This window comes from Dryobates pubescens (genome assembly GCF_014839835.1).
Source record: "Dryobates pubescens isolate bDryPub1 chromosome 38 unlocalized genomic scaffold, bDryPub1.pri SUPER_38_unloc_1, whole genome shotgun sequence".
Classification (NCBI taxonomy): domain Eukaryota; kingdom Metazoa; phylum Chordata; class Aves; order Piciformes; family Picidae; genus Dryobates; species Dryobates pubescens.
This window is the reverse complement of record NW_026530684.1, coordinates 1,386-136,954: the sequence shown is the minus strand read 5'-3', so window position 1 is coordinate 136,954 and position 135,569 is coordinate 1,386. Positions and strand designations below refer to the sequence as shown.

General features: G+C 60.9%; 8 protein-coding genes and 1 long non-coding RNA gene across 9 annotated transcripts; 3 read left to right on the top strand and 6 right to left on the bottom strand.

Moving 5' to 3' along the window:
* Positions 1–51,575: 51,575 nt before the first annotated feature.
* Positions 51,576–53,581, bottom strand: LOC104297605 (uncharacterized serine/threonine-protein kinase SBK3). Its single transcript, XM_009897549.2, has 3 exons — positions 53,388–53,581; positions 52,721–52,923; positions 51,576–52,257 (listed from the first exon to the last, which is right to left on the bottom strand). Exons 1-3 carry the CDS (start codon positions 53,557–53,559, stop codon positions 51,580–51,582), a joined length of 1,053 nt encoding a protein of 350 aa, XP_009895851.2. The 5' UTR covers positions 53,560–53,581; the 3' UTR covers positions 51,576–51,579.
* Positions 53,582–68,193: 14,612 nt separating this feature from the next.
* On the bottom strand, positions 68,194–73,292 carry LOC128899577 (scavenger receptor cysteine-rich domain-containing group B protein-like; the record flags this gene model as incomplete). Its single annotated transcript, XM_054179092.1, has 6 exons — positions 73,284–73,292; positions 71,700–71,907; positions 70,918–71,232; positions 70,490–70,597; positions 69,097–69,423; positions 68,194–68,465 (listed from the first exon to the last, which is right to left on the bottom strand). Coding segments are annotated over exons 1-6 (1,239 nt in total), but the record flags the coding sequence as incomplete, so codon positions are not given.
* Positions 73,293–75,164: 1,872 nt separating this feature from the next.
* LOC128899583 (zinc finger protein 628-like) lies at positions 75,165–78,434 on the bottom strand. Its single transcript, XM_054179099.1, has one exon. The coding sequence runs from the start codon at positions 78,425–78,427 to the stop codon at positions 75,368–75,370; it is 3,060 nt and encodes a 1,019-aa protein (XP_054035074.1). The 5' UTR covers positions 78,428–78,434; the 3' UTR covers positions 75,165–75,367.
* Positions 78,435–81,678: 3,244 nt separating this feature from the next.
* On the bottom strand, positions 81,679–92,083 carry SNRNP70 (small nuclear ribonucleoprotein U1 subunit 70). Its single transcript, XM_054179098.1, has 10 exons — positions 92,028–92,083; positions 91,314–91,471; positions 91,166–91,228; positions 90,472–90,526; positions 90,286–90,350; positions 89,928–89,990; positions 89,744–89,825; positions 83,320–83,421; positions 82,859–82,946; positions 81,679–82,358 (listed from the first exon to the last, which is right to left on the bottom strand). Exons 2-10 carry the CDS (start codon positions 91,458–91,460, stop codon positions 81,692–81,694), a joined length of 1,332 nt encoding a protein of 443 aa, XP_054035073.1. The 5' UTR covers positions 91,461–91,471; positions 92,028–92,083; the 3' UTR covers positions 81,679–81,691.
* Positions 92,084–92,321: 238 nt separating this feature from the next.
* Positions 92,322–97,307, top strand: LOC128899576 (potassium voltage-gated channel subfamily A member 7-like). The gene is made up of 4 exons (XM_054179090.1): positions 92,322–92,401; positions 95,213–95,850; positions 95,908–95,924; positions 96,429–97,307. The coding sequence occupies exons 1-4, from the start codon at positions 92,322–92,324 to the stop codon at positions 97,287–97,289; spliced, it is 1,596 nt and encodes a 531-aa protein (XP_054035065.1). The 3' UTR covers positions 97,290–97,307.
* A 2,303-nt stretch (positions 97,308–99,610) lies between these two features.
* PNKP (polynucleotide kinase 3'-phosphatase) lies at positions 99,611–107,669 on the top strand. Its single transcript, XM_054179101.1, has 15 exons — positions 99,611–99,722; positions 99,989–100,035; positions 101,378–101,457; positions 101,894–101,951; positions 103,325–103,432; positions 103,967–104,038; positions 104,156–104,204; positions 104,414–104,481; positions 105,215–105,307; positions 105,384–105,480; positions 105,740–105,801; positions 106,208–106,317; positions 106,413–106,494; positions 107,097–107,158; positions 107,543–107,669. The coding sequence occupies exons 1-15, from the start codon at positions 99,611–99,613 to the stop codon at positions 107,667–107,669; spliced, it is 1,227 nt and encodes a 408-aa protein (XP_054035076.1).
* Positions 107,670–107,790: 121 nt separating this feature from the next.
* Positions 107,791–119,586, bottom strand: RUVBL2 (RuvB like AAA ATPase 2). Its single transcript, XM_054179097.1, has 12 exons — positions 119,448–119,586; positions 118,798–118,927; positions 117,215–117,281; positions 116,644–116,750; positions 116,222–116,315; positions 113,926–114,049; positions 112,282–112,376; positions 112,084–112,202; positions 110,925–111,044; positions 110,719–110,848; positions 108,535–108,649; positions 107,791–107,816 (listed from the first exon to the last, which is right to left on the bottom strand). Exons 1-12 carry the CDS (start codon positions 119,575–119,577, stop codon positions 107,791–107,793), a joined length of 1,257 nt encoding a protein of 418 aa, XP_054035072.1. The 5' UTR covers positions 119,578–119,586.
* A 667-nt stretch (positions 119,587–120,253) lies between these two features.
* Positions 120,254–121,196, bottom strand: LOC128899582 (uncharacterized). Its single transcript, XR_008463148.1, has 3 exons — positions 121,106–121,196; positions 120,472–120,520; positions 120,254–120,315 (listed from the first exon to the last, which is right to left on the bottom strand). It is a non-coding gene; the product is annotated as an uncharacterized LOC128899582 (long non-coding RNA).
* Positions 121,197–122,422: 1,226 nt separating this feature from the next.
* Positions 122,423–134,766, top strand: LOC128899580 (glycogen [starch] synthase, muscle-like). Its single transcript, XM_054179096.1, has 10 exons — positions 122,423–122,470; positions 123,533–123,653; positions 126,120–126,301; positions 127,160–127,351; positions 127,643–127,828; positions 128,377–128,521; positions 129,349–129,466; positions 129,837–129,957; positions 130,822–130,928; positions 134,692–134,766. The coding sequence occupies exons 2-10, from the start codon at positions 123,536–123,538 to the stop codon at positions 134,753–134,755; spliced, it is 1,233 nt and encodes a 410-aa protein (XP_054035071.1). The 5' UTR covers positions 122,423–122,470; positions 123,533–123,535; the 3' UTR covers positions 134,756–134,766.
* The last annotated feature ends 803 nt before the right edge of the window (positions 134,767–135,569 follow it).

Sequence of the window (135,569 nt, the reverse complement as noted above, 5' to 3'; positions counted from 1 at the left end):
AAGCTGCCTGTCTTGATTCCACTTGCAGTGGTAAAGCAGCCTTCCCTATGTGCCAGGTGAAAATATGCTTTCTAAAATGGGGATCCATATAAACATTATTTTGAGACTGAGCTGGTCATTATAGAGGGATTTCCATTTCCTTGAACACACTGTGCTTGCACTGCGTTAAAAAGGAGACAGTGTGCCATGGGCCCACAACAGTTATTTGATACCCATACATGTATGTGGAGTTGAGCTGCTGCAAAGATGGTAAGACACAGAGGGATTACAACACCTGCTGCTTGGAATTGTGTTGTCAGTCCAGGCCCTGTTCAATTGTAGTATGTGGAGCTTTGCATTCAAAAGCTGCCTCCAAAAACCCTCAGTAAAAACTTTGGTGCCCAGATCCACTGGCCTGTGTAGCCTCTGCTTATTCAAGTAGAAAGCGAGCACAGATGGACAGACAGAGATGCCATAGACACTGGTACTCATATTGCAGCAGATCATTGACACCAGGGTTTATATTCCCAAGGGTACTCAGGCATTTTATACATGCTGCAGTCACAGGGGTCAGCTTCTTAACTGCTGCACACCCCTATTCCTTCAATGGCTTTCTCCTTTCAGAGCTCAGCAAATGTGGAGTTAGTATCAATGTCTATCTGAATTTTATGTCTCTGAGTATCATTTAGAGTAAGTAGATCCCCAAGGTATGCAAAAGGTAAGTGATAGCTGGAAGGAATGCTTGACAAAAATAGTTGAGCCTGAGATTATAAACCTATAGCTGCAGAACAAAACACAATTATTCGTTCAGAGATGGGAAAATAAACAGAAAAATTGATACACTGTCCCTCTACACTACACATAACCAGAAGAAAATAATTAAAATGCATCTTGCCACCTGTTGGACTGGTCTAACAAAGCATAAAGGCATTGCTTTACTGTTCTAGAGGTGTGGAAGAGGGATGAAATAATGTAAGACATTGAAATGGGTGAAGTCACCTCTTTGACTTTGCAAACTAGAATTAAGCAGTGTAAGACAGTGGGCCATGCATTAAGGAAGATGCAAGGGCCATTGATGAACTAGCACTCAGCAGTGCAAAAAGGCACACCAACTGAAGTGCATCTCTGCCAATGCATATAGCATGGGTAATAAGCAACAAGAGCTCAAAGCTGTAGTCCAGAAGGAAAACTATGATATGACTGCCCTGATGGAAACATGGTGGGATGGGTCCCATACCTGGAGTACTGTATTAGACAGCTATGGGTCCTTCAGAAGGAATAGGCCCAGAAGGAGAGGTGGTGGGGTGGCCTTGTATGTTAGGGAAAGTCTTGACTCTTTCAAGCCTGATGATGACTGTGATGATAGGGTTGAATGCTTGTGGGTAAGAATCAGGGGAAAGGCCAAGAAGGCAGATGTCATGATGGGAGTCTGCTATAGACCAGCCCATCAGGATGAGGAGGTTGATGAAGTAGTTTACAGGTAAGGTATCTGGGGAAGGTTTCAGAATTGCTTGCCCTTGTTCTTGTGGGGGACTTACTGGATATCTGCTGGAAATAAAATACAGCAGACAGGAAGCAGTCCATCTTGGACAAAGTGACCATGAGAAGGTGGAGTTTTCAGTTCTCAGGGAGGTTAGGAGGGGAGTCAATAGAACTACATCCTTGGATTTCCAGAGGGCAGACTTCAACTTGTTTAGGGGACTTGTTGATGGCATCCCCTAAGAGGTAGTCCTGAAGCACAGCAGAGTCCAGGAAAGCTGGACATTCCTCAAGAAGAAAATCTCCAAGGCACAGGAACAAGGTGTCTCAATGCACTGGAAAATGAGCCAGCTGGGCAGAAGACAGGCCTGATGAAACAGAGGGGTTTGGATAGAACTTGGGAAGAAAAGGAACATCTACTGGCTATGCATGAAGGGGCAGGCAACTCTGGAAGAGTATGAGGCTCTTACAAGGATATGTAGGGAGAAAACTAGAAAGAGCAAAGCTCAGCTAGAACTCACTCTGGCCAGTGTCATTAAAGATAATAAAAGTGCTTTTGTAAGTATATTAACAGAAACAGAAGAACTAAGGAGAATGTCCACCCACTATGGGGTGTACCTAATTACACCTGGCTGAGGTGCTGAATGGCTACTTTGCCTCAGTATTTGTGAAAGACACTAGTTGCTCCATGGTGATTCAGCCCCTGGAACTGAACAATAGGGATGGGGAGCAGACAGCCATCACAATCCAGAAGGAAATGATCAGTGACCTATTGTACCCCAGTGAGATCCTGAGCAGTTTGGCTGGCTCAGACAGCATGACTGGAGGGCAGGTGTGCACATGGCACTCTGCACAGCTCTGTGGGTGCACTGCCCTCCCCCTTGCCTGTTATGTGGAGGGTGAGGGGAAAACACTGTTTTTTCCAGCACAATCCAATAGAGTTCAGAATCAAAGCACAGGATTTCCAGACTCAATCTGACGATTTCCAGCTGAAACTTGTTGATTTTCATGGGAAGACACCTATTTCAACATAAAACAAGCAGATTTCTGGCCTAAATTGTCAAAAAACGAGCAGAAAACAAGTTTTCCCCCACAAGCCAGTAGAGTTCAGAATCAAAGCACAGGATTTCCAGACTCAATCTGTCAATTTCCAGAGGAGACCTGTTGATTTTCATGAGGAATCAGCAGTTTCAACATCGAACAAGGAGATTTCTTTCCTAAATCCTCACATTACTAGCAGAATCAGTTTCCACCACAAGCCAGTAGAGTTCACAATCAAAGCACAAGATTTCCAGACTCAATCTGAAGATTTCCATCTGAAACTTGTTGATTTTCATGGGAAGACACCTATTTCAACATAAAACAAGCAGATTTCTGGCCTAAATTTTCAGAAAATGAGCAGAAACCAAGTTTTCCACGACAATCCAGTAGGGTTCAGAATCAAAGCACAAGATTTCCAGACCCAATCTCTTGATTTCCTCAAGCAACACCTTGATTTTTATGCGGAACCTGCAGTGTCAACATTAGACAAGCTGATTTCTGATATAAATCATCACATAACTAGCAGACACTGTTTTTTCCACCACAATCCAGTAAAGTTCAGAATCAAAGCCCTTAAAAATAAAGGGGTTCAGGAGGGCTGGACCTACTTCAAGAAAGAACTGATGAAGGCTCAGGAACAGGCTGTGCCAATGTGCTGGAAGAGGAGCCGCCGGGGCAGACGGCCAGCCTGGTTGGGTAATGAACTTTTAACAGAACTAAGGGAAAAAAAGAGGGTGTATCATCTTTGGAAGAAAGGTGAGGCAACCCATGGGATTTTTAAAGAGGTTGCTAGGGCATGTAGAAGGAAAATTAGAGAGGCAAAAGCACATTTGGAACTCAAACAGGCCTCTGATGTGAAGGACAACAAAAAGTCCTTCTATAAATATATTAATAGCAAGATGAAGGGCAGGGACAACCTCCACTCCTTGGTTGACATGGAGGGAAATGTTGTAACACAGGATGAGGAAATGGCAGAGGTACTTAACACCTTCTTTACCTCAATTTTTACTAGCGGGAAAGAACGTCTACCAGACAGCTGGCCTGCAGAGCTGGCAGAAGGAGCTAGGGAGTTGCATAGGTTCCCTGTGTTCCAAGAGCAAGTGATAGGAGCTCTCCTCAGCAGCTTAGACCCCCACAAGTCCATGGGACCAGATGGGATCCATCCTAGGGTGCTGAGAGAGCTGGCAGATGAGCTGGCCAAGCCACTCTCCATCATTTTTCATCAGTCCTGGCTCACTGGAGAGGTCCCAGAGGACTGGAAGCTGGCCAACGTGGTACCCATCCACAAGAAGGGCCGGTTGGATGAGCCAGGGAATTACAGGCCTGTCAGCTTGACCTCAGTGCCAGGCAAGATTATGGAACAGGTCATCCTGAGTGCAATCACACATGGATTTAGGAAGGGCAGGTCCTGCCTGACCAACCTGATCTCCTTCTATGATCAGGTGACTGCCTGGTGGATGTGGGGAGGCCTGTGGATGTAGTCTACCTGGACCTCAGCAAGGCCTTTGACAACGTCCCCCACAGCAAACTCCTGGCCAAGCTGTCAGCCAATGGCTTGGATGGGAGCACACTGCGATGGGTTAGGAACTGGCTGGAGGCTGAGCCCAGAGAGCGGTGGTGAATGGTGCCACATCCAGCTGGCAGCCAGTCACTAGTGGCGTGCCCCAGGGATCAGTACTGGGCCCCATGCTCTTTAACATCTTTATTGATGATCTGGACGAGGGCATCGAGTCCATCATCAGTAAATTTGCTGACGACACCAAGCTGGGGGCAGGAGTTGATCTGCTGGAGGGTAGAGAGGCTCTGCAGAGGGACCTCGACAGGCTGGGCAGATGGGCAGAGTCCAACGGCATGAGATTTAACACATCCAAGTGCCGGGTTCTGCACATTGGCCACAACAACCCCATGCAGAGTTACAGGCTGGGGTCAGAGTGGCTGGAGAGCAGTCAGGCTGAGAGGGACCTGGGGGTGCTGGTTGATGGTAGACTGAACATGAGCCTGCAGTGTGCCCAGGCAGCTAATAGGGCCAATGGCATCCTGGCCTGCATCAGGAACAGTGTGGCCAGCAGGAGCAGGGAGGTCATTCTGGCCCTGTACACTGCACTGGTTAGGCCACACCTCGAGTACTGTGTCCAGTTCTGGGCCCCTCAGTTTAGGAAGGAGGTTGACTTGCTGGAACGAGTCCAGAGAAGAGCAACAAAGTTGGTGAGGGGTTTGGAACATAAGCCCTATGAGGAGAGGCTGAGGGAGCTGGGGTTGCTTAGCCTGGAGAAGAGGAGACTCAGGGGTGACCTTATTACTCTCTACAACTACCTGAAGGGAGGTTGTAGACAGATGGATGTTGGTCTCTTCTCCCAGGCAGCCAGTACCAGAACAAGAGGACACAGTCTCAGGCTGCGCCAGGGGAGGTTCAGGCTAGATGTTAGGAAAAAGTTCTATACGGAAAGAGTGATTGTACATTGGAATGGGCTGCCTGGGGAGGTGGTGGAGTTGCCATCACTGGAGGTGTTCAGGAGGAGACTTGATGGGGTGCTTGGTGCCGTGGGTTAGTTGTTTGGGTGGTGTTGGATTGGTTGATGGGTTGGACGCGATGATCTTGAAGGTCTCTTCCAACCTGGTTTATTCTATGTATTCTATGTACAAGATTTCCAGACTTAATCTCTCAATTTGCATCTGAAACATGTTGATTTTTATGAGGAACTAGCAGTTTCAGCATTGAACAAGGAGATTTCTTACCAAAATCCACACATAACTAGCAGAAAACGAGTTTTCCCCCACAAGCCAGTAGAGTTCAGAATCAAAGCACAGGATTTCCAGACTCAATCTGTTGATTTCCCGCTGAAACTTGTTGGTTATCATAGGAAGACACCTATTTCAACATAAAACAAGCAGATTTCTGGCCTAACTTGTCAAAAAACGAGCCGAAAACAAGTTTTCCCCCTCAATCCAGGAGAGTTCAGAATCAAAGCACAGGATTTCCAGACTCAATCTGTTGATTTCGTCAAGCAACACCTTGATTTTTATGAGGAACCTGCAGTGTCAACAATCAACCAAGCTGATTTCTCATCTAAACCATCACATAACTTGCAGACACTATTTTTTCCACCACAATCCAGTAGAGTTCAGAATCAAAGCACAGGATTTCCAGACTCAATCTGACGATTTCCAGATGAAACCTGTTGATTTTCATGAGGAATCAGCAGTTTCAACATCGAACAAGTTGATTTCTTTCCTAAATACTCACATAACTAGCAGAATCCGTTTTCACCACAATCCAGTAGAGTTCACAATTCAAGCACAAAATTTCCAGACTCCATCTGCCGATTTCCAGCTGAAACGTGTTGATTTTCAGGGGAAACCAGCATTTTCAACAAGAAACAAGCAGATTTCTTGCCTAAAAAGTCACATAACCAGCAGAAACCAAATATTCCACCAAAACCCATAAGAGTTCAGAATCAAGGCAGAAGATTTCCTGACCAAATCTGTCGATTTCCAGCTGAAACTTGATGATTTTCAGGGGAAACCATCAGTAACAATAATAAAAAAGCAGATTTCTGACCTCAATGGTCACATAGTAGGCAGAACGCAAGTTTTCCCCCAAAATCCAGTAAAGTTCAGAATCAAAGCACAGGATTTCCAGACTCAATCTGTCCATTTCCAGCTGAAACTTGTTGATTATCATAGGAAGACACCGATTTCAACATAAGACAAACAGATTTCTGGCCTAAATTGTCAAAAACCGAGCAGAAACCAAGTTTTCCCCCACAATCCAGTAGAGTTCAGAATAAAAGCACAAGATTTCCAGACCCAATCTGTCGATTTCCTCAAGCAACACCTTGGTTTGTATGAGGAACCTGCAGTGTCAACATCAAACCAGCAGATTTCTTATCTAAATCCTCACATAACCTGCTTATACCAAGTTTTCCACCACAATCCAGTAGGGTTCAGAATCAAAGCACAGGATTTCCAGACTCAATCTGTCAATTTCCAGCTGAAACTTGTTGATTATCAAGGGAAGACACCTATTTCAACCTAAACCAAGCAGATTTCTGGACTAAATTGTCAGAAAACGAGCAGAAACCAAGTTTTCCACCACAATCCAGTAGGGTTCTGTGGCCGTTTGACGCTGTGCCTTTAAGGAAGGGGCACACTGGCTAAATGTTTGTAAAATATTTTGGTATTCTAAACGAATTTCACTGGTAGAATTGTGGGAGGTGAGGTTAGTCCCAGCGCAGCTGGAACTTTCTCTCAGTCTTCCTTTCTTCGCTGTCCCTCTCGGCTGGATCTGCTTCTGGGATTCTGGCCAACTAAGATAAGATACTAACTGCTGTGCCAGGCCTTTCTTCCTTCCCTGCCCTGTTAACCGTCCACATCTCTTGTCTACCTCTTTGGGGGAGAAGGGAGGTAGGGGGGTGAAGGGGGCACAGGGGGAAGCCCCCTCTGTGGGGGGTCCAGTCTCTGAGTTCATTTGCTGTATATTCCTGTATATATTGTAAAATACCTGTATTGGTTGTGTTACGTAGAATCTGTTTCCTTGTAAAATATAATCTCATTTCTCCGACTGGGTTTAGCCGTGGTCTCTTTCTCAGTGGGGGAGGGAAAGCAGAGCCTTTCCTTTCACACCACCACACTCCCTTTTTTTGGCGCCCAACGTGGGGCCTGGCAATTAAGTAATTAAGTTGATTTATTGCTTGTCTCAGCCGGAGAAACGAAATTAAGAAGTTGTGGGTTTTTAAGCAGTTGCTGTTTTCCGTGTGTTCTATATTGGTCTACCTGTACTGCATCGGGTTGATGTTAGACCAGATAGGTAAATATTTAATGCGTAAAATCTATTTGTGGTTTATGCATAGGATCCAGCTGTTGTATCAATGCTGTTTGGGGTTTTTTTTGCTCACTAATTACAGCAATAAAACGTCTTCCACTTTGCCGATCGAGATAAGGGAGTTTAAGGCTTCAGGAGGTCAAAGAGTAACTTTAAGTGCTGGCTGGGATCCTAAGGTGATTTATTTGATAGGTGTAATCCTGCTGTTGCTGATAATTAATGTCTATCTGCTGTGGGCTCTACATAGAGAGAAAAAGGTTTCTCGACCATGTTTTGTGATAAAACAAAAACCCAGGAAGCGTAGGTGTTCCTCTAAATCTCGAGTGACGAGGAAGGGGGAGAATCTGCGTCAGCTAGAAAAATAGCAAAACCTATTGGGAAAGCTGCGTTAAATGCGCCGCTCCCTGACTTTGGCAAGCAGCCAGGGGCGGCTCCCATTCCCAAGATGGCGACCGGTAATGAGGCAAGGTAATTTCCGTCAGCCATGACAGGACCGGAAGGGGCCCCCACGGCGGCTGGTTTAGATCAGGACCTGTCAGCTTCTATCAAGATGGCTGTAAATTCAAACACAGCTCCAGTTAAACAAGTAGCAGTCTTAAAGACCAGAGGTGGAAAGGCCAAAGCTGATCCAGGAGCTAGTGGAGCTAATGGAGGAGAAGAGCAGGAGACTGATCCCAGTGAGGGAACCTCTGCTAGACAGGCTGATCCTGGTGAGGGAACCTCTGCTAAACAGGCTGATCCTGGTGAGGGAACCTCTGCTAAGAAAGGGCCTGCTGGAGATGAAGAGAAGGTTCGCCTTAGAGATATAGCTGAGTTATTGAGATCATCACAGGATGGAGATGCAGCTAAGACAGCAGCTGGCAGTGGCGCTTCTCAGCTTAAAGAGATCCTTAGGAGAGTGACAGCAGGATTATGGGGACAAAACGTTCAGGAAGATGTGATAGATGAAGAAGAGGATGACCTGCAGAGCTGCTCGTCACCGAGGGAGGAGATTCGCAATGTCCACAATGATTACCTCAGAGCAGATAAGGAACCCATCCTATCTTGGCTTGCTAGGTGTTATGATACAGGTGCTCCAGCTCTAATAGTTGGAGACAAGTCAGCAGCTCAGCTAGGAACTCTCTCAAAGGGTAATGGAATAGATAGACATCTAGCCAAGATTCTCGGTAAGGTTAATCTGTGGATAAGCCTTTTAATAGCAGTTTCCCTGAGATACCCTTCCTGAGATGATCTTCCATGGAATCCTAAGCCCTGGACTACCATAGATGAGGGAATTAAGCATCTGAGAGAGTCTGCCATTAGAGAGATACTGTATGGTGACCATGATACTCTGAATCCTGACGATATTCCTGTGGCAGCTGGTCTTGCTAAAAAGCTCATCAAGCTTGCTCCTTCCAATTATGCAAACATTTTGGCAAGCAGAATTGTGACAAGAAATTATGGTGGAGATCCTCCTACGGTTGGCCAATTCACTGATCAACTAAGACAATTGGATGATAGCATGACACGTGTTTCTTTGGTTTCAGCCATTAAAGCTCTGTCTAGTGAGATAAAGGATTGCATGAGAGAGCTGAAGGATGAAATCAAAGATTCCATATACCAATTGGCACAAAGAGATAATTCCAATTCTTCCTCCAGGTGGGTGCAGGTTTCGGCTGTGAGGAATAGATGTCCACCAAGGAGGTCATTCCAAAACAGGCCAAACCAAAACAGACCACCAAGGCAATCATGTAGGACTATTTGGATAACTGTGCGTGATCAGTTTGGTGAGAACATGAAGAGGTGGGATGGTCAACCAACTTCTAATCTTTTCAGGAGACTGAGGGAATTGCAAAGTGGCAGAACCCAGGGTAGCAATACCAGAAGGGTAGCTGTTACTTCCACAGTTCCCCAGGACAACAATGACAGCTCCAACAGTGACTCCAGTTCTAACACTGCCCAGTGTGCTCGTTGCACCTGTGGAAATGTTCCCCACAATTAGGGGTGCCCTGCCTCCTGCCAGGGGGAGGAGAGGGATAATGGAGATAACAGAATCTATTGGGATGTGTACATCCAGTGGCCTGGCACTTCACACTTTCAGAAGTACAGGGCCTTGGTTGACACAGGAGCTCAGTGCACCATATTGCCATCAAATTGTCAGGGATCAGAGTCTATAACTATTCTGGGAGTCACTGGTGGATCTCAAGAGTTAAGTAAAGTAGAGGTTAATATAAGTCTAACTGGTAAGCAGTGGAAGAAGCATACAGTTGTGACCGGACCTGATGCACCTTGTATTTTGGGAATTGATTTTCTGAGAGAAGGGCGTTTCAAGGACCCTAAAGGTTACAAGTGGGCTTTTGGAGTAGCTTCTGTAGAAATTGATGGACAAAAGCTGAAGCTGTCTGCTAGACCTGAGCTTTCTGATGAATCTGCAGTTGTGGGACAACACAAGATTCAGGACATTAAATTGCCGGTTGCTTCTCGGACTGTGCATCACAGACAATACAGAACCAACCCTGACTCTTTGTTGCCCATTCAGAATCTGATTCGTCAGTTGGAGAGTCAGAAAGTCATCAGCAAAACTCATTCACCTTTCAACAGTCCAGTGTGGCCTGTGCTAAAGCCGAATGGAGACTGGCGTCTGACAGTGGACTACCGAGCCCTGAATGAAGTAACTCCACCTATGAGTGCAGCAGTACCAGACATGATAGAATACATAGAATAAACCAGGTTGGAAGAGACCTTCAAGATCATGACGTCCAACCCATCAACCAATCCAACACCGCCCAAACAACTAACCCACGGCACCAAGCACCCCATCAAGTCTTCTCCTAAAAACCTCCAGTGATGGCGACTCCACCACCTCCCCAGGCAGCCCATTCCAATGTGCAATCACTCTTTCTGTATAGAACTTTTTTCTAACATCCAGCCTGAACCTCCCCTGGCGCAGCCTGAGACTGTGTCCTCTTGTTCTGGTACTGCTTGCCTGGGAGAAGAGACCAACATCTGTCTGTCTGCAACCTCCCTTCAGGTAGTTGTAGAGAGTAATAAGGTCACCCCTCAGTCTCCTCTTCTCCAGGCTAAGCAACCCCAGCTCCCTCAGCCTCTCCTCATAGGGCTTATGTTCCAAACCCCTCACCAACTTTGTTGCTCTTCTCTGGACTCGTTCCAGCAAGTCAACCTCCTTCCTAAACTGAGGGGCCCAGAACTGGACACAGTACTCGAGGTGCGGCCTAACCAGTGCAGTGTACAGGGCCAGAATGACCTCCCTGCTCCTGCTGGCCACACTGTTCCTGATGCAGGCCAGAATGCCATTGGCCCTCTTAGCTGCCTGGGCACACTGCAGGCTCATGTTCAGTCTACCGTCGACCAGCACCCCCAGGTCCCTCTCAGCCTGACTGCTCTCCAGCCACTCTGACCCCAGCCTGTAGCTCTGCATGGGGTTGCTGTGGCCAATGTGCAGAACCCGGCACTTGGATGTGTTAAATCTCATGCCGTTGGACTCTGCCCATCTGCCCAGCCTGTTGAGGTCCCTCTGCAGAGCCTCTCTACCCTCCAGCAGATCAACTCCTGCCCCCAGCTTGGTGTCGTCAGCAAATTTACTGATGATGGACTCGATGCCCTCGTCCAGATCATCAATAAAGATGTTAAAGAGCATGAGGCCCAGTACTGATCCCTGGGGCACACCACTGGTGACTGGCTGCCAGCTGGATGTGGCACCATTCACTACCACTCTCTGGGCTCGGCCCTCCAGCCAGTTCCTAACCCATCGCAGTGTGCTCCCATCCAAGCCATGGGCTGACAGCTTGGCCAGGAGTTTGCTATGGGGAACGGTGTCAAAGGCCTTGCTGAGGTCCAGGTAGACTACATCCACAGGCCTGCCCACATCCACCAGGCAGTCACCTGATCATAGAAGGAGATCAGGTTGGTCAGGCAGGACCTGCCCTTCCTAAACCCATGCTGGCTGGGCCTGATCCCTTGGCCATCCTCTAAGTGCTGTGTGATTGCACTCAGGATGATCTGCTCCATAATCTTTCCTGGCACTGAGGTCAGGCTGACAGGCCTGTAATTCCCTGGCTCATCCAACCGGCCCTTCTTGTGGATGGGTACCACGTTGGCCAGCTTCCAGTCATCTGGGATCTGTCCAGTGAGCCAGGACTGATGAAAAATAATGGAGAGTGGCTTGGCCAACTCATCTGCCAGCTCTCTCAGCACTCTAGGATGGATCCCATCTGGTCCCATGGACTTGTGGGGGTCTAAGCTGCTGAGGAGAGCTCCTATCACTTGCTCATGGAACACAAGGAAGTTATGCAGCTCCCTGGCTCCTTCTGCCAGCTCTGCAGGCCAGCTGTCTGGTAGACGTTCTTTCCAGCTAGTAAAAATTGAGGTAAAGAAGGTGTTAAGTACCTCTGCCTTTTCCTCATCCTGTGATACAACATTTCCTTCCATGTCAACCAAGGAGTGGAGGTTGTCCCTGCCCTTCCTCTTGCTATTAATATATTTATAGAAGGACTTTTTGTTGTCCTTCACATCAGAGGCCAGTTTAAGTTCCAAATGTGCTTTTGCCTCCCTAATTTTCCTCCTACATGCCCTAGCAACCTCTTTAAACATTCCATGGGTTGCCTCACCTTTCTTCCAAAGATGATACACCCTCTTTTTTTCCCTTAGTTCTATTAAAAGTTCATTACACAACCAGGCTGGCCGTCTGCCCCGGCGGCTCCTCTTCCGGCACATTGGCACAGCCTGCTCCTGAGCCTTCATCAGCTCTTTCTTGAAGCAGGTCCAGCCCTCCTGGACCCCTTTATTTTTAAGGGCTTTCTCCCAAGGAACCCTCTGAATTATTTCCTTGAGCAACCTGAAGTCTGCCCTCCGGCAGTCCAGAGTGGAGGTCTTCTTGCTGCCCCTCTTAGTTTGACCAAATACCGAAAATTCAATCATCTCGTGGTCGCTGGCCCCTAAACAGCCTCCCACCACCACATCACCCACCAGCCCTTCCCTGTTGGTGAAGAGGAGGTCAAGCATAGCCTTGGCCCTGGTAGGCTCACGCAGCACCTGGGATAAGAAGCTGTCCTCCATGCGGTCTAAGAACCTCCTAGACTGTCTCCTCTCTGCTGTGTTGAGATCCCAGCAGATGTCAGGCAGGTTGAAGTCGCCCATAAGGACAAGGTCAGGAGATCTTGAGACAGCCTTAAGCTGTCTATAGAATGCTTCGTCGACATCATCCTCCTGGTTGGGTGGTCTATAACAGACTCCAACCAGGATGTCTGCCCTACCGGTCTTCCCTCTAATTCTTGCCCACAAGCATTCAACCTGATCGTCCCTAATCTCTAGCTCAATGGCATCTAGTGCCTCCCTGATGTACACGGCCACCGCTCCACCCCTTCTTCCTTGTCTATCTCTCCTGAAGAGCCTGTAGCCATCAATTGCAGCACTCCAGTCATGTGAGCTATCCCACCACGTCTCTGTGATGGCAACTACGTCATAACTTTCCTGCTGCAACAAGGCTTCCAGATCCTCTTGTTTGTTTCCCATGTGTTGGGGTTTGGTTTGAGCAAGAGGAGACATGAGTCCCAGGAACACCTGTGCAAGCCAGGCTTTGAAGGATTTTCTGTTATTATTATAGCAATGGAGTAGGAGTTATGGAAAAGTTCTGATGCTTGGTATGTTTGAGTCAAGCTGACCCTGAGAAGGAAATCAAACAAGATAAGGAGTAGGTGAAGATCTGGGAAAAGGAGCAATTAGGAAATTCCACAGAGTAGTGAAAACAATGATGTAACCTTTTAGATAGTAACCAATAGCATGTGTTAAATTAGAATAGAATTAACTATGTATAAGATAAGACTATAAGTAATGATGTATAGGATAAGACTATAAGTAATGAAGTGTGGAACAATAAAGTTGGATGATTATTATCACTCATATTGAGTGCTGTCGTCCCTGTCTCCGTTCTCGTCAAATGGCGCCTTGAACAGGGACCCGATTCTGCGGGTACTCTGAGCCGTGTCGACGGGGACGACACTGGAGACCGCACCCGAGACTTACGGGCGAGCTGACCGTGGAGGAAGGATCGGGCGGGCCAGTCTTGGTGGGCCGATATTAGCAGGCCTGCAGAAAGCGTCGGCGGGCAGAATCGGCGGGCCGACGGCAGCTTGGGCGGGCCAGTATCGGCGGGCCCGAGGAAGAGGATCGGCGGGCTAGACTTGGCGGGCAGGCGGTAAACTCGGGCGGGCCGACATCGGCGGGCCTGAGGAAAGGAGCAGCGGACACTGACGGGTAACAGCTCGCGGCAGTGCAGGTCGCGGACGTCGGTGAATATGGAACAAGAGGCAGCGCTCTCCTGATTGCAATGCTTTTTAGAAAAGCGTAAGGCGCAGATATCGCCCAAAGTAATTCCTGGGCTTTTGGCCCATGGATCCACTTTAGGGGATTTCCCGAGCGGAGATAGTTATTTTGATGAAACTTGTTGGAGAGAAGATGGAAACAACCTGTGGGACTTGGTGATAGATGGTGATGAAACTGCTACAAAGTTACAAAAGCCGTGGAGAGAATGCATAAACTGTATTAAAAAATACAAACTAGAACAGCGAATGGCTGCTGCAGTGACAGCGAATTTGTCAGATCGAGATGCAGCCCCAGTTTTATCTGAATTACAGCCGGACGACATCTTCCGGCGGCCACATCGTGTTTTGCTAGCCACCAGCATTGCCATCTGCACCCAGCGGGAAAAAAGCTGAGAAAAGGCAGCTCTCGGAGGACCACAACACCGGCAGCGAGGAATTCAAACAGGACTGACTTTGTTTTACGGCCCCTCTGAGTAACAGCGGAGCGCTTGGGGGCTCGCGGTGATGGCGTTCTTACCACCGCACCCCGCCCGCCAGCCCTGCCGGCCCCCGCGGATACCGACGGCTCCGACCAAGGCAGTACCGACTGACGCACCACTGATCCTGGCAGCACTGGCAGCAGCAGCAGCCCAGCGGCGGCCGCTTGCCCGGCAGAGGCTCGCACCAGCGACCCCCCTTCTCAGTGGCTTCAGCCGCAACTCTGCTCTGATTTAAAGCAACAGTGCTAGTTTTCTCATTTCTGGTTGTAATATCTTTCAGAGATTTGTTATTTAGAGTTTTGCTGGGTTTTCCTGGTGAGCATAGTGAATGGTACACATTTAGTACTTGTGGGAAATTAATGCACGGTGATTGTACTGAGGTGTGAGTACTTGGTGATGAGTTCACCTTGTGAGATTTTCTTTTGGTTCGAACCTTCTCAGTTGTGTGCCTAAGCATTTCAAAGGAGCTCCATGTAATATTGTAATAATGTTAAGGTTTGTAGTAAATAGGTATTAATCTTCAATGGTATTCTTTAGCTAATGTAACGTCTTCAGATTTCCTTCTTAGACATAGATTACAAAAATTGAAGAATATAAGATCAAACAAAATAAAAGATTAAATACTAGATTTAAAAAAAAAAAAAAGGGGGTTAAAATTAAAAAGGTAATTAGAATAACAAAATACAGATTAAAAATTACAACAACAAAATGCAAATAATAATTAGGAAAGTAAGAGAAAAAAAAATTGACAAGTAGGTCGCCTCAAGCCTTCTTTCCTGCTACCTGCGATCATCGCAATAAACAACGGCAGAAGAATCAAGACCATGAGGAAACAGCATTGCCCATGAAGCTGAACATCGATCAGCTGGGATCACAAACGCCATTCAGAAGAATGTACCATGGCATCATGCGAATTAGGACTGAATATTATGGTTGTTTGATAACTTTGTCTTCTCTCTTGTTAACTGTGTGCCTCTGAATGCAGACATCCTAGGGGATAAAGTTTCATCTTTACATTTTGCCAAACAAAAACTGAACCAAAACAAAATCAAAACAAAAAAAAAGGGGGGGAAAGAGAGAATACCCCCATAGTAAAAAAAAAAAAAAAAAAAAATAGCTCATGGTTACCTTAGAAGTGCTGTAACCCTCTCACCACAAGACACACAGCACAACTGTCATGAAATGACAACCAGCAAACCTGCTTAGCACTGACCTCAGCGACTGTCACGATGACCCAAGATGTCAACAGAAAGCATCTAACTTCTAACTGAGTGTCATGACTGCTTAACTGTTGTGTGAATGTGAAGAGATCAGAATTACTAGGATGAGCAAAAACACGTTATTATGTGTAATTTTATATTGGGCAAGCAATGAAGCTCTTTTTGCTCTTGCTGTTTTCCTGCAGATTTCTGTCTGTGAAGCTAGAGCCTGGCCAGATCTACCTTTACAGATTAAAGAAATCTTGCTGCCATTAAACAATTGATGATTTTTGACCATCCTAGCGAAAATAAAAATGCAACATACCCCTAAAGCAGATTGTAAAAGATGGTGCTAAGGATTGCATTTGTGTCTTAATCTCTGTGTGCAATGTGTTCAGGCATAATCAAGACTTCTCTGTCAATAAGTGAAATGTAAAGACTGGAACTATTAAGATCTAAGTTCTTCTTTACAATGTCTGTTATCTTTGACCATGTGTTATGCCAACGCTGTTAGAACATTCTAACCAGTTCAACTTAAGCACCGTGCCCTGTATGGGTGACATGGGCCAACATGACAGGCAGTAACAAATTTTGTTTGAGCTTGCAGACAGTGGGCTATACAATTGATAAAAGAAGTTTTAAGGTTTTTAGGTATTATTGTACTAACTTTGATTATTGTTAAGCTTGTTTATATTTGTATTATGCAAAGTGTTCAAAGAATAACCTCCAAGGCCTTACTTGCACAAAAGAAAACCGGGGGAATTGTTGGGGTTTGGTTTGAGCAAGAGGGGACATGAGTCCCAGGAACACCTGTGCAAGCCAGGCCTTGAAGGACTTTCTGTTATTATTATAGCAATGGAGTAGGAGTTATGGAAAAGTTCTGATGCTTGGTATGTTTGAGTCAAGCTGCCCCTGAGGAGGAAGGCAAACAAGATAAGGAGTAGGTGAAGATCTGGGAAAAAGAGCAATTAGGAAATTCCACAGAGTAGTGAAAACAATGATGTAACCTTTTAGATAGTAACCAATAGCATGTGTTAAATTAGAATAGAATTAACTATGTATAAGATAAGACTATAAGTAATGAAGAGTGGAACAATAAAGTTGGATGATTATTATCACTCATATTGAGTGCTGTCGTCCCTGTCTCCGTTCTCGTCAATCCAGGGAATCAGACCAAAATCCGTGGGAATCAGACCCAATTACTAGGGAATCAGACCCAAATCCAGGGAATCAGATCCTAATCCGTAGGAATCACACCCAAATCCAGGGGAATCAGACCCAAATCCAGGGGATCAGACCCAAATCCAGGGGATCCGACCCATATCCGTGGGGACCAGTGCCAAATACAGGGAATCAGACCCAATTCCATGCGCATCAGACCCATATCCAGGGGATCACTCAGAAATCCAGGGAATCAGGCACAAATCCAGGGAATCAGACCCAAATCCAGGGGATCAGACCCAAATCCGTAGGGATCAGACCCAAATACAGGGAATCACCCAAATTCATGGGGATCAGAACCAATTGCAGGGGAATCAGACCCAAATCTAGGAGATCATTCCCAAATCCTGGGAATGAGACCCAAATCCACGGGAATGAGACCCAATTCCATGAGCAGCCAACCCGTATTGAGGGGATCACAGAGAAATCCAGGGAATCAGACCCAAATCCTTAGGGCTCAGTCCCAAATCCAGGGAATGAGACCCAATTCCATGAGCAGCCGACCCGTATTGAGGGGTTCACAGAGAAATCCAGGGAATCAGACCCAAATCCGTAGGGATCAGTCCCAAATCCAGGGGAATCAGAACTAATGTATCGGAAGGAGTCCCAAATCCAGGGAATCGTACCCGAATTCATGGGGTTTAGGCCAAAATACAATGAAATCAGACGCAAATCCAGGGAATCAGACCCAAATCCAGGGAATCAGACCCAAATCCGCAGGGATCAGACCCAAATCCAGGAAATCACCCAAATCCATGGGGATCAGACCCAATTGCAGGGGAATCTGACCCAAATCCAGGAGATCAGTAACAAATCCAGGGAATCAGACCCAAATCCAGGAAGTCAGTCCCAAATCCTGGGGCTCAGACCCAAATTCCTGGGGATCAGTCCCAAAACCAGGGAGTCAGAACCAAATCCACGGGAATGAGACCCAAATTCTGGGGATCCGACCCAAATCCGTGGGGAACAGTCCCAAATCCATGGAATCAGACTCAATTCCATGATCATCAGAACCATATTGAGGGGATCACTGAGAAATCCAGGGAATCAGACCCAAACCCGTAGGGATCAGACCCAAATCCAAGGGAATCAGACCCAATTACAGGGAATCAGACCCAAATCCGTACAGATAAGATGCAAATCCAGGGGAATGAGACCGAAATGTGTAGGAATAAGTCCCACATCCAGGGAACCAGACCCAAATCCTGGGAATCAGACCCAAATCCGTTTGGTTCAGACCGAAATCCATAGGGATCAGTCGCAAATCCAGGGAATCAGACCCGATTCCACGAGCATCACTCCCATATCCAGAGGATCACTCAGAAATCCAGGGAATCAGACCCAAATCCAGGGAATCAGACCCAAATCCACAGGAATGAGCCCCAAATCCTGGGAATCAGACCCAAATCCAGGGAATCACCCAAATCCGTTGGGACCAGACCCAATTGCAGGGGAATCAGACCCAAATCCAGGAGATCAGTCCCAAATCCAGGGAATCAGACCCAAATCCAGGGAATCAGACCCAAATCCGTGGGGTTCAGACCCAATTGCAGGAGAATCATACCCAAATCCAGGAGATCAGTCCCAAATCCAGGGAATCATACCCAAATCCAGGGAATCATACCCAAATCCGTGGGGATCAGACCCAATTGCAGGGGAATCAGACCCAAATCCAGGAGATCAGTCCCAAATCCAGGGAATCAGACCCAAATCTGTGGCGATCAGACCCAATTGCAGGAGAATCATACCCAAATCCAGGAGATCAGTCCCAAATCCAGGGAATCATACCCAAATCCGTGGGGATCAGACCCAATTGCAGGGGAATCAGACCCAAATCCAGGAGATCAGTCCCAAATCCAGGGAATCAGACCCAAATGTGTAGGGATCAGACCAAAATCCTGGGAATCAGACCCAAATCCTGGGAATCACCCAAATACGTTGGGACCAGACCCAATTGCAGGGGAATCATACCCAAATCCAGGAGATCAGTCCCAAATCCAGGGAATCAGACCCAAATCCAGGGAATCAGACCCAAATCCGTGGGGATCAGACCCAATTGCAGGGGAATCAGACCCAAATCCAGGAGATCAGTCCCAAATCCAGGGAATCAGACCCAAATCCGTGGGGATCAGACCCAATTGCAGGAGAATCATACCCAAATCCAGGAGATCAGTCCCAAACCCAGGGAATCAGACCCAAATCCTGGGAATCACCCAAATCCGTTGGGACCAGACCCAATTGCAGGGGAATCAGACCCAAATCCAGGAGATCAGTCCCAAATCCAGGGAATCAGACCCAACTCCAGGGAATCAGACCCAAATCCGTGGGGATCAGACCCAAATCCAGGGAATCTCCCAAATCCATGGGGATCAGAACCAATTGCAGGGAAATCAGACCCAAATCAAGGAGATCAGTCCCAAATCCAGGGAATCAGACCCAAATCCACGAGAATGAGACCCAAATCCTGGGGATCAGACCGAAATCCATGGGGATCAGCACCAAATCCAGGGGAATCAGTCCAAAATGTGCAGGAATATGTCCCAAATCCAAAGAGGGTGCAGTTTGCCTGGGCAGATTACAGCATGTATCTCAGCACAGGAAAGAGGTAGCCGGGAATTTAAAACCTAATTTTGACTACTCCCAGAAGGCAAATCATCTGGAACATGCAATTTGGTACTAGCCTTTTCTCTTTATGTTTTACCACAACACTGCTTTCAGAAGTTTCGATTAATCTCAAAATCAAAAGTTTTGCCTCTACAGAGAACTGCAGGTATCTCAGCAGATGAAAGAGGTAGGCCAGAATTCAAAACTCCATTTTCACTGACCCCAGAAGGCAATTCATCTGGAATATGCAATTTGGTACTAGCCTTTTCCCTTTAGGTTGTAGAACAACACTGCTTTCAGTAGTTTCGATTAATCTCGAAATCAAGCCTTTGGCATATGCAGAGAACACCATGTACCTCAGAATAGGAAAGACGTAGGCGAGAATTCAAAACCTCATTTTGACTGCTCCCTGAAGGCAAATAATATGGAACATGCAATTTGGTACTAGCCTTTTCCCTTTAGGTTGTACCACAACACTGCTTTCAGTAGTTTCGATTAATCTCGAAATCAAGCCTTTTGCATCTGCAGAGAACAGCAGGTATCTCAGCAGAGGAAAGAGGTAGGCCAGAATTCAAAACTCCATTTTGACTTCTCCCAGAAGGCAAATCATCTGAAACATGCAATTTGGTATTAGTCTTTTCCCTTTAGGTTGTACCACAACACTACTTTCAATACTTTCGATTAATCTCGAAAACAAGCCTTTGGTATCTGCCGAGAACAGCATGTATCTCAGCATAGGAAAGAAGTAGGCCAAAATTCAAAACCTCATTTTGACTGTCCCCAGAAGGCAAGTCATCTGGAACATGCAATTTGGTACTAGCCTTTTCCCTTTAGGTTGTACCACAGCATTGTTTTGGTTCTATTCATATTGTCTCAGAAAGGTGCAGTTTGCCTGGGAAGATTACAGCATGTATGTCAGCACAACAAAGAGGTAGGCCAAAATTCAAAACCTCATTTTGACTGCTCCCAGAAGGCAAATCATCTGTAACATGCAATTTGGTTCTAGCCTGTTGGGAAACGGCTTGAACATCTGTGCAAGTTCGGCCTTGAAGGACTTTCTGTTGTTAATATAGCAATGGAGTAGGAGTTGTGGAAAAGTCTGATGCTTGGTATGCTGAAGTCAAGCTGCCCCTTAGATGGGAGGCAAACAAGATAAGGAGCTGAGAAAAGGAGCAATTAGACTGAGCAAGAAATTCCACAGAGTAGTGCAAACAATGATGTAACCCTTTTAGAAAGTAACCAATAGTGTGTATTAAATTAGAATAGAATTAACTATGTATAAGATAAGGCTATAAATAAGGAAGCGTGGATCAATAAAGTTGGATTTTCGTGGATCATATTGATCGTTGTCGACCCCTCCTTGCGACAAGTGGCGCCTGAACACGGGACCCCACAGAGAGGGTTCGACCCCACAGAGAGGGTCATAGGCTCACAGAGAAGTCTGAAGGTTCCTCGAGGACTAAGTGTACGTTCAAGAGCGCGGAGGCAAGGAGCCGGCCCGGGATAGCAGTACCGGAGGCTGATCGCTCGGACAAAGAGAAGGAGGGCAGCCTGGGAGCCGAAGACGCTGTAGACCTGGAACTGCTGATATAGAGACTGTGCGCACAGGTACTAACGCTAGTGACGCTAGTATGGACAGGCAGGCAGCGTATGATTTGTTTAAGTGCTTTTTAGAAAAGCGAAATATTAAAGGCATTGATTTAAAGAAAGAATTAGAGCCTTTGTTAGAATATGCTGAGAAGTTGGGGTATTTTAAAGATCCCAACGATGGTTTTGATAGACTACGGTGGAAGGAATTAAGACAAGATTTATGGATGAAAAGTGTAGATGATGATAAGGCTGCTAAGAAGAACAGTAAGCCATGGAGAGCGGTTATGGTAACATTCGATCAGCATGCTGCAGAACAAAAAGCTGCTATCCAGGCACGGCAAAAATTATCGGCGGGCCGACGGCAAACTCGGGCGGGCCGGCATCGGCGGGCCTGAGGAAAGGAGCAGCGGACACTGACGGGTAACAGCTCGCGGCAGTGAAGTTCGCGGCCGTCGGTGAATATGGAAGGAGGAGCAGCGCTCTCCTTATTGCAATGCTTTTTAGAAAAGCGTAAGGCGCAGATATCGCCAGAAGTAATTCCTGGGCTTGTGGCCCATGGATCCGCTTTTAGGGTATTTCCCGAGCGGAGATAGTTATTTTGATGAAACTTGTTTGGACTATGGAAACAGACTGTGGGACTGGGTCACTATCAAGCTGCAAAAGCCGTGGCGAGAATGCATAAACTGTATTAAAAAACGAGATGCAGCCCTAGGTCTATCTGAGTTGCAGCCGGACGATGTGTTTCAAGTATCGGCCGATCGACCGGGGCCGCCCCCGATACATCTTCGGCGGCCACATCGCGTTTTGCCAGCTGCCACCACATCGCGTTTGCACCCAGCGGGGAGGGAGCCGAGAGGGGGCAGCTCAGTGCGTTCGATCTCGTTCATCAACACCTTCCTCTGATATCGCCAGCGAGGGCTCGGATTCGGAGACAACAACACCGCCAGCGAGGAGTTCAAGCAGCGTCGACTTTGTTTTACGGCCCCTCTGAGAAACAGCGGAGCGCTTGGGGGCTCGCGGTGACGGCGTTCTTACCACCGCACCCCGCCCGCGATGGCTCCGACCAAGGCAGTACCGACTGACGCACCACTGACAGCAGCGGCAGCCCAGCGGCGGCCGCTTGCCCGGCCCCCACCCCTTTCCCCTCGCACCAGCGACCCCCCTTCCCAGTGGCTTCAGCCGCGACTCTGCTCTGATTTAAAGCGACAGTGCTTAATTTTCTCATTCCTGGTTGTAATGTCTTTCAGAGATTTGCTATTTAGAGTTTTGCTAAGTTTTTGTAATACGAATGGTGAATGGTACGCATTTGGTACTTGTGGGTGGTTAATACATAGCGATTGTGCTAAGGTATGAAGATTTGTTATTTAGAGTTTTGCTGGGTTTTCCTGGTGAGCGTGATGAATGGTATGCATTTAGTACTTGTGGGTAATTAATGCATAGTGGTTGTATTGAGGTGTGCGTACTTAGTGATGAGTTCACCTTGTGAGATTTTCTTTTCGGTTCGAACCTTCTTAGTTGTGTGCCTTGGCATTTCAAAGGAGCTCCATGTAATATTGTAATAATGTTAAGGTTTGTAGTGAATAGGTATTCATTTTCTAAGGTATTCTTTAGCTAATGTAACGTCTTTAGATTTCTTTCTTAGACATAGCCTACTAAAAAAAAAAAAAAAAAAAAAAAAAAAAAAAGGTGTGAACAAAAGGGTAACAAATGCAAAGAACAAAAATTTTAAAATGGTAAACAAAAAGGTATCAAGTGTAAAGAAAAAGTTTAAACACACGAAAAATAACAGGTACAAAAACTCTGGATACAAAAAATAGAGTACTAAATAACAGAATAAAGTACTGAATACCAGAATAATAAACAAGAAGAGCAACAATAAAAATAAAAATATTAAAACCAAAATATGACAAGCTAAAAAATCATAAGGATTGCTGACAACATAGCTGTTAACAAAAGCATAAGAATTGCTAGTAATTAATAAAAAATAAGGATTATCAAGACTACTAGATTAAAACAGAAATTCTATAAAAAAAAGGAAGACATCAAGAAAGTTAAAATGCACAATAATAATAAAAGGAATTAATAGAAAAGCAGGTTACAAAATATAATAAAAAAGCAAAGATACAAAATAAAAATAGAAAATAGATTAAATGAACTACACATGCAAAAAAAAAAAAATTGAAGTATATAAGATCAAATAAAATAAAGGATTAAATACTGGATTAGAAAAAAAAAAAGGGGTTAAAATAAAAGGTGATTAGAATAACAAATTAAAATACAGATTGAAAGTTACAATGACAAAATGCAAATGGTAATTAGGAAAGTAAACAAGAGATAAATTTTAAAAACAAATGACAAGCAGGTCGCCTCAAGCCTTCTTTCCTGCTACCTGTGATCATCGCAATAAACAACGGCAGAGGAATCAAGACCATGAGGACACAGCATTGCCCATGAAGCTGAACATCGATCAGCTGGGATCACAAACGCCATTCAGAAGAATGTACCATGGCACCATGTGAATTAGGACTGAATATTATGGTTGTTGGATAACTTTGTCTTCTCTTTTGTTAACTAAGTGTGCCTCTGAATGCAGACATCCTAGGGGATAAAGTTTCATCTTTACATTTCACCAAACAAAAACTGAACCAAAACAAAATCAAAACAAACAAACAAAAAAAAGGGGGGGGAAAGAGAGAATACCCCCATAGCAGAAAAAATCAGCTCATGGTAACCCTAGAAGTGCTGTAACCCTCTCACCACAAGACACACAGCACAACTGTCATGAAAATGACAGCAAACCTGCTTAGCGCTGACTTCAATGACTGTCACGATGATCCAAGATGTCAACAGAAAGCATCTAACTTCTAACTGAGTGTCGTGACTGCTGAACTGTTGTGTGAACATTAAGAGATTGGAATTACTACGATGAGTAAAAACACGTTATTTTGTGTAAGTTTATATTGGGCAAGCAATGAAGCTCTTTTTGCTCTTGCTGTTTGCAAGTTTTCTGCCTGTGAAGCTAGAGCCTGGCCAGATCTACCTTTACAGATTAAAGAAATCTTGCTGCCATTAAACAATTGATGATTTGTGACCATCCTAGAGAAAATAAGAATGCAACATACCCCTAAAGCAGATTGTAAAGGATAGTGCTAAGGATTGCATTTGTGTTTTAATCTCTGTGTGCAATGTGTTCAGGCATAATCAAGTCTTCTCTGTCAATAAGTGAAATGTAAAGATTGGAACTATTAAGATCTAAGTTCTTCTTTACAATGTCTGTTATCTTTGACCATGTATTATGCCAGTGCTGTTAGAACATTCTAACCAGTTCAACTTAAGCACCGTGTCTTGTATGGGTGACATGGGCCAACATGACAGGCAGTAACGAATTTTGTTTGAACTTGCAGACAGTGGGTTATCCAATTGATAAAAGAAGTTTAAAGGCTTTTAGGTATCATTGTACTAATTTTGATTATTGTTAAGCTTGTTTATAATTGTATTATGCAAAGTGTTCAAAGAATAACCTCCAAGGCCTTACTTGCACAAAAGAAAAATGGGGGAATTGTTGGGAAACGGCTTGAACATCTGTGCAAGTTCGGCCTTGAAGGACTTTCTGTTGTTAATATAGCAATGGAGTAGGAGTTGTGGAAAAGTCTGATGCTTGGTATGCTGAAGTCAAGCTGCCCCTTAGATGGGAGGCAAACAAGATAAGGAGCTGAGAAAAGGAGCAATTAGACTGAGCAAGAAATTCCACAGAGTAGTGCAAACAATGATGTAACCCTTTTAGAAAGTAACCAATAGTGTGTATTAAATTAGAATAGAATTAACTATGTATAAGATAAGGCTATAAATAAGGAAGCGTGGATCAATAAAGTTGGATTTTCGTGGATCATATTGATCGTTGTCGACCCCTCCTTGCGACACTAGCCTTTTCCCTTTAGGTTGTACCACAACACTGCTTTCAGTAGTTTCGATTAATCTCGAAATCAAGCCTTTGGCATCTGCAGAGAACAGCATGTATCTCAGCACAGGAAAGAGGTAGGCCAGAATTCAAAACCTCATTTTGACTGCCCCCAGAAGGCAAGTCATCTGGAACATGCAATTTGGTACTAGCCTTTTCCCTTTAGGTTGTACCACAGCACTGCATCCACTAGTTTCTATTAACCCCGAAATGAAGCCTTTGTCATCTGCAGAGAACAGCATGTATCTCAGCACAGGAAAGAGGTAGGCCAAAATTCAAAACCTCATTTTGACTGCTCCCAGAAGCAAGTCATCTAGAACATGGAATTTGGTACTAGCCTTTTCCCTTTAAGTTGTACCACAGCATTGTTTCGGTTCTATTCATATTGTCTCAGAAGTGCGGAGTTTGCCTGGGAAGATTACAGCATGTATCTCAGCTCAGGAAAGAGGTAGGCCAGAATTCAAAACCTCATTTTGACTGCCCCCAGAAGGCAAGTCGTCTAGAACATTCAATTTGGTACAAGCCTTTTCCCTTTAGGTTGTACCACAACACTGCTCTCATTAGTTTTGATTAACCTCGATATCAGGCCTTTGGCATCCGCAGAGAACAGCATGTATCTCAGCACAGGAAAGAGGTAGGCCAGAATTCTAACCCTCATTTTGACTGCCCCCAGAAGGCAAGTCATCTGGAACATTAATTTGGTACTAGCCTTTTCCCTTTAGATTGTACCACAGCCTTGTTTTGCTTCTATTACATATTGTCTCAGAAAGGTGCAGTTTGCATGGGAAGATTACAGGATGTATCTCAGCACAGGAAAGAGGTAGGCTAGAATTCAAAACGTCATTTTGACTGCCCCCAGAAGGCAAGTCATCTGGAACATGAGTTTGGTACTAGCCTTTTCCCTTTATGTTGTACCACAACACTGCTTTCAGTAGTTTCGATTAACATCGAAATCAAGCCTTTGACATCTGCAGAGAACAGCATGTATCTCAGCACAGGAAAGAGGTAGGCCAGAATTCAAAACCTCATTTTGACTGCCCCCAGAAGGCAAGTCATCTGGAACATGCAATTTGGTACTAGCCCTTTCCCTTTATGTTGTACCACAACACTGCTTTCAGTAGTTTCGATTAATCTCGAAATCAAGCCTTTTGCATCTGAGAGAACAGCATGTATCGCAGCACAGGAAAGAGGTAGGCCAGAATTCAAAACCTCATTTTGACTGCCCCCAGAAGGCAAGTCATCTGGAACATGCAATTTGGTACTAGCCTTTTCCCTTTAGGTTGTACCACAACACTGCTTTCAGTAGTTTCGATTAATCTCGAAATCAAGACTCTTCCCTGGGAAGATTACAGCATGTATCTCAGCACAGGAAAGAGGTAGGCCAGAATTCAAAACCTCATTTTGACTGCTCCCAGAAGGCAAGTCATCTGGAACATGCAATTTGGTACTAGCCTTTTCCCTTTATGTTGTACCACAACACTGCTTTCAGTAGTTTCGATTAATCTCGCAATCAAGCCTTTTGCATCTGCAGATTACAGTATGTATCTCAGCACAGGAAAGAGTTAGGCCAGAATTCAGTTCTCTTTTTCACTTTCTCCTGAATGGAGATCATTGGCACAGTGAAAATATTTTCCCTTCTGTTGCTTTGGAGCTTCCTCCTTTTATTCGAGGGACAGAGCGTGGCCGCTCGTTTATGTTGCTGCTGGAAGGTTACCCAGCTGTAGTTGAGGGCTTGGGTCTCTGCCTTCATGGCAGCCTGTTCTCTTGGCACCCTTTCAGCTTAACAGCCCTGTACTCGGGTCCTGTGTGAAGAGTTGTGGAGCCCTCCATCCCCCTTCTGTCCCCTTCTGTCCCCAGCCACAGCCCAAGGTCCGTGTAAGCGGAGCTGTGGTTGCTGCTTTATGCAGCTAACAGGAACCAACCTTTCCTGGCCCTTAGAGGGCTGAGGTCAGTCCCTGGGCTCCTGAAGAGGTGGTGTTGTGCTGCAGCCAGGAGGGCCGGCCCGTAAGTGGGGCACAGGCCAGAGCCTGTGGCTCTCTGTGAGGCTTTTTGGGAGTGCTGCTGAGGCCTCACTCTGTCCTGTTGGCATCCTTTGTCAGGGTAGCCAGATCCTAGGCCTGATGTGTATCATTAGCTCAGTCACAGCATTTCCTTGTCTGCTGTTACTGTCCATAAAATTTTGCCAGTGCTTCTGTAATACAAAGGCTTTTATTTCTCCTCTAGCTTACAAGCTGGTTACCACCTTAGGAGCACCACTGTGTTGGTCAGAGAGTTCTTTGCTGTTGCAAAGTTGGGAGAAAGGTGTTGAGGTGATGAAGTTACTCTCTTTAGAAGTGTCTGCTCAGCCATCCTCTTCCTGGATCTCAGAGGTTTGTCTCTCCCTGTTTGCGGTGCCCCGGCAAGGACTTGTACTGACACATCCTCAGAAAGCTGAAACCACCAAAGGGCTTAATGGAAGAGAGCAAAGCTCAGCTGTGTGCTGAAGCTGCAAACCTTACCCAGAAGGCTGTCCCCAGCTCGGGGTGATAAAAAGAACAGGAGTGTAGTCCCTCAGCTGTCTCTGTCTTTCCTTCCATGATGCCATGGGGGGGGTGGGTGAGGATGCAGCAGAGAAGCGGTGAGGGAGGGGTGGGGGCAGCCTCCCACAAAGGCTGCTTGCAGGCCTGAATGTTTGAAATGCCTGAACATTCTTGGAGGGGAGGGAAAGCCCTGGGAAAGTGTAAGCATGAGTGTGAGGTGTTCCAGCAGAGGAAAAGCTGTGCTGTTTATTGAAAGATTGCAGAAGGGCAGTGATTTGTGTGCAGAAAGGCTTTGACCCCCCTCTGTTATGCAGAAAGGCTTCTAGAGGAGAACAGCACACCCTGAGCAGAGCCAGAGGGTGGGGATTGAAAGAGAACTAGCATCTGTCCCTCAATTAAAAGAGTGGATTGTCTTTCATGTGTGTTTGTGGTGTGTTGTTTTTTCATGGAATGGAAAAAGCTCTGCAAGGAGACCAGCTTATCTGCTCCCCAGGCACCAGCAGTACCGGATCTGCTGAGTGTTGGGGGCCTGTTAAGGGGGGCCTGCTGTCATCTGAAGTGGGCTTGAGGGTACGAAAGGGGAATTTGGAGGCATCTGAAGGGTTCTGGGAGCATGTAGAGGTGTCTGGGGGCCTCTGGAGGTACTCCTGGGTCATGTCTGGAGGGTGGTGGAGGAGTGGGGGGGGTCTGTGCCTCAGTGTGGTTTTGGGGTCTGTGTGTCAGGTCCCCACAGTGTGGGTTGCTGTGTGGCATTGCTGGAGTCTCGGTGTCCCTAGTGCCGCTGAGTCTTCTGGTCACTGCTGCCACCTTGTGGGAACGGCCAGGTAGTGCTTGCTGTCACCTGCTGCTAAGGGTGAGTGGCCTCTGAAGGGAGGCAGAGAGAGGTATTGTGGGGCATCTAGAGGGGTTTTGTGGGCATTGAGAGGTGTCTGGGGCCCTCTGGAGGGTGTCCTGGGGGCTCCCGGGGGGTCTCTGGAGGGTCCTGAACCAGCTGAGGGGGCGGGAGGTGGTGGTGCTGTGTTAGGGGTCTCTGTATGGTTCCAGGTTTTGGGGTCCCGCAGGATTGGGGTGGTCTCACTCTGGTATTCGGTGTCCTGCAGTCCCAGGACCCCCCAGCCACATCTCCCTCGGCATCTCAAGGTGAGCTGCGAGCACCTCAAGGGCCTTAAAGGGTGACAAAGGAGGTCTGGGGGCACGTAAACGGATCTGGGGGCATGAAGACAGCACCACCCGCCCCGTTGCAACGCCTGCCCTTACCAAGATGGCGCCGCCCGCCCCGTGACAGCGCCTGCCCTCACCAAGATGGCGTCGCCCTCCCCGTGACAGCGCCCGCCCTCACCAAGATGGCGTCGCCCTCCCCGTGACAGCGCCCGCCCTCACCAAGATGGCGTCGCCCTCCCCGTGACAGCGCCCGCCCTCACCAAGATGGCACCGCCCTCCCCGTGACAGCGCCCGCCCTTCCCTAGGTGGAGCCGCCCTCGCTCCGTCGGCTCCGACCCGGCCAGCGTGACCCTGGTCCCCTCTGCTTTCTCTGCTCCCCATCAGCTCAGTGTCAGCCTCCGCTGCTCTCTGGAGTTGGTCTGTGGCAGCTGCAGGACTCTGCCGTGGCTCTGGGGGTGGGCGGCAGCAGGGGGGGCGCAGGGAGAAGCACCAGCAGCGAGGGGTGGGGAGGGTGTCGATTTGCAGCGGCCGGGAGCGGTCTGCTCCCGGTTCACGAGCTGTTCTCCTGCCTCTCCCAGCTCTCGCAGGGTGACCCCAATGCCCCCAGACTCACCCAGCGACCCCAGCGTGACCCCAGAGCCACCCAGTCTCTGCCAGCGACCCCAGGGTGACCCCAATGCCACCCAGTCTCTGCCAGCGATCCCAGGGTGACCCCAGCGCCACCCAGTCTCTGCCAGTTATCCCAGGGTGACCCCAGAGCCACCCAGTCTCTGCCAGCAATCCCAGGGTGACCCCAGCGCCACCCAGTCTCTGCCAGCGACCCCAGGGTGACCCCAATGCCACCCAGTCTCTGCCAGTGCTCCCAGGGTGACCCCAGTGCCACCCAGTCTCGCCCAGTGCTCCCAGGGTGACCCCAGCGCCACCCAGTCTCTGCCAGCGATCCCAGGGTGACCCCAGCGCCACCCAGTCTCTGCCAGTGATCCCAGGGTGACCCCAGAGCCACCCAGTCTCTGCCAGCAATCCCAGGGTGACCCCAGCGCCACCCAGTCTCTGCCAGCGATCCCAGGGTGACCCCAGCGCCACCCAGTCTCTGCCAGCGATCCCAGGGTGACCCCAGCACCACCCAGTCGCTCCCAGGGTGACCCCAGCACCACCCAGTCTCTGCCAGTGCTCCTGGGAGCTGCAGAATCCCTCTCCAGGCCTCCCAGGCACACAGTGAGTGACCTCCTGTCCCAGGCGGTGCTGCCAGTACAACCTCCCCGGTCCCATTCTCGGTGACCTCCCAGCACCAACAGTGCTCCCAGGAACTCCAAGGTCTCCCTCAAGGGCTCCCAGTACGGCAATGTGTTCTCCCAGTCCCACCCAGTATTTCCCAGTCCCTCCCAGTTTGTCCCAGGCCATTCCCAGTCCCTCCCATTTTGTCCCAGGCCATTCCCAGGCCATAACAATCACCTACCCAGTCCCTTCCCACATTGTCCCAGTCCCTTCCCAGTTTCCTCCCAGTCCTTCCCACTCCATCCCAGTCCCTTCCCAGTACCCTTCCAGTCCCATCCAAGTCCTTTCCCAGTTCCCTTCCAATCCCTCCCACTACCTCCCAGTTCTTCTCAGCCCCTTCCCATTCCCTCCCATTCTATCCCAGTGCTCTCCCAGTCCCTTCCCAGTCGCACCTAGTTCCTCCCAGTGCCCTCCCAGTCCCTTCCTGTTCCCCTCCCAGTGCCCTCCTACTCCATCCCAGCCCCTCCTAGTCCATCCCAGTTCCTCCTAATCTTTCCCAGTCCCCTCCTGATCCATTCCAAGTACCCTCCCAGTCCCTTCCAGTCCATCCCAGTCCCTCCCAGTCCCTTTCAATTCCCCGGCCAGGCCATTCCACTCCCTCCCTTTCCCCTCCCAGTCCCTTCCCATTCCCCTCCCATTCTCTCCCAGTCCTTCCCAGTCCCTTCAAGCCCCTCCCTGTCCATCCCAGTCCCTTCCATTCCCTCCCAGTCCCCTCCCATTTCACTCAGGCCCTCCCAGTCCATTCCCATTCCCTTCCCAGTCCCCTCCCAGTCCCTTTGCATTCCCTCCTCTTCCCTCCCAGTCCCCCCAGTCCTTCCCAATGCCCTCCCAGTCCACCCAATTCCCTCCCAGTCCCTTCCCCTTCCTTTCCCAGTCACTCCTAGTCCCTTCTAACTCTTTTCCCTGTCCCTTTTACAGTCCCCTCCCAGTGCCCTCCCTGTCCCTTCCCAGTTCGTTCCAGGCCCTTTCCAATCCCTTCCCAGTCCCCTTCCAGTTCATCCCAGGCCCTACCAGTTCCCTCCCACTCCATCCCAGTTCCTCCCATTCCCTCTCAGTCCCCTCCTGGTCCACTCCCAGTTCCCTCCCAGTTTCTCCCAGGCCCTTTCCAGACCCTTCCCAGTACCCTCCCAGTCCTTCCCAATCCTTCCCATTCCCTCCTGGTCCACCCAGTCCCTCCCACTCCCCTCCCAATTTGTCCCAGTCCCTTCCAGTCCCTACTCAGTCCCCTTCCAGTCCCTTGTCATTCCCCTCCCAGTGCTCTCCCAGTCCATCCCAGTCCCCTCCCAGTCCCTCCAAGTCCTTCCCAGTCCCCTCCTATCCCTCCCATTCCCTCCTATTACACCCCAGTCCCCTCCCATTCCTCCCAGTCCCCACCCACTCCTTCCCAATGCCCTCCCAGTCCATCCAATTCCCTCCCAGTCCCTTCCCCTTCCTTTCCCAGTCACTCCTCGTCCCTTCCAACTCTTTTCCCTGTCCCTTTTACAGTCCCCTCCCAGTTTCTTCCAGGCCCTTTCCAGTCCTTCCCAGTCCCTCCAAGCCCCTTCCTGTCCATCCCAGTCCCTTCCATTCCCTCCCAGTCCCCTCCCATTTCACTCAGGTCCTCCCTGTCCCCTCCCAGTTTGTCCCAGGCCCTTTCCTGTCCCTTCCCAGTCCCCTCCCAGTGCCTCCCCAGTTCTCTCCCAGTCACTTGCCACTCCCCTCCCAGTCCCTTCACATTCCCCACCCAGTGCTCTCCCAGTCCCCTCCCATCCTTCCCATTCCCTCCTATTCCCTCCCAGTCCTTCCCAATTCCCTCCCAGTCCCTTCCCCTTCCCTTCTAACTCTTTTCCCTGTCCCATTACATTCCCATCCCAGTGCCTCCCCAGTCCCCTGTCCCTTCCTAGTCCCTTCACAGTTCCCAGAGACCCCAAAATCTCCAGGGACCTCCAGGACCCCTCCAAAGCCCCCTCAGATGCCACCATGAACCACCCAGGACCCCTCCCCAAGATGCCATCCCCCTGACCCACCATGGCTGAGACCACCCTGGCTACCATTACGGGGTCTCCTCGGGCACTGTGGGGCATCCCCCTCTGGTCCAAGACGTAGAGGGAGGCATCCAGGACCCCAGGCTCAAACTGGAGGACAAGGAAGGGAGGGGGTTTTGGGGTCCCAGCAGCAGCAGAAGGCCCCGGGGAGGCCACCCAGGGGTGGGTTTTGGGTGGATTTGAGGCGGTTTCGGGTGCCACCTGTCCGTAGTTCCAGCAGCGCTCCGCGATCTGCTCTTCGGTGCCGTAGAAGATCGTGCTGCGGTCGTTCAGGACGTACTTGGCCAGGCCAGAGGTGTCCTCCATGCAGACCTGGTCCTCTAGGGTGGGGCACAGGCAGGGGAGGGGCAGGTTTGGGGGCAAAAAGAGGGAGGACAGGAGAAATGGGAGCCAAGTTGGGCCAAAATGGGAGGAATTTGGCCCAAATTGAGCCAAAATGAGAGGCATTTGGCCCAAAATGGGAGGAATTTGAGCCCAAATTGGGCCCCAAATGGGAGGCATTTGGCCCAAAATTGGGGGAATTTGAGCCAAAATTGGGCCCAAAATTGGCCCAGAATTGGAGGAATTTGACCCAAAATTGGGCCCAACATTGGAGGAATTTGACCCAAATTTGACCCAAAATTGACCCAGAATTGGTGGAATTTGCCCCCAAATTGGCAGAATTTGCCCCCAATTGACCCAAAATTGGTGGAATTTGGCCCAAAATGACCCAAAATTGGAATTTAAGCCAAATTGTAAAAGCCTTCAAGCAGAGCCAAACTTGGACAAATTCGACCCAAACTAAGCCAAAATTGGAGGAATTTGACCCAGATTGCAAAGCCAAGGAAAAACATCAATCAAAACTGAGCCAAAATTGGGCAAATTTGACCCAAATGGTAAAAACTTTGACCAGGTTGAGCTTGAACCTGTCAAATTTGAGCCCAAATTGGAGAAGTTTGTCCCCAGTGGAGTCAAATTCGGAGAGATTTGCCCTGAACTGAGCCAAAATGGGACAGATTTGACCCAAATCTCCCTCTTCCCCCCGATGGCCTCAAGTCTTTTTCCCCCCAAACCTCTCCTTTTCTCCCCAAATCTCCCTTTTTCCCCCCAAATCCCTCTCTCCCCTGTTGCCGCCCACCCCCTGCGCAGCGCTGCCCCCACCTGGACACCAGAGGTTGAACAGCAGGATGAAGTTGTTGCCCTCCAGGAAGGGAGCTGCGAAGTCTCCCTCGGGGGTCCTGGTCTTGACGTTCAGCCGGTAGCGGCAAATGGGGGCCTGGGGCGGGGCCGTCAGCTCCACCTCCAGGGTGGGGCCTGGCTGGGGCTCCTTCCCTTCCCCCACCTTCCCCTCCGCTGCTCACCAGATCGCTGCAGGAACAGACAAGACTGCCAGCTAAGAGAAGGTTTGCTTCTATAAAAGGGGTAACTCCGTAAGGCGCGAGGGGACGCCCTGCGCGGGAGAGAGGCATTTATTGCACCCCTAGGTAAAAGAGCTCTTGGGTTGGGACCAGGGGGGTCCCAAAGGGAACTATAAGCATTGTTTATATATTATGAACATTGTTTGTAGTGTGGGACCAGGGGGGTCCCAAAGGGAACTATAAGTATCGTTTAAGTGTGCGAGGGGCCAAGAGGGTCCCTAAAGAACAAAGTATTAGAAATACTGTTTAGGTTTTGAATGTGTGGCTGAGTGTGTGTGGCCAATACCTGTGTAAGGACCGGTCATTATTGTTGTAATTGTATTTGTATTTGTTTTGTGTTCTGTGTGCTGTAAAAAGACAGTACTGTGTTGTATTGTGTAAAACGGGAGGGAGGCAAAGTAGTGAGATCCCAGGACATAGCCCACTTGGTTGTATAATTGCCCACTGGGGGAAAATTGGAGGCCCCCCAGGAGGGTCAACAAATCAAGAGACTCTAATTAAGTATTGTACCCGGTGGTGGCCATTATATAAATTAGACGGTGGAGAGAAATGGCCTGGAAATGGGAGTCTGGAGTATGATACCTTACTGCAATTGATGTTGTTTTTAAGAAGAGAAAAGAAATGGGATGAGGCAATATATGCTGACATGTTTTTCTATCTCCGAGAGCATCCGGAGTTTCAAAGGGACTGTGGTATCAGAGCTCCCTCTGATCCAATGGTTTTGGCCCTGGAAAAAGCATACAAGGCCAAGAATAAGAGGCAGACAAGATTGAAAAGGTGTTGCTCTGCGTGTAGCCTAGGGCAGAGGTGTCTTAAACTTGAGGAATTAAAGGACCTGCCTGAATTTTATCAATCTCCAGGAAAATTGCAAGGGGTAGTGACAGAGAGTTCAGAAAATAATGCAGGAAGTTCTGGGAGTGGCAGCAATTCGGAGAGTGACACCGGAGTCAGTTCCCAGAGCTATGCTCAGGGAAGCCCAGTGGCAAGAAGGACCCGAGGACAGCAAGCAAATGCCCCGGCTTCCCAGGCACTCATTCAAGCCCCCCTGCGACAAGCAGTAGGGCCTGAGGGGGACCCAGTCTGGACTAAGGTGCCTTTTACAAGTCATGATTTGGATAGTTGGAGAGAAAAGGCTAAAAATTATCGTCACGATCCCACAGGCACGGCTACACATTTTCGATTCATGATCAGGCAGCACAATCCAGACTGGGACGATATCCAGTTACTATTAGAACAAATGACTGAAACAGAGAAACAATTAGTTGAAAAACATGGATTGGAGCTAGCAACAGAAAGAATTCAAACCCGGGGGGAGGGGCAAACATTGGAGACGTATTTCCACTCCAAAATCCGGAATGGAATACGAACAATGCCCTGCAAAGGGCTAGATTGGAGGAATACCGGGAGTTCGTAGCCAGGGGAATAGAAAAAGCCATGCCGAAAACAATTAACTGGTCTGTGTTATACTCGGTCAGACAAGGGCCTGGTGAATCACCCTCGGAATTCTTAGATAAGCTGAGGGAAGTCATGAGGAAAAACACCTCTCTTGACCCCGGATCAGAAGTAGGTATACAACAACTGGTATCACTATTTATTGGGCAATCTGCTAGTGATATCAGAAAGAAGTTGCAAAAGTTGTCACCCCCGCAGGGAAGGGATTTAGAGGCACTTTCGGATGTAGCATGGAGAGTATTCTCCAACAGGGAAGAAGAAAATAGGAGAAAAGAGAAGAGAATGTTGGTAGCAGCGTTACAGGAAAGTAAGGAGACTAAAGGGACTAACAGAGTACGGTTGGAAAAAGATCAGTGTGCGATCTGCAAAAAGAAGGGACACTGGAAAAGAGAATGTCCAGAGAGGAAAAGGAAAAATAGAATTCAGGCACAACTAGAAGAGGATGACTAGGGAGGACCAGAGGAGACTATAAATACCCTAGCAGATCCTCTGGTTATAATGAAGCTAGGGGAACAAGAAAATAAACTGGAATTCTTAGTGGACACCGGAGCAACCTTTTCAGTCTTAAATCAAGCACTGCTGCCTTTGGATGAGAGCTATGTTTCTGTGATAGGGGCTACAGGTCAAACTGAGAAGGCATATTTTTTTAAACCTCTTAAATATAAATATGGTAAAACATGGGGCTTACATAAATTTTTATATATGCCAAATGCCCCAAAGTCATTGCTGGGGAGGGATTTGTTGGAAGCATTGGGAGCTGAAATTGAATTTAACAAGGGGAAGGTAGAATTCAGAGTAAGGGAGGAACAGTTGATTGAGGTTTTAAGTCTTGCATTAATGAGCCCTCGACAAGAGAAAAACAGAATAAGAGAAAGCATGAAAGATCAAGTATATCCTGGAGTCTGGGACACTGAGCAGCCTGGAAGGGCTAAAAATGCCCTACCTGTGATAATAGATCTTAAGCCTGGAGCTCAACCAGTTAGATTAAAACAATATCCTTTAAGGAAAGAAGATAGGGAAGGAGTTTTGCCTATTGTAGAAAAATTCTTAAAGTATGGGCTGCTAACAGAGTGTGAATCAGCTTACAATGCTCCAGTTTTACCTGTAAGGAAACCAGCTGGAGGGTATCGGTTAGTGCAGGACCAAAGGGCTATAAATAAAATAACAAAGGATATCCATCCTGTGGTGGCAAACCCATACACCCTCTTGACTCAATTAAGAACAGAATTAGAATGGTTTACCGTCTCGGATCTAAAAGATGCCTTTTTCTGTTTACCCCTGGCCCCCGAGAGCCAGCCACTGTTTGCCTTTGAATGGGAGAACCCAGAAACTAACCGAAAGTGTCAATTAACTTGGACAGTCTTGCCCCAAGGATTTAAGAACAGTCCTACTATCTTTGGAAATCAGCTTGCAAAAGAATTAGAAAAGTGGAACAAGCCAGAAGGCAATGGAGTTCTGCTACAGTATGTAGATGACATCCTGCTGGCCACCAAGACCAGGACGGATTGTGAAAGATGGACTGTGAGTATGCTGAATTTCCTGGGACTGAATGGGTATCGAGTTTCCCCACAGAAGGCCCAAATAGTACAGCAGCAAGTAACCTACTTGGGATATGAATTAACAGCAGGACAACGAGTGCTGGGCCCCGAAAGAAAGGAGGCCATCTGTTCTATCCCCCTGCCAAACACAGTAAAGGCACTCCGAACCTTTTTGGGAATGACAGGGTGGTGCCGGTGGTGGATTTATAATTCTGGCCTGCTTGTGAAACCCCTCTATGAATTATTGAAAGAGACTGATAAGGACTTGCAATGGAATGGGGAAGCTGAACAAGCTTTCCATACCTTAAAGGAGGAATTGATGAGGGCACCAGCACTAGGCCTACCTGATGTCACTAAGCCTTTTTTGTTGTATTCCCATGAAAGCCAAGGGATAGCACTCGGAGTCCTAGCACAAACCTTAGGACCCTACCGAAGGGCAGTGGCATACCTCTCTAAACAACTGGATGAGGTAAGCAAGGGATGGCCAGGATGCCTGAGGGCCGTGGCAGCAGTTGCAATTAACATTCAAGAGTCTCGCAAATTCACGATGGGGCAGAAGATCACGGTCCTGGTATCACACACCATCTCTGCTGTTCTAGAAGCCAAGGGCGGACACTGGCTGTCTCCACAACGATTTCTTAAATACCAAGCCATCCTAGTGGAGCAGGATGATGTAGAAATTAAAGTTGCTAACTTTGTGGATCCAGCCTCTTTCCTCCAGGGTGGTGATGGAGAACCAGTTATTCACGATTGTTTGGAAACAATTGAGGCCACTTATTCCAGCAGACCTGACCCGAAGGAAGAACCCCTGGAAAAGGCAGACCATAACTGGTACACTGATGGAAGCAGTTTTGTGACTCAGGGAGAAAGAAAAGCTGGGTACGCTGTAACTACAGCAGAAGAGGTAATCGAGGCAGAAGCCCTACCAAGTAACACCTCCGCTCAAAAGGCAGAGATAATAGCACTCAGCAGAGCCCTTGAGCTTTCCCCAGCGAAAAGTGCAAACCTACGGATTGACTCCAAGTATGCCTTTGGGGTGGTACATGCCCATGGAGCCATTTGGAAGGAAAGAGGACTGTTGACATCTCAAGGAAAAGGTATTAAGCATGCAGAAGAAATACTGAGGCTGCTAGAAGCAGTGCAGAAGCCAAGCAAAGTAGCCATAATGCACTGCAAAGCACACCAAAAAGGGAATACTGGTCAGGAAAGAGGCAACAGACTGGCAGATGAAACAGCAAAAAGGGTGGCCAGGGAGGGGAGGAAGGTGTCAGAGTTTGTTTTGATCCCAGATGGTAAACTGTCAATTGAGCAAAAAGAGCCAGAACCTGTGTACAGCACAGAGGATCAGAAATTAATCAAAGACCTTTCGGGGAATAGGATAGGAAAGGGCTGGGCCAGGACACCGGATGGGAAATTAATCATTCCCACTAACCTTCTCTGGGCTTTTGTTCAGATGGAACATGCAAAGACTCACTGGGGAGCAGAAGCCCTGTATGGAAAATTGGTTCAGGAGTGTATAGCACGGAAGTTATACACCACAGTAGAACAGGTAACCCGGCACTGTGAGGTGTGTCTTAAGGCTAACCCCAAAGTAAGAAGAGGAGTTAGACTGGGACAAATTAGCAAAGGAAATTATCCAGGACAACAATGGCAAATTGATTTTACTGAACTCCCAAGAAAGGGGGGATACAGGTACCTGTTGGTACTCACTGACACCTTCTCTGGTTGGCCAGAAGCATTTCCCTGCCACACAAACAAAGCATGAGAGGTTACTAAGGCAGTGTTACAAGAGATAATACCTCGTTTTGGGGTACCTGCTGCTATTTCCTCAGACAGGGGACCTCATTTTGTGGCCAAGGTGGTACAGCAGGTGAGCAAAATTTTAGGGATTGATTGGAAACTCCACACCCCCTACAATCCACATTCGAGTGGGCAAGTGGAGAAAATGAACCACTTAATCAAAAATCAGATAGTAAAAATTGGACAGGAAGCAAACCTGCCTTGGCCACAAGCATTACCAATTGCCCTGTTGCGAATTCGAACTAAGCAAAGAATAAAGGAAGGGTTGAGCCCATTTGAAATCCTGTTTGGAAGACCTTACGTAGTAGGCACTATGGACCCTTCTGAAGCAGGGCAATTTAGAGAGGAAATGTTGAACAAGTATGTTCAGCAAATTTATAAGAACCTGAGCATTGTCAACAAACAGGTGATTGGAACCCATGTGAGAGGGTTAGACAGACCAGTCCATGATGTGGAACCTGGAGATTATGTCTATATCAGATCTCTTTCAGAGAACCCTCTGGAGCCCAAGTGGACTGGACCATACCAGGTGTTACTGACATCCTTCACAGCCATCAAAATCAAGGAACAAGCTGCTTGGATTCACCACACCAGAGTCAAGAAGACCTCAGCGAGAGAATGGAAACTCGAATCCCAGGGGCCCCTGAAGCTCAAGTTGTATCGATAATTGTGATTTGTTTGTTGATTGATACTATTAAGGGATGGGAAGGAAATATGTACTTAAATGTTAGTCAAGAATTGGCTTTGCAAACTAATCTCTCTAACTGTTGGATATGCACTGAACTTCCTCGAGGCCAAATGAGGACCCCTTTATTTGGGGTAGCCTCAATGAATTGGACTTGGGGGCCATCAGACTGGGTGACTACATCTGATAGTAACTTCCACAATTGTCAGCATGGGAAAGATAGCTCAGAAAGCCTGGGTCCAAAGTTTGACTTATTAATTGTAGATCCTTCACAAACCCTTTTTGTAGAAAGCAATGAAAATAGTGAAAATAAGGTAGGATGGCGAAACTTAACAGGGTTGGGCTGCAGCTGGAATTACTCTTCCCCTGGAGAAGTCTCAGGTGTCAATCCATGGGTTCAGGGAAATGGCTGTACCTCTTCTAAAGAAAACAGGCTGGATGTTGTAGGGGCTGGTGTAGCCCTATTAAGGCAAACTAGTTGCTTACTCCCTTATGGATAGGGGTGGTTATGTGGAGGTGGGTATGCCAGAAAAAGCTTACCCCCAAAATGGACAGGAGTTTGCACTGCAGGCTACTTAACCCCACAAATCACTGTCCATCATGAGATCCTGCCTAGAGGATATCGGAGAACTCTTTGGAGAAGACACAGAAGGACAGCAAATCCCCTTGCCAGATACGACACTGGCTATCACAGTTTTGTTCGAGCATTGATCCCTGCACTAGGCGTTGCACAACTTGAAAAAGCAATAGTAAATATATCAGCTCCAATGGCAATCATTGCTAATTCAGCAGCTGATGCGGTGCAGAATCTGCAGGTGGAAGTTAAGTCTGTGAGCAGTGTGTCACTGCAAAACAGGCTGGCTTTGGATATGATTACAGCTGAAATGGGAGGGGTGTGCACCTTGATAAACACCACTTGTTGCACCTAGGTAGATAAGTCAGGACAAATTAAAACTGATGTACAAAATATATGGGAACAGGGGAAAGTATTACATGAGGTGAGCAAGGATGATACGTCATATGGATTATCAGATCTCTGGGAAGAGTTAACCTCATGGATGCCCAATATGCTCTGGCTTAAACAGCTGTTGCTGGGAATTGTAATGATTATTTTATTAATAATATTATTGTTAGTTTTGGTTAAGATAATTATGTGTATTGGAAAGAGTAGTGTAGAATCCTACCAGAAGTATAAAAATGATAAACTCAGGCATGAGCTGGAAACAGGACATTATTTTAAGAAAATACAGTATAGGAATATACTCTTGGCTGTAAGAAAGGGGGGAACTGATGAACAGAAAATTCTCATTAACAGAATAACCGAGTAGATAAGAATTTTCCTTGTTAGCTGAATGCTGGAATGCAGGGAGGGGGAGAGGAGTTGGCAGACAGCCTCTGCATAGATAAGGAATAGCAGGATTTTTCAGTGACTTACTTCTGTTAGTCTTGGACAAGAGGGTCTTTTGCATTAGATAAAGGACACCTGGGTGATATGTATACTTCTGCTATTTTTAGATAGATAACCTTTGTATAGATAGGAGGCATCTGGACTTTTCTGTGACCTATTGACATACCACAGATAACTTTCTGTATAAAAGTTTGCCCCAAACTCTCTGAAGACACACAGGCCTTTTGAAATGATTCTACCTGTGTCCGGCGCTGAAATAGAAGCATAATACAAGAAAGAAACTTACTGAGTCTCTTGTGTACCTTTCTCTAAGTCAGCGGGGGTCAGCATCGGGCATGGCCCTGGGGGACCAGTAAGGGCCAGTACTGGACCAGTACGGATCAGTATGGATCGGTACTGGACCAGTAAGAACCAGAATGGACCAGTAGGGCTCCAGCCTGGACCATTCCCCTCCCAGTATGGCCCCAGTCCGGACCAGTCCCCTCCCCTGCCTGACACTTAGGGCCTGCCCCAGCAGCTCTCAGTCCAACCAGTCCCAGTCCCAGTGCTCCTAGTAATCCCCCCCCGGGGCCTCCAAGTCCCCCCCCGTCCCTCCTGGTAACCCCAAGTGCTTCCCAGCAGACCCTCCCAGTGCTCCCAGGCCCCCCCAGTTCCCCCTCCCAGCCCCCCCCAGTCCCTCCTGGTAACCCCAAGTGCTTCCCAGCAGACCCTCCCAGTGCTCCCAGTCCCCCCCAGTTCCCCCTCCCAGCCCATCCCAGTACCTCGAACTGGAGCCGGTGAATGAGGGGGCCGGGCGGGCAGCGGCCGGGCGGGCGGGCAGGCCGGGCGGGCGGGCAGGGGCCGGGCGGGCAGGGGCCGGCCGGGCAAGCAGGGGCCGGCCGGGCGAGCAGGAAGGGGCCGGGCGGGAAGGGGCCGGCCGGCCGGGCGGGAAGGGGCCGGGCGAGCAGGGGCCGGGCGAGCAGGGGCCGGCCGGGCGGGCAGGGGCCGGGCGAGCAGGGGCCGGCCGGGCGAGCGGGAAGGGGCCGGCCGGGCGAGCGGGAAGGGGCCGGCCGGGCAGGGGTGCCACCCCTGGGGCTCTCCCATTGGCTCGTTGGCTGCAGCGGACCCCCGCGGACCCGTACTGAGCCATGAGGACTCCTGGGGACCCCTTAGGACCCCAGCGAGGGGGGGGGGGGGGAGTGGGAATGGTTTGGGGGGATCAAAAGGGTTTGAGGGGGTCCGGGAGGGGTCCCAGGAGGGTCTGAAGGGGATCCTAGAGGGGCAGAAAAGGATGGGACGGGAACTGGGGGGAGGGTCTGGGTCTGGGTGGCTCCCAGGGGTCGGGGGGGGGTGTCCGTAAGGGTCTGCAGGGGTTCGCCTGACTCCGCTGAGCTCTTCAGGACTCTGTGGGGGCCCTTAGGGGTCCCCAGGGGTCGCCAAGGGTCTGTAGGGGTCTGCAGGGGTCAATAAGGTCTGTGGGGCTCTGCTGGGGTCCTCAGGGGTCTGTACTGGTCCCTAAGAGTCCGTAGGGGTCCCCAGGGGGTCTCTTACGGACCTCTACAGACCCTTGGGAACCCCAGGGGACCCCGCAGAACCCTGCGGACGCCCACGGACCCTTACAGACCCTTGGGGACCCCTGAAAGGGAGAGGGCAGAGGGGGGAAGGTGGGATGGGTGCTGGCACCGGGGGTGATGGCACCGGGGGTGTGAAAGGGGAATATGGGGGTCTCGGGAGGGTCTCCCGGGGGGGTCTCGGGAGGGTCTCCCGGGGGGGTCTCCTGGGGTTCCAGGTTTTGGGGTCCTGCAGGATTCTGGGAGGTCTCACTCTGGTTTTTAGTGTCCCTGCAGCCCCGGGACCTCCCAGAGCCCCCCAAACCCCGGCATGTCAAGAGTGGTTGGCAGTGCAGCTGTGCCGCCCCCGGTGGCTCAGTGCTGCCCCCGCCGGTGGCATGGGCGGCACTGCACTCGCTGCCCCGCAGGTGTTCAGCGCTGCCCCGCAGGTGTTCCGCGCTGCCCCGCAGGTGTTCCGCGCTGCCCCGCAGGGGTTCCGCGCTGCCCCGCAGGTGTGTGAGGGCGGAACTTGTAAGGGGGCGGGGCCGGGCGGCTCGGGGCGGGGCCGGGCAGCTCCAGCTTTGCCCAGAGGAGCTCTGAGGCCAGCTCCAAGGCTAGGTTTGGGATCTCCCGGGGGTCTCGCATTCTAGTGCTCTGGTTTCACAGCTGTGTTTTCTTCCCTGCCCAGGGGACAGGAGGCCCTCACTCGTGGAGAGGGAGACACAGGAGGCACAGCCTGACAGGCCTGGAACTGCGTGGGCTGTAAATGCTCTTCACCAGCTGGGAGCCACCCACAGGAGCCTTACACCAGAGAGCCTTCTGCGGGGTGCCAGGGTAAGCAGCATGCAAGTGGAGGGGTCCAGGGCTGGGCAGGGGGCTGGAGCACAGCCCTGTGTGGAGAGGCTGAGGGAGCTGGGGTTGCTTAGCCTGGAGAAGAGGAGGCTCAGGGGAGACCTTCTTGCTCTCTACAGCTACCTGGAGGGAGCTTGCAGCCAGGTGGGGGTTGGTCCCTTCTGCCAGGCACCCAGCACCAGAACAAGAGGACACAGTCTCAGGCTGTGCCAGGGGAGGTTCAGGCTGGATGTTAGGAGGAAGTTCTCCCCTACAGGAGAGGTTGGCCATGGGGATGTGCTGCCCAGGGAGGTGGTGGAGTCCCCATCCCTGGAGGCGTTCAGGAGGAGCCTGGATGGGGCCCTGGGTGCCACGGTGCAGTTGATCAGATGGTGCTGGGTGAGAGGTTGGACTCAAGGATCTCTGAGGTCTGTTCCAACCTGGTTAATTTGAGTGCTATCCTCTCCTGTCCTATTTCCTCTTCTCTTGGGGGGGAGGTTGGACCTGATGCTCACAGAGGTCTGTCCCAGCCTGGTTGTGCTGTATCTGTGTGCTCAGGGTGGGGATTCCCTGCTCACAGTGTCTCCGTCTCAGGGATTCTTCCTGTCCAGAGGTGTGAGTGAGGTTTCCAAGCCAGCCTGAGCTATTTCCCCCTCTGCATTTGCCCCCCGAACAGAAGCACAGGGCGGGGAGGTGCAGTCCTGTCCTGGCTGTTCTCACTGTGGTTCACTAGCAGTGAGTCTCCCTTCCCACCCTGCCCCTTCCTAAGGGCTGCCTGCTCAGAGTTGATGGACAAGTGGAGGCAGTTCCAGACCTGCCTCGTTGCTTTTCCCTCCTTCCCTTGTTTCTGGAGGGAGGCAGTGAGGGGGAGGAGAGGCTCTGCAGATGAGGCACAGCAGCAGAGGTCTACCGGGGGAGGAGGGCAGACTCCAGGGGCCTCCAGGTCAAAGCAGTGCAGGTAGCATCACAGCTCCTGCTCTACCACCACCACTCCTGCACCCAGCCCAGAGCCAGGGGCAAGGCCCTCACCAGCCAGGACACCGCCCAGAGGAGCTCAGCCCCAGCAGGGAGCCCCAGGCAGCACCCATGGATGGGACTGGGGTGGTCCTCAGTCCTGGCCCTAACAACCAGGGGGCCACCAGGCCCTCTGGCCTTTTGTCACCACCACCAGCATCCAGTGTGCACCAGGGGCACTCACCAGGGATGAGAGGAGCATCCTCAGCCCAGATAGGCTCAGCTTAGGAGGGCTGCTCTTCCTGGGGGGGGGGGGATTAAATAGGGGAGTGGGTAGGGAGGGCCAGGTGGCCACACCTGGGGTGGGAGGAGACTCCAGCTGAGCCCAGGTGCTGTGGGTTTGAGGGGAAGAAGAGGGGAAATGGGGCAGGTGAGGGACTTCAAGGGTGTCAGGGAGTGACAGGACTGGGGGGGGATGGAACAAAAACCAGAAGGGGGGAGGTTCAGATTGGATGTCAGGAGGAAGCTCTTCCCCGTGAGGGTGGTGAGACTCTGGCACAGGTTGCCCAGGGAGGGTGGCAGCCTCATCCCTGGGAGATTATAAGGCCAGGCTGGATGTGGCTCTGGGCAAGCTGATCCAGGGTGAGGTGTCCCTGCCCATGGCAGAGGAAAGAGGTAGGCCAGAATTCAAAACCTCATTTTGACTGCCCCCAGAAGGCAAGTCATCTGGAACATTGCAATTTGGTACTAGCCTTTTCCCTTTAGGTTGTTCCACAACATTGTTTTGGTTCTATTCATATTGTCTCAGAAAGGTGCAGTTTTCCTGGGAAGATTACAGCATGTATCTCAGCACAGGAAAGAGGTAGGCCAGAATTCAAAACTCCATTTTGACTGCTCCCAGAAGGAAAATTATCTGGAACATGCAATTTGGTACTAGCCTTTTCCCTTTAGGTTGAACCACAGCATTGTTTTGGTTCAATTCGTATTGTCTCAGAAAGGTGCAGTTTGCCTGGGAAGATTGCAGCATGTATGTCAGCACAGGAAAGAGGTAGACCAGAATTCAAAACCTCATTTTGACTGCTCCCAGAAGGCAAGTCATCTGGAACTTGCAATTTGGTACTAGCCTTTCCCCTTTAGGTCATACCACAGCATTGTTTTGGTTCTATTCATGTTGTCTCCGAAAGGTGCAGTTTCCCTGGGAAGATTACAGCATGTATCTCAGCACAGGAAAGAGGTAGGCCAGAATTCAAAACCTCATTTTGACTGCCCCCAGAAGGCAAGTCATCTGGACTTGCAATTTGGTACTAGCCTTTTCCCTTTAGGTTGTACCACAGCATTGTTTTGGTTCTATTCATATTGTCTCAGAAACGTTCAGTTTGCCTGGGAAGATTACAGCGTGTATCTCAGCATAGGAAAGAGGTAGGCCAGAATTCAAAACTCCATTTTGACTGCTCCCAGAAGGCAAATTATCTGGAACATGCAATTTGGTACTAGCCTTTTCCCTTTAGGTTGTACCACAGCACTGCTTTCAGTAGTTTCTATTAACCACGAAATCAAGCCCACGGCATCTGCAGAGAACAGCATGTATCTCAGCACAGGAAACTGGTAGGCCAGAATTCAAAACCTCATTTTGACTGCCCCCAGAAGGCAAGTCATCTGGAACATGCAATTTGGTACTAGCCTTTTCCCTTTAGGTTGTACCAGAGCATTGTTTTGGTTCTATTCATATTGTCTCAGAAAGGTGGAGTTTTCCTGGGAAGATTACAGCATGTATCTCAGCACAGGAAAGAGGTAGGCCAGAATTCAAAACTCCATTTTGACTGCTCCCAGAAGGCAAATTATCTGGAACATGCAATCTGGTACTAGCCTTTTCCCTTTAGGTTGTACCACAGCATTGTTTTGGCTCGATTAGGCCTGAAATCTGCTTTTTTTTTGTTTGAAATAGTTGTCTTCCTATGATAATCAACAACTTTCCTCGGTAAATTGACAGATTGAATCTGGAAATCCTGTGCTTTGATTCTGAACTCTACTGGATTGTGGGGGAAAACTTGGTTTCTGCTAGTTTTTTGAGAATTTATGCTTGAAATCTGCTTTTTTTTTTTGTTTGAAATAGGTGTCTTCCTATGATAATCAACAACTTTCCTCGGTAAATCGACCGGTTGAATCTGGAAATCCTGTGCTTTGATTCTGAACTCTACTGGATTGTGGGGGAAAACATGGTTTCTGCTAGTTTTTTGAGAATTTATGCCTGAAATGTGCATTTTTTTGGTTGAAATAGGTGTCTTCCTATGATAATGAGCAACTTTCCTCACTAAATCGACAGATTGAATCTGGAAATCCTGTGCTTTGATTCTGAACTCTACTGGATTGTGGGGGAAAACTTGGTTTCTGCTAGTTTTTTGAGAATTTAGCCCTGAAATCTGCCTTTTTTTAGGTTGAAACAGGTGTCTTCCTATGATAATCAACAAGTTTCCTGGGTAAATCGAAAGATTAAATCCGGAAATCCTGTGCTTTGATTCGGGCCTCTACTGGATTTTGGAGGAAAACTTGGTTTCTGCTAGTTTTTTGAGAATTTGGTCTGAAATCTGTTTTTTTTTGGTTGAAATAGGTGTCTTCCTATGATAATGAAGAACTTTCCTCAGTGAATCGACCTGTTGAATCAGGAAATCCTGTGCTTTGATTCTGAACTCTACTGGATTATGGGGGAAAACATGGTTTCTGCAGGTTATGTGAGGATTTAGGTCAAAATTCTGCTGGTTTGATGTTGACACTGCAGGTTCCTCATAAAAATCAAGGTTTTGCTCCAGAAAATCGCCTCACTGAGTCTGGAAATCCTGTGCTTTGATTCTGAACTCTACTGGATTGTGGGGGAAAACTTGGTTTCTGCTAGTTTTTTGAGAATTTAGGCCTGACATTTGCTTTTTTTTGGTTGAAATAGGTGTCTTCCTCTGATAATCAACAACTTTCTTAGGTAAATCGACCTGTTGAATCTGGAAATCCTGTGCTTTGATTCTGAACTCTACTGGATTGTGGGGGAAAACTTGGTTTCTGCTAGTTTTTTGAGAATTTAGCCCTGAAATCTGCTTTTTTTGGTTGAAATAGGTGTCTTCATAGAATACATAGGATACATAGAATAAACCAGGTTGGAAGAGACCTTCAAGATCATCGCGTCCAACCCATCAACCAATCCAACTCCGCCCAAGCAACTAACCCACAGCACCAAGTACCCCGTCAAGTCTTCTCCTAAAAACCTCCAGTGATGGCGACTCCACCACCTCCCCAGGCAGCCCATTCCAATGGGCAATCACTCTTTCTGTATAGAACTTTTTTCTAACATCCAGCCTGAATCTCCCCTGGCGCAGCCTGAGACTGTGTCCTCTTGTTCTGGTACTGCTTGCCTGGGAGAAGAGACCAACATCCGTCGATCACTTTCTTCTTCCTGCTTAATTATCTTGTATGTGAGGCACCAATCTAATCTGTGGGAATCAATTGTACCTTAGGGATACGTGATTTCCACCCAAACTGAATCTATTATTCATTCTCAAATGCAGCAAGAAAGATTATCTAGGATGCAATTCATTATTTGTCTAAATGCTCCATGATTGCACTGGGAGCTGAGATTGAAATAGCTTGCAGGAAGCCCACCTTCATTAGGTTGCTTTTCAAATCCAATAGAAGATAATTTTGACATACAAATGTCACTCCAGGGAAGTATTCCTTCCCTTGGGAGCACCAGGTCCAGGCCAGTACTGCCAGGTCTCCACTAAACCCTTATCCCTCAGCACCACATCTCCAGGTCTTTTCAGTCCCTCCAGGGAGGGGGGAACCCACCACTGCCTTGGGCTACCCTATCCCAGGGTGCAGGAAAACAAGGAGGAGCAACAACAAAACCTGCTGTCCCCCCACCCCCTGCTTTATCTTCCCAAAGCAGCTTCTGCTGCCCCTACACCATCCTCCCCCCTGCCTAAACAGCTTCTGCTGCCCCTACACCATCCTCCCCCCTGCCTAAACAGCTTCTGCTGCCCCTACACCATCCTCCCCCCTGCCTAAACAGCTTCTGCTGCCCCTACACCATCCTCCCCCCTGCCTAAACAGCTTCTGCTGCCCCTACACCATCCTCCCCCCTGCCTCAACAGCTTCTGCTGCCCCTACACCATCCTCCCCCCTGCCTAAACAGCTTCTGCTGCCCCTACACCATCCTCCCCCCTGCCTAAACAGCTTCTGCTGCCCCTACACCATCCTCCCCCCTGCCTAAACAGCTTCTGCTCCACCACCACCACCTTTCCTGCACCCATCCCAAGGCCAGGGGCAAGACCCTCACCAGCCAAGATAGCACCCAGGGAAGCTCAGCCCTCTGTGTGGTAAGGAGGCCCAGCCAGCAACAGTGGATGGGATAGGAATAGTCATCAATCACGTTCCTAACAGCCAGGGTGCCACCAGGCCCCCTGGCCTTTGTTGTCACCACTGCTATCACCCAGTGCACACCATGGGGACTCCATGGGCACTCACCAGAGAGGAGAGAAGGATCCCCCAGCCCAGGTGGGCTCAGCTTGGGACAGCTACCTTTCCTGGGAGGCATTAAATAGGGGAGTGGGTGGGGAGGGCCAAGTGGACACACCTGGGCTGGGAGGAGACTCCAATAGAGCCCAGGTGCTCTGGTTTAGAGGGGAAAAAGGGCAAAATGGGGCTGGGGGGGGGAATGCAGATGTGGTGGGAAATGAGAGGTGGTGGTGAAAGGAGGGGATTTTAAAATAACTTCCTTTTCCATAAATCTTTCCTAATGCACAACTGCAGTTCATGGTTGGCTTTGCCTCTGTGCCAAAATTACAAACCCACCAACACTTCATAAACCAAAGCACAGTGGTGGCTAGTGCAATGACATCTCTCCATCAGCATCATTCTGCTTGCTGGGAAAATCTGTGCCTTTCAGATCAAGATAACAAGTGTTACCTGAAGAAAAAATGTTCTGCAAGAGCGAATTTTTTTCCCTGGATACCAGCAGACAACAGCAGGATGGTGAAGGGACTGGAGCCTCGCTGGGGCGCCTGCCCTGTATCCATGGCGGCGCCCGAGTCAATGTCTCTCTCCCCCTCTTCCCCTCAGAATTTTGGAGCGTTTCAAGCATTCAACACAGTTGGGCTGCAGCACTGAGCGCCCGCGGCGCGGCACGCGCCGCTGCACAGCTGCAGTGCCGACCATTACCACGCGGGGGCAGCACTGAGCACTTCCCTGGGCGTGGGCAGCAGCTGGGCTTGGCCCGGTTCAGAATTTTTTCTATCTAAATCACAAAGCACAACGCACACAAGCCCTGTTTTTCATTTGCACAGACACGACTCTGCTTAGAGCTCGGGCCCCTGTGTGATTTGACTTTTCCAATTCTCAAAGCCTTTTTGAAACAGAGAGGGCAATCGGGGGGTGGTTTCCAAAGCTGCCTTACGCAGCACTCGCTCCCGTTCCTCCCTCTGCAGCTCCGCCTCACCTCACCCCAGTACTTACAGTTTTAAAGATTCTCCGAGAATTTTCAGCACTTTAGGGGGGTGCCCCCAGCCCTCTCTCACCTGCTCCTCTGCTGAAGCAGCCCCCTGCCCCACGTGGCAGAACCAGTCCACCCACAATCCCCCCACTCCTTTTGATTCACCCCAAAACGACAGAAAATAAAGCCAACTGCCCAGCCAGCATCTTGGTGAGGCAGAACCAGCTGGGTACCCCCAGACCTGTTTACATGTCCGCAGACCCCCTTTGTAACCCTCTAAAGCTCTTGAGGTGCTCCCAGCTCACCTTTGGATGCAGGGGGAGATGTGGCTGGGGGGTCCCGGGGCTGCAGCTACACCAAAAACCAGAATGAGACCTCCTCAAATCCTGCAGGACCCCAAAACCTGGAACCCCACAGAGACCCCTGACCCTCACAGCACACACAAACACACACACCCCCAAACGCCTTCAGGACCCTCCAGAGAACCTGCAGGAGCCCCCAGGAAACCCTCCAGAGGCCCTCAGAACCCTTCAGATGCCCCCAAATTCCCCTTTCATACCCCAGGCCCACTTTAGATGACAGCGGACCCCCAACACTCAGCAGGTCCGGGGCAGCTCCTGCCCCTGTGCCTGGGGAGCAGCCTCACTGGGCTCCCTTCAGAGCTTGTTCCGTTCAAAGACAAAACAATACACCACAAAGACACACAAGAGTCAATCCACTGTTTTAATTGAGAGAGAGCTGATGTTTCTGGCTCTGGTTCAACCCCCCCGTGGCTCTGCTCAGGCTGTGCTTTTCTCTTCTGGAAGCCTTTCCAGATAACAGAGGAGATCTGGGGTGTCCTGTCACAGCCTTGCTGCACACAAATCGCTGCCCTTCTGCAATCTCTCGTTAAACAGCACAGCTTCTCCTCTGCTGGAACACCTCACACTCACACTTCCCCAGGGCTTTCCCTCCCCTCCAAGAACGTTCAGGCATTTCAAGCACTCAGGTCTGCAAGCAGCCTTTGTGGGAGGCTGCCCCCACCCCTCCCTCACTGCTCCTCTACTGCATCCTCGCCCACTCCCACGTGGCATCATGGAAGGAAAGACAGAGACAGCTGAGTGGCTACACTCCTGTTCTTTTTATCACCCCGAGCTGGGGACAGCCTTCTGGGTAAGATTTGCAGCTTCAGCACACAGCTGAGCTTTGCTCTCATCCATTAAACCCTTCAGTGGTTTCAGCTTTCTGAGCCTGCGTCGGCACAAGTCCTCATCGGGGCACTGCAAACAGCTACTTTCCCTCTCCCCTGGTGGTGGTGCAGGGGGTGGATCTGCTGAAGTTGCCCAGGGATGGATGTGCAGAGGGTCTGGGGATAGATCCCAACAAGAGGCTCCAGAAGCTCCAGGTCCCACAGCAGAGCTGTGGGATGCTCAGAGGGCTTCAGGACAGCCCCAGGATGCTGCCTCCCAGCAAAGCCCTCCCCAAGCACAGGGTGTCACTGAGGTTGGGTGCCAAGGCTGCTGGGACACTGCTGCTGCCCTCCCTGCTGCCAGCAGCTCCTGTGGGAGAGCCATCAGGGAGCAGACGGCTGCCTGAGCCCTGGGCAGGTGTTTGTGCAGCCTCCAGACCATGACCTCACCCCACAGCCTCCCCTCCAAAGCCTGCCCAGTCCCTGCCCTGCTAGAGGTGGAGCACTGGAGCCAGTTTTGCTGTGGGTCTTCTCCTGCCCACCCAGAGGCCCTCCCCCCCCCCAAGTTTGCTGCCCCCCTTCTGTCTCTTCACTCTCCTGTGCTACCAACCAGCCCACAGCCACCTCCCTGGTGCCCCCTCCCACCCTGCCCATCACTGCCCACAGCCTGCCCACAGCTTTGGCAGGTCCTGACTCCAGTCTTAGAGATGCACCTGGCAGCTCCTCCCAGCCCCCTTCCCCACAGCAGAGGTGCTGCAGGCCTAGGATCATCCTCATGGCCTCCTCTGGATCCTCTCCAGCAGCTCCAGGTCCTTGTGCTGAGGGCTGCAGAGCTGGAGGCAGTGCTCCCGGTGGGGTCTCAGCAGAGCAGAGCTGCAAGCCCTGAGGGCTTCACACCACAGCTCCTTAACCTCCAGGGAGCTTCTCTCCTTAATTACAGCAGTTAGTCTCCTGGAAGGCTGTGGAGCAGCTTCCCTCATTAACCTTCTCACCCCTGAGGTGCAGGAAGGAGCTGGAGGACAGAGGAGCTCCTGGGTGCCTCTGCTGAGCAGCTTCAACCTCTGCCTCCTCCAAGGTCTTGCAGCAGCCCTCGCAGGGTTCCTGCCTCGATCACTGCTCCCCTCCTGCTTCTCTTTGTCCTGTAACCCCAGCACGGTTCAGGCTGGAAGGGACCTCTTGAGCCCACCTGAGGCTCTGCCCCTACCCCAGAGAACTCCCCAGGCTGCCTCTGCTCTGGGCTGCCTTGGAGCATCTCAAGGGTGGCTTGGATGGAACAATGTCACCAGCAGCAAGGGACAGCAGCTGGCAAGGGGCCGGGGTCTGCAGCTGCAAGGTTTGCAGTCTACATCTGCAGGGTTTGAGGACTCCAGCTGCAGGGCTTGGGGTCTCCAGCTGTAGGGCTTAGGGTCTCCAGCTACAGGGCTTGGGGTCTCCAGCTACAGGATCTGGGGTCTCCAGCTTCTGACCTTGGAGTCTCCAGCTGCAGGGCTTGGGGTCTCCAGCTGTAGGGTCTGGGGTCTCCAGCTGCAGGGTTTGGGGTCTCCAGCTGCTGCCCAAGGCATTGCTTCTCCTACCCCTGTTTGTAGGCTTCAGGCATGGGACAGGGACCCCAAACCGTCATGGGCCACCCCTGGGGACACCACGCCCAGGCTGGGGAGGGGAGAAGCTGCTGGCTACCAGCAGGGGGCCAGGGCACTGGCAGGGGGCATGAGGACCCCATCTGCCCCACCCATGCCCCCGCTGCCCCCTGGGCTCTCCCTGATGCCACCGCTCAGGGGGGACTGGGGGCTGCTGGGTGGCACCTCTGTGGCACTGGCAGTTGCCAGCCAGGGCAGGGCCAGGTACTTCTGCACCTCCATGGCAGGGCTGCGCCGGTCAGGGTCCAGCTGCAGCAGGCGCTGGAACATCTCCAGCGCCCCAGAGCTGAAGCTCTGCCAGGCTACTGGCACCCCCTGCCCCTCCACCCCCTCCTGCCAGGCGCTGAAGTCCTGGAACTGGGGGTCAGAGCTGGCAGCCAGGGCCCAGGGGAAGCAACCTGTGCAGAGGCAGAAGAGGAGGACAGCGAAGGCCCAGACGTCCAGGCTGGAGTCCAGCTCCAGCATCTCAGAGCCCTGCAGCTGGCAGAGCTCGGGGGGGGCATAGGGCAGGGTGCCAGACATGGCCCCCACAGGCGAGCCCTGCACCCTGGTCAGCCCAAAGTCACCCAGCTTCACCCTCTGGCACTGGGGGTCGAAGAGGAGGACGTTGTCCAGCTTCACATCACGGTGCACCAGGCCGTGGCTGTGCATGAAGTCCAGGGCCTGTGCCAGCTGCTGGGCACAGCGTTTCACCAGCTCCTCTGCCAGCCCCTCCTGTGGGCAAGGGTGGCACAGTCACCCTTGGCACAGCTTGCCCAGAGCCCTGCCTGGCACCAATGAGCTGTGCTGGGCCCCATGGCAGCCTGTGGACACCTCCTGCACTGCCAGGGGTCTGCTGCCATCCCTGGCACCACTGCCAGGGAGTCTCTCCCTATCCATGTCACCTCTGCACCCACTGCCAAGGGTCTCCTTCTATCTATGGCACCACTGCCAAGGGTTTCCTTCTATCCATGGCACCACTGCCAGGGGGTCTCCTCCCATCCATGGCACCTACTCCAAAGCTGCCCTGGTACCTCCCCCCTTACCTTCCCTCTCCTCCTGGTGCCCATAGGCTCTCCCATCATCCCAGGGCCATCTATACAGCCCTGGGACGAGCAGGGCACAGAGGTCCCTCACCCACCCTTGTGTCGAGCAGGGAACAGAGGTCCCTGGGAGGGCACAGGGATCCCTCACGCACCCCGGGGCTGAGCAGGGCACAGAGGTCCCCGGCGGGTGCCAGCTCCTGCGCAAAGGCGAAGTGTGTGGCGGTCTCGAAGGCAAGGGGCAGTGCCCGCAGGCAGGCACCGTGCCCAGCCAGGCAGCGCCCGATGCAGTACTCCCGCAGGAACCCTTGCCGAGAAGTCTTCTCCTTCAGCAGCAGCTTCAGGACCACCGCTGAGCCTGGCCGCGGGGGGAGAGTCCCAGAGGGGGTCGGCCCTGGCTCAGTCCCTCTGGGCACCCCCGGCGTGCTTTGGGGCGAGCCGGGAGGTGGCATGGGGGGATGGGGAGGTGGTTTGGGAAGGGGTGGGGGGAGGTGGTTTGGCTAGAGCTGGGAGGTGGCGTGGGGCAGGGGGAGGTGGTTTGGGTAGAGCTGGGAGGTGGCGTGGGGCGGGGGGAGGTGGTTTGGGTAGAGCTGGGAGGTGGCATGGGGCGGGGGGAGGTGGTTTGGGTAGAGCTGGGAGGTGGCATGGGGCGGGGGGAGGTGGTTTGGGTAGAGCTGGGAGGTGGCATGGGGCGGGGGGAGGTGGTTTGGGAAGAGCTGGGGGTCGGCTCGGGTGGGTCGCGGTGGGGCCGCGGACATCATCTGGGGAGCAGGGAACCCCCTGCCCACCACTCCTTCACACACACCCCCCGGCACCCCTCACCCCCATCGCGGGGCTCCGTCAGCACCACTCGCCCGTAGGTGCCGCTGCCCAGCTCCTCCAGCACGGCGTAGTGGTCCTCCAGCTCTTGCTGGGGCACCTCCTGCCCCGTGCGAGCCATCAGCCGCTCCAGGAACTCTTCATTGTCCTCCTCATCCTCATCTGACTCCTCCATGGGTCCTGGCCACGACCGAGCTCCCCACGCTGATGCCAAGCTCCCCCCGGCTGTGGGGCAGCAGCAGCCTGGTAGCTCCACAGCACCCACCAGGGGCATCCCAGCGCAGCCCAGTACAGGGTGAGCCAGTCCAGTTTAGCCAAGCTCAGCCTAGAGCTGTCCAGACCAAGCCACCCAGCCCAATGCAGCCCACACCGACCTGGCCTGAAGGATCCCAGTCTAGCCCAGTTCAGTTCAGTCCAGTCCAACCCAACCAAGACCAATACAGTCCAGCCTTGTCCAGTCTAATGAAGCCCAGACATGCCTGGGCCAGTCTGATTTAGCCCGGTACACCCCAGTTCAGACCAGTTTAGCCCAGCCCAACCCATTCTAGCGTGGTCCAATCAAGCCTAAACCAGCACAGTCAAGCCCAAACCAGCCGTCAAGACCGGTACAACGCAGTTCAGTCCAGCCCAACCCATTCTAGCCCAGTCCAATCAAGCCTAAAGCAGCACAGTCAAGCCCAGCAAAACACATTTTAGCCCAGCCCAGTCCGATGTGGCCCAGCCTAACTCATTCTAGCCCAGTCCAGTCATGCCTAAACTGGCACAATCAAGCCCAGTTCAGCCCAGTCCTACACCAGGAGGTGATGGGGACCCCTACCTGCCCCTGTCTGAGGAGCTGAGGACCCCCTCTTGGACCCTCACACATGAGAGGGCTCAGCCCCACATCAGCCCCCAGAGAAGAAGCCCAGAACCTCCCAGGGGAGGGAGAGGAGCTGCTCATTGTGCATCCCCCCGTGGATGGGCTCAGGGCACTCTCTCCCCACCCCACATCTCCTATTGAAGGTCTCAGGGCTCTCTCCCCCACCCCACAGCCCCCCACGGATGTCCTCAGGGCTCCTTCTCACCACCCCACATCTCCCCATTGGCTCAGGGCTCCGTCTCCACACCTCATCCCCAGCTCCAAAGCAGGGCCCTGGACCCTTCTCCCCGTGCAGCAGCAGCCCCAGCCTGGCTGTAGCGAGGTCACCAGCAGCAGCAGCTCCAGGTGTGCAGAGCCGGGACAAGCACTTTGTGTCCCCCTCCCCGCACCCTCCCGCCCCCAGTCCCACATCCCCCGCCCCGAACTGCCGTGGGGCTGAGCCAAGAGGACCATGCGAGCAAGCCAGATGCAGCGGGGCAGGGTCGAGTGTCCCTCGGGGCTGGCTGAGGACAGCTGAGGAGCCCAGGAGCGCCGGGGTGGCCTCACCTGTGTCCCCCTGCAAGTGTCCCAGCAGGGCTGGGTGCTCTCAGGGCACTGCCGGCTGCCCCACGGCCCCCAACCCACGGCCCCAGGAGCTGTGACTCAGAGTTTCCTGCCGCCGGCCGCCGCTAATCTCCGCAGGGAACATTTGGCAGCCCCAGAGCCTGCCCAGGGCCAAAGATAGGCTGGAGCCTGGCAGCAGCACGGACAGATGGACGGGATGCGGCTGGGGATGGGGGACAGACGACAGGATGCACCTGGGGATGTGGGGAGAGAGGGACATGATGGAGCTGGGGATGGGGGGGACAGGCAGGGCATTGCTAAGGGGGGATGGAGGGACAGAATGGAGCTGGGGATGGGGGGACACACAGACAAGGTGGAGGTGAACATGGAGGGCCAGGCAGGGCATTGTCTGGAGGGACAGAGGGACAGGGTGGAGCTGGGGATGAGGGGACAGAGGACAAGCTGGAGCTGGGCATGGAGGCACAGGGAGGTCGTTGTGGTGAGTTAAAATTCCCCCAACATCAAATTGCCAAAGCAGCTCTGCTGGAAGCAAAGGAAGCAGAGCTCAGGCACAGCTGCAGCCTGGCAGTGGCTGTGCATGAAGCAGACAAGATCCACAGAGATATACAATTGATAAACAGCACAAGGACCTCCCTGGACAAACCCAGGGGGCCAATAATAGCTTCCCCACCCCCTGCCCTCTTCCTCCTACCCCTCCCTGTACAGAAGGGACAAGAGAAAGCACAGAGAGTTGCTTGTTCGGTACTTAGCCACAAGAACACAGCCAAGGCCCCCAACAAGGAGGCAGCAGAAGGCACAGGTTAGTCTCTCCCAGGGTCAGGAAGCTGAAAGAGAGAGAGTTAGGTCTGTGCAACCAACTCCATCAGTAGTGTCTCCAAGGAGATCGTTTAGACCTGTGGTGGGTTGAAATTTCCCACGCCCAGCATTAGCTTTGCCAGAGCAGCTCATGGGGAAGAAAAGGGAAGCTGTTTGCAGGCAAACTACAACCTGCAGTGGGATGCAAGGAATGTGTACAAACCACCCAGGAGCCACAGCGCTTACAGGGAGGGACAATCAAACAGCACAAGGACTTCCCTGGCCACAGACAAGGGGAAGCTACCACCTTCTTCCCCCCTGCCTTCCCCCTGGACAAAAGAAGGGACAAGAGAAAGGAGCAGAGGAGTTAGACTTAGCCCAAGAAGTGCAGCCAAGGTCAAGCAGAAGGGAACTGGTATCTCCCAGAGCAAAGAAGTGAGAAGAGCAGAGAAATTGTTCTGGCACAAGCAGTTGCAGCCTCATCCCTCCACAGCATTGGCTGGAGTTGGCTTTGTTTTCCCCTTCACACCCAACTGAGATTTCTTTAAATTTTTACTACTTTCTGTTCAAGATCTGCAAAAAAAATTTTAAGGCACAGCCTGAAAGTACCACAAGGCCTCAGCAGTGCTCTGCCTTCCACACCCACATTCTGCCACTTGCTGTCCAACACCTGGGGAATATCTTCCAGGCACAGCCTACAACTACCATAGACACTGCCTGGGGGGACAGATGGACAGGATGGAGCCGGAGAGGCAGGGACAGACAGACAGGATGGAGCTGGGGATGAGAAAGGACACAGCTCTATCCCCAGCACCATGCTTCGTCCATCTGTCCCTGCAAGCTGTCCTCCACACTCTGTCCCTCCACCTCCACTTCCATCCACCTCCACCTACCTCCATCCATTTCCATCCACCTCCATCCACCTCCACCTCCATCCATCTCCATCCACCTTCGTCCATCTCCATCCACCTCCATCCACCTCCACCTCCACCTCCATCCATCTCCATCCACCTTCGTCCATCTCCATCCACCTCCATCCACCTCCACCTCCACCTCCATCCATCTCCATCCACCTTCGTCCATCTCCATCCACCTCCATCCACCTCCACCTCCACCTCCATCCATCTCCATCCACCTCCATTTCCATCCACCTCCATCCACCTCCGTCCATCTCCATCCACCTCCATTTCCATCCACCTCCATCCACCTCCATCCACCTCCATCCACCTCCGTCCATCTCCATCCACCTCCATCCATCTCCATCCACCTCCATTTCCATCCACCTCCATCCACCTCCATCCACCTCCATCCACCTCCGTCCATCTCCATCCACCTCCATCCACCTCCACCTCCACCTCCATCCATCTCCATCCACCTCCATTTCCATCCACCTCCATCCACCTCCATCCACCTCCATCCACCTCCGTCCATCTCCGTCCACCTCCATCCATCTCCATCCACCTCCATCCATCTCCATCCACCTCCATTTCCATCCACCTCCATCCATCTCCATCCACCTCCATCCATCTCCATCCACCTCCATTTCCATCCACCTCCATCCATCTCCATCCACCTCCATCCATCTCCATCCACCTCCATCCACCTCCACCTCCATCCATCTCCATCCACCTTCGTCCATCTCCATCCACCTCCATCCACCTCCACCTCCACCTCCATCCATCTCCATCCACCTTCGTCCATCTCCATCCACCTCCATCCACCTCCACCTCCACCTCCATCCATCTCCATCCACCTCCATTTCCATCCACCTCCATCCACCTCCATCCACCTCCATCCACCTCCGTCCATCTCCGTCCACCTCCATCCACCTCCATCCACCTCCATCCATCTCCATCCACCTCCATCCACCTCCATCCACCTCCATCCATCTCCATCCACCTCCATCCATCTCCATCCACCTCCGTTCATCTCCATCCACCTCCATCTCCATCCACTCTCTTACTCTCTGGGCTGTCCCATCCTGTCCTGCCCATCCCCCAGGCCACACCTCCTGTCTGTCCATCTCCATACTCTGCACCAGGCAGTGCCCCACCCTGTCTGTCTTTCTGTCCTTCCTCTCAATGCTGCCACTCCACAGCAAGCCCAGGCCAAGGCCTCAGCTGAGAGGTGGTTCCAAGCCAGGAGAGGCTGGCCCCCAGAGCCTCCTGGGCCACTGTCCTCAGCCCCAGCCATGCCCAGTGCCCAGCACCATCTCCCCTCCACCACTTCCCTGCTTCCCTCCACCATCTCCCCACTTCACCATCTCCCCTCCACCACCTCCCCACCACCATCCCCATCCCCTGTTCCCCGCCCCCCCCCCCCACCCGTCCCCCATCCCCTGTCCCTTCCCACCTGCTCCCTGTCCCCATCCCATCTGCTGACCCTGACCCCTCTGGAACTTCACAGCCCATTAGTGGCAGCAGCCTGGCAGGATGCCCAGGGTGGGGTGGGGACCTTGTGCCACCTCCTGGCCCCCTCAGGTGCCAAAGTCTTCTCCTGGAGGGTACTGCCCCCCCAGACCCTTCCATGGGGCAGCAGATTGGGGGAGGGGGTGTTCTGTGCCCACCCCCTGCCCCACTGGTGACCAGGGGCAGGGTCTGCCTATCGCCCCCTCTGGCATCTCTCTGGCCTGGGTGGCATCCGGACAATGTCCCTGTCCCTGTGCCCCCCACAGCCGGGGGGGAGGGGGGAGCTGGCATTTGCTGGCTGCTGTCCCAGGAGCGTGGGAGGGCAGCGTTGGTGCCAGGGCTGCGGGGGCGGAGGGGACAGCTGCGGGGGCACCGAAATAGCCGGCAGGCAGCTAGGGCCAGGTGGCACCAGCTTGGCCCTGGCATGGTCCCCAGAGCTGGGGGGCGACACTCAGAGTCACTGCAGGGGGCAGATGTGCCCCCTTGATACCCTCTTGCCCCTTTGGTGTCCCTGGCATCCTCTGCCCTGCTTTCTCTGGCTCCCTCTGCCCCATACCCTTCCCACCCTGGAACCTATTGCCCCACACCCTACCCACCCTGACACTCTGCCCCACATCTGCCACCCCAGGTACGTATTGCCCCCCCCCCCCCCCCCCCCCCCCACACACCCTGCACCTATTGCCCCAAATCCTGGCCCCCTGGCACCTTCTGCCCCTCTCCCTGCCTGCCCTGGGCTCCCTCTGCCCTACATCTGCCACCCCCAGCTCCTATTGCCCTACTTGGTGCCCCTCTGCCCCCCAAATCTCACTGCCCCACCACCACCCCCTGGCCCCAAGCCCAGCCTGGCCCCTGTCCTATGCCAGGGGGCAGAGCTGGGGGCAGAGCTGGGGGCAGAGCTGGGGGCAGGTCCGTGCCCCCCCGGCCCAGGAGGTGCCAGCCCCGGGACAGCTGCCGCAGGATTAGCAGCCGCAGGAGGTTGCATAACGGCACCAGAGGGCACGGGGGGGAGCCTGGGGAGTGCCAGGCTCAGCTCTGCCCTACAGCTGGCACAGCAGGGCTGCTGTGCCCACCCCACTGCCTCCCCACAGCACGGCCAGGGAGGGCACAGGCAGCTTGTGGTGCCCCATGGGGCTGGGTGCCCACAGCCATTGGCCCCCATTGGTCTCCAGAGGACCTCCAACATCCCACGATACCAAGGCTCCCCTCCCCCCCCAGTCTCACTGATCCTCCCCAGACCCCCCTAGCCCAAAACCCAATAGACCCCAACACGACCCTCCCAGACCCCCCAAATCCCCCACCCCAAAATCTCACTGATCCCCCAGAGGGCCCCCCGAAATGACTCCCAACCCTGCCCTCAAAACCCCCCAGAACACCCCAAATCCCCCCAATCTTGCTGACCCCCACAGCCCCCCCAAAAAACCTCTCACTGACCCCCAAAGACCCCCCCAAATGACCCTCAAATGTAGCCCCAAGACCCCTCCCCCACACCCCCCTCCCAAACCCCACTGACCCCCAACAGACCCCAAAAACCCAACTGATCCCCAAAGACCCCCCCAAACGCCCCCAGCCCAAAACCTTACTGACCCCCATCAGCTACCCTCCCCAGGTCACCCCAACCTTCCCCCCACTCCCCCACCCCCACATCTTCCCACCCCACCCAAATTTCTGCTCCCTGTCCTCATCACTCCCCAGTCCCTCACCCATCCTGTCCCCCCCCGCTTCCCACAGCACCTCCTCCCTTTCTTAAACTGCCCCCCCCAGTCCCACCCCTCCCCCCCAGATATGGGCCCAAGCTTGGGGCTGAACTCCCTCTGCCCTCCCCCATCCAAATGCTTCCCCTGGTCCCACAACAACATTTGGGGGGGTGGGGTTAGTGAAGGGCTCCAGCCCTTCTTTATTGCATCTGGGGGGGGGGGGGGGGGGTGGGTGTCACAGCAGCTCCCTGCCCCCACCCCGAAATTATTGAGGGGGGTGCATGGCCTCATCACGGCCGACAGCTGATGGCAGGGGGGGTCCCCTTAAATGCCTTCCCCCCCCAAAAAGCTGCTGCAGGGTGTGGGTGAGAGCCCTCAGGTCCCCTCTCAGCCCTCGCACCTCCTGCAGGAGAGCTTCGAACTGGGCCGGGGGGGCAGGACCTGGGCCTGAGGGGAGAGACACACAGACACCCCCCCAAAACCAGAGCCGTGAGAGAGGGCCCCCCGAGACAAAAACCCTCTGCCCCCAACAATTTGGGGTGCAGAGAGGACCCTAAACCTACCCCCAGCAGTGTCCTCATCCCTCCCTCCCCAAAATGATGCCCCCACCCCCCATTTTGGGGTGCAGAAGGGACCCTAAACCCCACCCCTACAGCACCCTAACACCCCCAAATGATGTCACCCCCCCAGTTTGAGTTGCAGAGGCTACCCTTACCCCTCTCCCATCAGCATCCTACCACCCCCAAAAAATGAAACCCCTCCCAAACTGGGGTGCAGGGGGAACCCTAACCCCCCCAGCAGTGCCCTCTCCCCACAAAATCTCCCCCCCCCAATTTGGGGAGCAGAGGGGACCCTAACCTCCCCTCCCCCAAGCTCTGAGGTCCTGGCGGGGATCACTTAGGAAGTTTAGCTGGGGGGTCCTCTGTCACTGTGCCCCCATCCCAAACTCACCTGCACAGGGGGGCCCAGGGAGCTGGGGGGGGGATGGGAGATGAGCAGGGTGGGGTTTGGGGGAGTCCAAGGGCAGCTGGCAGGGCCCTTTGGGAGGCTGAGTCCTGGGGGGCTTCAGTGGGGGATTCAGGGGGGCTGGAGAGGGCTGGGTGCTGGGGGATTCTGGGGAGACCTCTGGTGGAGGCTGAGTTCTGAGGGGTTCTGGGAGGGCATCTGGGGGGGGTTGGCTGCTGGGGGGGGCTTCTGGCGGGGACTGGGTGCAAGGGGAGGGTTCGGGGGGGGTCTGAGTGCTGAGGGGTTCTGGAGGGGCCTCCGGTGGGGGCTGGGTCCTGGGGGTCTCCATAGGGTGCTGGGGGGGGCCTGGGGTGGACTGAGGGTTGAGGGTCTCAGTGGGGGGGGTTGGGGGTGCTGGGGGTGGGTGGAGGGTGATAAGCGGCTCTATAGAGGGGTCCTGAGTGCTAAGGGTGCCCAGGATGGGGTTTGGGGGTGCTGGGGGGGTCTGGGTGTTGAGGTCCTTTTGAGGGGGCTGGGAGGGTCCTGAGGGGGTCTTGGTGGGGAGGGTCTCTATAGGGGGGGGTGCTGTGGGGGTGTGCCTGGAGGCCCGAGTGGGTCCCAGGGGGCTCTGGGTGCTGGGATGCTCTGGTGGGGACCAGGAAGGAATGGTGGAGCCCAGACCCAGTTGGGGTGGGAGGGCAGGGGGAGGCAAAGGCATCAGGGCAGGGTTCTGTGAGGGCCAGGGAGGGGGGGGGGCAGCAGAAAGTCCAGCAGGGCCTGGGGCAAGGTCCACACCTGGGGAGAGAAGGGACACGGAGGGCTGGAGGCCTCTGCACTGCTACCTGCAGAGCCACCAGCTGGGTATGGTGTCAAGGACGTCAGATATCAAACACCTCCAGGCAACAGCAATCTGCAGCCATCCATCTGCAGCCATCCATCCATCCATCCACCCATCCGTCCATCCATCCATCCGCAGCCAGCCAGCCATCCGCAGCCATCCATCCGCAGCCAGCCATCCATCCAGCCATCCACCCATCCGTCCATCCATCCATCCGCAGCCATCCATCCATCCGCAGCCATCCATCCATCCGCAGCCAGCCATCCATCCGCAGCCAGCCATCCACCCAGCCATCCGCAGCCAGCCAGCCATCCGCAGCCAGCCAGCCAGCCATCCATCTGCAGCCAGCCATCCGCAGCCATCCAGCCATCCGCAGCCAGCCATCCATCCGCAGCCATCCATCCGCAGCCAGCCATCCACCCAGCCATCTGCAGCCAGCCAGCCATCCGCAGCCAGCCATCCGCAGCCAGCCATCCACCCAGCCATCTGCAGCCAGCCAGCCATCCGCAGCCATCCAGCCATCCGCAGCCATCCAGCCATCTGCAGCCAGCCAGCCATCCGCAGCCAGCCATCCGCAGCCAGCCATCCGCCCTCAGCCAGCCATCCGCCCGCAGCCAGCCATCCGCAGCCAGCCAGCCAGCCATCTGCAGCCATCCATCCATCCGCAGCCAGCCAGCCAGCCATCTGCAGCCAGCCAGCCATCCGCAGCCAGCCAGCCAGCCATCTGCAGCCAGCCAGCCATCCGCAGCCAGCCAGCCATCCATCCATCCACCCATCCGTCCATCCATCCATCCGCAGCCAGCCATCCATCTGCAGCCAGCCATTGATCCATCTGCAGCCAGCCAGCCATCCACAGCCAGCCATCCATCTGCAGCCAGCCATCCATCCGCAGCCAGCCATCCATCCAGCCATCCACAGCCAGTCAACCATCCGCAGCCAGCCAGCCATCCAGCCATCCGCAGCCAGCCATCTACCCGCAGCCAGCCAGCCATCCGCAGCCAGCCAGCCATCCGCAGCCAGCCAGCCATCCATCCAACCGCAGCCAGCCATCCACCCAGCCATCCGCAGCCAGCCATCTACCCGCAGCCAGCCAGCCATCCGCAGCCAGCCAGCCATCCGCAGCCAGCCAGCCATCCATCCAACCGCAGCCAGCCATCCACCCAGCCATCCGCAGCCAGCCATCCATCCGCAGCCATCCATCCGCAGCCAGCCATCCACCCAGCCATCCGCAGCCATCCAGCCATCCGCAGCCAGCCAGCCATCCGCAGCCATCCATCCGCAGCCAGCCATCCATCCGCAGCCAGCCATCCGCAGCCAGCCAGCCAGCCACCCATCTGCAGCCATCCATCCACCCATCCGTCCAGCCATCCATCCGCAGCCAGCCAGCCATCCGCAGCCAGCCATCCATCCGCAGCCAGCCAGCCATCCAGCCATCTGCAGCCATCCATCCATCCATCCATCCACCCATCCGTCCATCCATCCATCCGCAGCCAGCCATCCATCTGCAGCCAGCCATCGATCCATCTGCAGCCAGCCAGCCATCTGCAGCCAGCCATCCATCCGCAGCCAGCCATCCATCCAGCCATCCACAGCCAGTCAACCATCCGCAGCCAGCCAGCCATCCAGCCATCCACAGCCAGCCATCTACCCGCAGCCAGCCAGCCATCCGCAGCCAGCCAGCCATCCGCAGCCAGCCAGCCATCCATCCAACCGCAGCCAGCCATCCACCCAGCCATCCGCAGCCAGCCATCCATCCGCAGCCATCCATCCGCAGCCAGCCATCCACCCAGCCATCCGCAGCCAGCCATCCATCCGCAGCCATCCATCCATCCGCAGCCATCCATCCGCAGCCAGCCATCCATCCGCAGCCAGCCATCCATCCATCCCTCCGCAGCCAGCCATCCATCCGCAGCCATCCAGCCAGCCATCCATCCGCAGCCATCCATCCATCCGCAGCCAGCCATCCGCAGCCAGCCAGCCATCCATCCATCCGCAGCCAGCCAGCCAGCCATCCATCCATCCATCCGCAGCCAGCCATCCATCTGCAGCCAGCCATCCATCCATCCATCTGCAGCCAGCCAGCCATCCATCCATCCGCAGCCAGCCAGCCAGCCAGCCATCCGCAGCCATCCATCCATCCGCAGCCAGCCATCCGCAGCCAGCCATCCATCCATCCATCCGCAGCCAGCCAGCCATCCGCAGCCAGCCATCCATCCGCAGCCATCCATCCGCAGCCAGCCATCCATCCATCCATCCGCAGCCAGCCATCCATCCGCAGCCAGCCATCCATCTGCAGCCAGCCAGCCATCCATCCATCCGCAGCCAGCCAGCCAGCCATCCATCCGCAGCCATCCATCCGCAGCCAGCCATCCATCCATCCATCCGCAGCCAGCCATCCACCCAGCCATCCGCAGCCAGCCATCCATCTGCAGCCAGCCATCCATCCATCCATCCGCAGCCAGCCAGCCAGCCAGCCATCCGCAGCCATCCATCCATCCGCAGCCAGCCATCCGCAGCCAGCCATCCATCCATCCATCCGCAGCCAGCCATCCGCAGCCAGCCATCCATCCATCCATCCGCAGCCAGCCAGCCATCCGCAGCCAGCCAGCCAGCCATCCATCCGCAGCCAGCCATCCGCAGCCAGCCATCCATCCATCCATCCGCAGCCAGCCATCCGCAGCCAGCCAGCCATCCGCAGCCAGCCATCCATCTGCAGCCAGCCAGCCATCCATCCATCCGCAGCCAGCCAGCCAGCCAGCCATCCGCAGCCATCCATCCATCCGCAGCCAGCCATCCGCAGCCAGCCATCCATCCATCCATCCGCAGCCAGCCATCCGCAGCCAGCCATCCATCCATCCATCCGCAGCCATCCATCCATCCGCAGCCATCCATCCGCAGCCATCCATCCATCCATCCATCCGCAGCCAGCCAGCCAGCCAGCCATCCGCAGCCAGCCAGCCAGCCAGCCATCCGCAGCCAGCCAGCCAGCCATCCATCCGCAGCCAGCCATCCGCCCTCAGCCAGCCATCCGCCCGCAGCCAGCCATCCGCAGCCAGCCAGCCATCCATCCGCAGCCAGCCAGCCACCCATCTGCAGCCATCCATCCATCCGCAGCCAGCCAGCCATCCACAGCCAGCCATCCGCCCTCAGCCAGCCATCCGCCCTCAGCCAGCCATCCGCCCGCAGCCAGCCATCCACAGCCAGCCAGCCATCCATCCGCAGCCAGCCAGCCAGCCACCCATCTGCAGCCATCCATCCATCCGCAGCCAGCCAGCCAGCCAGCCATCTGCAGCCAGCCAGCCATCCGCAGCCAGCCAGCCAGCCGCAGACATCCATCCATCCATCCATCCATCTGCAGCCATCCAGCCATCCATCCATCCATCCATCCGCAGCCAGCCATCCATCCATCCATCTGCAGCCAGCCAGCCAGCCATCCAGCCATCCAGCCATCCGCAGCATCCATCCATTCATCCATCCATCCATCCATCCATCCATCTGCAGCCATCCAGCCATCCATCCATCCATCCGCAGCCATCCATCCAGCCAGCCATCTGCAGCCAGCCAGCCAGCCAGCCATCCAGCCATCCGCAGCCATCCATCCATCCATCCATCTATCCATCCATCTGCAGCCAGCCATCCATCCGCAGCCATCCACCCATCCATCCATCCATCTGCAACCATCCATCCATCCATCTGCAGCCATCCATCCATCCGCAGCCAGCCAGCCATCCATCCATCTGCAGCCAGCCATCCATCCATCTATCCATCCATCTGCAGCCATCCATCCATCCATCCGCAGCCAGCCATCCATCCATCCATCTGCAGCCATCCATCCATCCATCCGCAGCCAGCCAGCCATCCATCCATCTGCAGCCAGCCATCCATCCATCTATCCATCCATCTGCAGCCATCCATCCATCCACCTATCCATCCATCCGCAGCCATCCAGCCAGGCAGCCAGCCAGCCATCCATCCATCCGCAGCCAGCCAGCCAGCCATCCATCTGCAGCCAGCCATCCATCCATCTATCCATCCATCTGCAGCCATCCATCCATCCATCCGCAGCCAGCCATCCATCCATCCATCTGCAGCCATCCATCCATCCATCCACAGCCAGCCATCCATCCATCCATCTGCAGCCAGCCAGCCATCCATCTATCCATCCATCTGCAGCCATCCATCCATCCACCTATCCATCCATCCGCAGCCATCCAGCCAGGCAGCCAGCCAGCCATCCATCTGCAGCCAGCCATCCATCCTTCCATCTATCCATCCATACGCAGCCATCCATCCATCCGCAGCCAGCCAGCCAGCCATCCACAGCCATCCATCCATCCACAGCCAGCCAGCCAGCCATTGCCAGCCAGCCAGCCAGCCATTGCCAGCCAGCCAGCCAGCCACAGCCATCCATCCATCCACAGCCAGACAGCCAGCCATTGCCAGCCAGCCAGCCAGCCACAGCCATCCATCCATCCATCTGCAGCCAGCCATCTCTAACCATCTCTAATCATCTCCATCCATCCAACTGCATCCTCCTACCTATTTCCTGGTTTTTATTCCTCGTGTTAGCTTCTGGATCAGGTTTGGCTCCAGGTTCTGTGCTCCATGTGCTGGACTCTGTGCTCAAATGGCTGCTCCTCATGGTCCCTTCTGGACCTGGTTCAGCTGGAGGATCTGTGGTCCATGTGGTACCATCCATGTTCAGATCCACTGAAGGACCTGTGGTACCCGTGCCACCTTCTGAAACTGGTTCAGCTGCAGGATGTGTGGTCACCATGGTACCCTCTGGATCTGGTTCTGCTGGTGGATGTGAGCTCCTCGTGGTACCTTCAGGGCCTGCTTCTGCTGCAGGAGGTGTGATCCACATGATACCATCCATGTTCAGCTTCACTGAAGGACCTGTGGTCACCATGCCACCTTCTGGACCTGCTTCTGCTGCAGGAGGTGTGGTCACCATGCCACCTTCTGGACCCGCTTCTGCTGCAGGAGGTGTGGTCACCATGCCACCTTCTGGACCTGCTTCTGCTGCAGGAGGTGTGGTCACCATGCCACCTTCTGGACCTGCTTCTGCTGCAGGAGGTGTGGTCACCATGCCACCTTCTGGACCTGCTTCTGCTGCAGGAGGTGTGGTCACCATGCCACCTTCTGGACCTGCTTCTGCTGCAGGAGGTGTGGTCACCATGCCACCTTCTGGACCTGCTTCTGCTGCAGGACCTGTGGTCACCATGCCACCTTCTGGACCTGCTTCTGCTGCAGGACCTGTGGTCACCATGCCACCTTCTGGACCTGCTTCTGCTGCAGGACCTGTGGTCACCATTCCACCTTCTGGACCTGCTTCTGCTGCAGGACCTGTGGTCACCATGCCACCTTCTGGACCTGCTTCTGCTGCAGGACCTGTGGTCACCATTCCACCTTCTGGACCCGCTTCTGCTGCAAGACCTGTGGTCACCATGCCACCTTCTGGACCTGCTTCTGCTGCAGGACCTGTGGTCACCATGCCACCTTCTGGACCTGCTTCTCCTGCAGGAGGTGAGCTCCTCGTGGGCTCTTCAGGGTCTGCTTCTGCTGGAGGTGTGGTCCATGAGGTACCATCTGGAGCCAGATCTACTGAAGGACCTGTGGTACCCATGCTACCTTCTGGACCTGCTTCTGCTGCAGGCTGTGAGCCCACCACACTCATGGTACCATCAGGACCTGCTTCTGCTGGAGGTTCTGTGCTCCCCATGCCACCCTCAGGCCCTGGTTGCTCTGCAGGCTGTGTGCTCCTCAGCACATCTCCTAGACCAAGGCCTGCAGAAGGAGTTGCCCCTTGGGTGCCACCTACCCCCAGGTGTGCTGCAGGAGTTGTGCTGCTCGTGGTACCCTCAGGCCCTGGCTGTGCCACCTTCTGCTTGACCCACATGGTCTCCCCTGCAGGGATCTCCATGGTGGGCACCAAATCCTGCTCTGCTTTGGGCCTGGTTCCTGGTGTGCTACCAACTGGGTCCTGCCCCACTTCAGCCTGGCTGGCACTGATGGGGTCCTGCCCTGCTGTCTCTGGGGTGACCTGGATGGGCACTGCCACAGGCCCTGGGTGCTGTTGGGTGGCACCAGCTGGATCCTGCCCTGACTTTGCCTTGGCACCTTGCATGGTCCCAGCCAAAACCTGTTCTGGTGGCTTCCTGGTGGCACCTGCCAAACCCTGCTCAGTGCTGGGCCAAGGGATCCGCCAAGGGGCCATGCTGGGGGGATCTTGCCCTGCTCTGGGCTGGGTGATGTGGATGGGACCCACTGGGTCCCGTCCTGCCTTGGACCTGATGGTGCCAGCTGGATCCCCTCCAGTCTTCGACCTGTTGAGTGCTGCTGGATCCCATCCTTCCTTGGACCTCTTGGTTCCCACTGGATCCCATCCTGGTTTGGACCTGTTGGCTCCCACTGGATCCCACCTCACCTTGGACCTGTTGGTGACAGCTGGATCCCATCTTGCCTTGGACCTGTTGATTCCCACTGGATCCTGTCCTGTTTTGGACCTATTGGCTCCCACTGGATCCCATCTTGCCTTGGACCTGTTGGCTCCCACTGGATCCTGTCCTGTTTTGGACCTATTGGCTCCCACTGGATCCCATCTTGCTTTGGACCTGTTGGCTCCCACTGGATCCCATCTTGCCTTGGACCTGTTGGTGCCAGCTGGATCCCATCCAGCCTTGGACCTGTTGGCTCCCACTGGATGCCATCTTGCCTTGGACCTGTTAGCTCCCACTGGATCCCATCCAGCCTTGGGCCCAGAGGCACCAGCTGGATCCTTCCCTGCCTTGGGCTTGGTGCTCTGGATGCTGCCAGCTGGGTCCTGCTCTGCTTTCAGCCGACTGATCCTCAGCACCCGGAGGGGAGCTCGCCCAGTGCTGGCCTGGCTGGCATCGACTCGACTCTGCCCAGCAGGGCCCTGGGGGCTGCTGGCCATGGGTGAAGTCCCTGTCGGTGACACCAGGACCCTGTGTCCTGCAGCAAGGAGAGGGCAGCTCAGCTCTGGGGGACACCAAGGGCCAGGGGTGGGGACAGCCCTTGGGGCCAGGGTCAGTGGGACATGGACACAGGGTCAGTGGGACACGGAGGACAGGGTCCCAGCAGCCCCCGTTGGGACACAGAGCTCCAGCCCAGCTCCTCCTGCTCTTGCCTGGTGCCCACGCGGTGCTGGCTCCATCCCAGAGCGAGCTGGAGACAAGGGACCCTGTCGAGGGGGACATCTGGGTGGGCAGTGCCTGCATCTGGTGGAGAGGGGGCTCTACAGGATGGACATCCAGGGAGGTCAACTCATCTGTGGGAGGAGGAGCCCAAGAGATCATGGCACTGCCCCCTGCCCATGCCGCAGGGTCCCACAGCTGCCCCACCCCAGCCCTTCTCCCCAGCCCCCTCCCCAGCCCTGCTCCCCAGCCCCCTCCCCAGCCTCATTGCCCTTCCCTGGGCCTGCTCCACCTCCTCAGTACCCTCCCTGCAGTGCGGTGCACAAACCTGCCCCCAAACCTGCCCCCAACACTCGAGCTGCACCCTCACCAGTGCCCAGCCCAGGTGGCCAATCCCTGCCCTGGCCCTGCCGGCCACACTTCGGACCCCGGCCCAGCCCCCCGGGTACCTGCGCAGACGACGGCGGCGTCCTCCCGGTGCTGGCAGTTGGTGACCCCCCAGGGGGCCGCCGAGCACTGCAGCAGGGAGGATTCGTTGCCCTGGCACCGGACATCATCCAGCCAGATGCGGCCACTGCCCTCGCCGAAGAAAGCTGCCCGGGGGGCGTCCAGGGCAGCGCCGCAGCCTAGCTGCCTGCAGACCACCCCCGCGTCCGGCAGCCCCCAGAGGTCGTCGCAGACAGTGCCCCAATGCCCCTCGTGGAAGACCTCCAGGCGCCCGGCACAGCGGCCGGTGCCTCCCACCAGCCGCAGGAGGACATCACCTGGGGGAGAGGCTCAGGTCAGGGCCACCTTGGCATGGGAGCCACAGAATCATGGAGTCCCCACACGGTGCGGGCTGGGAGGGACCTCTGGAGATCACCAAGCCCAACCCCCACCCCCTGGCAAGGCAGAGTCACCACGAGCAGGGAGCACAAGAACAGCTCCGGGGGGGGGTGGAAGCTCTCCAGAGATGGAGACTCCACCACCTCCCTAGGCAGCCTGCGCCAGTGTTCTGTGACCCTGACCCCACCTGGTGATCAACCCTCAGCAGCTGATTAATGACCACCTCCAAGGAGCAGTCACTTAAGTAGCAAACATCCCCCAGTGCCAGCAGGGTGAGGCTGAAAGGGACCTCTGGAGCTCACCCAGCCCACCCCCACACCCCACACCCCCACCCCCCTGCTCCAGCAGGGCACCCACAGCAGCTTGCCCAGGATCACAGTGCCCAGCGGGGGTTGGAAGCTCTCCACAGAAGGAGACTCCACAACCTCTCTGGGCAGCCTGCTCCAGGCTCCAGCACCCTCACACCAAACAGCTTTCTCCTCCTGCTCAGCTGCAACCTCCTGGCTGCCACTTTCTGCCCCTTGCCCCTTGTGCTGTCCCTGGGCACCACTCAGCAGAGCCTGGCCCCAGCCTCTTGCCCCCCACAGCTCCTTTAGCTCTTGCTGAGCATTGCTCAGCTGCCCTCTGGGGCTGCTCTGCTCCAAGCTCTCAGCCTTTGCTGCTCACAGAGCTGCTCCAAGCCCTCAGCAGCCTCTTGGCCTCCCCTGGGCTCTCCCCAGCAGCTCCCAGGTCCCTCTGGCACTGGGGGAGCCCAGACCTGGCTCCAGGGCACCCCCAGCTGTGCCCTCTGCAGCCCTCAGCACCCACAGGGAGCCCAAGCCTCCAGCTCAGCCCAGGAGCAGAGGGAGACAGCCCCAAGGGCCCTGGGGGAGCACCAGCAAGACCCTATGTCCACCGTGCCTATCACGCCCCTGCTGTGCCCTGTACCCACCATGCTCATCACTGCCCTTCCCTGGCACCCTGTACCCTTACCCACCGTGCACATCACCACTCTGCAGTACCCCATGCCCACCCTACCTGTGCAGGTGCTGCCGGTGCAGGCGGTACCCTGCGGCACGGTGCCCGTGGGTGGTGTAGTGGTGGCCCAGGGCGGCTCAGTGGTGCCAAAGGGCTGGAAGCGGTGCCCTGTGTGCCAAGCTGGTGAGCCCAACTGCACCTCCCACGCACACTTTGATGCCTCCCCAGTTGGGTGCCCCCCCCCAAATTGGGTGTTCCCCCCCCAAGTTTGGTGCCCCCCAAGTTGGGTGCCCCCTCCCAGCTAGGTGCCCCCCAAGTTGGGCCTCCCCAAGTTGGATGCCCCCCCCAGTAGGGTGCTCCCCCCCTCGTTTGGTGCCCCCCCCCCCCCCCCCCCAGTTTGGTGCCCTCCCCCCCAGGTGGGTGCCCCTACCAGTTGGGTGCCTCCGCCCAGCCGGGTGCCCCCCAGCCCCACCCCCTCGGGCGCCCACCTGAGCAGACGGCGCTGGCGTCCTCCTCGTGGGCACAGACGTGCGGGCGCCAGCCGCGGTGCGGGCACTGTGCCAGGCGACGCTCCCGCCCGCGGCACCGCACTCCGTTCAGCCAGATGGGCCCCGAGCCCTCCCCGAACCAGGCCCCGGCGGGCGCCGCCAGGGGGCGCCCACAACCCAGCTGCCTGCAGACCACCCCCGCGTCGGGCAGCCCCCAGTCGTCGTCGCAGACGGTGCCCCAGCGCCCCGCGCGCCGCAGCTCCACGCGCCCCGCGCAGGGCCCGGGGCCCCCTGCCAGCCGCACCGGGAAGGGCTCTGCGGGACCCGGGCCTCAGACACCGCCGCCGGGGCCCCGGGCAGCACCCCCGCGACCCGCTGGCAACAGCCAGCAGCCCTGAACCCAGCTGGCACCAGCCGGGACCTGCTGGCAGCCACTGGGACCAGCTGGGAACCAACTGGGACCTGCTGGGAGCCACTGGGACCTGCTGGGAACCAACTGGGACCTGCTGGGAACCACTGGGACCTGCTGGGAACCACTGGGACCAGCTGGGAGCCAACTGGGACCTGCTGGGAACCAACTGGGACCTGCTGGGAGCCACTGGGACCTGCTGGGAGCCACTGGGACCTGCTGGGAACCAACTGGGACCTGCTGGGAGCCACTGGGACCTGCTGGGAACCACTGGGACCTGCTGGGAACCAACTGGGACCTGCTGGGAGCCACTGGGACCTGCTGGGAACCACTGGGACCTGCTGGGAGCCACTGGGACCTGCTGGGAACCAACTGGGACCTGCTGGGAGCCACTGGAACCTGCTGGGAGCCACTGGGACCTGCTGGGAACCAACTGGGACCTGCTGGGAGCCACTGGGACCAGCTGGGAACCACTGGGACCTGCTGGGAGCCACTGGGACCTGCTGGGAGCCACTGGGACCTGCTGGGATCTTCTGCACCCACTGGGGCCCGCAGGGACCTGCTAGAACCTGCTGGGAGCTCTGAACCAATTGGGACAAGCTGGGACCCACTGGGACCTGTTTGGAACCCTGCACCCACTGGGATCCAGTGGATCCTTTGCACTCCCTGGGAGCCCCTGGCCGCCCCTGCCCTCCCCAGCCCCAGGCCTCCCTCCCCCCCCCTCCCCCGCTCAGTACCTGTGCTGGGAGCTGCCAACAGCCCCGCTGGTGAGGAGGGCAGGATGAGCTGGGGGCACCCAGCCCCTGGGCACCCCAGCCCCAAGCAGGCATCTGCAGGGCACCACTGCCCGGTGCCCCATGACCAGCAACCAGTGCCCAGTGCCCTCCCCAGTCCTCATCCTGGTGCCCATGTGCCCAGTGCCTTGTGACCAGCCCTTCCCACTGTGCTGTACCCAGTGCCCATCCCAGTGCCCAGTGTCCTTCCCAGTGCCCTGTGCCCAGTGCCCCATGGCCAGCAACCAGTGCCCAGAGCCCTTCTCACTGCCCTCCCCAGACCCTTGTGCCCAGTGCCCCATAGCCAGTGCCCAGTGCCCAGTCCCCAGTGCCCCATATCCAGTGCCCAGTCCCCATCCTAATGCCCAGGTCCCCATGACCAGTGCCCTTCCCAGTACCCCCTTATCAGTGTCCAGCGCCCAGTGCCCTTCCACTGCCCAGCACCCAGGGCCCTGTGCCCAGTGCCCTTCCCAATGCCCAGTGCCAAAGCCCAGCACCCTGTGCCCAGCAACAAGTACCAGTGCCCAGTGCCCTTCCCAGTGCCCAGCACCTGGTGCCCCATGCCCAACGCCCAGCACCTCCTAACCAGAGACCAGTGCCCAATAATCAGTGCCCTTCCCAGTCTCCAGGCCCCAGTGCCTCCCATGCCCACTGCTTGGCACCTTGCCCCCTGCCCATAACAGCCAACCCTGCCCAGTCTCCCTCCCAGTGCCCAGAGCCAGTGCCCAGTGCTGACCCAACCTCCATTTCCAGTACCCAGACCATACTGGTGCCACACTTCACCCCTTGCAGTGCCCAGTGCCACATCCAACCCCCTTCCCAGTAGCCAAACCATACTGGTGCCATCCACATGTTGCCCCCATGCAGTGCCCACACAGTGCCCAGTGCCCAGTCAGTGCCAGTGCCACATCCACCCACCCCTCCCAGTACCCAAATCAAACTGGTGCCACCCTCACAATGATGCCGTGCAGTGCTCATGAGGTGCCCACACAGTGCCTGCTGCCCAGTGCAGTGTTCAAGCAGTGCCCATACAGTGCCAGCACACTGCCCAGTGCTGCACCTCTCCCATGGTGGTGCCATCCACACCCTGCCCCCATGCAGTGCCCATGCCATGCCCAGTGCCCAGTGCAGTGCCCAGTGTCAGTGCAGTGCCCAGTGCTGTACCTGCCCACCTCTCCCAGTACCCACTCCATATTGGTACCACCCACACACTGCCCTAATGCAGTGCCCAGTGCAGTGCCCAGGCAGTGCTTAGTGTCAGTACAGTGTACATGCAGTGCCCACTGCTGTACTCACCCACCCCTCCCACTACCCAAACCAAACTGGTGCCAGCCACACATTGAGCCCATGCAGTGCTCAGTGCCTACGCAGTGCCCGGTGCAGTGCCCACACAGTGCCCAGTGCTGGATCCACCCTCCCCTCCCAGTACCCAAACCAAACTGGTGCCACACACATATTGACTCTATGCAGTGCCCAGTGTCGAGTGCAGTGCCCACACAGTGCCCAGCCCCCATGCAGTGCCCAGTGCAGTGCTCAGTGACAACACAGTGCCCAGTGCTACACCCATCCACCCCTCCCAGTACCCAAACCAAACTGGTGCCACCCACATGCTGCCCCCCTGCAGTGCCCATGCAGTGCCCATGCAGTGCCAGTCGGGGCTCACCCAGCAGCAGCAGGCTGAGGGCCATGGCAGGGCCGTGGCCGTGGCCGGGGCCGGGGCCGGGGCTGGGGCCGGGGCCGGGGCGGGCGCTGGGGCCGGGCCGTGGCCGCTGGCCCAGCAGTGACTCAGGCTCTGCGTCCGGCCGGGCCGGGGGGGGCCCTGCTGGGGCGGGGCCCTGGCACCCCCTGGGGCTGGGGGGCACAGGAGCAGCACCGCTGGGGTCCTCTCCGAGCCTGGCGAGGTTGAACCCAGGGGGTCAGGGCAGAGCCAGGAGTGAGCACCACACCTAGAGCGGGCATGGAGCCTCCTGCTGCCCTGGCACGGGTGGCACAGTGCCCTTCCCAGTGCCCAGCCCAGTGCCCGGCACAGTGCCCGGCCCGGTGCCCCAGTGCCCTTCCCACCACCCATCCCAGCGCCCTCAGACCCTGACCAGTGCCCTGTGCCCATGGCAGCAAAGGATTAATGCCCAGTGCCCCATGGCCCCCCCGTGGGATCCTGCCAGCCCACCACGCCTGGGCCCCACTGGGAGTCGGCAGGGCCATACTGGATGAAAGTGGGGAGACTGGAGCCATAGTGGGGGGCAGTGAGGCTGTACTGGGGGGCACTGGGCAGACTGGAGCCCTACTGGGGGGCAGTGAGGCTGTACTGGGGGGCACTGGGGAGACTGGAGCCATAGTGGGGGGCACTGGGCAGACTGGAGCCATAGTGGGGGGCAGTGAGGCTGTACTGGGGGGCACTGGGGAGACTGGAGCCATAGTGGGGGGCAGTGAGGCTGCACTGGGGGGCACTGGGCAGACTGGAGCCATAGTGGGGGGCAGTGAGGCTGCACTGGGGGGCACTGGGCAGACTGGAGCCCTACTGGGGGGCAGTGAGGCTGTACTGCGGGTGGGGCTATCAGAGGCTGCGGGGGTGGCCGGGCAGGGTGCAGGCTGGGGGTGCCCTCTCCCTTTCTCCCTCCGCAGTGCTCCTCAGCCTCCCAGCAGCTTCCCCCAGCCGTCGGCTCTCCCACCAGCCCCTCCCGAACCCTTCCCCCCTGCAGCAACCCTGCCCCGCCCCTAGCAACGGCCGCGCCAATAGCGAGAGGCCTCCCCAGAGCAACCATCCCGCTCCCAGCGCCGGCTCATCCAGTAGGGAGAGGCCTCCGTCGGCACCCACCCCCACCCCCGAGAAAAATCCCTCCAATAGCGAGTTAGCCCCTGGCAAGGCCTCCTCCAATAGGAATAGGTCTCCCCATACCAACCGCCCCGCCCCTAGCAACGCCCCCCGCAATAGCCACGCCCCAGCAGCCCCCGGCAGATCCCCGCGGGAAGGCAGAGCCGCACCGCGCGCTCATTGGTTGCGGGGGGCGGGCACTGTTTATTGACCAGACCCACACCGCGCCCCCTAGCGGCACTCCGGGGGCACGACCTCCAGCACCCCTCAAGCGGTGTGAATGAGGGCGGGGAGACGACACTTGGGGAGCCCTGGGGAGGTGTCCCGGGGGCCCCTGGGAGGCCCTGGTGCTCGCTGGGGTTCCAGCCCCTTTCCCCCTCCCCCACCTTCACTTCTGGATCCACAGAAGCAGTCCTTGGGGGATCCCAAAGTGTCCACCCCCAGCCCTGCCCAGTCTCAGAAGGTATGAACCAGCGGCACCGTGGGCAGCTCCGGGGCAGGGGGTCCTGTCCCCGTGCCCCCACTGCTGCTGCTGCCCCCAGGCACCCCCCGGGCAGGAGTGGGAGGCTGTCCCCCATTGCCGCCCCCAGGGACCGGCTCCCCCTGGACCAGGAGGATCTGAGGGGCACCGGCAGGGGGCAGCTGAGCCAGAGCCTGCAGGCAGAGGTGAGCAGGGGTCCCCTCAGCCCCCCGCAGCAGCAGCACAGCTGGAGGTGGACAGTGGAGGTGGACATTGGGAACCTCTGTGGTTTGAAGAGGGACACTGGGGACCTCCACGGCTTGAAGGTGGATGTTGGACACCTCTGTGGCCTGGAGATGGATGTCAGGGACCTTGGTGGTGGTTTGGAGGTGGACATTTTCCACCTCTGAGGTCTGCAGCTGGACATTGGTTACCTCAGTGGTCTGGAGATGGACACTGGGCAATTCTGTGCCCTGAAGGTGGACATCTGTCACCTCCGTGGCCTGAAGAAGGACATCTGCCACCTCTGTGGCCTGAAGATGGATGCTGGGTACCTCTGTAGCCTCAAGGTGGACATCTGCCACCTCAGTGGCCTCAAGGTGGACATCTGCCACCTCTGTGGCCTCAAGGTGGACATCTGCCACCTCTGTGGCCTGGAGATGGACACTGGGCACCTCTGAGGGCTGGGGCAGGGCTGATAGCTGGATGTTGGTCACCTCAGTGGCCTGCAGCTGGATGTTGGTGACCTCCACGGGCTGGGGGAGGGCCTGGAGCTGGACGTTGGTCACCTCTGCAGCCTGCAGCTGGAAATTGGTCACCTCCAAGGGCTGTGGCAGGGCCTGGAGCTGGACGTTGGTCACCTCTGCCTCCTGCAGCTGAACACCGGTGACCTCAGAGGGCTGGGGTCCCCGTGGGGTGACAACGCCACCCCCGATGCCACCCCTCAGGACAATGAGGCTGGTCCTCGCTGGGGCCCCCGCCAGCGCCTGCAGCTGCACCCCGGGCAGCACCTGCCCCGTGCCCGGCACCACCAGGATGCTCTGCCCACCGCTGGGGGGCACCTGGGGACCCTTCCCCAGGCGGGGCTGAGGCCCCTCGGCAGGCAGCAGGGTGAAGGCCGAGGGCTCTGCCGCGGGGGTGGGCAACAGCAGCAGCTTCCGTGGTGGGGCCGGGGGGCTGGGGATGAGCTGCAGGCCCTGGGGGGTCTGCACCAGCAGGAAGGTTTGGCCTTCGGCAGCGGGAGGGGGAAGAGGAGGAGGAGGAGGCGGCAGAGCAGGGCCGGCAGGGGTCCCACGGGGGGCGGCCGGGGCATGGGTGCGGAGGTGACGCTGGAGGTAGGAGGCCATGACAAAGGCCTTGGGGCAGAGGGAGCAGCGGAAAGGGCGTGCGGCAGAGTGCGTGCGGCGGTGCAGCTGCAGGTTGGAGGAGTGAGTGAAGGCCTTCCCGCACTGGGGGCAGGCGTAGGGCCGCTCGCCGGTGTGCACCCGCTGGTGCTGCCGCAGGTTGGAGGTCTGGGCGAAGGCCTTGCCGCAGACCGGGCAGGCGTGGGGCCGCTCCCCGGTGTGCAGCTGGCGGTGGCGCCGCAGGCAGGAGGTGTTCTTGAAGGCCTTGGGGCAGTCGGGGCAGCGGTAGGGCCGCTCCCCGGTGTGCTGCCGCAGGTGGTACTGGTAGTGGGAGGCCCACTTGAAGGTGAGGCCGCAGTGGGTGCACTGGAAGGCGCGCAGCCCGGTGTGCACCCGCTGGTGCGTCTGCAGCAGTGACGAGCGCTTGAAGGCCTTGGGGCACTGCGGGCAGGCGTAGGGCCGCTCCCCGGTGTGGTCCCTCATGTGGTAGCGCAGCCCTGAGGAGCCCTTGAAAGCCTTCCCACACTCCCCGCACCGGTAGGGTCGCTCCGGCTGGGGAGTGGCCACCCGCTCGGGAGCCTCGGGGGCGGTGGTGCAGGGAGGCAGTGGTGGCGTGGGGGTGGGGGCAGTGGCACCTGCAGGGTGGCTGCGTTGGTGCCCCAGCAGCCCTGCCAGCTGCACGAAGGCCTTGGGGCACAGGGAGCACTTGAAGGGCCGCTCGGCACCGTGGCCATGCCGGTGCCGTGCCAGCCCCGAGCTGTTCTTGAAGGTCTTGCCACAGGTGGCGCAGCGGTGAGGGGAGGTCAGGGGGGCGGCCACCGGCACCGAGTGGCTGCTCTGGTGGCCCAGCAGCTCCTCCTGGCTGGTGAAGCTCAGTGGGCAGCCAGAGCACCGCCAGAGCACTTCGGGAGGCACCGCGTCAAGGGGCGGCGGCAGGGGCAGCAGCGGTGGCACAGCAGCGGCGGCAGCAGAGTGGCTCTGGAGGTGCTTCTGCAGGCAGGAGTCCGACACAAAAGACTTGGCGCAGGTTGGGCACTGGTGGGGCCGGGCGGCAGCGGCGGCAGTGTGGGTGCGGCGGTGCAGGAGGAGGTTGGAGGAGTGAGTGAAGGTCTTGGGGCAGAGGGAGCAGGCGTAGGGCCGCTCCCCAGTGTGCACCCGCTGGTGCTGCCGCAGGTTGGTGGCCTGGGCGAAGGCCTTGCCGCAGACCGAGCAGGCGTGGGGCCGCTCCCCGGTGTGGGTGTGGCGGTGGCGCCGCAGACTGGAGGAGTTCTTGAAGGCCTTGGGGCAGCTGGGGCAGCGGTAGGGCCGCTCCCCGGTGTGCTGCCGCAGGTGGTACTGGTAGTGGGAGGCCCACTTGAAGGTGAGGCCGCAGTGGGTGCACTGGAAGGCGCGCAGCCCGGTGTGCACCCGCTGGTGCGTCTGCAGCAGTGACGAGCGCTTGAAGGCCTTGGGGCACTGCGGGCAGGCGTAGGGCCGCTCCCCGGTGTGGCCTCGCTGGTGGTAGAGGAGGGCGGATGAGCCCTTGAAGGCCTTGGGGCACTCGGGGCACTTGTAGGGGCGCTCCCCGGTGTGGCTGCGCTGGTGGTGAGCCAGGCGGGATGACCACCGGAAGGCCTTTCCGCACTCCCGGCAGGCGTAGGGCTGCTCGGGGCCACCAGGGGGCGCTGCGGCTCGGGGCCCGGCTGGCGCGGGGGGTGGTGTGGCTCCTGCCATGACGATGGCCCTGGGGGACAAGGCAGGCAGGGTGGGGGTGAAGAGAGGAGGGAAGGTGGCCTGTCCCCCTCCCCAGAGGGAGTTTGAGGGGGGATGATGGGGGCTGGGGAGGTTTCAGGGACTGGGGGGCGGTGATTATGGGGCTGGGGGTGTTGGGAGGCTCAGAGGAGTGGGGGGAAGGGAGGGGATAGGAGGTTCTGGAGGGGGCTGAGTGTAATTTGGGTGGGGTGGGGGCCAGGTACCCCTGGGGCGGTGTCACTCCGGTGCCAGTCCTGGGAGGGACTGAGGATACATGGGGGGGGCTAGGACCTCCCCGTGTGGTTGGGGAGGTTCGGGGGGTTTGGGGAAGCTGAGGGGGCAGAAGGCTTGGGGTGGGGAGGCTGAGGGGAGTTAGGAATTTGGGTGGCTCAGGGGGGTTGGGGGAACTGGGGGGGACAGGAGGTTTGGGGAGCGGCTGAGGGTGTTGAGGAGGCTCAGGGGGCTGAGGGATTAGGAGGCAGCCTGGGGGCTGATGGAGACTTGAGAGGCTCAGGGGGCTGAGGGCTCAGAGGGGTTGGGGGAAGGGAGGAGAGAGGAGGTCCTGGAGGGGGCTGAGGGCAATTTGGGAACGGGGAGTCAGGCGCCCCTGGGGCGGTACCAACGCGGTGCCAGCCCTGGGAGGGGCTGAGCACACAGGGCGGGGGCTGGGACCCGGCCACGTGGGCAGGGGGGAGAGGGCGTGGCCTGGCCTCCATGGCCGGGGCCAAACGATGCGAGTTCCAACCCCAACCAATCAGCGGGGGGGTACAGACCACGCCCATTGCAAGCACCCGTCTCCACTCAGGCGACGCCCCCTACAGACCACGCCGTCCAATAAGTGCCACCCTTAGGCTCTGCCCCCCGTGGCAGACCACGCCTCCCCCGTGACGTTTCCCGGCTCAGGCCCCGCCCCCTCCTCCCCCTGCCCCCCCGCAGGCCCCGCCCGCCCCGCGCCTGCGCTTGCCGCCGTTCCCCGGCCCCCCCGCCGCCTCCGCACTGCTCACCTGCCGGGAGGCGGGGGGCAGAGCAGCCTGCCCGCCGCGGGGGTCAGGGCAAGGGCAGGGCCGGGGGCAGGGCCTGCGTTGGGCGCCGCAGCCTCACGCCCGCCCCCGCCGCCGCCGCCGCCGCCGCCGCCGCGCAACGAACTGGGCCGCACGGAGCCACGCCCGCCGCGCCCGCGCGCACCCCCAGTGGCCGAGCGCCCGCGCGGGGGCTGCTGGGAAGCGGAGTCCGGCGGCGGCGGCGCCATCTTGGGGAGGTCAGAAAGGGGAGGGAGGGCAGCGCCCCCCCCCCCCCGCCGTGTCCCGGTGCGGAACGGGTCCGGGCGCGCCGCGGGGCACGGGCAGATGGTTCCGGGGCCACCGCGGGCCGCGCGTTTTGCCCTCCCAAAGGGGACCGAAAGGTTTAGGGGGGTCTCGGAGGGTCCAGGCCCTTCATCATCACCCTCATAGCAACCACTGGATTGTCCCCAGCAGCTCCCAGTCCCTCTCGAACTGGCTCCAGTCTTCCACCTGTGGCCTCCCCAGGACAGGGCAGAGGGGCAGGAGAACCTCCCTTGCCCTGCTGCCCACGCTTCTCAATCCACCCCAGGAGCCCCTTGGCCTCCTTGGCCACCCGGGCATCTTGCTGCCTCGTGGGGTCCCTGCTGTCCCCCAGCACCCCCCAGGTCCTTCTGCTCACTTCCACAGAGCTGCTTCCCAGCAGGGCAGCTCAGCCCTCAAGAGGAGGACCTGGAGCTGCTGGAGAGGGTTCAGAGGAGGCCACCAAGATGAGCAGAGGGCTGCAGAACTTCCTCTGTGGGGACAGGCTAGGAGAGTTGGGGCTGTGCAGCCTGGAGAAGGCTCCAGGGAGACCTCAGAGCAGCCACCCAGCGCCTGGAGGGGCTGCAGGAGAGCTGGGGAGGGACGTGGAGCGCCAGGACGAGGGACAATGGACACAAACTGTTTAGTTGTCTGGAGGCTGGGTGAGAGGTTGGACTTGATGATCTCTGAGGTCTTTTCCAGCCTTATTGATTCTGTGAGACCCCAGGAGAATCCAAACCTAACCTTGCAGCCACCCTTAGAGCTCCTCTTTGGAAAGCTGTCGCTGCCAGGCCCCACAAACCCAACACCCTGCCAGCAAACAGCTTGCCTGCAGGGACGAGCTCCATGGTAAGGGCAGGATTTCTTTTATCCTGGAAGCTGGGAAACATTTTCACTCCCCAAGCTCCGTCTGCTTCAACCCAAAGCTCTCCTGCAGCTCAGGCGACTGCTGCTCACATTGCATTTTAGAAGTACTTATTCCTAAAGGGCAATCTAACACTGCAGCAGGGAGCAGGGGCACAGCCCCCCAGGCCCACAGTGCTTTGCCAGCCTCCTTAGCCCACAGACTGCACTCCAGGCTCTGCTGCTAAACCCTGGGGTCAGGATGGGAAAGCTCTGCAGAGCAGGGCTGAGGCACAGCACAGGGCCCCAGCACAACAGGAGGCTGAAGGGAGACCTCACTGCTCTCTGCAGCTGCCTGAAAGGAATCAGCTTCACCCTAACCCCCGGAACCCTAACCCAAACCCCAATGCTAAGCCTAACCCCCTGAACCCTAACCCAAACCCCAATGCTAAGCCTAACCCAAACCCCAATGCTAAGCCTAACCCCCTGAACCCTAACCCAAACCCCAATGCTAAGCCTAACCCCCTGAACCCTAACCCAAACCCTAATGCTAAGCCTAACCCCTGGAACCCTAACCCTTAACTCCTAACCCTAATCCCCCACATACACAGTTCCCATCCCATCTCTTTGTGCCTCTATGATCACCTCAAGACCCCCCCAGCACTGCCCCCCAAAATCTTGAGGGCCCCCCCCTACGAGCTCCTCAGAAATCTTAAGGCCCCCCCTGGATACCCTCAAACCCTTTTGCCCCCCCACTCCCAGCCCGTTTCCATCCTGCCCTTTTTGCCCCTCTCTGATCCCCCTCAGACCCCACAAGGTCCAACCCAAACCCTTAAGCCCCACCCCCCACACCTCTAGATCCTTTTGGTGCCCCCCGGACCCCTCCAGGACCCCCCAACCATCGTCCCCCTCCCCTCCACGCCCTCCCCCCCCCGAGTTTTTTCTTCCATTAAAATCTTTTTATTGCCACAAAAAAAAATAAAACCAAACCCAGAACCCAGAACCCAAAACCCAACAAAATGAACCAAAAGGAAACAAAACAAACCCGGGGGTGGAGCAGGGGGGCTGCTTCGGGGGTGGGGCTGGGAATTTTTGGGGGTCCTCACTCGAGTGGGGGCTCCATCAAGTAGCCATTTTCAGCCCCCAGGTAGCCGTCGTGGGGGGCCTGGAGGGGATCCGGCTGGAGGAAGAGTTCGGAGCCGGATTCGGTACCCAGGGAGTCTCCCGCGGCTCCCCCCGCCCCGCCCCCGCCCCCCCCTTCGGGAATATTGGGGGGGGGTCTCTCGTCACCTCCCCCCCCTCCCCTCCTCTCCCTCTCCCGTTTGTGATCCCTCTCACTCCTCTCCCGCTCCCTGTCCCTGTCCCGGCGCCGGTCGCGGTCGCGGTGGCTGCGGCGCCGGTCGCGGTCCCGGTCCCGGTTTTTGTCGTCGCCTTCCTTCGAGCCGAAGTTTTCCAGGGCCCCGGAATCGCTGCCCCCGCCCCCCATGCCCGCCCCGCTCCCCAGCTCCTCGTTCGGATCCACGCCTTCGGGGCCGTCTTCCTTCTTGTCCCGCTCCCGCTCCCGCTCCCGCTTGCTGCGCTCCCGCGAGCGGCTGCGGCGTTTCCGGTCCCGCTCCTTGCTCCGGTCTCGGCTCCCCCCCCGTTTCCGGTCCCTTTCTTCTTTCTCCCGGCTCCGGGTCCGTCTGCGGCGCTCCCGGGAGCGGGACCGGCGCCGGTCGCGATCCCGGGAGCGTTCCCGGCGCTCCCGTTCCCGCTCCCGCTCCCGGTCCCTGCGGGGAGGGGGGAAAAGGGGGAAGAAGGTTAAAAGGGAGGCGAAGGGGAGGGGGGGGACGGGAGGGAGGCTCCCGGGGGTAGGGTCCCTAAGGGAGGCAGGAGGGACCCAAAGGTGGCACCAGGATGGGACTAGGAGGAGCTGGAGGCAGCTCTGGGGGCTCCAAGGGGGGCAGGAGGGAGATGGAGGTGGCACACAGGACCCAAGGGTGGCACCGGGAGGAGCTGGAGGCATCTCAAGAGGGGCCAAGGGGAGCAGGAAGGACCCAAAGGTGACACAAGGACTCCTCCAAGGCTACTAAGGACTAACCTAAGGCCACCAAGAACCTCCCTACGGCCACCCAGGTTCACCCTGAGGCCGCCAAGAGCCCCTCCAAGGCCACCAAGGACCTCCCTAAGGTAACCAAGACCCTTGCAAAGCCACCAAAGCCCCACCAAGGCCCCCCCTAAGGCCCACCCCAAGGCCACCAAGGTCCCCCCAGGCGCTGCCCAGGCTGACCTCTCGTCGTATCGGGAGGTGTCATCCCTGCCCGAGTGCCGGATGTTGACGTCGGCGCCGCCTCGCCTGGTACCCCCGAGGCCACCACCTGGAGGGGACAAGAGGGACATCGGTCAGGCTGGAAGGGACCCTCTGGAGAGCATCTCCAGCAGGGTCACCCCTTGGAGCGGCCCAGGAGCTCTCAAGGGGGTCCCGAGATGGAGGCTCCAGGACCTCACCGGGCAGCTTGGCTCTTGGGTTCCACCAAGGGCAAAGGCAAGGAGGTGGCCTTGGAGGTCTTCTCTAGGCCATGGTAGGTGACCATGGAGGTCTTCTCCGAGCCAGCGGTTAGGCTTGAGGGCCACGGAGGGCACAGGGCTGACCTCACTCGTTGAGGTATCTCCCCCACCCGGCTGAACCCAGCCCGGTGTCAGCGCCGGAGCCGACTGCCCGCATGGGGCCGGCCCCGGGGCAGGACTCACCGAGGCGCCGAGGCCGCCAGCCCTTCACCGTCCGTCCCCTCTCCACGTCCACCAGCACCCTGCGGCCGTCGATCTTCTTCCCGTCCGCGTGCTTGTAGGCGGCTGGGGGGACAGGGGGCAGGGGGTGAGGAAGGGTCGGGGGGGAGGGAGGAGCACCATTAGTCTCAGCAGGACCCTTCCAGCCCGCCCCCACCCCCCCAATCCACCTCCCCCCCCCCCCCCAGAGGCCACAAGCAGAGCTTGGGTGGCTTTAGGCCTTCCCCCTCCCCCACCCCCCCAATTTCTAACCCCCCCAAACTTGATTGGTGGGGAGGCCACAAAATACTTCCCCCCCCTCCCACCCCCCCCCTCCCCGACCCACAGCTGGAAAGGAAAAGGTTAATAAATACTGGACTCCCCCTCCCCCCCCCCCCAATAATTCTTGACACCCCCCCCTCCAATCAAAGCTACAACATTGGGGGGGTCACCACAGCTGGAAATTGCCCCCCCCCCCCCCCCCATAATTTGGAGGGGTCCCTTATTGTCCCCCCATTTAACTGCTTTTGGGGGGGGGTCCCAGCTTTTACCTGCCAATAGCCCCCTGCCAGATTATTGGGGGGGAATACACCACTTCCCCCCCCCCCATTTTAACACCCCTCAAGCTTTTTGGGGGGGCAGCACCACCTCCCCCCCACACCTAAACCTTGCTCCTCCAGCCAAAACCTGAAGCCCCCCAGTTTATTTGGGGGGGTGGGAGGGGGGCACCGCTTTTGCCCACAGGTTTTTCCCTGCCCTCCCCCTTCCATCTTCACCTCTCAAGCTGCTTCTTGACCTCCCCCGGGGGGGGGCTGACCATTTTCACCTGCAAACTGCCTCCCCTTCTCTTTTGGGTGGGTGGGGGGTCACCACTTTTACCTCCACTTTGACCCCCCCTCACAACTTGACAACCCCCCATCTCTTTCTTTTGGGGGGGTCACCACTTTTACCTCCACCTTGGGCTCCCCCCCCCCATCCAGCAGCACCTTTAGGACCCCCCATCTATTTTTTGAGGGGGGGGGCACCCCAAACCTTGCCTTACCTGCATGCCCCCCCAGACACACCAAACCTCCCCTTTACATCCTTCCCTCCTTCACATCCTTCCCCCCCCAAAACACAATTTGGGGGGGGGCCTACAAGGCACCAGCAGGTGGACGCAGCCCCCCCTTTTCCCAACCCCCACCCCAAACATTCCCCCCCTCCCCCCCCCCACACTGTTCCACATCCAAGTCCTGAGTTGAGCGATGCAGGATGGGGGGGAGGAGGGGGGGAGGTCCACGTTGCCCCTCCCCCCAGTTTTTCAGGCTGGGGGGGGTTGGGGGGGGGTGACCCCAAGTCCAGCAGCTGCAGCTCCTTGGCCAGGTGGGGCCTTACCTGAGACCCTTCCCTACCTCATCACCTCCTCCCCCCCCCAACTTTAAGCCCTCCCCCACCCCCCCCAGGTGCCCTCCCACCCCCACCCCACACACACACCCCAAGAGTGGCTGTGGGGGTGGGGGGCTTTGCCCCCCTCCACTTCCCCCCCTCCAAAGCCACTTTCCCTCTCCTCTCCCCCTCCCCATGGTCGCTGGCACCGGGAGGGAGGTTTCTCCCCAAACCCAGGGGGGGCTCAGCCCCCACCCCAAGTTCCCCCCCAGTTCTCCCCCCTCACCAACCCCCCCCCCATGCTCTTGGCCCTGCACACAATCCAGGATCAGTTATTGGGGGGGGAGGGGGGGCAACTTATTTTTAAACTGGGGGCGGGGGCTGGGGGTCACTTTAGGGACCCCTCCCCACCCCCCAACCCTGGGGGGCAAATCCTGCCCCCACCCCCTTCCTTTCCTCCTCAGGGCCAATTGGGTTAACATAGAGGGAGGGTCCTATCTTGTTGCCCCCCCCCTCTACTCCTCCTCCTCTGGAAGCAAAGGGGGGCAGGGGCACCTTCAGGGCCCCCACCCCAATCAAGACCTTTCTTGAGAGGGGGTCCACGAGTCCCTACCTCAGCTGAGACTGAGGCTGTGACTGTGTGAAGGGGGTGGGGGTGTCTGGGGGCTCAATCCTTCGTGATTGGCTGGGGGGGCACTACAAGGGGGGCTGAGAGGAGGCCCTCCCCCTCAATTCGAGGGGGAGATTGATCAGCTAATTAAAAAAGCTCTAATTAGTTTGGGGGGGGTAAGACCACCCTGGGGGCATCCTGACAGCAGCCAGGATACCCCTGGGGGGGATCTGCTTTGGGTTCCCCTCTCTCTTTGCAGCTCCTCTTGGATTTTTCTGCCCTTTCAAGGGATGGAGGGGGTGAGGGGGGGTCTCTAGGACCCTTCCTCATACTGAGGACCCCCCCCAAGTGGGTGTTAAGGGGGGGGTTAAAAACGTGGTCTTACCAAGATACAAACCCTTATACCAACCATATAGGGGAGCACTAGGATCAGCTGCAAGCCAGCAGTGGCAAAAGCCATCACAAAGGTGGCTGCAGTGACAATAAAACAGAGTTAATACAACCAGGAGGACCCCCTCCAAATTCCCCCAACCCCTCCCAGCCCTCCCCAAACCCCCAACCCCCACCAGCACCCCAAAAACTTAACCCCCCACCCCAAAAGAAATGAATCCACCCCAGCCCCCTTCCGACCTCCTGCGCCAGCCCCCAGGGACGCACGGCGCCGACTGCAGCCACCTGGGGAGGGGTCTGGGGGGGACACCACACGAGTGAGAATGGGAGACACCCCCTTGATACAGACCCCCCTCAATACAGACCCCCCTAAAGAGATGGAGGGAGGCTACAGCACAGTGAGAGGGGAGAGAGAGCAATGCTGCCAGAGGCTGTGTCTGGAGCTGGCTGCCTGCAGTTGGGCTCCTGCCTGCAGTTGGGCTCCTGCCTGCAGTTGGGCTGCTGCCTGCAGTTGGGCTGCTGCCTGTAGTTGGGCTCCTGCCTGCAGTTGGGCTGCTGCCTGCAGTTGTCTGCCTGCAGTTGGGCTGCTGCCTGCAGCTGGGCTGTTGCCTGCAGTTGTCTGCCTGCAGTTGGGCTGCTGCCTGCAGTTGGGCTGCTGCCTGCAGTTGTCTGCCTGCAGTTGGGCTGCTGCCTGCAGCTGGGCTGTTGCCTGCAGTTGTCTGCCTGCAGTTGGGCTGCTGCCTGCAGTTGGGCTGCTGCCTGCAGTTGGGCTGCTGCCTGCAGTTGTCTGCCTGCAGTTGGGCTGCTGCCTGCAGCTGGGCTGTTGCCTGCAGTTGTCTGCCTGCAGTTGGGCTGCTGCCTGCAGTTGGGCTGCCTGCAGTTGGGTTGCTGCCTGCAGTTGTCTGCCTGCAGTTGGGCTGCTGCCTGCAGTTGAGCTCCTCCCTGCAGTTGTCTGCCTGCAGTTGGGTTGCTGCCTGCAGTTGGGTTGCTGCCTGCAGTTGAGCGGCTGCCTGCAGTTGGGTTGCTGCCTGCAACTGGGTGGCAGCCTGCAGTTGGCTGCCTGCAGTTGGGTTGCTGCCTGCAACTGGGTGGCAGCCTGCAGTTGGCTGCCTGCAGTTGGGTTGCTGCCTGCAACTGGGTGGCAGCCTGCAGTTGGCTGCCTGCAGTTGGGCTGCTGCCTGCAGTTGGGCTGCTGCCTGCAGTTGGGCTGCCTGCAGTTGGGCTGCTGCCTGCAGTTGGGCTGCCTGCAGTTGGGTTGCTGCCTGCAGATGGCTGCCTGCAGTTGGGCTGCCTGCAGTTGGGCTGCTGCCTGCAGATGGCTGCCTGCAGTTGGGCTGCTGCCTGCAGTTGGGCTGCTGCCTGCAGATGGCTGCCTGCAGTTGGGTTGCTGCCTGCAGTTGGCTGCCTGCAGATGGGCTGCTGCCTGCAGTTGGGCTGCTGCCTGCAGATGGCTGCCTGCAGTTGGGCTGCTGCCTGCAGATGGCTGCCTGCAGTTGGGCTGCTGCCTGCAGATGGCTGCCTGCAGTTGGGTTGCTGCCTGCAGATGGCTGCCTGCAGATGGGCTGCTGCCTGCAGTTGGGTTGCTGCCTGCAGATGGCTGCCTGCAGATGGGCTGCTGCCTGCAGTTGGGTTGCTGCCTGCAGATGGCTGCCTGCAGTTGGGCTGCCTGCAGATGGCTGCCTGCAGTTGGGCTGCTGCCTGCAGTTGGCTGCCTGCAGTTGAGCTCCTCCCTGCAGTTGGCTGCCTGCAGTTGGGTTGCTGCCTGCAGATGGCTGCCTGCAGTTGGGCTGCCTGTAGTTGGACTGCCTATAGTTGGGCTGCTGCCTGCAGATGGCTGCCTGCAGTTGGGTTGCTGCCTGCAGTTGGCTGCCTGCAGATGGGCTGCTGCCTGCAGTTGGGCTGCTGCCTGCAGATGGCTGCCTGCAGTTAGGCTGCTGCCTGCAGATGGCTGCCTGTAGTTGGGCTGCTGCCTGCAGTTGGGCTGCCTGTAGTTGGGCTGCTGCCTGCAGTTGGGCTGCTGCCTGCAGATGGCTGCCTGTAGTTGGGCTGCTGCCTGCAGTTGGGCTGCCTGCAGTTGGGCTGCTGCCTGCAGTTGGGCTGCTGCCTGCAGATGGCTGCCTGTAGTTGGGTTGCTGCCTGCAGTTGGCTGCCTGTAGTTGGGCTGCTGCCTGCAGTTGGGCTGCTGCCTGCAGATGGCTGCCTGCAGTTGGGCTGCTGCCTGCAGATGGCTGCCTGTAGTTGGGCTGCTGCCTGCAGTTGGGCTGCCTGCAGTTGGGCTGCTGCCTGCAGTTGGGCTGCCTGCAGTTGGGCTGCTGCCTGCAGATGGCTGCCTGCAGTTGGGCTGCTGCCTGCAGATGGCTGCCTGTAGTTGGGCTGCTGCCTGCAGATGGCTGCCTGCAGTTAGGCTGCTGCCTGCAGATGGCTGCCTGCAGTTGGGCTGCTGCCTGCAGATGGCTGCCTGCAGTTGGGCTGCCTGTAGTTGGACTGCCTATAGTTGGGCTGCTGCCTGCAGATGGCTGCCTGCAGTTGGGTTGCTGCCTGCAGTTGGCTGCCTGCAGATGGGCTGCTGCCTGCAGTTGGGCTGCTGCCTGCAGATGGCTGCCTGCAGTTAGGCTGCTGCCTGCAGATGGCTGCCTGTAGTTGGGCTGCTGCCTGCAGTTGGGCTGCCTGCAGTTGGGCTGCTGCCTGCAGATGGCTGCCTGCAGTTAGGCTGCTGCCTGCAGATGGCTGCCTGTAGTTGGGCTGCTGCCTGCAGTTGGGCTGCCTGCAGTTGGGCTGCTGCCTGCAGATGGCTGCCTGTAGTTGGGCTGCTGCCTGCAGTTGGGCTGCTGCCTGTAGTTGGGCTGCTGCCTGCAGTTGGGCTGCCTGCAGTTGGGCTGCTGCCTGCAGATGGCTGCCTGTAGTTGGGCTGCTGCCTGCAGTTGGGCTGCTGCCTGTAGTTGGGCTGCTGCCTGCAGTTGGGCTGCTGCCTGCAGTTGGGCTGCTGCCTGCAGTTGGGCTGCCTGTAGTTGGGCTGCTGCCTGCAGATGGCTGCCTGTAGTTGGGCTGCTGCCTGCAGTTGGGCTGCTGCCTGTAGTTGGGCTGCTGCCTGCAGTTGGGCTGCCTGTAGTTGGGCTGCTGCCTGCAGTTGGGCCACCAGTAGCCTTGGGCTAACTTCATCCTGTTTGGCTACCTCTAGCCACAGCCACCTACACCTTGCTTGCCTCTCCCCCTGGCCACCAGTAGCTTTGGGCTACCTACAGCACAGCCACCAGTAGCCATCACCACCTACACCTTGGCCACCTAAAAGTATGGCCACCACTAGCCACAGCCACCGGTAGCCTTGGGCTACCTCCAGCATAGCCAGCAGTAGCCTTGGGCTACCTACAGCCTGGCCACCACTAGCCATAGCCATCAGTAACCATGGGCAACCTCCACCCTTGGACCCCTGTCCCCTCAACCACCAACAGCCTTCAGCCACCTGCAGCATGGCCACCAGTAGCCTTGGGCTACCTCCAGCATGGCCACCAGTAGCCATGGACCACCTACACCCTTGGCCACTTGCCCCTTCAACCACCAACAGCCTTGGGCCACTGCAGCTTGGCCACCAGTAGCCTTGGGCTACCCACAGCCATGACCACCAGCAGCTTGGGCCACCACTAGCCATAGCCACCATCAGCTTGCCCCACCAGTAGCCACGGCCACCTGCAGCATTGGGCTCCCTACAGCTTGGCCGCCACTAGCCACGGCCACCAGCAGCCTCGAGCTACCTACACCTTGTCCACAAGTAGCCTTGGGCCAGCACTAGCCATAGACTACCTACACCTCAGCCACCAACACCTTTGGCCAGCTGCCCTCTCAATCACCAACAGCTGGGGCCACCGAAGCAGCCGGAGCGGCCACCAGGCTCCTTCCTTCCTTCCCCTCCTTCACTTACCTGCGGCGCGAGGCCCCGGCCGGAGCCAGGCCGAGCTCTGAGCTGGGACATGGCACAGGTTGGGGGGTAAAGGGGTTGGGGGGTGAGGGTTTTGGGGTGACAAAGGCTGATTTTGGGGCGCCACTCACAGTGCATGTCCCGCTCGTGCTCGTACTCGATGAAGGCGTAGCCGCGGGGCTTGCCAGAGCGCTTGTTGTACACCATGTAGATCTGGGGAGGGGAAAGGCTTGGGGGCGCTGGGGAAGGGCCTCAGGGGGCCCCCCAGTAACACTGGGGGGTCCTCAGTTACGGGGGGACCCCCCAGAACCTCACCCTCTTGATGGGGCCGTAGACCTCGAACTCCCGGCGCAGCTTGGACTCCGTCGTGTCGTAGTTCTGGGGGGAGGGAAGGGGTCAAAGGGTTGGGGGATCCCCCAATCTGATGCCCCCAGGAATCGGGGGGGACCCCCCAGAAACACCTCCCCCCAAAGGGTGATGGGAGTCCTCCAGACACTGACAGCTCCACGTAAAGGCAGGCTCAGGAAAGAGGATCCAGGGACTGGGGGGACCCCAAGGATTTTAGAAGACCTCCAGGATTAAGGGAAGACCCCAAAAACGTGGGGATACCCCCAAAATGTGGGGGGACCCCCAAAATCCTACAGACCCTCCCCTGCCAGAACCCAGCACTCACCACTCTGGCCACAAAGAGGGTTTTGAAGGCATCTCCTTGAGCGTTGGGGTCATTGTGTGGGTCCCCTGAGAGAAAAAGGGGAGGTCAGAGGAAGGCTTTGGGGTTCAGGGAAACTCAGAGGAAAAGTGGGGAGCCCCCACCTTCTTGAGGCCCTCCCCAGCCCCTTTAAGACCCCCCAAAACTTACACATCTTGAGCTCAGACTCCACCTCCTGCTGCCTTCGCTCGATCTTCTCGCGACGCTGCGGGGAGACGACACGTCGACATTAGAGCTCCCAGATCCCACCCCCAGCCCCCCTCAAAACCCAGAGGGGAGCCCCCAAAATCCAAGAGGGCTCCAAACCTTTAGCAGAAACCCCCAAAAGCCCCAGGAGAGCTCCTTAAAACCCAAGTAGGGGGAGGGGGGTCTCCTAAAATCAAGGTGGGGGCAGAGATGGCTCTGCTCCTCCCTCAGAGGACACAGTCCCAGGCTGCGCCAGGGGAGGTTTAGGCTGGAGGTGAGGAGGAAGTTCTACACAGAGAGTGATTGCCCATGGGGATGTGCTGCCCGGGGAGGTGGTGGAGTCACCATCCCTGGAGGTGTTCAGGAGGACACTTGATGGGGTGCTGGGTGCCATGGGTTAGTTGGTTGGGTGGTGTTGGGTGACAGATTGGACTCGACAATCTCGAAGGCCTCTTCCAACCTGGTCTATTCTATTCTATTCTATTCATTGGGGTGAAGCTGCTGAGATTTGAGGGGGAGGAGGGGTGTCTACAGCTTGGGGGCTCCCCCTCATCACTTCCAGCCCTATAGGGAAGGGGATGAGCCCCACAGGAGGCTCTGAGGCCTGTTTTGAGGCAGGGTCTGTACCTTGTTTCGGGGGGGGCTGACCCAACATTACCTTGCGCTCCATGCGCTCCTCCCGCGTCTCAGCCCGGGTTGGGGGGGGAGCATCTCGGGGGTCCTGTGGGGAGATGTGGAGGTGAGGCTGGGGGGGGCAGGAGGGGATTCAGGAGGGGTTAGGGGTGACAGAAGACGGGGGGGGTCACCTCGAACTCGCGGATGTAGGGAGCGATGCCGCTGTAGGGCTGGTTGTGATGCTTCTCATGGGGCAGCTTCTCCAGGGGGGGCAGGTAGGGGATGGGGTCCCGGGGGGCAAACAGGGCCAGGAGGTTGGGGGGCAGGAACTGAGTCATCTTGGGGGCGTCTGGAATTAGAGAAGAGATGATGGGGGGTGGGGGACACAAAAAACAATAGCGGGGTGAGGCCCCCAGCCCCACACCAAAGCCCCCAGCCCCACACCGGGCACTCCTGACCCCCCTAACCTCACATCAACCCCCCCCGGCCACACATAACCATCCCCAGCCCTCTACTAGGACCCCTCAGACCCTACCAGGCCTCCTCCAGCACCACACCAGACAGCCCCCCCGCCCCTCCACGACCCCACACCAGACCCACCCAGACCCCCAGAACGCCTCCCCGAGACCCCACAGCCTTAGCACCAACCCGCCGAAGATCCCCGTAAGGCCACAGCAGACCCTCCCGGCCCCTCATAACGCCCCCCGAGACCCCATAACCGCACCTCAGCTCCACCCTCCCAGCCCCCCCTCAGCCCCACACCGAGGGCTTTCTCCCTTGCCTAGGCCCTTCCCGCCCCCCCTTAGACCTCATTCCCCCCCGAACTTCCCCTTTGACCGCTTCCCCTGCCCTCTCCTCGCCCGTCAGCCCCCACCCCACCTCAACCCAGCCCCCCACAAACGGACCCCCCGGGCGTCCGCGCTCCCTCCGCCCGCTCCGGCCTGGCCGCTCCGAGCGCCTCAGCGCATGCGCGGCCGCGGCGCAGGCGGCGGGAGCCGGAAGTGGCTAATGGGAGGGGGTGGGGGGTGCGCGCGGAGGCCGGAAGAGGCGGGGCTTGGAGGGCTACGCGGATGCTGGCGGAGCCTCCCCCGCGGTCCTCCACCGCCAGAGGGCGCCGCGGGGGTCGCCATGGCAACGGGGAGGCTGCGGCCGCTCCGGCCCTCGGGAGCCGCCACAGACATGGGGGCAGAGGTTGGGCGATGGCCCGGCGGGGCAGACCGAAACAAAACGGGGCGGGGGGAGACAGCTTGGACGTTGCCGTGGCAACCAAGGGGAACCCGCCGGAGCAAACCGTGGCACCCCCACTGGCACCCCCATAGCAAACCATGGCACCCCCACTGGCACCCCCACTGGCACCCCCATAGCAAACCATGGCACCCCCACTGGCACCCCCATAGCAAACCATGGCACCCCTACTGGCACCCCCACTGGCACCCCCATAGCAAACCATGGCACCCCTACTGGCACACCCCACTGGCACCCCCCATAGCAAACCATGGCACCCCCACTGGCACCCCCACTGGCACCCCCATAGCAAACCATGGCACCCCCACTGGCACCCCCACTGGCACCCCCATAGCAAACCATGGCACCCCCACTGGCACCCCCACAGCAAACCATGGCACCCCCACTGGCACCCCCACTGGCACCCCCATAGCAAACCATGGCACCCCCACTGGCACCCCCCACTGGCACCCCCATAGCAAACCATGGCACCCCCACTGGCACCCCCCACTGGCACCCCCATAGCAAACCATGGCACCCCTACTGGCACCCCCACTGGCACCCCCATAGCAAACCATGGCACCCCCACTGGCACCCCCACTGGCACCCCCATAGCAAACCATGGCACCCCTACTGGCACCCCCACTGGCACCCCCACTGGCACCCCCATAGCAAACCATGGCACCCCTACTGGCACACCCCACTGGCACCCCCATAGCAAACCATGGCACCCCCACTGGCACCCCCACTGGCACCCCCATAGCAAACCATGGCACCCCCACTGGCACCCCCACTGGCACCCCCATAGCAAACCATGGCACCCCCATTGGCACCCCAATAGCAAACCATGGCGCCCCCCAGTGGCACCCCCATAGCAAACGAGGGGAGCGCCACACACTGTCACTCCCCCCCAACCACGATGTCACCCTCCTGTCACCCCTCCCGGCCATGTCACCCCCCCAGGGTGTCACCCCCCCACTATCACCCCCTGGCCTGCCTCCCTCCTCTCCCCCCGCCCCCATTCTCTCATCCCTGCTGGCGGGGGGGGATCCCCACTTTATCCCCTTGGGGACAACCCAGTGGTGGCCCTTGGGGACAATCGGTGCCGGGGGGGGAGGGGACCCAGCCCCCATCCCCTCCCCTCTCCCCCCCCACTCTCCCCCCCCGTTATTTTTAGCCCGCGGGGGGGAACTCGACACCGCGGGGCCACCCTGTTTACAGGGACAGCGACAAGGGACAGCGACACGGCAGGGTCGGGGACACCACCTGGTGACGAGGGGACAGGGGTCGGGGACACCCCCTGGTGCCTTGTGGGGGAAGGGGGGGGGGGGCTGCTGGGGACACGACCTGGGGACAGGAGGTCACGAGGTGACAGGGGGACAAAGGTTGGGGACGCCCCCGGGGACAGGGGTTGGGGACACTCTGGGGACAGGAGGTCAGCTGCCGACAGGGGGACAAAGGTCGGGGACACCCCCAGCGCCAGGGGCACAGCGGGTGGGGACACCCCCTTGATGCTAAGGAGGGCCTGGGGACACTGCTGGGGTCAGGAGGTCAGCTGGTGACAGGGGGACAGGGGGTGGGGACACCCCCTTGATGCTAAGGAGGGGTTGGGGACGCTCCTGGGGACAGGGGTTGGGGACCCCCCAAGTGACAAGGGTCAGGGGTTGGGGACCCCCTGGGGACAGGAGGTCACCTGGTGACAAGGGTCAGGGGTTGGGGACCCCCTGGGGGCAAGGGGGGGCACACTGAGTGCCAGGAGTGGAAGTTGGGGACCCCCTGGTGACCAAGAAGGACCTTGGAGGGGTCAGAGGCGACTGGGGACACCTTGGGGACACCTCCTGGGACCTCCAAAGCCTTTGGGGGTCCCTCAAGCCCGGTAGGGGTCTGGGGAGGACCTTCCAGGACCTTTAGGTTCCTCCAGCTCCAGACCCCTTGAAGCAGCCCAAAGGGTCTCCAATGCTGTAGGACATTGAAGGACCTCAAGGTTCCACCACTGCTGGAGACTCCTGAAGGACCCCCAAGAGTTTTGGGGGTCCCCCAGATCTGGGGGGGTCCTTGTGGGATCTCCAAGGACCTCGAGGTTCCTCCAACTCCAGACCCTTGAGGAACCTCCCCAAGGACTTGGAAGGTTCCTGACCGCTGCAGAGCTCCAAAGGACCCCAGAGGACCTTCAGGATTCTCCACAGCTGCAGGTCCTCAGGAGCTTTGGGGGTCCCCCAGTTCCTGCAGAAGCCCTGAAGGACCCCAAAAGACCTTCAAAGAACACCAAAGGTCCCCTGTAGACCCCCAGGAACTTTGGGGGTCCCCCAGCTCCTGTAGAAGCCCTGAAGGACCTCAGAGAACCTTCAAGATCCTCAACCCCTGGAGGCCCTCAAGACCTCTGCAGGTTCCCCATGGCCACAAGACCCTCGAAGGGCTCCCAAACAAAGGTCCTCGAAGCTGCTGTCAGATCCTCGAGGGACCCCTAAGGACCTTCAGGTTCCTCCACCCCTGAATCTCCTCCAGACCTCCAGAGCTTCCTCATCCCCACGAGACCCTGTGAAGACCCCAAAACACCTTCAAGGAGCTTCTCACCTCTAGAGCCCTGGAACCCTGCCACCACGAGCCCCCTGAAGGACCTCCAAGAGCCTTCAAGATCCTGCATCCGTGAAGCCCCCCAAGTCCTCTGAACGTTCCTCACCCCCACAAGGCCATTTGAAGGCTCCAAGGGACCTCCAAGGAACTTCTTCTCTGCCTGCCCTCCAGACCTTGGAGCCCTCCTGCCACAGAAGACCCTGGGAGGGCCTCTGAGACCCTCCAAGATCCTCCACCCTCGAAGCCCCTCCAGGCCTTCGGCGCTTCCTCTCCCCCACGAGACCCTTTGAAGACCCCGAAGCAGCTCCAAGGCCCTTCCCCCCGCGGGCTCCGGGGGTCCGAGCGCCCCCTCCGCGCCCCCCGCGCCCGCGGGTGCCGGCCGCCCCGGGGCCATGGGGGAGCCGCCGGGCTGCTGCGAGCGGGTGGCCATCAACGTGGCCGGGAGGCGCTTCGAGACCCTGGGCCGGACCCTGCACCGCTTCCCGGAGACGCTGCTGGGGGACCCCCGGCGCCGCCGCCCCTACTTCGACCCCCGCCGCAGGGAGTACTTCTTCGACCGCCACCGGGGCGCCTTCGGCGCCGTCCTCTACTACTACCAGTCCGGGGGGCGGCTGCGGCGCCCGCCCGACGTCCCCTTGGACGTCTTCCTGGAGGAGCTGAGGTTCTACCAGCTGGGCGAGGAGGCCGAGGAGAGGCTGAGGGAGGCCGAGGGCCTGGCGGCCGAGGCGGCGCCGGCCCTGCCCCGCGGCCGGCTGAGGCGCAGGGCCTGGCTGCTGTGCGAGCACCCCGAGAGCTCCCCCGCCGCCAGGGCCGTGGCCCTGCTCTCCGTCGTGGTCATCCTGGTGTCCATCGTCGTCTTCTGCCTGGAGACCCTCCCCCAGTTTAAGGCCGGAGGGGAAGGGGCGGCGCAGGTGAGGGAGGGGGCGCTGGGTGGGGGCTGGAGGTCTTGGGTGGTGTCCACCTCCCTTTACTCATCGTGGGGGACAGAGGTCCTGGAGGTGGAGGTCTTGGGGATGGAGGTCTTGGGGATGGGGGTGGAGGTCTTGGGGTGGAGGTCTTGGGGGTGGAGGTCTTGGGGATGGAGGTCTTGGGGATGGGGGTGGAGGTCTTGGGGTGGAGGCCTTGGGGGTGGAGGCCTTGGGGGTGGAGGTCCTGGGGATGGGGGTCTTGGGGATGAGGGTGGAGGTCTTGGGGGTGGAGGTCCTGGGGATGGAGGTCTTTGGGGTGGAGGTCTTGGGGGTGGAGGTCTTGGGGGTGGAGGTTTTGGGGGTGGAGGTCTTAGGGATAGAGGTCTTGGGGGTGGAGGTCTTGGGGGTGGAGGTCTTTGGGGTGGAGGTCTTGGGGGTGGAGGTCTTGGGGGTGCAGGTCTTCGGGGTGCAGGTCTTGGGGGTGGAGCTCCGGGTGGTCTCCACCCCCCATGAACCCCTCTGGGGTGCTGCACCTAGACCACCCTCTCCCTCCTCCCCTCCCCCTCTCGCCTCTCTCCTCTTCCTCTCTCTCCTTCCCAGAGCCCTTCCCCTTCTCCCCCCAACTCCTCCTCCCCTTCCCTGCCTCCCTCCCGCTGGGCAGGAGGAGGAGAAGGAGGAGGACGAGGGGGAGGCCTCTGGGACCCTTTCTTCGTGGTGGAGACCCTCTGCATCTGCTGGTTCTCCCTGGAGCTCCTGGTGCGGCTCCTGGCCAGCCCCAGCAAGGTCTCCTTCTTCCGCAACGCCATGAACCTGATCGACCTGGTGGCCATCGCGCCCTACTTCGTGGCCCTGGGCACGGAGCTGGCGCGGCAGGGGGGCGTGGGGCAGCCGGCCATGTCCCTGGCCATCCTGCGGGTGATCCGGCTGGTCAGGGTGTTCCGGGTGTTCAAGCTCTCCAGGCACTCCACCGGGCTGCAGATCCTGGGCCAGACGCTGCGGGCCAGCATGCGGGAGCTGGGGCTGCTCATCTTCTTCCTCCTCATCGGCGTCGTCCTCTTCTCCAGCGCCGTCTACTTCGCCGAGGCCGAGGACGCCTCCACCACCTTCACCTCCATCCCCCAGGCCTTCTGGTGGGCGGTGGTCACCATGACCACGGTGGGCTACGGGGACATGGCGCCGGTGACGGTGGGGGGCAGGCTGGTGGGGTCGCTGTGCGCCATCGCCGGGGTCCTCACCATCTCCCTCCCCGTGCCGGTCATCGTCTCCAACTTCAGCTACTTCTACCGCCGGGAGCTCCGCGGGGGAGAGGGAGGGGAGTACAGCCCAGCCCCCCCTTGCCCGTACCACTCCCACCCCCCCCCGAGCCCTCCCGAGACCCCCAAAGGGGGGGGGGAGTGGGTGGATGGGGAGGCTGGAGGGGGGGGGAGAGGGTGGGAGGGGAGGTTGGTGACTGAGGTGTGAGAAAAGGAGAGGGGGCCAGAGCCCAGCCCCCCCCCCCCCCCTTTGCCCTTACCACTCCCAGCCCCCCCCCGACACTCCCGAGACCCCCAAAGGGGATGGGGGATGGGGAGGGACTCGGGGGGCTGGGGGGAGTGGGTGGACAGAGAGGCTTTGAGGGGTGGGGGAAGGGTGAGGGGTTGGGGGGGGGAGGTTGGTGACTGAAGGGTGAGAAAAGGGGAGGGGGCTACAGCCCAGCCCCCCTTGCCCCTACCACCCCCAGCCTCCCCCAAGACCCCCAAAGGCGGATGGGGAGGCTGGGGGGGGAAGAGGGCGGCGGGGAGGGAGGTTGGTGACTGAGAAGTGAGAAGAGGAGAGGGGGCTACAGCTCAGCCCACCCTGCCCCTACCACTCCCAGCCCCCCCCAACCCCCTCCTGAGACCCCCAAAGGGGATGGAGGATGGGGAGGGACTCAGGGGGCTGGGGGGGAGTGGGTGGATGGAGAGGCTTTGGGAGAGGAGGGGGGAGGTAGGGGGGCAGAGGGCGGCAGGGAAAGAGGAGAGGGTGCGGGGGAGGAGAAGAAAGTGACCCCCCAAGGGGGTAGGAGGAGGAGGGGGGGAGGGGGGAGGATGGGGACAGGGCCCCAGGAGGAGTGAAAGGGCCCCAGGGAGGGGGCACAAGGGTGCACGAGGATGCACCAGGGCCACCTGAGGGCATGGGGGCACAAGCATGCAGGACACTGGGGACGGCTGAGTGTGCACAGGGGAGAGACTGGAGCGTGCACAGGGCTGCACAAGCGTGCACAGGGACACCTGAGTGTGCACAGGGACACCTGAGCATGCACAGGGACACCTGAGTATGCACAGGGCTGCACAAGTGTGCACAGGGACACCTGAGTGTGCACAGGGACACCTGAGCATGCACAGGGACACCTGAGCGTGCACAGGGCTGCACAAGCGTGCACAGGGACACCTGAGTGTGCACAGGGACACCTGAGTGTGCACAGGGACACCTGAGTGTGCACAGGGCTGCACAAGCGTGCACAGGGACACCTGAGTGTGCACAGGGACACCTGAGCGTGCACAGGGCTGCACAAGCGTGCACAGGGACACCTGAGTGTGCACAGGGCTGCACAAGCGTGCACAGGGACACCTGAGCGTGCACAGAGCTGCACAAGCGTGCACAGGGACACCTGAGTGTGCACAGGGACACCTGAGCGTGCACAGGGACACCTGAGTGTGCACAGAGCTGCACAAGCGTGCACAGGGACACCTGAGCGTGCACAGGGACACCTGAGCGTGCACAGGGCTGCACAAGCGTGCACAGGGACACCTGAGCGTGCACAGGGACACCTGAGCGTGCACAGAGGTGAGCCAGGAGGCTGCACAAGCGTGAGAAGGACTCTTGTGCACACACCAGGACTCCGCCCGGGGCCACTCAAGTGTCACCCAAGTGCCACCACCCTGCCCCCCCCCCCGTCCCGGTGTCCTTCCCCTCCCCCAGCTCCCGGTGGCAGCTTCTTGAGTTTCAGAGTGGCCTCGGAGGCATGCAGGAAGCTGAGCCCCGCTCGGGCGCAGCGGGGGGCAGGGCCGCACACGGCCTGGGACCCCCCCGGGGCAATAAAAGCGATGATTGGTGGCAGAGGAGGGGTCCCGGGGGTCCTTGTGCAAGAATAGGGGAGGGGTCCTCGTCCGAGGTGGCGTCCGAGGGTCCTTGTGAGGAGCTGGGGGGGGCCACAGGGATCCTCATGCGAGGGGGGGGCACAAGAACCCCCCCAGTGCCTCCCCAGTCTCTCCCAGTGCCTCCCCAGTGCCTCCCAGTCTCTCCCCAGTGCCTCCCCAGTGCCTCCCCAGTCTCTCCCAGTTCCTTCCCAGTGCCTCCCCAGTCTCTCCCAGTGCCTCCCCAGTGCCTCCCCAGTCTCTCCCAGTGCCTCCCCAGTGCCTCCCCAGTCTCTCCCAGTGCCTCCCAGTCTCTCCCCAGTGCCTCCCCAGTGCCTCCCCAGTGCCTCCCCAGTTCCTTCCCAGTGCCTCCCCAGTCTCTCCCAGTGCCTCCCCAGTGCCTCCCCAGTCTCTCCCAGTTCCTTCCCAGTGCCTCCCCAGTCTCTCCCAGTGCCTCCCCAGTGCCTCCCCAGTCTCTCCCAGTCCCCCCCAGTGCCTCCCCAGCCTCTCCCAGTGCCTCCCCAGTGCCTCCCCAGCCTCTCCCAGTGCCCCCCCAGCCGCCCCCCCCGGCACAGCCCAGCCCGGGGGCGTGGCCGGTGCCACCCTCCGCCGCCAGGGGGCGGGGCGGGGCGGGAGGCCGGAAGGGGCGGGGCGGGGGCGGGGCGCTGCCCGCCCGCTTCCGGCGGGATGGAGCTGCGGGGCGCGGGCGGCGCCGTGCCCTTACCGGACGGCGAGGCCGTGGTGCTGGGCCGGGGGCCGCTCACCGGCGTCACCGACCGGAAGTGCTCGCGCCGGCAGGGTGCGTCCCGCGCCGGCCCCGCCCCCCCCGGGACCCCCCCCCCGAGCCGGCCCGGACCCCGTGGGACCCCCCCGTGGGACCCCGACCCCACCCGGCACCCCCCGGGACGAGCCCCGGGGACCCCCCCCGGCCCGGCCCGCGATGCCCACAGCAGCCCGGGGCCCCCCCCGCCGCCTGGGCGCCCCCCGCACCCTCCCCGGGCACCCCGCGGGCCCCCCCGGGCTGGCTGGGGAGGGGTCTCTGATGTGGCCATTCCCCTCCCCCAGTGGAGATCGTGGCCAACTATGCTGAGGGCACTGCCAGGGTCACCCAGGTGCGCCCGGGGGGGTCCTGGGGGGGGTCCTGGGGGGGGTTGGGAGGGTCTGGGGGATCCGGGGGGGGGGTTGGGAGGGTCTGGGGGGATCCGGGGGGGGGGTTGGGAGGGTCTGGGGGGATCCGGTGGGGGGGGGTTGGGAGGGTCTGGGCGGATCCGGGGGGGGGGGGTTAGGAGGGTCTGGGGGATGGGGGGGGAGGGTTGGGAGGGTCTGGGCGGATCGGGGGGGGGGGGTTGGGAGGGTCTGGGGGGATGGGGGGGGGGGTTGGGAGGGTCTGGGCGGATCGGGGGGGGGGGTTGGGAGGGTCTGGGGGGATGGGGGGGGGGGGTTGGGAGGGTCTGGGGGGATCCGGGGGGGGGGGGGGTTGGGAGGGTCTGGGGGGAGGGGGGGGGGGTTGGGAGGGTCTGGGGGGATGGGGGGGGGGTTGGGAGGGTCTGGGGGGATCCGGGGGGGGGGGTTGGGAGGGTCTGGGGGGATCCGGGGGGGGGGGGTTGGGAGGGTCTGGGGGCATCCGGGGGGGGGGTTGGGAGGGTCTGGGGGGATCCGGGGGGTTCCTGAGGGGATTTGGGAGCATCCTGGGGGAGTCCTGGGTGGGTTTGGGAGGTTCCTGAGCGGTCTGGGGGTGTCCAGACAGAGGGGAGGGAGCCCCCAAATGATTTTGGGGATCCTCTCCCCCTAACTCTTTCCCCCTCTCCTCAGCTGGGGGTGAACCCCACCTCCGTGGGGGGGCTGCCCTTGGGCCGGGGGGGGCACAGTACCCTGCACCCCCACAGCAGTCTCTGCCTGGTCAACAACCTCTACCCTTACCAGCTGCACCTCCTGGACCCCCCCAGAGCCCCTTCCCCGCTCGAGGGGAGCCCCCCCCCTAAAAAAAAGCCCCCCCCAGACTCTCCCTCTCCCCTCCCACCCTCCAAGGAAGGCTGCTGGCAGCAGCTCTGCTCCCTCCTCATCTTCACCCCCCCAGGACTGCTGCCCAGCACCAAGGTAAGGACTGACACCTCCCCCCCCCCCCCTTTTTTTTCCCCTGGGGGGGGGTCTCCCCAAGGTCTTGACCCCCCCAACCCACTGAGGAGCCCCCCAAGACCCCCAAACCCACTCAGGAACCACCCCCCCAGCCCCTTCATATTCTCCTTTGAAACCAAACTAAGACCAAAGACCTCCCAAAGCTTCTCAGGACCCTCAAGACCACCCAGGACCCCCTCAGCCCCCCCCAGACTCTGTTTTCTTTTGAGACCTAATTAAGAGCCCAGCCCCCCCCAGCCTCCCCCAAGTCCCTTCCAGCCCCTCCCCCATCTCTCTCTGTCCCCCCCCCAGCTTCCCCCCCCCTGTTCCTGCCCCCAGGTCGCTGCCTTTGACCTGGACGGGACCCTGATCACCACCCGCTCCGGGAAGGTCTTCCCCACGGGGCCTCAGGACTGGAGGTCTGGGGGGGCCTGAGGGTCTTTGGAGGGAACTGGGGGGGATCCTGAGGAGGTCTGGGGGGGCCTCTGAGGGTCTTTGGAGGGTCCTGGGGGGGATCCTGAGGAGGTCTGGGGGGGCCTGAGGGTCTTTGGAGGGTCCTGGGGGGGATCCTGAGGAGGTCTGGGGGGGCCTCTGAGGGTCTTTGGAGGGTCCTGGGGGGGGATCCTGAGGAGGTCTGGGGGGGGCCTGAGGGTCTTTGGAGGGTCCTGGGGGGGATCCTGAGGAGGTCTGGGGGGGCCTGAGGGTCTTTGGAGGGTCCTGGGGGGGATCCTGAGGAGGTCTGGGGGGGCTGAGGGTCTTTGGAGGGTCCTGGGGGGGATCCTGAGTGGGTTTGGGGGTGAGGTCCTGGGAGGTGACTTTTGGGGAGCTCCCCCCCCAGCCTCTGCCCCCCCCCAGGATTCTGTACCCCGAGGTGCCTCAGAAGCTGAAGCAGCTGCACCAGGAGGGCTACAAGGTGGGGACCCCCCCCCAGCTCTGCCAGCCCCTGCAGGCTGTCTCCAGGCCGTCCCTGAGCCCTGCTCTGCCCCCGACCCTGCTCTGCCCCCTGACCCCTGCTCTGCCCCCGACCCCTGCTCTGACCCCTGACCCTGCTCTGCCCCCCGACCCCTGCTCTGCCCCCTGACCCCTGCTCTGCCCCCCGACCCCTGCTCTGCTCCCTGACCCTGCTCTGCCCCCTGACCCTGCTCTGCCCCCGACCCCGCTCTGACCCCTGACCTGCCCCCTGCTCTGCCCCGACCCCAGCTCTGACCCCTGACCCCTGCTCTGCCCCCCGACCCCTGCTCTGCCCCCGACCCCGCTCTGACCCCTGACCTGCCCCCTGCTCTGCCCCCGACCCCGCTCTGACCCCTGACCTGCCCCCTGCTCTGCCCCCTGACCCTGCTCTGCCCCCGACCCCTGCTCTGCCCCCTGACCTGCCCCCTGCTCTGCCCCCGAACCCCTGCTCTGCCCCCTGACCCTGCTCTGCCCCCGACCCCTGCTCTGCCCCCTGACCTGCCCCCTGCTCTGCCCCGAACCCCTGCTCTGCCCCCGACCCTGCTCTGCCCCCTGCCCCCTGCTCTGCCCCCCGACCCTGCTCTGCCCCCGACCCCTGCTCTGCCCCCTGACCCCGCTCTGCCCCCCGACCCCTGCTCTGCCCCCTGACCTGCCCCCTGCTCTGCCCCCCGACCCCTGCTCTGCCCCCCGACCCCTGCTCTGCCCCCCGACCCCGCTCTGACCCCTGCTCTGCCCCCGACTCTGCCCCCCGACCCCTGCTCTGCCCCCGACCCCTGCTCTGCCCCGCCGACCCCTGCTCTGCCCCCTGACCCCTGCTCTGCCCCCCGACCCTGCTCTGCCCCCGACCCCTGCTCTGCCCCCGACCCCTGCTCTGCCCCCGACCCCTGCTCTGCCCCTGACCCCTGCTCTGCCCCCTGACCCCCCGCTCTGCCCCCCGACCCCCGCTCTGCCCCCCGACCCCCGCTCTGCCCCCCGACCCCTGCTCTGCCCCCCGACCCCTGCTCTGCCCCCCGACCCCCGCTCTGCCCCCCGACCCCGCTCTGCCCCCTGACCCCCGCTCTGCCCCCGACCCCTGCTCTGCCCCCTGACCCCCGCTCTGCCCCTGACCCCCGCTCTGCCCCCTGACCCCTGCTCTGCCCCCGACCCTGCTCTGCCCCCTGACCCCTGCTCTGCCCCCGACCCTGCTCTGCCCCCCGACCCCTGCTCTGCCCCCGACCCCTGCTCTGCCCCCTGACCCCTGCTCTGCCCCCGACCCCTGCTCTGCCCCCTGACCCCGCTCTGCCCCCTGACCCTGCTCTGCCCCCTGACCCCTCTCTGCCCCCGCTCTGCCCCCAGCTCGTTGTCCTCACCAACCAGCTGGGGGTCTCCCGAGGTCGCCTCCCGGTCGCGCAGCTCAAGGCCAAGCTGGAGGCTGTCTGCCAGCTCCTGGCGCTGCCCCTGCAGGTCTCTCAGCCCCCTCCCCGACGTGGGGACCCCCCCCCGGCTCCTCCCAGCACTGGACCCCCCAGGACCTCTCCCCCCCCGAAAAGCTTCCTCCCAGCCCAGTCAAGCTGCTTCCCCCCAGCTCCCTCCCAGCTCGCACCACTTGGGGGCCGGTCCCCCCCCCAGTGCCCCCCAGTGGGTTCCCACTCCCCCCCACTCCCCCCCAGTGCCCCCCAGTGGGTTCCCACTCCCCCCCACTCCCCCCCAGTGCCCCACAGTGGGTTCCCACTCCCCCCCACTCCCCCCCAGTGGGCTCCCAGTGCCCCCCAGTGGGTTCCCAGCAGGTTCCCACTCCCCCCCGGTGGGTTCCCACTCCCCCCCAGTGCCCCCCACTGGGTCCGCCATCCCCCCCGTGCCCCCCAGCAGGTTCCCACTCCCCCCTGGTGGGTTCCACTCCCCCCAGCCCCCCCCCAGTGTCTCCCAGCCCTTGTCAGGGACCCCCCCCAGGCTCCTGGGGCCCTGCCCCCCAAGCTGTTTGGTGCCCTCCCAGTACAGATACTGGTGGCAACTGGGCCAGGGATCTACAGGAAGCCTCTGCTGGGGATGTGGGACCACCTCTGTGAGAAGGTATGGGGGGCACTGGGGGGCTCTGGGGGGCACTGGGGGGCTCTGGGGGCTGCTGAGGGGGCAGTTGGCCCGGCCTGGCTTGGTGCAGCCTGGCCCAGCCTGCCTGGCTCTCCGCAGGCCAACGGCGCAGTCGCGGTGTCGGTGCCTGACAGCTTCTATGTAGGAGGTGAGGGGGGGGCGGGGGGGGCCGGGGGGGGGCGGGGGTCTTGGGAGGGTCCCAGCAGGGATTGGGGTCCTGGTGGGGGAGGGGCCATGGGGCAGTGTGGGGGTCCTGGAGAACCCCTGAGGGTCTTGGGGGGGGGAATCTGGGGGGGTTGGGGGTCTCGGGGAGCCTGGGGGGGGTCCTGACCCCAGCGCCCCCCCGGGCCCCCCCAGATGCTGCAGGCCGCCCCCAGCTGTGGGCCCCAGGCCGCAAGAAGGATTTCTCCTGCAGTGATCGATTGGTGAGGCCCCCAGGGCCCCCCTGCCCAGGCACCCCCTGCCCAGGCACCCCCTGCCCAGGCACCCCCTGCCCAGGCACCCCCTGCCCAGGGCCCCCCTGCCCAGGACACCCCCTGCCCAGGGCACCCCCCCTGCCCAGGGCACCCCCTGCCCAGGCACCCCCTGCCCAGGGCACCCCCTGCCCAGGCACCCCCTGCCCAGGGCACCCCCTGCCCAGGGCACCCCCTGCCCAGGGCACCCCCCCTGCCAGGGCACCCCCTCTGCCCAGGGCACCCCTGCCCAGGGGCACCACCCCTGCCCAGGGCACCCCCTGCCCGGCACCCCACCCTGCCCAGAGCACCCCCTGCCCAGGCACCCCCCCTGCCCAGGCACCCCCTGCCCAGCACCCCCCTGCCCAGGCACCCCCTGCCCAGGCACCCCTGCCCAGGACACCCCCCTGCCCAGGACACCCCCCCAGGTCCCTCCCCAGTTCTGGGGACTCTTCCCAGGACTCCTTGACCCCTCCCAGCAGTGGGAACCCCCCCAGGAGCCCACGGAAGAATTGAACTCCCCCTCTACTGGACCCCTTCTGCCCCCCCCCCGTGTCCATCCCCCGTGCCCCCCTGTGACCCCCCCGTGCCCCCCATGACCCCTGTGCCCCCCATGACCCCTGTGCCCCCCATGACCCCCGTGCCCCCCATGACCCCTGTGCCCCCATGACCCCTGTGCCCCCCTTGACCCCTGCCCCCTCCCCAGTTTGCTCTCAACGCTGAGCTCAGCTTCCAGACTCCAGAGGAGTTCTTCCTGGGTTGGCCTCCGGCACCCTTTGACCTCCCGACCTTTGACCCCGTGAGTGAGCTCTGCCCTTTATCCTCTGTCCCTTTGACCTTTGCCCTCCCCTGACCTTTGCCCTCTGCCCCCCCAGCGCAAGCTGCGCCACGAGGCCTCCCCCCCGGCCCCCCCCGGAGCCTCCCTGCTGGGCTCTGGCCCCGAGCTGGTGGTGGCCGTTGGCTACCCTGGGGGTGAGTGACCTCTGCCCTTTGACCCCCGGGCTCCCCACCTCTGACCCTTGCCCCGACCCCTAGTGGCCGCTCTGGGACCTCCCTCTGCCCCCTGAGTCTTCTGGACCCCAAAACCCTCCCAGGGGCCTCAGGATCCTTCCCTCCCCTGGGACCCTCCCGAGCCCCTCAGGTCCCGTGCCAGGACCCCCCCCGGGACCCCCCCCCCCAACCTTCAACCTCACCCTTTGCCCCCCCCATGACCTCTGACCTCTGCCCTCAGCTGGAAAATCAACCTTCCTGAAGTCTCACTTCGTCCCTGCTGGCTATGCCTACGTCAACAGGGTGAGCCCCCCGCGCCCCCAGCCCCCCGTGGGAGCCCTCCAACCCCCCCGTGCCCCCCAGCCCCCCGTGGGAGCCCTCCAACCCCCCCGCGCCCCCAGCCCCCCGTGGGAGCCCTCCAACCCCCCTGTGCCCCCAGCCCCCCGTGGGAGCCCTCCAACCCCCCCCGCACCCCCAGCCCCCCAGGGAGCCGCTCCAACCCCCCCGTGCCCCCCAGCCCCCGTGGGAGCCTCTCCAACCCCCCGCGCCCCAGCCCCCCTGGGAGCTGCCTCCAACCCCCCGTGCCCCCCAGCCCCCCGTGGGAGCTCTCCAACCCACCCCGTGCCCCCAGCCCACCCGTAGGGAGCCCTCCAACCCCCCCGTGCCCCCAGCCCCCCCTGGGAGCCCTCCAACCCCCCTGTGCCCGCAGGACAGCCTGGGCTCCTGGCAGCGCTGCGTGGCTGCCTGCCAGGCTGCCCTGGCCAGGGGCCAGCCTGTGGTGGTCGACAACACCAACCCTGACCCCGAGTCCAGGCAGAGGTGAGGCTCAAAGTGGGGGCAGGGGAGAGGGGAGAGGGTTTGGGGGTCCCTGTGCAGCCCTCCCTGATGGCCTGGGGACCCCTGCCCCCCCCCAGGTACGTGGCCTGTGCCCAGGCAGCCTCTGTGCCCTGCCGCTGCCTGCACTTCACAGCCAGCCTGGAGCAAGCCAACACAACTGCAGGGTGAGGGGGGGGCTGGGGGTGTCCCTGGGGGGGCTCATGCAATGGGGGGGGGGGCTTAAAGGAGGTTGTCAGGACGCGTTGAGGGGACTGGGGGGGACAGGAGGGGGCTGGGGGAAGGGTTTAGGGCTGGCTTTGGGGGTCTCAGGTTTGGGGGGGGTCCTTGAGGGGGCTTAGGGCTGGCTTTGGGGGTCTCAGGGAGGTTTGGGGGTCCTTGCAGGGGGGCTTAGGGCTGGCTTTGGGGGTCTCAGGTTTGGGGGTCCTTGCAGGGGGCTTAGGGGGCTGGCTGTGGGGGTCTCAGGGAGGTTTGGGGGTCCTTGCAGGGGGGCTTAGGGCTGGCTTTGGGGGTCTCAGATTTGGGGGTCCTTGCAGGGGGGCGTAGGGCTGGCTTTGGGGGTCTCAGGTTTGGGGGGTCCTTGCAGGGGGGCTTAGGGGCTGGCTTTGGGGGTCTCAGGGGAGGTTTGGGGGGTCCTTGGTGCTGTTGGGGGGAGGGGTTTTGAAGGGTTTTTTTGGGGGGGGGTCCTCAATCTGGGTGCTGGGGGGGTTCTGGGGGGGTGCCTGACCCCCCTGCCCCCCATTTTTGGGGTGCTGCCCCTCCAGTTCCGGGAGCTGACGCAGAGTGGCCACCCCCCTGTCACTGCCCCTGTGCTGCACAGCTACAGGTCGGGGGGGGGGCTGGGGGGGATCCTGAGGGGGGTTGAGGGAGGAGGACTTGGAGGGGAGGGGGTCCTGAGCTGGGGAGGGTTCCAGGGGGTGGGGGGGGGAGGGGTCCTGAGCTGGGGGAGTCCCAGGGGGAGAGGGGTCCTGAGCTGGGGGGGTCCCTGGGGGTGGGGGGGGGAGGGGTCCTGAGCTGGGGGGGTCCCAGGGGATGTAGGGGGGGGAAGGGGTCCTGAGCTGGGGGGTTCCGTAGGGGGGTCCTGAGGGGTTTAGGACCCACGCTGGGGGGAGGAGGGCAGAGTGGATTTGAGGGCTTGGGGATGTCCCCGGGGGGGCATTTTGGGGGGGGGGGTGTGGGGGGTGGCCTTTGACCTCTCCCCTCCCCCCAGGAAGCGCTTCGTGCCCCCCTCCCCGTCGGAGGGCTTCAGTGAGGTCAGGGCTGTGCCCTTCGTGCCCTGCCTGGCCGCGGCCCCTGCCCCCCACCGCAGGCTCTTCTTCCTCTTCAGCGATGGCTGAGACCCCCCCGAGCCCCAAATAAACTTGCCCCCCAGCAGCCTGGGACCGACCTGGCATTTATGGGGGGGAAGGGCTTGGGGGAGGGGCTGGGGCGGGGCTTATGGGAGGGGGCGTGGTCGCGTCACGGCGTCTCCATTGATTCAGCCTCTGTGGAGGGAAGGGGGCGGGGGGGGGGAGGGTCACCAGTGGCCACCAGTATGGACCCGGCGGCCTCCCGGTTCCCTGCCCTGGCCTCCCACAGCCTCCCCTGCGCCCCCAGGCCCTTAGCCCCTCCCAGTCCCTCCCTAGCCCCTCCCACTCATCCCAGTCCCCTCCCTAGCCCCTCCCTATCCCCTCCCACTCCTCCCAGTCCCTCCCACTCCTCCCAGTCCCTCCCACTCCTCCCAGTCCCTCCCACTCATCCCAGTCCCCTCCCTAGCCCCTCCCTAGCCCCTCCCACTCCTCCCAGTCCCTCCCTAGTCCCCTCCCAGTCCCTCCCTATCCCCTCCCAGTCCCTCCCTATCCCCTCCCAGTCCCTTCCACTCCTCCCAGTCCCTCCCACTCCTCCCAGTCCCTCCCTATCCCCTCCCAGTCCCTTCCACTCCTCCCAGTCCCTCCCTATCCCCTCCCAGTCCCTCCCTATCCCCTCCCAGTCCCCTCCTATCCCCTCCCCAGTCCCTCCCACTCCTCCCAGTCCCTCCCACTCCTCCCAGTCCCTCCCACTCCTCCCAGTCCCTCCCTATCCCCTCCCAGTCCCTCCCTATCCCCTCCCACTCCCCTCCCACTCCCTCGCCCCTCCCACTCCCCTCCCTAGCCCCTCCCAGTCCCTTCCACTCGCTCCCACTCCCCCCCCACTCCCACTCCCCCCTGCCCCCGGGGTGCTGACTCAGCTCGTTGAAGAGGAAGGCCTCCTGGTACTCCCTCATGTACTGCGTGGAGCGAGACTCGTCCAGGAACAGGGAGTAGACTCTCTTGATGTCCTCCACCTGCACCTCCGAGCCCTGGGGCCCAACGTTCAGAGGGGGATCCCCAGGGCCCCTCCTGGCCCCCCGGCCTCCCCCAGCTCCAGAGACCCTCTCCTCAAACCCCCTCCCCCAGGAGCTGCTCAGTGTCCTGCACCTGCGGCTGAGCCCCCCAGAACTGAGGGGGGGAGGTCCCAGAATCTGCCCCCATGCTGCCCCCATCCTGTATCCTATCTGCCCCCATCCTGCCCCCCATCCTGTATCCTATCTGCCCCCATCCTGCCCCCCATCCTGTATCCTATCTGCCCCCATCCTGCCCCCCATCCTGTATCCTATCTGCCCCCATGCTGCCCCCATCCTGTACCCTATCTGCCCCCATTCTGCCCCCTTCCTGTACCCTATCTGCCCCCATCCTGCCCCCATGCTGCCCCCATCCTGTATCCTATCTGCCCCCATCCTGCCCCCCATCCTGTACCCTATCTGCCCCCATCCTGCCCCCTCCTGCCCCCCATCCTGTATCCTATCTGCCCCATCCTGCCCCTATGCTGCCCCCCATCCTGTACCCTATCTGCCCCCATGCTGCCCCCCATCCTGTATCCTATCTGCCCCCATCCTGCCCCCCATCCTGTATCCTATCTGCCCCATTCTGCCCCTATGCTGCCCCCCATCCTGTACCCTATCTGCCCCCATCCTGCCCCCATGCTGCACCCTATCTGCCCCCATCCTGCCCCCATCCTGTACCCTATCTGCCCCCATCCTGTACCCTATCTGCCCCCATCCTGCCCCCCATCCTGTACCCTATCTGCCCCCATCCTGTACCCTATCTGCCCCCATCCTGCCCCCCATCCTGTACCCATCCTGCCCCCCATCCTGTACCCTATCTGCCCCCATCCTGCCCCCCATCCTGTACCCATCCTGCCCCCCATCCTGTACCCTATCTGCCCCCATGCTGCCCCCCATCCTGTACCCTATCTGCCCCCATCCTGTACCCTATCTGCCCCCATCCTGTATCCTATCTGCCCCCATCCTGCCCCCTCCTGCCCCCCATCCTGTACCCTATCTGCCCCCATCCTGTACCCTATCTGCCCCCATCCTGCCCCCCATCCTGTACCCATCCTGCCCCCCATCCTGTACCCTATCTGCCCCCATCCTGCCCCCATGCTGCCCCCATCCTGTACCCTATCTGCCCCCATCCTGCCCCCATGCTGCCCCCATCCTGTATCCTATCTGCCCCCATCCTGCCCCCTCCTGCCCCCCATCCTGTATCCTATCTGCCCCATCCTGCCCCTATGCTGCCCCCCATCCTGTACCCTATCTGCCCCCATCCTGTACCCTATCTGCCCCCATGCTGCCCCCATGCTGCCCCCATCCTGTATCCTATCTGCCCCCATCCTGTACCCATCCTGCCCCCCATCCTGTACCCTATCTGCCCCCATCCTGCCCCCATGCTGCCCCCATCCTGTATCCTATCTGCCCCCATCCTGCCCCCCATCCTGTATCCTATCTGCCCCCATCCTGCCCCCTCCTGCCCCCCATCCTGTATCCTATCTGCCCCCATCCTGCCCCTATGCTGCCCCCCATCCTGTACCCTATCTGCCCCCATCCTGTACCCTATCTGCCCCCATCCTGCCCCCATCCTGTACCCTATCTGCCCCCATGCTGCACCCTATCTGCCCCCATCCTGCCCCCATCCTGTACCCTATCTGCCCCCATGCTGCACCCTATCTGCCCCCATCCTGCCCCCATCCTGTACCCTATCTGCCCCCATGCTGCCCCCCATCCTGTACCCTATCTGCCCCCATCCTGCCCCCCATCCTGTACCCATCCTGCCCCCCATCCTGTACCCTATCTGCCCCCATGCTGCCCCCCATCCTGTACCCTATCTGCCCCCATCCTGTACCCTATCTGCCCCCATGCTGCCCCCCCATCCTGTACCCTATCTGCCCCCATGCTGCCCCCCATCCTGTACTCATCCTGCCCCCCATCCTGTACCCTATCTGCCCCCATGCTGCTCCCCATCCTGTACCCTATCTGCCCCCACCCTGCCCCCATGCTGCCCCCATCCTGTACCCTCTCTGCCCCCACCCTGTCCCCCTCCCCTGCCCCACCTTCCTCTTCCTGGCCACCAGGCTGGCGGCGGTGATCAGCTGGATGGCGTAGCGCAGGGAGGTCTCCAGCCCGATGCGGGTCAGCACCGCGTAGGCGTCGTCGCTCATCTCCACGTCCTCCTCCTCGCACCTGCGGCAGCGGCGCTCAGCGGGGCGGGGCCGGGGCGGGGCCGGCCCGGGGAGGGGGCGGGGGGGGCGCCTCCCACCTGATCTTGAGGATCTGTTTGGTCTCCTTGTCGCTGTAGGGCGCGGTGGAGATGATCAGCAGCCGGTCCAGCAGGTCGATGGGCAGCCCGTGGGGGCTCTGGTAGTTGGTGCCCCGGATCCTGCAGCGGGCAGGGGGCACAGGCGGCTCGGGGGCGGCTCGGGGGCAATCCAGGGGCAATCCAGGGGCAGCTCAGGGGCAATCCAGGGGCGGCTCTGGGGCGGCTCAGGGGCAGCTCAGGGGCAATCCAGGGGCGGCTCTGGGGCGGCTCGGGGGCAATCCAGGGGCGGCTCTGGGGTGGCTCGGGGGCAATCCTGGGGCGGCTCTGGGGCAGCTCAGGGGCAATCCAGGGGCGGCTCTGGGGCAGCTCGGGGGCAGCTCGGGGGCAATCCAGGGGCGGCTCTGGGGCAGCTCGGGGGCGGCTCGGGGGCAATCCAGGGGGCGGCTCGGGGGCAATCCAGGGGCGGCTCTGGGGCAATCCAGGGGCGGCTCTGGGGTGGCTCGGGGGCAGCTCAGGGGCAATCCAGGGGCGGCTCTGGGGTGGCTTGGGGGCAATCCAGGGGCGGCTCTGGGGCGGCTCGGGGGCAGCTCAGGGGCAATCCAGGGGCGGCTCTGGGGCAGCTCGGGGGCGGCTCGGGGGCGGCTCGGGGGCAATCCAGGGGCGGCTCGGGGGCAATCCAGGGGCAGCTCAGGGGCAATCCAGGGGCGGCTCTGGGGCGGCTCGGGGGCAGCTCAGGGGCAATCCAGGGGCGGCTCTGGGGCAGCTCGGGGGCGGCTTGGGGGCGGCTCGGGGGCAATCCAGGGGCGGCTCAGGGGCAATCCAGGGGCGGCTCTGGGGCGGCTCAGGGGCAATCCAGGGGCGGCTCTGGGGCGGCTCAGGGGCAGCTCAGGGGCAATCCAGGGGCGGCTCTGGGGCGGCTCGGGGGCAGCTCAGGGGCAATCCAGGGGCGGCTCTGGGGCGGCTCGGGGGCAGCTCGGGGGCGGCGGTGAAGGGGTCAGGAGGCTCAGGGGCAGCTATGGGGGGCTTGGGGGGGTCAGGAGGCTCAGGGGCAGCTATGGGGGGCTTGGGGGGGTCAGGAGGCTCAGGGGCAGCTGTGGGGGGTTTGGGGGGTCAGGAGGCTCGGGTCAGCCGTGGGGGTCCCGGGGGGGGCTGCCAGCACCTGGTGATGCCTCTGTTGGTGGCCATGATGAGCACCGGGGCCATGTCGCTCTCCAGGGCGCGGTTCAGGAAGGAGAAGCACTCGATGTCCAGCATGTGAACCTCGTCAATGAACAGCACCTGGGGGGCAGGAGGGGGCTTGTGGGGGGCTCCAGGTGGGGTTGAAGGAGCTGAAGGGGGGGTCTCTGGGGGGCCTCACCCCGGGGATGACGTCGGCTTTGCCTTCCTCCCTCCACTCGGCCACCTTGGCGTTGATCTGCTCCCGGACCTCCGCCTTGATCTCCCCGGTGTCGCCTGGGGCAGCAGGCAGGGGGCTCAGGGGGAGGGGCAGGGACTTTGGGGGGCATTGGGGGGAGGTTGGGGGGGGTTGGGAGGGGCTGGGAGGAGCTTTGAGGGGGTTATGGAGAGGTTGACAGCGGGTCTGGGAGGCCTGGGGGTGGTTAGAAGGGGCTGGGAGGGGCCTTGGGGTTCCTGAGGGCAGTTCTGGGGGCTCTGGGGCCAGTTATGGGGCAGGAGGGGGCACTTAGGGGGCAGGGAGGTGTAGGCAAGCCCAGCATAAGGAAGCCATGGGCTGGGAAGGAGCAATCTGGGGACTCCAGAAGCAGCTGGGAGGCAGATATGGGGCAGGAAGGGGCACTTAGGGGGCAAGCAGGGCACCTGGGGGGCAGATATGAGGCAGGAAGGGGCATGCAGGGCGCAAGCAGGGCACTTGGGGGTCAGATATGGGACAGGGAGGGGCACTTAGGGGGCAAGCAAGGCACTTGGGGGGCAGATATGAGGCAGGAAGGGGCACGTAGTGGGCAAGCAGGGCACTTGGGGGCAGATATGGGACAGGGAGGACCCTTGTGGGGCAGGAGGGGGCACTTGGGGGGCAGGGAGGTGTAGCCAAGCCCAGCAGGAGGAAAACCTGGGCTGGGAAGGAGCCATGTGGGGGCTGCAGGGGCAGCTCTGGGGTGGCTGCGGGGCAGCTGTGGGGCTGCAGGGGTGGCTGTGGGGCGGCTGCAGGGTTGCAGGGGCGGCCGTGGGGCAGCTGCAGGGCTGCAGGGGCGGCCGTGGGGCAGCTGCAGGGCTGCAGGGGCGGCTGCGGGGCGGCGGCGGGGCTGCAGGGGTGGCTGCGGGGTGGCTGTGGGGCGGCTGTGGGGCTGCAGGGGTGGCTGCGGGGTGGCTGCGGGGTGGCTGCGGGGCTGCAGGGGGCGGCTGCGGGGCGGCGGCGGGGCTGCAGGGGTGGCTGCGGGGTGGCTGCGGGGCGGCTGTGGGGCTGCAGGGGCGGCTGCGGGGCGGCGGCGGGGCTGCAGGGGCAGCTCTGGGGCGGCTGCGGGGCTGCAGGGGCGGCCTGCGGGGCGGCTGCGGGGCGGCTGCGGGGCTGCAGGGGTGGCTGCGGGGTGGCTGTGGGCTGCAGGGGTGGCTGCGGGGTGGCTGCGGGGCGGCTGTGGGGCTGCAGGGGTGGCTGCGGGGTGGCTGCGGGGCGGCTGTGGGGCTGCAGGGGCGGCTGCGGGGCTGCAGGGGCGGCGGCGGGGTGGCTGCGGGGCTGCAGGGGCAGCTCTGGGGCGGCTGCGGGGCGGCTGTGGGGCTGCAGGGGCGGCTGCGGGGCGGCTGCGGGGCTGCAGGGGCGGCGGCGGGGCTGCAGGGGCGGCTGCGGGGCGGCTGTGGGGCTGCAGGGGTGGCTGCGGGGCTGCAGGGGCAGCTCTGGGGCGGCTGCGGGGCTGCAGGGGCGGCGGCAGGGCTGCAGGGGCAGCTGTGGGGGCAGCTGTGGGGCGGCTGCGGGGCTGCAGGGGCGGCTGTGGGGCAGCTGTGGGGCGGCTGCGGGGCAGCTGGGGGCTGTGGGGCGGCTGCGGGGCGGTACCCGAGAAGAGCGCCAGGAAGCCCTGGGTGCGGCTGTTGATGACGTCGATCTCGTGCAGCGACACCGTGTGCACCACCTCCTTCCGCTTCTGCAGCTCCCCGTCCGGGCACTGCACGAACTTGGTCTGTGGGGGGCAGGGGCGAGGGGCGGCGAGGAGGGGGTCAGAGGCAGCCCGAGCCTCCCCCTGCCCCCCAGCCGCCCCCCTCTGCCACCCTAGGGTATCCCTCTGCCACCCTAGGGTATCCCTCTGCCACCCTTTCATATCCCTATGGTCTCCCTCTGCCCCAATCCGGTCTTCCTCTGCCCCTCTCCAGTCTCCCCCAGCCCCGCTCCGGTCTCCCCCTGCCCCCCTCTGCCCCGCTCCGGTCTCCCCCCGCCCCTCTCCTGTCTCCCCCCGCCCCGCTCCAGTCTCCCCCCGCCGCCGCTCCAGTCTCCCCCGCCCCGCTCCTGTCCTCCCCCCGCCCCCTCCTCCAGTCTCCCCCGCCCCGCTCCAGTCTCCCCCCGCCCCTCTCCAGTCTCCCCCCGCCCCTCTCCTGTCTCCCCCCGCCCCGCTCCGGTCTCCCCCCCGCCCCTCTCCTGTCTCCCCCCGCCCCTCTCCTGTCTCCCCCCGCCCCTCTCCAGTCTCCCCCCGCCCCTCTCCAGTCTCCCCCCGCCCCGCTCCGGTCTCCCCCCGCCCCTCTCCTGTCTCCCCCCGCCCCGCTCCAGTCTCCCCCCGCCCCGCTCCAGTCTCCCCCCGCCCCTCTCCGGTCTCCCCCCGCCCCTCTCCTGTCTCCCCCCGCCCCTCTCCTGTCTCCCCCCGCCCCGCTCCTGTCTCCCCCGCCCCGCTCCAGTCTCCCCCCGCCCCTCTCCTGTCTCCCCCCGCCCCGCTCCTGTCTCCCCCCGCCCCCGCTCCTGTCTCCCCCCGCCCCTCTCCTGTCTCCCCCGCCCCACTCCAGTCTCCCCCCGCCCCTCTCCTGTCTCCCCCCGCCCCCGCTCCGGTCTCCCCCCGCCCCCTCTCCTGTCTCCCCCGCCCTCTCCTGTCTCCCCCGCCCCCTCTCCAGTCTCCCCCCGCCCCTCTCCTGTCTCCCCCGCCCCTCTCCAGTCTCCCCCCGCCCCTCTCCTGTCTCCCCCCGCCCCTCTCCTGTCTCCCCCCGCCCCCGCTCCAGTCTCCCCCCGCCCCTCTCCTGTCTCCCCCCCGCCCCGCTCCAGTCTCCCCCCGCCCCGCTCCAGTCTCCCCCCGCCCCTCTCCTGTCTCCCCCCGCCCCCGCTCCAGTCTCCCCCCGCCCCGCTCCAGTCTCCCCCCCGCCCGCTCCCAGTCTCCCCCCGCCGCTCTCCTGTCTCCCCCCGCCCCGCTCCGGTCTCCCCCCCGCCCCTCTCCTGTCTCCCCCCGCCCCTCTCCTGTCTCCCCCCGCCCCGCTCCTGTCTCCCCCCGCCCCGCTCCAGTCTCCCCCCGCCCCTCTCCTGTCTCCCCCCCGCCCCTCTCCTGTCTCCCCCCCGCCCCGCTCCAGTCTCCCCCCGCCCCGCTCCTGTCTCCCCCCGCCCCGCCTCCTGTCTCCCCCCGCCCCGCTCCGGTCTCCCCCCGCCCCTCTCCTGTCTCCCCCCGCCCCTCTCCTGTCTCCCCCCCGCCCCGCTCCAGTCTCCCCCCGCCCCGCTCCAGTCTCCCCCCGCCCCTCTCCTGTCTCCCCCCGCCCCTCTCCTGTCTCCCCCCGCCCCGCTCCTGTCTCCCCCCGCCCCGCTCCAGTCTCCCCCCGCCCCGCTCCTGTCTCCCCCCGCCCCCTCTCCTGTCTCCCCCCCGCCCCGCTCCTGTCTCCCCCCCGCCCCTCTCCTGTCTCCCCCCGCCCCGCTCCTGTCTCCCCCCGCCCCGCTCCAGTCTCCCCCCGCCCCGCTCCTGTCTCCCCCCGCCCCGCTCCAGTCTCCCCCCGCCCCGCTCCAGTCTCCCCCCCGCCCCGCTCCTGTCTCCCCCCGCCCCTCTCCTGTCTCCCCCCGCCCCTCTCCTGTCTCCCCCCGCCCCGCTCCAGTCTCCCCCCGCCCCGCTCCAGTCTCCCCCCGCCCCTCTCCTGTCTCCCCCCGCCCCGCTCCAGTCTCCCCCCGCCCCTCTCCGGTCTCCCCCCGCCCCGCTCCAGTCTCCCCCCGCCCCTCTCCTGTCTCCCCCCGCCCCTCTCCTGTCTCCCCCCGCCCCGCTCCAGTCTCCCCCCGCCCCTCTCCTGTCTCCCCCCGCCCCTCTCCGGTCTCACCCCGCCCCGCTCCGGTCTCCCCCCGCCCCGCTCCTGTCTCCCCCCGCCCCGCTCCTGTCTCCCCCCGCCCCGCTCCGGCGCACCTGGGAGCCCATGGCGTCGTAGTCCCGTGCCCGGGTGAAGGAGCGGCCGAGCTTGGAGATCTTGCCCGTGGCCTTGTCGATGGTGATCACGTCCCTGGCAAGCAGCACAGCTTTGGCCCTGGGGTCCCCCTGCCGCTGGGGGGTCCCCCCCAGGGCTCTCTGCCCTTCTTTCCAGCTCTCCTCATCTAGCTTTGGGCCCCCCCGACCTCATGTTGGCCTCCTCCAGGCCCCATGTGGAGGCCTTGCTGCCCACATCCAGCTGTTTGGGAGTCCCTTCATCCCAGCTCAAGCTCCTCAAGCCCCATCTGGGGCTCCCAGCCCCCACTTTGAGCTCCTCTTGCCCTGTTTGGATGACCATTTTGAGCTCCCTGACCTGACCCCCACCTCCCTCGCCCTAGCTTGGGGTCCCCCCCCCGACTCACCCTGCCTGCACCTTCTCCTTGGTTAGAGACTCGATCATCTTGGTGCCCAGGTCGTAAATGGTCTCCATCTCTGTGGTCTTCAGGGTCAGCTTCCCCACCTTGGTGCCCTGGGGGGAGCATGTTGGGGTGCCCTGAACGCTTTTGGGGTGCCCTGAGCACTCCTGGGGTGCCCTGAGGCCTTTGGGAGGGTTTTGGGGGCGCTCCAGCCCACTCTGAGCAGTTCTGGGGAGAGGCTTTGACCCTTTTTGAAGTCCTCTGAGAGACTTCTGAGGCCCTGGAGAGGCCTGGGGGGGTTAGGGGTGCTCTGAGCAGTGCTGGGGTACCCCAAGGAGCTTTGGAGGTGCCCCCAGGATTTTGGGGGACCCTGAGGTGACTTGAGGGTTACTTTGAAGCGGTCTGGGGGCACGTTGAAGGATTCAGGAGGCCTCAAGGCCACTTTGGGCCATCCCGAGGTGCTCCTGCAGCCCCCTGAGGCACTGTGGGGTACCCGGGAGGAGCCTGGGGCTCGGGGGCAGGGTTTGGGGTGCTGTGCTGCCTTTGGGGGTGCTCCTGGGGGGCTGGGGCCTCTCACCGTGCCGCTGGCTGGCCGATCGATCTGGATCTCCACCACCTCCCCCTCGATGATCTCCGCTTCCTCCCTAGGAGCAGGCGCCCCCCAGCGGCCTCAGCGGGGCGTGGGGGCAGGGCACCCCCAGAGGGGGCACCCCTGGGGGGGGGGGGCAGGGCAGCCTGGGGGCTCACCCTGGGGGGCAGGGCAGCCCAGGGGGGGTCACCCCTAGGGGCAGAGGCAGGGGCAGGGCAGCCCCAGGAAGGGGGGGGGCAGGGCAGCCCGGGGGGGGCAGGGTGGGGGCAGGGCAGCCTGGGGGTCACCCCAGGGGGGCAGGGTGGGGGCAGGGCAGCCCGGGGGGGGCAGGGTGGGGGCAGGGCAGCCCAGGAGTCACCCCAGGGGGGCAGGGTGGGGGCAGGGCAGCCCGGGGGTCACCCCAGGGGGGGCAGGGTGGGGGCAGGGCAGCCCAGGAGTCACCCCAGGGGGGGCAGGGGGGGGGGCAGGGCAGCCCGGGGGTCACCCCAGGGGGGGCAGGGTTGGGGCAGGGCAGCCCAGGAGTCACCCCAGGGGGGGCAGGGGGGGGGCAGGGCAGCCCAGGGGTCACCCCAGGGGGGGCAGGGTGGGGGCAGGGCAGCCCGGGGGTCACCCCAGGGGGGGCAGGGTGGGGGCAGGGCAGCCCGGGGGTCACCCCAGGGGGAGCAGGGTTGGGGCAGGGCAGCCCGGGGGTCACCCCAGGGGGGGCAGGGGGGGGGCAGGGCAGCCCGGGGGTCACCCCAGGGGGGCGGGGGGGGGGCAGGGCAGCCCGGGGGTCACCCCAGGGGGGGCAGGGTGGGGGCAGGGCAGCCCAGGAGTCACCCCAGGGGGGGCAGGGTGGGGGCAGGGCAGCCCGGGGGTCACCCCAGGGGGGGCAGGGTGGGGGCAGGGCAGCCCGGGGGTCACCCCGGGGGGGCAGGGTGGGGGCAGGGCAGCCCAGGGGTCACCCCAGGGGGGCGGGGGGGGTGCAGGGCAGCCCAGGGGTCACCCCGGGGGGGGCAGGGTGGGGGCAGGGCAGCCCGGGGGTCACCCCAGGGGGGGCCGGGTGGGGGCAGGGCAGCCCCGGGGTCACCCCGGGGGGGCAGGGTGGGGGCAGGGCAGCCTGGGGGTCACCCCAGGGGGGCGGGGGGGGGGGCAGGGCAGCCCAGGGGTCACCCCGGGGGGGCAGGGTGGGGGCAGGGCAGCCTGGGGTCCCCCCAGGGGGCAGGGTGGGGGCAGCCCGGGGGTCACCCTGGGGGGGCAGGGTGGGGGCAGCCCGGGGTCCCCGGGGGGGCAGGGTGGGGGCAGCCCGGGGGTCACCCCAGGGGGCAGGGTGGGGGCAGCCCGGGGGTCACCCCGGGGGGGCAGGGTGGGGGCAGCCCGGGGGTCACCCCGGGGGGGCAGGGGGGGGGCAGCCCGGGGGTCACCCCGGGGGGGCAGGGGGGGGGCAGCCCGGGGGTCACCCCGGGGGGGCAGGGGGGGGGCAGCCCGGGGCTCACCCCGGGGGGGCAGGGGGGGGGCAGCCCGGGGGTCACCCCGGGGGGGCAGGGTGGGGGCAGCCTGGGGTCCCCGGGGGGGCAGGGCGGGCTGCTCACTTGATGCGCACGCCGATGGAGCGGCGGAAGGCCTGGGTGAGAGCCTCGGTGCGACTCATCTCCAGCGAGAAGATCTCGCTGCCGGCGATGGCGGTGAAGGGCGTGTCGGCACCCAGCGCCTGCGCCATGCCTGCGGGGGGCGCCGCAGCCTCGGGGCCTGCACCGCGCCGCCCCGGGGCCGCCGCGCCCCGCCTCGGGGGTCCCTGACCCTGCTTTGGGGCTCCCTCTGCCCTGCTCTGAGGACCCCACCCCAGGCTCCCTCCATTTTGGGGCTCCCCCTCCTCACTTTCTGGGTGGCCCCATCTCAATTCTGGGCTCCCCCTCCTCGTTCCTGGCCTCCTTCTGGCCCCTTCCCCCAGCCCCATTTCGAGGCTCCTCCTCCCCCCCCCCAAAAGCTCCCCCAGCTCCCAGCCGCCTCCCCCCACGCTCGTGGGGCACCCCTGGGGGCCGGGGGGTGCCGGGGGGGTGCCCCTGGGGGCTGGGGGTGCCAGGGCGGTGCCAGGGGCTGCCGGGGGGTGCAGGGGGGTGCCCCAGGGGGTGCCAGGGAGGTGCCCCTGGGGGCTGGGGGGTGCCAGGGGATGCTGGAGGGTGCCCCTGGGGGCCGGGGGGTGCCAGGGGGTGCCGGGGGGGGTGCCGACCCGGGTGCCCACCCATGGCTATGGCGGTCTTGCCGGTGCCGGGCTGGCCGGCGATCAGCACGGCCCTGCCCGCGATCTTGCCCTCCTTGATCATCTCCAGGATGACTCCGGCCGCCCGGCGAGCTGCCAGCTGCCCGACCATGCCCTGCGACACCTGGGGGGCAGGGGGCTCGTGGGGGGCTCGGCCCCAACCTTTGCCTTCTGCGTTCGGAAGTGCCGCAGCCCCGCCCCGAGGAGCCCCCCGAGCCCGCGGCAGCCGCCCAGGAGCTCGGGACCCTCCCGGGACCGCCCCGTGGCCTTGACCCCCCGCCTCAGAAGGAAGCCCCCGCCCGCGGGCCCCCCCCCAGTACAAACCCCCCCACCATGGGACCCCCCCAGGACCCCTCAACAGGAGCTCCCCCACCTCCAAGACCTGCCCAGGACCTCCAATATGAGCCCACTCCTCCCCCCCTTTGGGACCCCTAGTAGGAACACCCCCACCACTGGAACCCCCCCTGGACCCCCTAAAATCCTCAGACACCCCCCCAGGACACGGCCCCCCCCCCCCCCCGGGACCCCCGTGGGACCCCCCCTAGAAATTCTGAGACTCTCCCCCCATAGGACCCCCCAAGGCCACTGCGAATGCTCCCAGCAAACCCTCCCCAACCTTAGGACCCCTGCAAGCCCATATCCCCACCTTGATCCTGAGCCCCTCCCCCCCAGGAGCCCCTCCCCACTCACAAGCCCCCCCCCAACCCCCTCTCTCCTTTTCCCCATACATTCCTCCCCCCTCAGACCAATAAAAATCCCCCCAGGACCCCCCCGGGGGGACTCCCCCCCCTTACCTGCCGTGGTTCCAAGGCATCATCCAAGCCCAGGCCTCGAATGTGGGAGTGGGCACCTGGGGGGGGCGAAAAGGGGGGGTTCAGCCTCTCCTAGCTGGGCTGAGCCCCCTCCTCGGGGACAGAGACACCCCCAAGTGGGGCTTAGCCCCCCCCAGGACGGCGGGGAGGGGGTGGGGGGTGCCTGAGCGGAGCTGGGGTCCCCCCCGGCTCACCGATGCGCTCGATCCTGGTCACGTCCCGGACCTCAGGCACCTTGGTGGTCTGGGGGCACAAAACGTGGGGAGGGGGCTGTCAGGGACCCCAGAGTGCACGCACCACTCCCCCCTCCAGCTCAGCACCCCAGGGCTGTCCCCCCCTTCCCGAAGCAGTCCCCCCGAAGCTTTCCCACCCCATTTATTCTGCCCATAAGAGCACCTTCAGGTGCCCCCCGTCCCCTCCCCAGGGCCCCCCCAAACCCCTTCAGAACCCCCAATCCCCCTCCAGGACCCCCCCAAACCCCTTCAGAACCCCCAATCCCCCCCCCCCAGGACCCCCAGGATGCCCCCAAACCCCTTCAGAAGCCCAAATCCCTCCCCAGGACCCCCCCGACTCCCTCACATCCATCTCACGACACCTCCCCCCCATCCACTCAAGACCCTCCCCACATCCCCTCAGGACCCCCCCAGGCTCTTCCCGACCCACTCAGGACGCGCCCGGACCCCCTCAGATGCCCCTCACGACCCCTCCCACCCCCTCCAGCCTCCCCAAACTCCTCAGGACGCCCCCAGACCCCCTCCTGGCCCCTTCACGACCCCTCCCATCTCCCCCAGGACCCCCGGAGGCCGCTGCCCCCCCCCGGCCCCGCACCGCCGTTGCCATGGTTGCCTCGCGCGGCCCTCGCGGCTCTCTGCTGCCGCGCGCCGGAAGTGGCTCGGGGCGGGAACCGGAAATAGGCAGGCGGCTGCAGGCCGCTCTGGCAGCGCGTCTCGATGGTGCCGTGGAGGTCCTCCAGGAACTGCGCCAGCTCAGGGACAGGGCTGGGCCCCACAGATTGACCCACAGCCCAGTGTGTGCCCCACAGCCTGCCCCACAGCCTGCCCTGTGCCCCATAGCTGCCCCGTGCTCCATGGCTGCCCCACAGCCTGCCCCGTGCCCCATGGCTGCCCTACAGCCTGCCCCACAGCCTGCCCTGTGCCCCATAGCTGCCCCACAGCCTACCCTGTGCTCCACAGCCTGCCCCGTGCCCCATAGCTGCCCTACAGCTTGCCCCACAGCCTGCCCTGTGCCCCATAGCTGCCCCACAGCCTACCCTGTGCTCCACAGCCTGCCCCGTGCCCCATAGCTGCCCTACAGCCTGCCCCACAGCCTGCCCTGTGCCCCATAGCTGCCCCACAGCCTACCCTGTGCCCCATAGCTGCCCCGTGCCCCATAGCTGCCCCACAGCCTGCCCCACAGCCTGCCCTGTGCCCCATAGCTGCCCCACAGCCTACCCTGTGCTCCACAGCCTGCCCTGTGCCCCATAGCTGCCCCACAGCCTGCCCTGTGCCCCATAGCTGCCCCGTGCCCCATAGCTGCCCCACAGCCTGCCCTGTGCCCCATAGCTGCCCCACAGCCTACCCTGTGCTCCACAGCCTGCCCCGTGCCCCATAGCTGCCCCACAGCCTGCCCTGTGCCCCATAGCTGCCCCGTGTCCCATAGCTGCCCCACAGCCTGCCCTGTGCCCCATAGCTGCCCCACAGCCTGCCCCACAGCCTGCCCTGTGCCCCATAGCTGCCCCACAGCCTACCCTGTGCTCCACAGCCTGCCCCGTGCCCCATAGCTGCCCCACAGCCTGCCCTGTGCCCCATAGCTGCCCCGTGTCCCATAGCTGCCCCACAGCCTGCCCCACAGCCTGCCCTGTGCCCCATAGCTGCCCCACAGCCTACCCTGTGCTCCACAGCCTGCCCCGTGCCCCATAGCTGCCCCACAGGCTGCCCCATAGCCATCCCTCAGCCCCACCCTGTCCCCTAACCTGCCCCACACCGCCTTCCATCCCCTCCCCCATTGCGGACCCCCCCTCGCCGCCATCGCCCCTTTAAGAGCCCTCTCCCCACCCCCCAACACGTGCGCCTCTCCCCCCCTCCCCCCTCCCCTTCGTGCCTTCTCAGCCAATCAGCGCTCGGCGGGGCGGGGCCGAGGCGCGACGGGGGGCGGGAGGGGTCATTCCGCGATCAGCTGCGGGAGCGCGGGGAGGTGAGGGGGGGGGGGGCTTCAAATGGGACCCTCTGGGATCCCCCCAAAAGTTGGGACCCCCCCGGAAAAGTTGGGACCTCCCCTAGCGGGGGGCGGGGGGGAGGTCCCCGTTAGGGAGGGTCCTGGGGGGGGCTTTTGATTGGCCTAGGGGCTCGGCGGGGGGGTGTCATTGGGGGGGTGTCATTGGGGGGGTTATGGGCTGGGGGGTGTCCTGGGAGTGTGCAAAAGGTGGGGAGGGGTCCGGGGGGGGTCCTATAGTGGTCTAGGGGTAGCCCATGGGAGGAGTCTCAGAAGTTTTAAGGGGGGGGCAGGGAGTTGTGAGAGATTCCGGGGGGGTCCTAAGGGTGGGAAGGGGGCGGAGGGGGGGTGGGTGTTCTAAAGCGGGCGGGGGGGTCCCATGGAAGGTCCTCAACCTTTGAGAGGGGGGTGAGGGCGGGGGGGTCGTCAGGTGGTCCTCAGGGTGCTTGGGGAGGCTCCTAAATGTGGGCGGGGGTCGTTGGGGGGGGGTCGTTGGGGTCTGGGGGGGTGCCAAGGGGGGGGGGGGGGGCTCCTCGAGTGGCCCGGGGCGGGGGCAATGCCCATGGTGGGGGGGCACAAAGTTCTGGGGAGGGGTTTTGGGGGGGTGGTTGAGGTGCTTGGGAGGGTCCCAAGAGTGGGAGGGGCTGATGGCGGGGGGGGGGGGGCCCTTAAGATTCTAAGGGGGGGTTGTAGGGGGGGTCCCAGGGTTGAGAGGCAGCATCGCGGATGGGGGGATGGGCTAGGGAGGGTCGCGGGCGAGGGCTTCTGGGGGGGGGAGCTCAAGGTTTTAAGGGGGTTGGGGGGGGTCCTGGGAGGGGGCATAGGAGATGGAGAGGGGGAGGTGCAACCCCCCCACACCCTCCTCCATTAGGGGCTTCTGTTTAACACTTGGGGGCTCCCTCTACAGACCTTGAGGCTCCCCTCTGCCTTTTCCATTCCTTGGGGGGACCCCCCCCCGCTGCTGGGGACCGTCCCCCTGGCTCGGGACCCCCCCCGCTGGGGACCCTCGCCCTGGCTCGGGACCCCGCGGCTGTGTGCCCGCAGGCGATGCCGCTGGCTCGCAGCGTCTCGGTGAGCTCCCTGCCGGGGCTGGAGGAGTGGGGGGGCCACGGCGCCCCCGAGAATGTCGTCCTGTTCGAGGTGGCCTGGGAGGTGGCCAACAAGGGTGAGCACCGCGGGGGCACCCCAGGAGCGCCCCCCCGCGCCCCCTCCCCGCCCCCCGGGTCCCCTTTTGGGGCTCCTCTCCCAGCCCTCAGCCCCTTTCTTCCCTGCCCCCTTTGGGGGGGCTGTCCCTGACCCTCCCCCTCCCCAAGCCTCCCGTGGGGTCCCCCCCAGCTCTCCTGGCTCCCCCTCCTGGCGAGGCTCCACCCCCTGAGCCCCCCCAAAACCAGGGCCCGGGGCTCCCATCATGTTTTGGGGGGGCTGGAACTCCCAGCATGCCCCCGGGTAGGGGTCAGGCCCCCTCCCCACCCCTGCCAAGGGCTTCTGGGATACATGGGGGCACCCCCAGTGCATTGTGGGGTACGGGGTGGGGGCTGGGGGGAGGGCACTGCCCCACCCCTCTCCCCCAGAGCATTGTGGGAGAGGGTGGGAGGGGTACCCCAGGGGGTGCTGGGGGGGGTGGGGGGGGGTGGCGCAGTGCATTATGGGATGTGCTGAGCCCTGGCTCAGGGGTGGCTTCCCCAGAGCATGCTGGGAAAGCGCTTCCCCAAGTGCATTATGGGATGTCATGTGCCACAGTGCATGCTGGGAAGACTCCCCGTCCCCCCTTTCCCCGTCCCCCCTTTCCCCGCCCCCCCCCCCCCCCCCCCAGCCTCACCACGTGCTGCAGGGAGCTGCTGCAGCCCCGCGGCGCTCCGGGACCCACGCGAGCCCCGGGGCATGCTGGGACGGCTGCAGAGCATTATGGGATGGCTGCAGGTTTGCTCTGCCGCAGTGCACCGTGGGTAACGCCGGCCCCGGGGCAGGCTGGGAGCATTGCTGCCGCAGTGCACCGTGGGTGACGCCCGCCCCGGGGCAGGCTGGGAGCATTGCTGCCGCAGTGCACCGTGGGTGACGCCGGCCCCGGGGCACGCTGGGAGCGGTGCTGCCGCAGTGCACCGTGGGTGACGCCGGCCCCGGGGCAGGCTGGGAGCATTGCTGCCGCAGTGCACCGTGGGTGACGCCGGCCCCGGGGCAGGCTGGGAGCATTGCTGCCGCAGTGCACCGTGGGTAACGCCGGCCCCGGGGCACGCTGGGAGCATTGCTGCCGCAGTGCACCGTGGGTGACGCCGGCCCCGGGGCACGCTGGGAGCATTGCTGCCGCAGTGCACCGTGGGTGACGCCGGCCCCGGGGCAGGCTGGGAGCATTGCTGCCGCAGTGCACCGTGGGTGACGCCGGCCCCGGGGCAGGCTGGGAGCATTGCTGCCGCAGTGCACCGTGGGTGACGCCGGCCCCGGGGCAGGCTGGGAGCATTGCTGCCGCAGTGCACCGTGGGTGACGCCGGCCCCGGGGCACGCTGGGAGCATTGCTGCCGCAGTGCACCGTGGGTAACGCCGGCCCCGGGGCAGGCTGGGAGCATTGCTGCCGCAGTGCACCGTGGGTGACTCTGGCCCCGGGGCACGCTGGGAGCATTGCTGCCGCAGTGCACCGTGGGTAACGCCGGCCCCGGGGCAGGCTGGGAGCATTGCTGCCGCAGTGCACCGTGGGTGACGCCGGCCCCGGGGCAGGCTGGGAGCATTGCTGCCGCAGTGCATCGTGGGTGACTCTGGCCCCGGGGCAGGCTGGGAGCATTGCTGCCGCAGTGCACCGTGGGTAATGCCGGCCCCGGGGCACGCTGGGAGCATTGCTGCCGCAGTGCACCGTGGGTAACGCCGGCCCCGGGGCAGGCTGGGAGCGGTGCTGCCGCAGTGCACCGTGGGTGACGCCGGCCCCGGGGCAGGCTGGGAGCATTGCTGCCGCAGTGCACCGTGGGTAACGCCGGCCCCGGGGCAGGCTGGGAGCATTGCTGCCGCAGTGCACCGTGGGTGACTCTGGCCCCGGGGCACGCTGGGAGCATTGCTGCCGCAGTGCACCGTGGGTAATGCCGGCCCCGGGGCAGGCTGGGAGCATTGCTGCCGCAGTGCACCGTGGGTAACGCCGGCCCCGGGGCAGGCTGGGAGCATTGCTGCCGCAGTGCACCGTGGGTAACGCCGGCCCCGGGGCAGGCTGGGAGCATTGCTGCCGCAGTGCACCGTGGGTAACGCCGGCCCCGGGGCAGGCTGGGAGCATTGCTGCCGCAGTGCACCGTGGGTAACGCCGGCCCCGGGGCAGGCTGGGAGCATTGCTGCCGCAGTGCACCGTGGGTGACGCCGGCCCCGGGGCAGGCTGGGAGCATTGCTGCCGCAGTGCACTGTGGGTAACGCCGGCCCCGGGGCAGGCTGGGAGCATTGCTGCCGCAGTGCACCGTGGGTGACTCTGGCCCCGGGGCAGGCTGGGAGCGGTGCTGCCGCAGTGCACCGTGGGTGACTCTGGCCCCGGGGCACACTGGGAGCATTGCTGCCGCAGTGCACCGTGGGTGACTCTGGCCCCGGGGCAGGCTGGGAGCGGTGCTGCCGCAGTGCACCGTGGGTGACGCCGGCCCCGGGGCACGCTGGGCCCTTTCCCCCGCAGTGGGAGGCATCTACACGGTGCTGCAGACCAAGGCCAGGATGACCGCGGATGAGTGGGGTGAGAGCTACGTGCTGGTGGGGCCCTACGTGGAGAGCAGCGTCCGCACCCAGGTGGAGCTGCTGGAGCCCCCCCAGCCTGCCCTGCGCCGCACCCTGGCTGCCATGAACGCCCAGGGCTGCAAGGTGAGCCCCCGGGGGGCACCCAAGGGGGTGGGAGGTACCCGGAGGGTGAAAGGAAGCTGTGGGTCAGGGAGTTGGTGGGGGGAGGGTACCCCTAGGCCCAGGAGGGAGCACCTATGGGTGGCAGTTGGGCACCCAGAGAGTACAGGGACCCCATGGGGGCACCCGTGTTGGGGGGGGCGTAGAGTGGGGACACTGTGGGGGCCAGGAGAAGCTGAGGGGAGGCTGGTGAAGAGGAGTTGAGAAATTTGGGGGGGGGCAAGTCCCAAGTGGGAGGGGGGGTGTCAGAGGGGGGCACCCTTGGGTGTCCAGCCTTGGCCCTCTCATGCACATCAGAGCCTGCTGGGTGCGGCCAAAGCGCTCTGGCTCCCCTCCCCCACCCCACGTGGGGGCTATTTTTAGCCCTCTGCCCCCCAGCTCATGTTTCCCTCCCCCTTCCCCTGCAAAGGTCACAGATTCCTCCCACCCCACCCCCCAAATGTGGGCCTGGGGGCCCCAGGAAGCGGGGAGGGGGGTAGGGACACGTGTTTGGGGTGTTCTGATCTCATTTGGGGGGACATTGGCCTTTTTTGGGGGGGTTCTGACCCAATATTTGGGAGTTCCTATTCAATTTGGGGTGCCCTGACCCGTTGCAGGGGTGTCTAAGCTCATTTCAGGGGTGCTTGGGGCCAGTTTGGGGGGGTTGACTCTTTTTGGGCTGTCATGACCCGTTTTGGGGCTCAGTTGAACCCTGGGTACTCAAGGGGAGCTCCTGATGGGGGTTTGGTGCCCCCAAAGCTCCCTTTGGAGCTCCAGGGTGGTGCTGGTGAGCCTTCTGGGGCCTCTGAAGGCTTGGGGGTCCCCCTTATCTTTGGGGTGCAGGTGCACTTTGGGCGCTGGCTGATCGAGGGGAGCCCTGCAGTGGTGCTGCTGGATGTGGGGGCCACGGCCTGGAGCCTGGAGAGGTGGAAGGGAGAGCTGTGGGAGAGCTGTGCCATAGGGGTGCCCTGGTACGACCGGGAGGCCAACGACGCAGTGCTCTTCGGCTTCCTCGTCGCCTGGTTCCTGGGGGAGGTGAGTTTTGGGGTGGCCCTGAGAGCTTTGGGGTCCCCAGGGTGGGGCTAGAGATCCCCAAGGGGGCTTGGAGAAGCTCAGAGAGGGTCGGAGGGTCCCTTGAGAGGGTTCGAGGGTTCCTCGGGGCGCTCTCTGGCTTCCTTGTCGCTTAGGAGTCCCCAGCAGGGTTTGGGGGTCCCCGGGGGCAGGCTGAGGTGGGGCTGGGCAGGGAGGTGGCGCCGGGAGGGGAGGCGGCGCCGGGGGGCGCTGCGGTGCCGCCGCTGAGCGCTCTGCCGCCCGGCGGGGGCGCAGTTCGCAGCGCAGAGCGAGGAGCCTCCCTTCATCGTGGGCCACTTCCACGAGTGGCTGGCGGGGCTGGGGCTGGTGCTGAGCCGCGCCCGCAGGCTGCCCGTGGCCACCATCTTCACCACCCACGCCACCCTGCTGGGCCGCTACCTCTGCGCCGGCAGCGTCGACTTCTACAACAACTTGCACAGCGTGAGCGCCGCCGGGGGGCGCCGCGGGGGCGTGGGGAGGGGGCCGGGGGAGGGGCAGGCCCTCAGGGCCCAGGTAGGCTCAGACCCAGTCAGGGGGTAGGGGGGAGGCAGTGTCTGGTAGGGTCTGGGGTCTGGGGAGGCGGCAGGGTGGGGCAGGGGCCGGGTGCCAGGGCGGTGGCTGGCGGGGGCTGGGTGCCAGGGCGGTGGCTGGCAGGGGTGTGGGCTGGGTGCCAGGGCGGTGGCTGGCAGGGGTGTGGGCTGGGTGCCAGGACGGTGGCCAGTGGGGGCAGGGGCTGGGTCCCAGGGCGGTGGCTGGCAGAGGCGGGGTCCTGGGGTGGTGGCTGGCAGGGGCGGGGTCCCGGGGTGGTGGCTGGCAGGGGCGGGTCTGAGGGCCGGGGTGGGGGCTGGTGGGGGCGGGGCAGGTCTGGGTGCCAGGGTGGGGGCTGGCAGGAGCAGGGTGGGGTGCTGGGGCGGGGGGGAGGCCGGGGGCCGGGGGCGGGGCCGGATGCCGGGGCGGGGCGGCGCGTGAGCGGCGCGGTGCCGGCGCAGTTCGACGTGGACAAGGAGGCCGGGGAGCGGCAGATCTACCACCGGTACTGCCTGGAGCGGGCGGCCGCGCACTGCGCCCACGTCCTGACCACCGTCTCCCACGTCACCGCCGCCGAGGCCGAGCACCTGCTCAAGCGCAAGCCTGGTGCGACGCGCGCGCCCCTGACCCCCCGGGCCCCGCCCACCCCGGGCACCGCCCCCCCGGGCACCACCCACCCCCCCGGCACTGCCCACCCCTGGGCACCGCCCACACCCCAAACAGGCACGGCCCCCCGAGGCACCACCCACCCCCAGGGCACCACCCACCCCCGGCCACCACCCACCCCAGGCACCACCCATCCCCATGGCCTCCCCCACCCCCAGGCACTGTCCCCAGCAGGCACTGCGCCCTCAGGCACCACCCACCCCAGGGCACCACCCACCCCAGGCACCACCCACCCCAGGGCACCACCCACCCCCGGGCACCACCCACCCCCAGGGCCTCCCCCACCCCCGGGCACTGTCCCCAGCAGGCACTGCACCCTCAGACACCACCCAGCCCAGGCACCACCCATCCCCATGGCCTCCCCCACCCTCAGGCACTGCCCCCAGCAGGCACCGCGCCCTCAGGCACCACCCACCCCAGGCACCACCCACCCCAGGGCACCACCCACCCCCGGGCACCACCCACCCCCAGGGCCTCCCCCACCCCCGGGCACCACCCACCCCCAGGCACTGCCCCGCCCAGGGCCTCACCCACCCCTGGGCACTGCCCCCCCCGGGCACCACCCCCCAGGGCGCCACCCACCCCCAGGGCACCGCCCCCCCCAGGCACCACCCCCAGGCACTGCCCCCCTCAGGGCACCCCAGCGCCTCCAGCGGGACCCCCTGGGAGCAGCCCGGCAGCCCCGGGGCGCCCCCACGCCGCCCCGCAGGCCGCGGCGGCGCCGCAGGAGCCGGGGCCCCGCCCTGAGCGCGGCTCTGCGCCCCCAGACCTGGTGACGCCCAACGGGCTGAACGTGCGCAAGTTCTCGGCCATGCACGAGTTCCAGAACCTGCACGCGCAGAGCAAGGCGCGCGTCCAGGAGTTCGTCCGCGGACACTTCTACGGGTGCGGCCCCGCCCCGCCCCGCCCCGCCCCGCCCCGGCGGCAGGCAGGGGCTCGGCGCCACAGCGGCCCCGGGCGCATGGGGTGCAGGGGGAGCTGGGGGTCCCTGGGGGGGTTTTGGGGGTGCTGAGGGGGAGTTGGGGGTCCCCAGGGAGGGGTTTGGGGGTGCTGAGGGGGAGTTGGGGGTCCCCAGGAGTGCCCCGGGGGTGGTTTGGGGCGGTCTGGAGGGATCTCGGTGGAGCTGATGGTGGAGCAGAAGCCTTGGGGAGGGCTGGGGAGGGGCTCTGGGGGTCCCTGGGGAGGGCCAGGGAGGGGCTCTGGGGGTGCCTGGGGAGGGTCTGGGGGCACTGACCAGCTCTGGGGCCCTCCCCAGGCACCTGGACTTCGACCTGGACAAGACTCTGTTCTTCTTCATCGCCGGCCGCTACGAGTTCTCCAACAAGGGAGCTGACATCTTCCTGGAGGCCCTGGCCAGGCTCAACTACCTGCTCAGGGTGGGCGCCGGGGGGCGCCGGGGGGCGCAGGGGGGCGCTGCAGGGAGTCTAGGGGACTGTAGGGAGCGTTGGGGGAAACCTGGGGGGGGGCTGGGAGGAGCGTTGGGGAGGGCTGGGGGGGCACAGGGAGGACATCCTGGCGAGCCTCTGGCGCCCCCCGGCGGCCGTGCCCCCCGTGACACTGCGGCGCCCCCTGCTGGCCGTGCCCCCCGTGACGCTGCGGCGCCCCCTGCTGGCCGTGCCCCCCGTGACGCTGCGGCGCCCCCTGCTGGCCGTGCCCCCCGTGACACTGCGGCGCCCCCTGCTGGCCGTGCCCCCCGTGACGCTGCGGCGCCCCCCTGCTGGCCGTGCCCCCCGTGACGCTGCGGCGCCCCCTGCTGGCCGTGCCCCCCATGACACTGCGGCGCCCCCTGCTGGCCGTGCCCCCCGTGACGCTGCGGCGCCCCCTGCTGGCCGTGCCCCCCGTGACGCTGCGGCGCCCCCTGCTGGCCGTGCCCCCCGTGACGCTGCGGCGCCCCCTGCTGGCCGTGCCCCCATGACGCTGCGGCGCCCCCTGCTGGCCGTGCCCCCCGTGACACTGCGGCGCCCCCTGCTGGCCGTGCCCCCCGTGACGCTGCGGCGCCCCCTGCTGGCCGTGCCCCCATGACACTGCGGCGCCCCCTGCTGGCCGTGCCCCCTGTGACGCTGCGGCGCCCCCTGCTGGCCGTGCCCCCTGCTGGCCGTGCCCCCATGACACTGCGGCGCCCCCTGCTGGCCGTGCCCCCGTGACGCTGCGGCGCCCCCTGCTGGCCGTGCCCCCCGTGACGCTGCGGCGCCCCCTGCTGGCCGTGCCCCCCGTGACGCTGCGGCGCCCCCTGGCGGCAGGTGAACGGCAGCGAGGTGACCGTGGTGGCCTTCTTCATCATGCCGGCCAGGACCAACAACTTCAACGTGGAGTCCCTCAAGGGCCAGGCCGTGCGCAAGCAGCTCTGGTGAGGACCCCCGGGGCCCTCCCGGCGGCCCCAGGGAGCCCAAAGTGTCCCCAAGGAGCCCTAAGTGCCCCCAGGGAGCCCAAAATGCCCCCAGGGAGCCCCAAAGTGCCCCCAAGGAGCCCCAAAGTGCCCCCAGGGAGCCCCAAAGTGTCCCCAGAGAGCCCAAAGTGCCCCCAGGGAGCCCAAAGTGTCCCCAGAGAGCCCCAAAGTGCCCCCAGGGAGCCCAAAGTGCCCCCAGGGAGCCCCAAAGTGCCCCCAGGGAGCCCCAAAGTGTCCCCAGGGAGCCCAAAGTGTCCCCAGGGAGCCCCAAAGTGCCCCCAGGGAGCCCCAAAGTGTCCCCAGAGAGCCCAAAGTGCCCCCAGGGAGCCCCAAAGTGCCCCCAGGGAGCCCAAAGTGTCCCCAGAGAGCCCAAAGTGTCCCCAGGGAGCCCAAAGTGCCCCCAGGGAGCCCCAAAGTGCCCCCAGGGAGCCCAATGTGACCCCAAGGAGCCCCAAAGTGCCCCCAGGGAGCCCAAAGTGTCCCCAAGGAGCCCCAAAGTGCCCCCAGGGAGCCCCAAAGTGCCCCCAGGGAGCCCAAAGTGTCCCCAAGGAGCCCAAAGTGTCCCCAAGGAGCCCCAAAGTGCCCCCAGGGAGCCCAAAGTGTCCCCAAGGAGCCCCAAAGTGCCCCCAGGGAGCCCCAAAGTGCCCCCAGGGAGCCCAAAGTGTCCCCAAGGAGCCCAAAGTGCCCCCAGGGAGCCCCAAAGTGCCCCCAGGGAGCCCAAAGTGTCCCCAGGGAGCCCCAAAGTGTCCCCAGGGAGCCCCAAAGTGCCCCCAGGGAGCCCCAAAGTGTCCCCAAGGAGCCCCAAAGTGTCCCCAGGGAGCCCCAAAGTGCCCCCAGGGAGCCCCAAAGTGTCCCCAGGGAGCCCAAAGTGTCCCCAGGGAGCCCCAAAGTGCCCCCAGGGAGCCCCAAAGTGTCCCCAGAGAGCCCAAAGTGCCCCCAGGGAGCCCAAAGTGTCCCCAGAGAGCCCCAAAGTGCCCCCAGGGAGCCCAAAGTGCCCCCAGGGAGCCCCAAAGTGCCCCCAGGGAGCCCCAAAGTGTCCCCAGGGAGCCCAAAGTGTCCCCAGGGAGCCCCAAAGTGTCCCCAGGGAGCCCAAAGTGTCCCCAGAGAGCCCAAAGTGCCCCCAGGGAGCCCCAAAGTGCCCCCAGGGAGCCCAAAGTGTCCCCAGAGAGCCCAAAGTGTCCCCAGGGAGCCCAAAGTGCCCCCAGGGAGCCCCAAAGTGCCCCCAGGGAGCCCAATGTGACCCCAAGGAGCCCCAAAGTGCCCCCAGGGAGCCCAAAGTGTCCCCAAGGAGCCCCAAAGTGCCCCCAGGGAGCCCCAAAGTGCCCCCAGGGAGCCCAAAGTGTCCCCAAGGAGCCCAAAGTGTCCCCAAGGAGCCCCAAAGTGCCCCCAGGGAGCCCAAAGTGTCCCCAAGGAGCCCCAAAGTGCCCCCAGGGAGCCCCAAAGTGCCCCCAGGGAGCCCAAAGTGTCCCCAAGGAGCCCAAAGTGCCCCCAGGGAGCCCCAAAGTGCCCCCAGGGAGCCCAAAGTGTCCCCAAGGAGCCCAAAGTGCCCCAGGGAGCCCCAAAGTGCCCCCAGGGAGCCCCAAAGTGTCCCCAAGAAGCCCAAAGTGTCCCCAGGGAGCCCCAAAGTGTCCCCAGGGAGCCCTAAGTGTCCCCAGGGAGCCCCAAAGTGTCCCCAGGGAGCCCCAAAGTGTCCCCAAGGAGCCCTAAGTGTCCCCAGGGAGCCCAAGGGTCCCCAGGGAGCCCAAAGTGTCCCCAAGGAGCCCCAAAGTGTCCCCAGGGAGTCCCAAAGTGTCCCCAGGGAGCCCCAAAGTGTCCCCAGGGAGCCCTAAGTGTCCCCAGGGAGCCCAAGGGTCCCCAAGGAGCCCCAAAGTGCCCCCAGGGAGCCCAAAGTGTCCCCAAGGAGCCCCAAAGTGCCCCCAGGGAGCCCCAAAGTGTCCCCAGGGAGCCCCAAAGTGCTCCCAGGGAGCCCCAAAGTGTCCCCAGGGAGCCCCAAAGTGCCCCCAGGGAGCCCAAAGTGTCCCCAAGGAGCCCCAAAGTGTCCCCAGGGAGCCCCAAAGTGTCCCCAGGGAGCCCTAAGTGTCCCCAGGGAGCCCAAGGGTCCCCAGGGAGCCCCAAAGTGCCCCCAGGGAGCCCAAAGTGTCCCCAAGGAGCCCCAAAGTGCCCCCAGGGAGCCCCAAAGTGCCCCCAGGGAGCCCAAAGTGTCCCCAGGGAGCCCAAAGTGTCCCCAAGGAGCCCCAAAGTGCCCCCAGGGAGCCCCAAAGTGCCCCAGGGAGCCCAAAGTGTCCCCAGGGAGCCCAAAGTGCCCCCAGGGAGCCCAAAGTGCCCCCAGGGAGCCCAAAGTGTCCCCAGGGAGCCCCAAAGTGCCCACAGGGAGCCCAAAGTGTCCCCAAGGAGCCCCAAAGTGTCCCCAGGGAGCCCCAAAGTGCCCCCAGAGAGCCCAAAGTGTCCCCAGGGAGCCCCAAAGTGTCCCCAGGGAGTCCCAAAGTGTCCCCAGGGAGCCCCAAAGTGTCCCCAGGGAGCCCCAAATTGTCCCCAGGGAGTCCCAAAGTGCCCCCAGGGAGCCCCAAAGTGTCCCCAGGGAGCCCCAAAGTGCCCCCAGGGAGCCCAAAGTGCCCCCAGGGAGCCCAAAGTGTCCCCAGGGAGCCCTAAGTGTCCCCAGGGAGCCCAAAAGTGTCCCCAGGGAGCCCAAGGGTCCCCAGGGAGCCCCAAAGTGCCCCCAGGGAGCCCAAAAGTGTCCCCAGGGAGCCCCAAAGTGTCCCCAGGGAGCCCAAAGTGTCCCCAGGGAGCCCCAAAGTGCCCCCAGGGAGCCCAAAGTGTCCCCAGGGAGCCCCAAAGTGCCCCCAGGGAGCCCCAAAGTGCCCCCAGGGAGCCCCAAAGTGCCCCCAGGGAGCCCAAAGTGTCCCCAAGGAGCCCCAAAGTGCCCCAAGGAGCCCCAAAGTGTCCCCAAGGAGCCCCAAAGTGCCCCCAGGGAGCCCCAAAGTGCCACCAGGGAGCCCCAAAGTGCCCCCAGGGAGCCCAAAGTGTCCCCAAGGAGCCCCAAAGTGCCCCCAGGGAGCCCAAAGTGTCCCCAAGGAGCCCCAAAGTGCCCCCAGGGAGCCCAAAGTGTCCCCAAGGAGCCCCAAAGTGCCCCCAGGGAGCCCCAAAGTGCCCCCAGGGAGCCCCAAAGTGCCACCAGGGAGCCCCAAAGTGCCCCCAGGGAGCCCAAAGTGTCCCCAAGGAGCCCCAAAGTGCCCCCAGGGAGCCCAAAGTGTCCCCAAGGAGCCCCAAAGTGCCCCCAGGGAGCCCAAAGTGTCCCCAAGGAGCCCCAAAGTGCCCCCAGGGAGCCCAAAGTGTCCCCAAGGAGCCCCAAAGTGCCCCCAGGGAGCCCCAAAGTGTCCCCAGGGAGCCCCAAAGTGCCCTCAGGGAGCCCAAAGTGCCCCCAGGGAGCCCAAAGTGTCGCCAGGGAGCCCAAAGTGTCCCCAAGGAGCCCCAGAGTGTCCCCAGGGAGCCCCAAAGTGTCCCCAGGGAGCCCAGAAACATCCTTGGGGACCCCAAAATGCCCCCAGGGACCCAAATCCCCTCCAGGACCCTCCCCAGGGTCCTAAATCCCACTCCCTCCAGGACCCACCCAAATCCTCCAGGGGCATCCCCAGGGTCCCAAATTCCCCCAGGGAGCCCTGGACCCCCCCTGAACCCCCAGGGCTGCCCAGCCCCCCGGCTGTGACCCCCCTGCTTTGCCCCCCAGGGACACAGCCAACGCCGTCAAGGAGAAGTTTGGGAAGAAGCTCTATGAGTCCCTGCTGGTGTAAGCCGCTGGGGGGCGCTGCGGGGCGCTGCCTGGGCCGTGCTGGCATGGGCTGGGCTGCACTGGGCCCTGCTGGAATGGACTGGGCTGGGCTGGACTAGACTGGGCTGGACTGGTCCATACTGGGCTGGGCTGGACTGGGCTGGATTGGTCCATACTGGGCTGGACTGGTCCATGCTGGTCCATACTGGACTGGTCTGGTCCATACTGGGCTGGACTGGTCCATGCTGGTCCATACTGGACTGGTCTGGTCCATACTGGGCTGGACTGGTCCATGCTGGGCTGGACTGGGCTGGACTGGTCCATGCTGGGCTGGGCTGGACTGGGCTGGTCCATGCTGGTCCATACTGGGCTGGACTGGTCCATGCCGGGCTGGACTGGGCTGGGCTGGTCCATACTGGGCTGGACTGGTCCATGCTGGGATGGACTGGGTTGGACTGGGCCATGCTGGGCTGGACTGGTCCATACTGGGCTGGACTGGGCCATGCTGGGCTGGACTGGGCTGGACTGGTCCATACTGGGCTGGACTGGGCTGGACTGGTCCATACTGGGCTGGACTGGGCCATGCTGGGCTGGACTGGGCTGGACGGGTCCATACTGGGCTGGACTGGGCCATGCTGGGCTGGACTGGGCTGGACTGGGCTGAACTGGGCTGGACTGGGCTGAACTGGGCTGGACTGGGCTGGACTGGGCTGGACTGGGCTGGGCTGGGACAGACTGGGCTGGACTGGGCCATGCTGGGCTGGACTGGGCCATACTGGGCTGGACTGGGCCAGACTGGGCTGGACTGGGCTGGACTGGGCCATGCTGGGCTGGAC

Coding starts and splice junctions, on each gene's coding strand:
- PNKP (XM_054179101.1), top strand. CDS start 99,611: ATGGAGCTGCGGGGCGCGGGCGGCGCCGTGCCCTTACCGGACGGCGAG. Junction 106,318..106,412: donor GACCCCGAGTCCAGGCAGAG/GTGAGGCTCAAA, acceptor GCCCCCCCCCAG/GTACGTGGCCTGTGCCCAGG. Junction 107,159..107,542: donor CCTGTGCTGCACAGCTACAG/GTCGGGGGGGGG, acceptor CCCTCCCCCCAG/GAAGCGCTTCGTGCCCCCCT.
- LOC128899576 (XM_054179090.1), top strand. CDS start 92,322: ATGGCCCGGCGGGGCAGACCGAAACAAAACGGGGCGGGGGGAGACAGC. Junction 92,402..95,212: donor GTGGCAACCAAGGGGAACCC/GCCGGAGCAAAC, acceptor GACCCTTTGAAG/ACCCCGAAGCAGCTCCAAGG.
- RUVBL2 (XM_054179097.1), bottom strand. CDS start 119,577: ATGGTCGGGCAGCTGGCAGCTCGCCGGGCGGCCGGAGTCATCCTGGAG. Junction 117,282..118,797: donor TCCATCGGCGTGCGCATCAA/GTGAGCAGCCCG, acceptor GCCTGCTCCTAG/GGAGGAAGCGGAGATCATCG. Junction 107,817..108,534: donor CTTCCTCTTCAACGAGCTGA/GTCAGCACCCCG, acceptor TTCCCTCCACAG/AGGCTGAATCAATGGAGACG.
- LOC128899583 (XM_054179099.1), bottom strand. CDS start 78,427: ATGGCAGGAGCCACACCACCCCCCGCGCCAGCCGGGCCCCGAGCCGCA.
- LOC128899580 (XM_054179096.1), top strand. CDS start 123,536: ATGCCGCTGGCTCGCAGCGTCTCGGTGAGCTCCCTGCCGGGGCTGGAG. Junction 128,522..129,348: donor CCTGCTCAAGCGCAAGCCTG/GTGCGACGCGCG, acceptor CTGCGCCCCCAG/ACCTGGTGACGCCCAACGGG. Junction 129,958..130,821: donor GGCTCAACTACCTGCTCAGG/GTGGGCGCCGGG, acceptor CCCTGGCGGCAG/GTGAACGGCAGCGAGGTGAC.
- LOC104297605 (XM_009897549.2), bottom strand. CDS start 53,559: ATGGAGGAGTCAGATGAGGATGAGGAGGACAATGAAGAGTTCCTGGAG. Junction 52,924..53,387: donor GACGGAGCCCCGCGATGGGG/GTGAGGGGTGCC, acceptor CCCCGCGGCCAG/GCTCAGCGGTGGTCCTGAAG. Junction 52,258..52,720: donor GTGCCCTGCTCAGCCCCGGG/GTGCGTGAGGGA, acceptor CCTTGCCCACAG/GAGGGGCTGGCAGAGGAGCT.
- SNRNP70 (XM_054179098.1), bottom strand. CDS start 91,460: ATGACTCAGTTCCTGCCCCCCAACCTCCTGGCCCTGTTTGCCCCCCGG. Junction 90,351..90,471: donor GGAGTCTGAGCTCAAGATGT/GTAAGTTTTGGG, acceptor TTTTTCTCTCAG/GGGACCCACACAATGACCCC. Junction 89,826..89,927: donor TCTACGGCCCCATCAAGAGG/GTGAGGTTCTGG, acceptor TCCCCTCCCCAG/ATCTACATGGTGTACAACAA.